Source organism: Capsicum annuum, chromosome 6 (assembly GCF_002878395.1).
Source record: "Capsicum annuum cultivar UCD-10X-F1 chromosome 6, UCD10Xv1.1, whole genome shotgun sequence".
Taxonomy (NCBI): Eukaryota; Viridiplantae; Streptophyta; class Magnoliopsida; order Solanales; family Solanaceae; genus Capsicum; species Capsicum annuum.
Genome location: NC_061116.1, coordinates 177,462,639 through 177,606,817, shown reverse-complemented (window position 1 = coordinate 177,606,817; position 144,179 = coordinate 177,462,639).

The following is a 144,179-nucleotide window of genomic DNA, read 5'->3' as shown; positions in this document are numbered from 1 at the left end:
TGTTCCAAAGTTAAAGGATTTCATTCATGATTCATGAAAATCATGCTTTAAGCCAAAGTCAGATGTGCTTCTCAGAATACTATGATAGTAGGTAACCCAGAGTTAGAAGTATATACCCAGGAGTTTAGCAACAGTAGTAGAGTTGGGATAGTGTTATCTGAATTGAGCAGAGTATGTATTCCATGGGGCTAGTTGTATGAAAGGTGAATCTATAGGCTTGAAACAGCGTATGTAAGAATTTAAGTTTGGTAATTCAAAATTATATGTTGTTGACGTTGGTGTAGTGGTAATTCTCATGGTATAGGGAAAATATAAGTTTAGAGATGTGACATTTATAGGTTATGTTGAAATTAGTATGGCTCATTAAAGATTTAGGGATATCTATATTGTGTTAGAATCTAAGTTTTAATCTTTGAAGGTTGAGCTAATAGAAAGAAGAGCTAAAAATTCTAATCTAGTCAGTGTTTAAGTTATTGTATGATGAATATTGGGGCTATAGAAAGTTAAGATTTCTATCTCAGAAGAAAGTACTAGCAACGGGTTTTACACTATTAGGTGTAGTCTTTTAGGGTGAGTTTATCATTTATGCATATTGTTATACCCCAGATTCTAAGGTAAACTAGTGATAGTTCAGTTTAGAGTTATTGATTAAGTGGTTTACAGACTTAGAATGATGGCTTGAAGCTAAGAAGGAGATGATAGAACAAGTAACTAGGTCTGGCTCTCAGATCCTAGTAGTGATGCCAGTATGTGTAGAAAAGCTGTATGAGAGGATGATGCCCAACCCAATCTTATCCCAGTGCAAGGTTTCTCAGTCATCATGATATCTACTCATACCTTACATATCATCCCTATGATCATAGCTCATATTCGTGCACTTTATAGAAAATCATATACGCTGCCAGTTCCTAGTAAGAGGAGTTCAAGTTCACCCAGTAGTCTGTATTATATTCCATGAAATTATGAACTCCAAACTTAGGTCACGCAACTCACGACTCATGTGTTCATGTTTTATAGTATATTCAGTTCCAGTACTCATGCTAAACTCCTAATGATCATCGAAATTCAGATTATGTCATGTATATCCGCAATTTAGGTCTCTTGATAAATCCATTATATTGATATTCTATTTCTTAGGCCTCTTTTAAGTGTCCAGTTCTGTATAGTGTTCATTCATGCTTCAGGTCCTCATGCTTTAGCCTTTCAGTGACCTCTCCTTATGAATGATGTAGTGATGAGCAATTGCTTAGATGGGAGAGAGTAAGTGTTTTATGTTAAGGAAAGATTGTTTCATGCTTGTTTTACTCGAGGCTGTAGTTATAAAGATAGTCTTGAATGGCATGTTGGTGTGTAAGTGGATAAAGGCATTACGCGTTAGTGAATGGCTAGTAAAAGGTTGTATTTAGTTGTTGAAGGGGTAATCAGGGTTATTTAGGAGATGAAAAGATATGAAAATACAGAGTGTATTGAATTCACGACTTGGACTATTATTACAGTTTTATGTATGCATTTCTATAGATTCAGGTGTGATTGTACATAGTGGGAGAATTTAGTCCATCTTAGACTTTGGTAGGTAAAGTTATCAGTGCTCATGTGAGTATCTTCAGTAGCCTCAAGTATAGTACAGTATTGAAGAAGAGTGTATAGTTAAGGGAGCATTCGGGGAGTATGTCTAAGCTTGAAAGTAGCAGTTGCATTGTCTAAGGCATAGCAATTCTATCCTAGCTTGGGTTTTGTAGGCCTATGTTTCATGTCCTAGAATTATAGCCATGTTGGGATTCCTTATATAGATTTATTATTCAGATCATGCCTATAATACCCCACATTTTGGACTAGAATGAAAATCCATCATTCCTATGCGTAGATGTTTCAAAAGCCTTAAATCCTAAATAAATTTAGTGTGATAATCAATTATGTAGTGTGGGAATCTATTTGAGCATGAATTTAGATCATAGAGGTCCCCTAACTCAACTACAAGTTGAAAGCTTTCCTATCGTTCAAGTTTTAGTGAGCGTCAAAACTTGGGTCAACTTCAATCGACCATAACTCGTTGTATATGATGAACTAGGTGGCTTACTATATATCAAATGAAATATCTTTGAACTATCTTTCCAACTATACCAATTTCACCTAAATCCTATATTGGAGCAAAGAGTTATGCCTATTTTACTCCAGCATATCAGGCTGAAAACAGTGTGACGACATTCGTGATAGCTTATCACATTTGTGATGCCCTATCACGAAGGTCGTCATTCTTAGGCAGAAACCAGCTCCTAAGTGATGACATTTGTGATAGCTTATCATATTTGTGATGCCCTATCATAAAGGTCGTCATCCTTAGGCAGAAACCAGATCCCAAGTGATGACATTTGTGATAACTTATCACAAATCTGACAACATTTTTGATGACTTATCACAAATTTGATGGCTTATCAGCCTTGGTCGTCAGCTATGATTTTCAGTAACTGGGAAATTATTTCATAAGGGTATTTTGGTCTTTTCCTTCACCTTCCACGACTTATAACCCTAAAGAGGCATAATTTTTACCATTTTTCTTCAGTTAAGCATCTTAAAAACCCTATCTTACACTCTCAACCACAAGATTAGGGTTTCCATCAAACTCATCTCTCAAAAGCAAGATTCAAGCCTTTTCCCAAGATAATCAAGAATTAAGTTTCCCAATCCAAGAACTCTCCAGGAAATCATCAAGGTTTCCTTTCTAAGGTATGTGTGTGTTCATTCATGGACTCCTTTCATCCATGAAGTTCAAGAACCTTTTTTTTTCTAAAACTATATATTATGATTTTCATGTTATGAATGGATTATTGATTATGTTTATGTGCTGACTGATGCCAAGATAGAATCTTTATGTGTTATTATGAATCTGTGACATCATATGAGTTCAAAACATGTAAGTTTGATTATTTATGATGAGTAATTGTATGATTTACACCTATGCCTAAGTTGTGCATGTAAGGTGTTTGATAAAATACCTAAGAGTCTAGAAATCATGTATTATAGCTAAATTGTGACTAAGTAAAGGATTCATGATAGGCATCTATGATTCAATGTCATCTATGTTGATAATGTGTCTTGTGAACACTGTTGGATTACTCATGAACTAGTCTTATGGAATTATGCTATTCTTACTTGCAAAACGCACTCATGTACAAGATGTAGAATACCTATGTACATCATGAAATTACCCAAGTTATGATATTATGGATTGTGGTTGTAATATGTAATGAGCATGATATTGAAAGCTATACAAGTATATACATGTTGTATGAAATTCCCTTCCATGAAATAGATTATTGAGAACCATGCTTAGTATGAAATCCCTTATTTATGATATTATGGATTATGAACTCTACTCTTATAATCAAGTCAGTCATGTGTGTCAGTTTCCTTCCATCGAGTCCTGGGGGTACTTGTACCCAAAAAATATAGCTGTGTGCCTAGAGCCATGTCATGTTTTCACAATACTCTTAGTCAAGCCATGATTTATAGAAATTACTCAGTCATGTGACTCAGGAAAACTCAATAATCTCAGTAGTTCAGTATTCTCAGTAATTTCAGTGCTCAGTAACCTCAGTAATCATAGTAAATCTCAGTAACTTCAGTACTCTTAATCAGTCCTCAGAGCTCATTATATTCCGTCCGTCATTGGAATCTAATAAACTTAGTTTTTGCTCCGTTAAATAATACCACTAGTATTAGTTCAATTAATCAGTATCAGTTTGGAAAATTAGTTTAGTTAAGTTATTTAGTTCAGCCCAGTTATTCAATTCAATGTCTTTCAGATGGGAGTAGGATTCAGCATCGATTGAACCTAGGGATGTGGGCTCACCTGCTAGAATAGGACTGAGATCCCTAGAAGCAATCCCGAAGTTCCATAACTACGTTGCCAGCATAGGTATGATATATCACCCGTTAGATAGGACTGACATACTCAGGGGTCACCCGTTAGCACATTTATATATATAGGACTGATCCCAGGAGTCACCTGCTAGATTAGGACTGACTCCACAGCAGATGTCTTTACTGGTCGCGCGGTACTGACACCCTTCCAGTCAGGGTAGAGATTGGACCCCAGTCAGCTTAGCTCGGGGCATATTGGTTAGATGAACATATTCCACAGTTTTAGTTACAGAATCAGGGCTTTCAGACATAGTCAACTCAACTTAGTAGTACAGATTCAGTACTGTTAGATACAGTCAATGCTTATCATTGTAAATAGACTTCAAGATCACCAATTAGCTAGGACTGATCTCAACTATGATTAATCAGTATCAGAATCATTATATTTAAAGATCACCTGCTAGATAGGACTAATCTCATACTAAGTCAAATCATCCTTATTATCAGTATACTCATGATCACCCACTAGATAGGACTGATCTCAGATTTAGTTACTCTAAGTAGAATGGAACTCAGATAGTTCCATCATAACTTAGACTGTCAGATACAATCGCTTAATATCAGTTATATCTATTAGTTCGATCATTATAGTTATATCAGCTATATCAGTTGTCATAGCTCACATTACCAATATTCAGTTTCAGGACTGTTAGACACAGTCATTCAAATCAGTTTTTCATAATTTGAACTATCAGAAATAGTCAATAATCTATTCAGTACCTCAGTAACAGTAAAGTCATGTCATCAGCATTTAGACTCAGTAGTTAGCATCATCACGAGTTCAGTATAGTTTTTTATGTATGCATGTATTCTCACGTTCATATTAGTTAGCATTGTTCATGCATATAACCCTTTGAGTTTAGCCTACCTCACTCGTATACTTAGTATATTCAAATGTACTGATGCATTGTGCTATGGTGATTTCTCTTATGTTACACCATGGGTTCAGAGGCACGAGCTCCAGATCAGCAGTAGCATTCTAGTGTTCAGAGTTTGTAGTGAGTCCTTCTCATTCGAGGACTATATGATTATTTCTACATTTACTATTCAGTTGCTAGATGGAGTTAGTTGGAGACATGTTCCTTCAACTCCTTATTCTGTTCAGTTAGAGGCTTTCAGACTAGATGTCAAATTAGATATTGAGATCTCATTATTTTCAGTATTTATAACTTATTTTGGTATTGTTATACTTTTTTCAGACATTTTGTTATCAGATGTTTATTCAGTTCTAACCTTATGGCCTTTCATGTTCATGTTTCCGTATTTTATTATATACTATGCAGTATACAGGTATATATATCAGTCATAGTTTAGCTTGTGGTCCTTCAGGGTTATGAGCACCGTGTAGCATTTCAGTTTATAAAATTGGGGTCTTAAAAACTTGGTATCAGAGCTAGGTTCAATAGAGTCCTAGGAAGTCTGAAATCCGCATCTAGTAGAGTCTTGTACATGCGTGTGTTGTGCACCACACTTATGTGCAGGAGTCTATGAGATGTTTTAGGAACAGTTTCCCTTTTTTCAGTATTCATGTCGTGCCAGTGAGCATAATCTCAGTCTAATTCATTTCTCCCTTTCTTCTACAGACATGCCTCCTAAAAGAAGAACTTGGAATCAGTCAGCCCCTCAGCCCAAAGACCCTTTGGGCGATCATGTTTCTTATGCGGAGTTCAGGGCCGTATTCACCACTCTTGCTTAGTCAATCACTGCCCATAATAAATGACCATCTATCATTCTGGCCAACCCAGTGTCTAATTCAGCTGTAGCTAGAATTTGGGACTTTACCCAAATGAATCCTCCTTCCTTCACAGGGTCTAAGTCAGATGAGGACCCGTAGGAATTCCTAGATCAGGTTCAGAAGGTGACAGATGTTATGGGGGTTACTATTGTTCAGAGTGCTGAGTTAGCCACATACCAATTACAGGATATCGCTCATACTTGGTATAATCAGTGGAAGTTAGAAAGGTTAGATGATGCAGACCCTATAGAGTAAGATGAGTTTGCCTCTGCTTTCCTTGATATATTCTTTCCGCTAGAGCTTAGAGAAGCTAAGGTACTAGAGTTCATCAACCTAAGGCAGGGAAGTATGATGGTAAAGGAGTATTCTCTCAAGTTTACTCAATTAGCCAGATATGCCCCTCATGTGGTTGCAGACGGTAGAGCTAAGATGAGTAAGTTCGTGTTAGGGGTGAATGGAAGTGTGGTAAATGAGTGCAGATCTTCCATGTTGAATAGTGATATGACTTTAGCCAGACTTATGACACATGCTCAGCAGATAGAGGAGTAGAATATTAGGATGAGAGAGAGATAGAGTAAGAGAGCAAGGACAGGTAGTTTCAGCTTTGCTTAGCCTAAGTCACAGAGTGGTAACCGTTCTCAGCATAGTTAGAAATTTTTAGTCCCAGCTCTATCCTCAGCTAGTGTAACAACACCTAAGTCCAAAAATGACCGTCATGATGGAGCATCAGGCTCCGAGGCCCAGGGTGGTGAAAATAAAGGTCTTACTTATCTGCTTTGCAAAGAGTGTGGTAAGAATCATCTAGGTGCACGTATGGAAGGCAATGATGTATGCTTTGGGTGTCGCAAGCCAGGCCACAGGATGCGAGAGTGAAGACTTCTAGTACAGAAGGGTAAGGAGTTGCGTCAGCAAGGTACCAACAGTGGTCAGCATCAGAATTGACTTTATGCACTCTAGACCCATCCTAATCAAGAAAGTTTCCCTGACTTAGATTCGGGTATGTTACCAGTTTTTCATATTCATAGTATGCATTGTTAGATATCTTTCTCTCATTTGAGCATATGTTTCAGTATGAGTTAGCTAGTAAAGCCAGCAAGTCAGTTTAGCAATCGAGCAGTTAGATTTTTATAGCTTGTTTTCTCATTCATGCTATCCAAAATCTCAGAGAATGTAACTATTTCAAGGTAGAACCTCCTAGTAGTTGCAAGTTCAGTTCATCTCATGCATTAGTTTTAGACTCCCAAAGCTTAGTTATAATCTAGTTTGTAGATACCCTATGCATTACCCAATATCTCCGTAAGGTAAGCATTCTTAGAGGGACATAGCGTCCCAAGGGGGAGATACCCCACTTTCTCTTAATGCTCTCATGCCTTAGGTCCTTCAATTTCTCCTTGCATAACGAATTAAGTCTAGAATAGAGGGTACTCATAAGTTGACCTTCAAGTTAGACCTCAGCTGTAAGTCAAGTATTCAGAGGTTCTGTTCAGTTCATGATGTTTAGTCCATATATCACGTAGCTGAATCAGTCATGTTCTCATGTTTCAGTTCAATCTTAGTGCCTTCACTATTGCATGTTCAGTCGCATGTTCATGAGTCAGTTCAGTCATGTATTCATGTATCAGATATGCGTGGTCAACTTATCAGTACTTTCAGTCATGCATTCATGTATCATGTCAGTGATATAATCATGCATCAGATATGCATGGATTCAACTTATCATTTAAGCATTATATATGCATTCTCAGTTTGAGAAACTCAGTTTATCGGAACACTCAGTCCTACATTCATATATCAGCTACCCATGCATCAGATATGCATGTACAGTATAATATGCTCAGTTTTCAGTCATGTTAGCCATGAAATCATAATCATTCATTCATGCTATATATTCGTCTAAGTTGTATTTTATCTCATCTCAGCTAGTATCATTCAAGGACGAATGTTGTCAAGAGGGAGATATTGTAATACTCCACATTTTGGACTAGAATGAAATCCGTCATTCCTATGCATGGATGTTTCAAAAACCTCAAATCCTATATAAATTTATTGTGTTAATCAATTATGTAGTGTGGGAATCTATTTGAGCATGAATTTAGATCATAGAGGTCCCCTAACACAAGTACAAGTTGATAGCTTTCCTATCGTTCAAGTTTTAGTGAGCGTCAAAACTTGAGTCAACTTCAATCAACCATAAATCGTTGTATATGATGAACTGGGTGGCTTACTATATATCAAATGAAATATCTTTGAATTATCTTTCCAACTATACCAATTTCTCCTAAATCGAATATCGGAATAAAGAGTTATGCCTATTTTACTCTAGCATATCAGGTTAGAAATAGTGTGATGACATTCGTGATAGCTTATCACTTTTGTGATGCCCTATCATGAAGGTCGTCAGCCTTAGATAGAAACCAGCTCCTATGTGATGATTTTTGTGATAGCTTATCACATTTGTGACACCCTATCACAAAGGTCATCAGCCTTAGGCAGAAACCAGCTCCCAAGTGACGACATTTGTGATAACTTATCACAAATCTAATGACATTTTTGATGACTTATCACAAATTTGATGGCTTATCAGCCTTGGTCGTCAGCAACTGGGAAATTATTTCATAAGGGTATTTTGGTTTTTTCCTTCACCTTCCACGACTTATAATCCTAAAGAGGCATAATTTTTCTCATTTTTCTTCAGTTAAGCATCTTAAAAACCCTCTCTTACACTCTCAACCACAAGATTAGGGTTTCCATCAAACTGATATCTCAAAAGCAAGATTCAAGACTTTTTCCAAGATAATCAAAAATTAAGTTTCCCAGTCCAAGAACTCTCCAGCAAATTATTAAGGTTTCCTTTCTAAGGTATGCGTATGTTCATTCATGGACTCCTTTTGTCCATGAAGTTCAAGAACCTTATTTTTTTAAAACTATTTATTATGATTTTCATGGTATGAATGGATTATTGATCATGTTTATGTGTTGAATGATGCCAATATAGAATCTTTATGTGTTATTATGAATCTATGATATCATATGAGTTGAAAACATGTAAGTTTGATTATTTATGATGAGTAATTGTATGATTTACACCTATGCCTAAGTTGTGCATGTAAGGTGTTTGATAAAATACCTAAGAGACTAGAAATCATACATTATAGCTAAATTGTGACTAAGTGAAGGATTCGTAATAGGCCTCTATGATTCAATGTCATCCATGTTGATAATGTGTCTTGTGAACACTGTTGGATTACTCATGAACTAGTCTTATGGAATTATGCTATTCTTACTTACAAAACCCACTCATGTACAAGATGTAGAATACCCATGTACTTTGTGAAATTCCCCAAGTTATGATATTATGGATTGTGGTTGTAATATGTAATGAACATGATATTGAAAGCTATGCAAGTATATACATGTTGTATGAAATCCCCTTCTATGAAATAGATTATTGAGAACCATGCTTAGTATGAAATCCCTTATTTAAGATAATATGGATTATGGACTCTACTCTTATGATCAAGTCAGTCATGTGTGTTACTTTTCTTCCATCGAGTCCTGGGGGTACTTGTACCCGAAAAATATAGCTGTGTGCGTAGAGCCATGACATGTATTCATGATACTCTCAGTCAAGCCATGATCTATAGAAATTAGTCAGTCATGTGACTCAGGAAAACTCAGTAATCTCAGTAGTTCAGTATTCTCAGTAATCTCAGTGCTTAGTAACCTCAGTAATCACAGTAAATCTCAGTAACTTTAGTACTCTTAATCAGTCCTCAGAACTCATTATATTTCATCCGTCATCGCAATCCAGTAAACTCAGTTTTATCTTCGCTAAATAATACCAATAGTATCAGTTCAGTTAATCAGTATCAGTTCAAAAAATCAGTTCAGTTAAGTTATTTAGTTCAGTGCAGTTATTCAGTTCAATGTCTTTCAAATAGGAGTAGGATTTAGCACCGATCGAACCTAAGGATGGGGGCTCACCCACTAGAATAGGACTGAGATCCCTAGAAGTAATCCCTAAGTTCCAGAAATAAGTTTCCAGCATAGGTACGAGATGTCACCCATTAGATAGGACTGACATACTCAGGGGTTACCCGTTAGTACAATTATATGTATAGGACTGATCCCAGGAGTCACTCGCTAGATTAGGACTGACTCCACAGCAGATGTCTTTACTGGTGGCGCGGTATGGTCACCCTTCCAGTCAGGGCAGAGATTGGACCCCAGTCAGCTTAGCTTGGGGCATGTCGGTTAGATGAACACATCCCATAGTTTCAGTTACAGAATCAGGGCTTTTAGATACAGTCAACTCAACTTAGTAGTACAGATTCAGTACTGTTAGATACAATCAATGCTTATCATTATAAACAGACTTCAAGATTATCCATTAGCTAGGACTGATCTCAACTATGATTAATCAGTATTAGAATCATTAGATTTAAAGATCACCCACTAGATAGAACTGATCTCAGACTAAGTTAACTCATCCTTATTATCAGTATACTCATGATCACCCATAAAATAGGACTGATCTCAGATTTAGTTACTCTAAGTAGAACGAAACTCAGATAGTTCCATCAGAACTTAGACTATCAGATACAGTCGCTCAGTATTAGTTATATCGATTAGTCTGATCATTACAGTTATATCAGCTATATCATTTGTCATAGCTCATGTTACCAGTATTTAGTTTCAGGACTGTTAGACACAGTCATTCAAACCAGTTCTTCATAATTTGAACTGGCAAAAATAGTCAATAATCTATTCAGTACCTCAGTAACAGTAAAGTCATGTCGTCAACATTCAGACTCAGTAGTCAGCATTATCACGAGTTCAGTTATAATTGTTTATGCATGTATGTATTCTTACGTTCATATTAGTTAGCATTATTCATGCATATAACCCTTTGCATTTAGCCAACCTCACTCATATACTTAGTATATTCAGACGTACTGACGTATTTGCGCTATGGTGCTTTCTCTTATGTTACACCATAGGTTTAGAGGCACGAGCTCCAGATCAGCAGTAGTATTCCAGTGTTCAGAGTTTCCAGTGAGACTTTCTCATTCGAGGATGATATGATTATTGCTACATTTACTATTCAGTTGCTAGATAGAGTTAGTTGGAGACATGTTCCTTCAACTCCTAATTCAGGTCAGTTAGAGGCTTTCAGACTAAATGTCAGATTAGATATTCAGATCTCATTATTTTCAGTATTTATAACTTGTTTTGGTATTGTTATACCTTTTTCAGATATTTTATTATTAGACGTTTATTCAGTTAGAACCTTATTGCCTTTCATGTTTATGTTTCCATATATTTTGATATATTATGCAGTATACAGGTACAAATATTAGTCATGGGTTAGCTTGTGGTCCTTCGAGGTCAAGAGCACCGCATAGCATTCTGGTTTAGAAAATCGGGGTGTTACAATGCCTAAGATTCTCTGCTTTCTAATGTTATTAGAACTTCTTAGAATGAGTGTTGAAGAAATGCTCCTGTTGAGTGTAAGCTTTCAGTTTGAGTTAGTCCATAAATCCAGTAAATTAGTCTTGCAGTCAAATAGACAAGTTCCTATGGTTCTCCATTTTTTGATCTAGTTTTACTATCTGAAGTTTCATGAATATGGCCCTTCCAGGAGATAGTTTGTTCGCATCCATGTGGATTGTGAATCCAGTTTAGTTCATGCATCAGGCATCAATTTTAGAATCCAGATATTCGTTCATGGTTCAGTTCATATGCATTTCGTGCATCATATTAGTTTTCCTAGTATTTCAGTCAAGTCAGTATCATTAAGGGGATTAACTGTCCCAAGAAGGAGATGTAATAACCCCAAGCTTTTTATTTACTAAATCTATTATCTTTCCTTCATGAAACTAGATCCAGCTGGAGGTAATGGTTACTCATAAGTTGACTCTCTCGATCCTATCTCAGCCTCATAACCATTCTCATGTCACAACATGCGTTCAAGAAATTAGTTCAGTTGATGATATCCAATTCATGTATCATGTTTTAGACTTAGTTATGATCTCATGTTCCCATTCATGCATGTTCAGTAAATAATCTCAAATTCTTTAGTATTCTCAACTGAAGGTAATAATATTCCTTAGAATCTCTCTATTCCATACTCAGTTTCAGTTGTAAATCATTCTCATGTCATTCATGCATTCACGAATTAATTCAGCCAGTCACCATGTGTCAGACTCAGTCATGTAGTCATGTTTCAGTTATGTGTATTAGCATGTAATCTTAGTACCTTAGCGCCTCTTAGTTTACTCAGTCTCTTTAAGGATGAATATTCCTAAAGGGGAGATATTATAAGACCCTGTGAAAATCCTAGTCCATTTTATTCTTATATTATATGTCACAAGGATCCAATACTTAGAAAATTTATCAAAGTGTCAAGAAAGTCTCATTTTTGGCCTCGATATTTCAGTGGTCTCATTTCTGATCTTCCCGACCTTAGATTGTCGATTTTTAAATTGATTCATGATCAGAGTTACCTATAGGTCATCTAGAGTGAGTTTTAAAATTTTTGGACATTGTTTGAGACATGTTTGGATGACCAAAATAGTGAGCCAATGCGATCAGGATGCATTGCATTGGCCATTGCATCGTCACTATAACCGCAAAGCGTCGACAATCGGGTCGACACCATCAATACCATGCATCGGTTGCAGCGTCACTGGGCGTATTTTGTTTAATAAATTACGGGTTGTGGGGGGTAATTAGGTTATTTTCCTCTTACTTTACCTCACCCATAACATTAAATTAAGCTTTCAAAAGGAAAAATTCATTCCTCTTTTCATAAATTCTCTCAAGAGTAAAACCCTAGCTTCATCAAGTTCAAGTTCAAGTCCAAGTTTCAAGAAATCACCAACAAACTCACGCGAATTAAACAATCAAGATATGTTAGATATTCATACATGGGACCTTTTCACCCATGGAGTCCAAGAATCCATTTTAAGGTTTAAATCATGAGTTTGCATATTTATAATAAACTATCTTCATAATTTTTATGGTTTTCGATTATACATGATGTTTACAAGGAGTTGTTGTTGAAAGTAAACTTTACACATTGGATTGATAATATTTTCATGTTAAATCCCTAATTTATGGTTTAGTGTTATAGCCATGTGATTATATTATGTTTTAAACTATCCTCATACTTTAAATCATGACCATCATGTGTTTGATAAAATGTCTAAGAGAATGAGTTTTGAATAATGACTACCTATCATGTCCTCAAAGTTTTAGTATGATCTTGTTGTTATTGCTATCGAGTCCTGGGGTTTTTAAATACCCAAAATTTAGCTGCTTACCTAGTTTTTCAGTATTTATAGAATGGTTTCATAATAGTTATGAGTGTTATCAGTTCAGTCAGTTACCATAAGCAGTTAAACCTAGTTCAATCCAGTATTCAGTGTCTTTCAGTTGGGAGTAGGATTTAGCACTGAGCGAATACAGGGATGGCGGCTTCCCCATCAATTAGGTAAAGTCATTAGTAGCAGTCCCTATATTCTAAAACTAAGTAGCCAACGTAGGATGAGGGGTCACCCATCAAATTAGGCTTGACTTTCTCTTAGGAGTCACCCATCAGATTAGGCTTGACTCTGCCCAGGGATTACTCATTAGTTTAGGCTTGATACCCTGGTTCTTCAGTAACTCAGTGGATCCATACGACCATTATTAGTACCTGTGGCATGGTACTAACTCCCTTCCAACTGGGGTTATAGGTTACACCCTATTTAACTTAGAGCGGGGAATGTTAGTTAGATAATACCCCCCACAGTTTCAGTATTCAATTCAAAACTCAGTTCAATTTTGCTTGACCATAGCATACAGTTTATCAGTTATTTAGTTATTAAATTTTAGTACTTTAGTTTATAGACTATTTAAGAATTGTGTTACATACTTGGTCATGTATTCTCAAATTTTACAGTATTCACGCATGCATATCCAGTTATCTCATGCTATTCATTCAGTCAGTTGTTATTCATACATATTAGCCCATGTATATCAGCCTAACCTCATCTAGCATACTATTATATTCAAAGTACTAACTGAATACTCGTTTCTTGTGTGAATACTCTTTTTTTATGCTATGATGTATCATATCATAGGCTCGGACGCTTAGGTTCCCAACCGTACTTAGACATTCCAGCGCATCAGCAGTAGCAGCAGTAGTAAGTCCTTATATTTCTAGGGCCGATTATGTTTATTTAGTACTTCAGTACAGTAGCCAGTTGGAGTTGGTTGAGAATATGTCCCATCAACTCTACAGTCATTCAGTTAGAGGCCTTCAGACACTTTCAGTTAGCAACTATTCCAAAGATGTACTCAGTATTGTTTTTCAGTATTATGAACCTTATGGTATTTTCAACTTTACTTCTGCATATGTTTCATGATTATTATTTAGTACTCATAGCAGGTACCAGTCATGGATTAACTTGTGGTCCTTCGGGGTCGTAAGCACCGTGGGACGCTCAGGGTGTACTCTCAAGGCGTTACATAAGCCAAATTAGAATGTTTAGAATTTGTACATATATAAAATTACTTGTTGTCTATTGTTATGTATAATATTATGCTGATATAGTTTTTTTTATCATCAAAGTGGATGAAATGAGAATGATTAAGTCATGTATGTATATATAGCTATATTAATGTTTATAGCTTGTTAGCAATCAAATCAATGGTCAAAGTCGAATGTTGAAATCATATACATTCATAAAATGACCTAGTGTTTATGTTATATATGTATTTACGCTTATCTAGTTTGTTAATCACCAAAGTAGCCAAATTTGTATGTTCATGAAAGCTATACATATATTAAGTTTGTCATTTATCCATGATATCAAAGACAAGTTGACAAATTAAAGTTCACCATTGTCAAAACTTATGAATTTATCAAAGGTAAATCAGTTACTTTATGAATAATGAACATGATATAACAAATTAGTATTCTTTAATGAAATATATTTATATAGCTAAGATATATGATATATTGGATTAAGAATTCTTAATTGCACATTGAATATTAAAAGACATTTAAACTTATGAAAGAATGTCATAATATCTTTTCAAAAAGGAATTGTAATACACTCTAATGATTCCATCAAAGAAACAATGAACCATAAAGCTGGTGATACATGCATGGAAATACAAAGGAAGAGTTTAACCTGATAAATCACAAGTTCCTACATAAGACACTGACCAAGGAAATGCTCTACTGAAAAGCCAGGCACAACTGAGTCAAGTATGCAAACCTGTAATAATAAACATATTCAGAAGAAGGAAAGTGAGCAACACAACATAGTAGAGACTAGTCAATGTAATCCTAGTACCATCGTTGTCAAACAACTTAGCCTCCGACCTAATGCCAAATGTCCTAATATTGAATTCACTTTGGATAATTTTCCTGTGTTAGCCACTATGCCATTGAAAGTAGGTGTCATGAGTCATATGAGCAATAAACTTATTTCTTTCCCTGTTTATAGGGGTGAGGTGCACAAACCTATTAATGAAGTGGATGTTTTGGAACTTGAGGGGTGTGAATAAGAGATACAAGCAAAAGGAGCTTAAGAACTATATGCAAAGTAACAGAATAAAGCTTGTTGGACTTCTTTTGAAATTAGATTAAACATCATAATATGAAGAATAGACTCAAAAGTATTGCCCCAGGTTGAGGGATTTCTCACAATTACAATAATGCAATAAACGGGAGACTTTTGTTGATTTTGGATACTAATGGATATGATGTACAGATTCTTACTACCTCACCTCAGATTTTGTACTCTTTAGTTATAGATAAATCTAGAAAATAGCAAGTGTTGCTCACAGTAGTGTATGGTTTTAATACATTAAAGTAAAGGAAACACTTATGGAAAGATCTCTCTATCCTTTCTCAAGGTATTAGCTAGCCCTTGATAGTGATAGGAGACTTCAATGCTCTTTTGAATGCACAAGATAGGCTTGTAGGGGCACTAGTTATAGCAGCTGAAATTCAGACTTTTAATAATTGTATATAGAATATTGGAGTCACAGAACTCCCATGACAACAACTGAAATTTAGACCATGGATAAATAAATAAGTGGGTGACGCTAAAATATCTACTAGACTTGATAGAGCCTTTGGTAATTTTGATTGGATGATGCAGTGGGGTCATGTCAATACTGAATATGGTATACCTCTCTTTTTGGATCACTATACCATGACTCTCACCATATAAGATCCTAAAAATATGTGGTTGTTTCTTTTAAATTTTGTAATGTATGGTGTGAGTGGGCCTCTTTCCTAAGCCTAGTTGATTGTGTGTGGTAACAAAAGCTGAATAAGTGTCCAATGAAGAATATTGGGTTCAAATTGAAACACTTACAACCACTATTAAGGAAGTTAAATCATATTAAGTTCAAATTTAAAAGTACCAAGATTACCAAGGCTAGAATAGAGCTCATTCAGATACAAAAGCAATTGGTGACTTAAATAAATGATGCGATAATCGCGTAGGAGAAATAGACACTAGTCAATCTGGAGATCAGAATCAGAGAGAGATTAGAAAGAGACGACCGAAGGTATCTTGGGTTCATTCAAAGATGGAGAGCAATGGGGTGATTATGACATGGTGCAATCGTTACTTGGAGAAAATTTAAGAAGAGAGAAGAAGGTTGTAAGTACGGTAGAGAATAGATAGAGTTAGAGGGTTTGTTAGAGAGAGCGAGAAACATAAATTAATGTTTAAATAGAAGAGGAAAAAATGATTTAGATTTGAAAGAGTGTGAGTGAAGTAATTTGTTTGATCGAATGGACGTGGTTATTAGACTTAAAGAAACTTTTGCACCTTTTTGGATAGGAAGGAAAACACGTGAAATGCTTAATCAAATTTTTAAAAACCTTTTATTAAAGATTAGTGTATGAGCAAATAATCGGTAATTGAATAGTTCTTTCAATGCTAAAACTTCTAGATCACATCAAGATTGTAATGACAGGTCTATTGAATGTTTAATTCCATTGATTAACTTTGGACATGTAGTGCGTATATAGAAGTATAGGTGGTACATCTAGACTTGATGGTTTTTTAATTGGACTAGGTGAGAATGTCAATGATTATTCAAATCTTGTACTATACGGTGATGCTTGACAAATAATTTATAATGACATATTTATTGAACTTGTAGTTGCCAACAAAATGAGTGAAGGCATGAATGAAGTTGATGAGTTTTAAGTAAAGTTAGTGAAGCTGTAAATACAAAGCAAAGTATAGAAGTAATTAGTTAAAGCTATTTTATATCTACGCGGCGATGATAATATTTTCACATCAATTGAGAGAGTCATAGGTTATGATGTTGCTAATATTATTATAGATCTTTGTAATGGAGCAATCTATTTGTCACCTCTGAACAAGTAGGAAGAAAATCAACTTGCGGATGCACAAGGAGGTACATAAGTTGAATCTTCTGTGCTAAAAGAATTTGAGTGTACTTCAAAGAGGAGGCAAATCTCCCATACTAAATTAATGAAGCATCCTTTTTTGAGCTTCTTTAATAGGTATTGTTGATAGCACTAAGCAACAATGCTCATGTAAAATTAAGTAAGAAATTCATATTTCAGTCTGGCTTTATGTAGACGAATGTTGAAATACCAAGATAGGTTGATTCTACTATGAAGATTTTGGTAAATACTAATAAAAGACAAACAAATAAACTAACAATAATAATTGAGAAACCTTTTATTTCATCTAAAAAGAGCTCTACTCCTAGTATCTGGTTCATGTCTCCATATAAGGATCCATCTATTAAAAGAAAATCAGGCGAACACTAGAAGAGCAAACATGAAAGACCTTGTCCTTTTCATCATATAAGAGAAGATTCGTCTTTGAAGACCAAATTTAAGAAATGCCTTATAGCTAATTGAAACAAATAGTTTAGGACCAATGGTGTTCTTCATGAAAGAAACTTCTTATAAGAACTTGTAGATGCTATATTAGATCTTTCAGATGCCCTATGTGTTTTCCTGTCTCTTCATTATTTTTTTTATTTTAGAGAAATGTGCTTTAATTATTTTTTTAATGATAAATTAATTTTATGTTTTTGTAGCACACTGACGTGTGTATTTATTACCTTATAAAGATATACTGCTACTATATTGTATATTTCTCCCTATAGATAAAGTGCACAACAACTGATATGACCTTTAATTGTACAGTTGAAACAGTTTAAAAATATTAATGAAGTGTAATTTTATGGATATAACCTGGATTCTTTTGAGGAACAATTGACAAACTACAATAAATGTGTTCTAGTTTCTGCTTTGACTTCATAATCAGATGTTGACAAGGTGTTTCTCATAATATGTTTACCCAAAATCAATAAAGAATTAAAATCAATACATTATCTTCAAGGAGTGTTGAATCTTACCAAAAAGATCATTGATCTATATAACCTATAAAATGATAAGAAGGATGGTACGAGATTGACGAATCTTGCTTAAACATATGAAGTATTATTTTTAGACTTGTTGAAATCATTATATTACATCCTAGTCCAAAAAATCATCCCCATAACTTGTATGTCCATTCGTCAAATATAATGCTTTCAGTAAGTATGGAAGTAATATCTCATTTTTTACTGGATTTATTGATCTAGTGTCGTCTTTTTTTAATCATAGTATGAGTAGTATAGATCAATGACCTTTTTGATGAAATTCAACATACCCAAAAGATAATGAGTTGATTTTAATTCTTTACTGACTTTGAATAGACGTATTGGCAGAAATACTTTGTCAACATATGACCATGAAGTTAAAGTAGAAACTTGAATGCCTTTACCCTAGTTTATTTGTTATTCCTCAGAGAAATCCACATTATACCAATGAAAATTAGGATTCTTAAGCATTTGTAAATTGTTCCAATTGTACCATTGAAAGTCATATCAGTTGCCATGCACTTCATCTTTAGGGAGAAATATACAATATGATAGCAATATCTCTTTCTAAGGTTGTAAATACATTTATCAATGTGCTACAAAAATATAAAATCAATTTATCAACATAACTGAAGCACATTTCGTTAAAATTAAAAAAAAATAATAGAAGAGATAAGAAAATTACATACGACATCTAAAAGATTTGATGTAGCATCTGCAAGTTCTTAAAAGAAGTTTCTATCCTGAAGAACACCATTAGTCCTGAACTGTTCATTAAATTAGTTGCAAGCCATTTTTTAAATTTGGTCTTCAAAGATAGATTTTCTTTTGTGTAATAAAAAGGACAACGTACTTTAAGCTTGCCCTTCTGGTCTTCACCCAATTTTCTTTTGATAGTTGGATCGTTATATAAAGACATCAACTAGATGCTAGGAATAGAGACTCGTTTAGATAAAATGACAGGTTTCTAAATAATTGTTATTGATTTATTTGTCTATCGTCTATTAGTTTTATCAATGTTTACACAATAGAATTACCTATCTAGGTATTGTTGCATATGTTAGAATCAAGTAATACTAAAATGATGATTCCTTATCTGATTATTCATTAATATATTTGGTTGGTGCTATCAATGAGTCTTCTATAACAAATACTTCCTAAGTCGGCTAATTCTGTAGCAGATTATAAGTAAACTAACTAAGAATAATTAATTTATCTCAACAAATATCACAAAATTAAATTATTTTTTATTTTCTAAATTTCACGTACAAATAATAACACAAATAAATCCAATGTTGATCAAACAAAAGCACATAAAATTTTTATTTTCAGGGTCATTTGATTTTTATATTCATTCCACAAGAAAGAAAATTATGGTTGGTATCTCTAAATTGTCCAATTTTAGATTTTTGAATCCCAAATATTCATTCTTTAACTTTTGTCCTCTGAAGTGTATGATTTGAATTTTTCTTCCTCATTAAATAATTTGTAATGTTTGCCTATAAGACAAATTTGTGATTAATGAATAAGTTCATTCTCTTAAAAGTATTGAATGTCCATCCTATGACAATAGTTAATAACTTATCTCTCATAAGCAACTAACCATAAGTTTTATTTTTGCCTATGAGACACATAATTTCTAGTCAATTGAGTAGGTTTAATGTTTTAAAATATCCTAAACATCTGCTTTATGGGCAAAGTTAAAACGTCTATCTTATGGACAAAATATCTAAGTTTTAACTTTTAACTATAAGTCAGAACTTCTGGTCAATTATGCAGATTCATTATCTTGAAAGATTATGAATATTTTCTTTATAGGCAAAAGCTAGAACATCTACTTTATGGATAGTACTTGGAAACTTGACCACACTTCGCGCGATTATTAAAGAATCATTATTTTCTTTTCACTCAATTTTATATTCATGCTATTCTCTTACCGTAATATTAGAACTTGTTTTAGTTATATTATGAAATTATTTTTAAATGACAAAAGAAATTAAAGATTAACAAATTTAACATATATTAAATGAGGTATGGTATTTCTTTATCAATAAGTTAAAATACATTTCCTTATGACAATTTTTGTTTCCTTTTATTGCACATGTATCCAATGAAGTTGACCTTTAATCTACGACATATACTCTCCGGTATACGTTTTTTCTTGAGTTTCTAAGAATTGTCATTTGTTATATTCTACTCTACCTTAATTCGTATCACCAGAGTTTAAGAACAAACACTAAATTTTAAACCTTTATGAAAATAATCACTAAGAAATAAGAGAAAATACGTTAGTCGACGAAAATCAAAATTAGCAAGGAAAGCCTTTTTAGGATAAAAAGAATTGAAATAAAATGTGACAATTAAAAGAGAGCCTTGATCAATTTTCATTTTACCTTTTCAACAAATGTTAGTGTCAAAATCATCAAGAAAATAATTAGAAATTTTATGTTTGTCAAATTCTCCCCAATTAGGTAAGAACCTTATTTCCTTACTAGTAAATTTGGCCGCGCTTTGCGTGGTATTAAAGATATAAATTAGATTCATAAAATTTTAATTTTTTTTTTTCAATCTTCAAATCTGAATAAATTAGATTCTAAATTCTAATTTATTTAACACTTAATTTCGTTTTTAATAAAAGGTAATATCGAAGAAAAAAATTAAAATTAGAAGTAATACAATAATTAATGTGATGACTTCACAGTAATTCTCCTATTATAGACAAAGATTGTAGTGAATTTCTTCAAAAACTCAAATTTTCTATAAATTACTCTTGTAAAATTCACATGATGTACTATTGATACATCTTTATTTTGAAACTACCCCTTTGAAACGAAAAAGAATAACAATATGAAGAAAACATGATACTACTAAAAATATATTTATTGTTATGTTCCTCTTATAAATTCATGACCTGTAGATGATTATCGTGAATTTCTCTTCCTAGTTTGCAAACCAAATGACAACATTTAATTATGTTATTTTTACATGTATATTTATCATATCATCAATCATAAAATATAAAATATTTGTGTAGTGTGAAAATTAATGAATGAAATTTGTAAAGGATAAAGTGGATTCATAAATATTATATAAAAGAAGCCAGTAATACTTCTTCAATATTTGAAAAGATGTCTCTTATTTTTTTTATATTTTTTAATAGTTAACCGGTGAGTCCGTAAGCAGTTAAAATCGATTAACAATTAAAAAGATAAGGTGAAAGATCAATGCAAAAGATACTACTATTATAAATATAGATATATAGATAGGAGACTCCAGAGACTTAAGTAATTATGCATATAGACTTTACTGTTATTTAACAATTAAAACTTATTATGAAGGATTTGTAACTAAAAGTGGATCAAGAAAGCAAAAAACCTAGTCACGCAAATTGAATTTTCTTGACTCGTGAACAACTAATTTTCGTGACGAAAATTTGACTAAATACTTTTGTAGCGAAATAAAGAAGAAAAAAGATAAAAAAAGACAACTACGAGTCATGGTCATAGGTAGAGACAGAGCCATAATTTTTTTTAGGGGGTTCAAAATCCGAAGAAAAATTCATCGAAGGAGGTTCAACATCTAGAATATATAAATAAAAATTATTTTAACCATGTATTAATAATATAATTTTCCGATGAAGGGGGGTCGTCCGAACCCCCCTTTAACAGGCTAGCTTCACCTCTGATCATAGCCTAAGAAATGTGTTACTTCATCACTTATGTGTCTCATTTTATTATAATTATAAATCACTATAAACACTTGTCATACCTTCAAAAATAAAATAACTCAAATTCAACAACATACCAATCAAATAAAAATTAATTTGAACATCGTAATTATCACAAAAAAACCCCTAAGAAATGACAATTCAAGTGCTTTACTATTTCAGTTTAAATCATTCAGTTAGGAGAAGCCTTAAACAAAAATCAATAACAGAACATATTCAATTAAAAATAATGAAATGGGATATACAGACAAAAGAAAGTAGTAATAATTAATATTATAATTTTAAGCATTTCTAATTAAAAGAAAAAAAAGCGTTAGATACATATCTAAAACATAAAGATCAATAGCATAACATGTCTAACTAAAATTAATGAAATAGAAAATAAAAACAAAAAAGAACAGGACAATTGATATAGTAAATAAAGAAAGAAAAAAGAAATTATATAGTAACAATGAAAAAGATTTGAGATACATATCTAAAACATACAATTTACCTAAATGAAGAAAGAAGAAAAGAAAAAGAAAAACTAAAACTTGAAAGAGAACATAAATGAATGGGAGTCTTCATAAACTAAATATAAATTTATATAGGTAAAATAACAGAATACCATAAGACATGATAAACTTAAAAATTAAAGCTTGGAGGTTATGGACATGAACATAATGGGAGTTATGAATATTATTAAAGATAAAAATTAAAGGTGTGAATCATGTGTAAGTACTGTGAATCATGTGTAATTACTCATAGAATATATATTTAAATAATAAAAAATAAATACTTACAATATTAAAAAATATTGTCATTTTGTAATTAGAAGAAGGTGAAAATAAATAAATAAATTTATTAAGAGTTTATATTAAAGACTAGAGGAGCAAGGCCAGTGTTAGTACGGGCCCAACATTAAAATATTTTGATTATGTATAACAAGTAGATTGATGTTAATTCGAATTATGAATTACAAAAAAATTAATACACAAAATATATTAACTACTTGATAATATTTTTCAAGGAGCCAAATCATCTTGTAAGATAATTATGTATAACTTATTCATATAAATAAAAAAATTTGATGTATTTTAAAATTTAGATCATTAATCATATGACTGAGATTTGCTACATTAAGTATAAAATATGAGATTAAAATTAATACATAAGACTTGAAACTTGTTGTATAAAATAGAAAATAATTATTGAAAAATATAAAAGATTATCAAGTCATTGCATATTACGTCATATGTGGGTTGCAATTAATAATCCAAAATTATATCGTATTCCCCTACTAAGATGACATAAACATCCTTTGCTTTCATTTTTCCTTCTCTTTTATTTGTCAACTTGTTCTTTGAAGTTAAATTAAATTAATATTTTAAATTTAAATTTTAAGTTTTTCAAAATTATATAAAAAAAATTATAAGTTACCATCTGTATATCAATTTAAGTTATTTGACTTTGATAACACGATAAACATACTTCTGTAAATATTTTATCAAACTTTACTTTTGTATATGTTCCTTCCATTGAAAGGTCGGAGTTGTTTGTTAGAGTGTATACAAATAATTTTGAATAGAATGTATTAGTAATATTTGCATTAATAATGTTTGAATTAGTAATATTGGTATTATTTATGCTATCATTATTTCTTATACACTGTTTGGTGTACTATATTAGAACTTGCCTTTTCAATCTTGATATATTTAAACAAAAGTTTTTTTAAACAAAAAAAAATTGCATATACATTCTAAGATTCATTCAGGATCTAACACGGGTTCAATATATGTTATTTTTTGTCTCAATTTATGTGACACATAGAGAATTTAGATAATCAATCATATTTTTAATATATATTTAGATAATTTAAGTTGTTAACTATTGTAATTTATAATATTTTTAATGTATTTTTAAATAATAGATGTTGCTTTTCTTATCTAAGCTTTTGTGGCATTGATAGTGAATTATATTTTAAAAATAATTTAAGTTTTAAATTATTGTGATCTATAATAATTTTCTTATATTTCAATTTAAGTGACACTAATATAATTTTGAGAGTCAACCAAATATTTTATATTTTAAAAATATTTTAAGTTGTTAATTATTATAATTTATAGTATTTTTTATGTATTTTCTTGAGATATGTAACAGATTAAATTATTTTTAGATATTATAAGTTGTTAACTATTGTAATTTATAATATTTTTTATGTATTTTTTTGAATAATATATGTTACTCTCCTTGTCCAGAGTTCTGTATCACCGATAGCCAATTATATATTTTTTAAATAATTTAGTTTTTTTTTTAATTATTTTGATTTATAATATTTTTTCTATTCCAATTTAAGTGGCACAATGCTTAGATGACCATAATAATTAATTAGGGGTAATATTGTAAAATCACAATTGAAGCAGCGAAACATAAATGTCCTAAATGACTTACAACAACTAATTAGAAGTGACAAAACAAAATTACTATAAAAATACTTGTGAAAAAAAATTTAAGTGAACCTCATATAAGACGTCAAGTTAATTTAAAACATTAAGAGTTAATTTATTATTTTTATATCTGTTTTACCTTTATCTATTAAGTTTTTATTAATTTTTTAGTACTGAAGTGACTTATAATAATTAATTAAGGGTGATATTTAGTAAAACTATGGTTGAAGCAGCTGAAACAGATATGTCATAAATGTCTATTTTACTTTTTTTAATTAAATATTATTAATTTTTAGTACATAAATGACTTATAATAATTAATTAGGGGTGATATAGTAAAATCACGGCTGAATCAGCTGAGACAAACATATCATAAGTGTTTATTTTATTTTTAATTAAATATTATTAATTTTTAATACATAATGACTTATAATAATTAATTATGAGCTACATAGTAAAATCACGGATTGGATATTATTAAACTTTTAATATATAAATGACTTATAATAATTAATTAGTGTGATATAGTAAAATCATGGTTGAAGCAGCTGAAACAGACATGTCATAAATATCTATTTTATTTTTTAATTAAATATTATTAATTTTTTAGTATATAAATAACTTATAATAATTAATTGGGGGTGATATAGTAAAATCACGAAGCAAGCAACTTAATGAAGCAGACATGTCGAAACACTCTCTTCTATATAATAGAAAGATGTCAGTTATGAATAATTGCTCATTTCAATTGATATGTGAAGAGTTTTTATTGTAAATGTTCCTTCATTAATAAAATATTTAATTGTAATAAATTAAGTAATTTATTTAATTTTACAATAAAATAATTGATATAAATAATAAAAAGGCCCATAAAAGAAGAAGAAAAAATAAATCATAAAAACAAATATTTACAATATTAAAAGATATTGACGATTTGTAATTAGAAGAAGGCGAAATGTAAATAAATTTATTATGAGTTTATATTAAAGAGATGTGATTTATGAATAGTTACTCATTTCAATTGATATGTGAAGAGTTTTTGTTGTAAATTTTCCTTCATTAATAAAACATTTAATTGTAATAAATTAAGTAATTTATTTAATTTTACAAAAAAATAATTAATTTAAATAAGAAAAAAGGCCAATAAAAGAAGAAAAAATAATAAATGATCTCTCTCTCTCTCTCTCTCTCTATATATATATATATAATTAATAGAGTTTTGTTTAAATACATAAATAATTGTGTGGAAGTGATTATCATGATTTTCGATGCATTTTGGTATCATTTATGCAATATTGTGGTTTTTGATGGCTTCGAGAGCCTTATTTTGGACTTATGAGGATATCTTTTGATCCGTGCGATAGATGACTGCACGGACTATACCAGTAGATCCGGAATATCTATTTTAGGCTAGGTAGACCTTTGGTTCGGGTCCTGGTACAGCCGAGCTCATTTCAACCTATTGGTCAAAAAGTTGGAAAATTGAAAATATGGGTATGGGACCCACATTTCATCGAAACGACCACGGATGGAAAATACGAATTTTCCAGCAGATCCGGAATGTCGATTTTAGGGTGTTAGCATGTTTGGTATGATTTTATGGCTTTTAAATCTCATTTCAACTCTCGGTTTGGAAAATTATAATTTCAGATTTCAGGGGTCAACTTTATGAAAGCGATATTTCTTTGAAAATCTGATATCGACAACGCGTCCGAAACGTCAAATTTAGTATGGTTGCATAGATCGTTTGCCTGTATCGAAATTTGAACGAATTCCGGGTACCCCGTCGAAGTCCGGAGTGGACTTTTTAAAAAAAAAAAAGCAGCTATTGCAGATTTTTCTGATACTAATATAAAAGATTTTTCACTTTTTGGTCTATTTTGCTCATTTTTCATCTTGCCTCTTGGGAGTTAAACTATAAAATAGTGTGGGAGATTAAAAGTAAAGTTTGTGGGAGCTTGGGAAGCTAGATTAACACCTTTTTCTTGGTTTTATTATGGATTAAAGGTAAAAATTTACTCTTTTCTTAGTAATTTCTTGATTAATTTCTCTAAACCCCAAAAATCTTAGAGCATGATTTTAAATCCAAATTTCACTCCTTTCACTTGAATAATATTTTTATCTTATAATTACTTATTTTTCATCAATTTAACTTTCAAAACAACTCTGATTCTTGATTTTAACCCAGATTTCAAAGATTTTATCCGGTAAAGCTCAAAAATAGTTTTTCTTCGATTAGAACCCCGTTTTTGACTCCATTTAACTTGAGTTTTCATCTGTAGGTTTCTAATAATATGGAAAACATGTTCTTGAAGTAAAGTTTTGATTTTGCCCCTTTTTTTCGAAATCCCATTTTGGAGGTCCGTTTTGACTTCGAACCAAAAGTAGTCAATATGGGCATCATTGGTTTTATCTTGATGCGTAGATTTCATATTGATATTGTTAGTGAAGTTCGGGATTTTTCGTGAAAAGTAAGGTCGCAGGTTCAAGTATAGCGAATCGGTTCTGGCTTTCGAGGTAGGCTATAACTTAACTCTTTTAGATTGGGCTGGGTAGTAAATGATGATACAAAATGCATGTTAAGGATGAGAATTAATCATGAAAAATTACTATTTATGTGTTGTGCCCGTGTGGCGGCCTATATGTGATGTGACTGTCGAAATTGAATTATTATGTGATATGTGTGACCGTGTGGGGCCCTATGTGATATTGATAGCCTTGAATACATATGAATAATTGTATTGTATTGTTAAAATTCTAATGTGGTACCACTGAGGTATTGTGATTATATTCATACTTTATTGGCCAATGAGACATGTGAAAATTCATGGATGATACGAAAATAATAAGCGAATATTAGTGCATCTGGTTGTGGAAATATATCATTATGATTGGTTGTGGAAATATATCATGTGTTGGTTGTGAAAATAATCATTGTGATTGATTGTGAGCATTACATCTTCATATCATACTCATTCATGAAATATTGGCATTACCGTGGCAATATCTGAGAAACACTGGCAACACCTTTTTAAAAGATATTGTAACACCCTATAAAACCCTTTTCGAGAGATGTTCCAAAAAGGAGATATGAGATATGTGGAGTGTATACGGGTTGACGAACCCCCCCATGGGTCCTACATCAGAAAGCTTTAGCTCCGTAGGTGTATACGAGGATTGTGCGATGATCCCGGAGGTTGTGCGATGACCTCGTGCATCATCATCATCATCATATACATTGCACTCACTTTATTGTGCTTATGTTGTATTGTATTGCCTTATTAACTTGTTATCTATGGTGTTGTCTTACCTTTCTTTACTCGTATTTGATGATCTTGTATCTCCATGTTTTCTCTTATTCCATTTATATGTTACATAATGTATACTTGTGTTCTATATCTTAGTGTATTTTTGTAATATATGTGAGATATATTAGAATTGTTAGTGCAAGCGATGTGGGCTACCATTGTGGGACATTTTCTGATTGTAGGTAACGTGCCCTTAGTGTATATTTTGTATGCTTTATTTACTACTTTGTTTGGTCGGCCTATGATACCTACTGAGTACAAGTGGACTATACTCATGTCTACTGTTCCCTTTCGGTGTAGGTCTTAGCTCGAGTGCGCCTCAACTTAATTGACTCGGATGATTATTTGAGCTTCTAAGGTAGTGGTTGGACAGTCAGGCATCCGAAGTTCACCTCTATCTTTCTATAGTAGTTATGTCTTTATTAGTATTTAGAGATAGTTATTATTCCTTTGTGGTTATTTTTCTGATGTATTTGACTCTTGGATTGTATTAGTAGTTCTTACACCATTGACTCCTTGTTTTGGGCATGATTGGTATTTTGAATAAGTTCTTTTCACATTATTATGATTACTTATATGGTTCGGCTTTGTTCTAGAAGCCTTACCTTGGGATATTTCTATCTTTTCCTCTTTTTTTATCAGTTTAGGTGATAGGCTTACTTGTCAAGGTACGCCACTACAAGTGCCATCATAACCCTCATTTTTGGGTCATGATAAATTGGTATCAAAGCAGCCAGGTTTCATTGGTCTTAACAGTGTAAGAATGAGATGTCTAATAGAGTCTCGCGGATTGGTAAGTAGACGTTCGTTTCTATCTTCGAGAGGCTATAGGACGTCTTTAAGAAACTTCACTTATTTTATTCCTTATTGTGCGATTTCTTACATATCTTGTGGTCTGAGTTGTGTTTCACTCTTTCTACGTAGATGGTGTGGCTTATACCATAATACAATTAAGAAATACAGAGAGAGATTGGTGGAGGTTGCTTGTCAGTTGTAGACCCTGTGATTCTTCTGAGATGACTTAGAATTAGTTCGTCGAGGCTTTTCTAGTGAGATTCGTGCCTTTCAGTTTGAGAAGATCGTATGTGGGATGATTTGATCATTTGGAGCAAGGCTTCATGACAATTCCTGAGTATGAGGCATGCTTTCATGCCCTGTCCAGATATTTCTATGATAGCATTTCCATCGAGTTTGAGAAGATTCGAAAGTTTGTGAAGGGTTTGTATAAGGCCTCGAATCTGGTACCCGAAATGCTACACGGTGCTCATGACCCCAAAGGACCACAAGCTAACCCATGACTGATATTTGTAACTGAACACTGAATAATAATGATAATATCATAAATGTGGAAATGTGAACTGAAAGGCCATAAGGTTCAAACTGAATAAATATCTGATAAAACAATGTTTGAAAAATGGTATAACAATACCAAGACAAATCTAAAATAGCTGTTTGGCATGCTATAGTTTGAAAGCCTCTAAACTGTCTGAATAAGGAGTTGATGAGACATGTCCCCAACTAACTCCAACTACTGAAATAAACTGAAAACTGAAATATTAATGAAATCATCATGTCCACAAAAGATGAGGACTCACTTCTAACTTTGACTACTGAGACTAAAATCTACTGCTGATCTAGAGCTCGTGCCTCTAAACCTATGGTATAAGACACCATAGCGCGAATGAATCAGTACTTTGAATGTACTGGTATGTAAGTGAGGTAGGCTAAATGCATAGGGTTCACATGCATGAACAATAATAACTGACTGACTATCATGAATGTGAGAATACATGCATGTATACATAACTATAACTGACATCGTGATAGGACTGAATGCTAAGTTCTGATTACTGAGTTTACTAATAACATGTAATTACTGATATCTGAGGGACTGATACTATGTTACTGATAGACAAATAACTATTTTTGACAGTTTTGATTATGAAGAACTGGTCTGGTTGACTGTGTCTAACAGTCCTAAAGCTGAATACTGATAACATGAGTTCTGATAACTGATATAACTGATAACATGAGTTACTGTATCTAACAGTCTTAAATCTGATGGAACTAACTGAGTTCCATACTGTATCTGAGTAACTGAATCTGAGATCAGTCCTATCTAGTGGGTGATCTCTGAGTATACTGATAATAATAAAGATGATTTGACTTAGTCTGAGATCAATCCTACCTAGCAGGTGATCTCTGAATCTGATTATGCTGCTACTGATTGACCATAGTTGAGATCAGTCCTATCTAATGGGTGATTCCATAGTCTATTTATAATGATAAAGATTGACTGTATCTAACAGTCCTAAATCTATATTACTAAGCTGAATTGATTGTATCTAACAGTCCTGATTTCTGGAACTAAAATTATGAAATATATTCATCTAATCGATATGCCCCATACGAAGCTAAATGGGGTCCAACCTATAACCCCAGTTGGAAGGGTGTTAGTACCATACCACTAGTAAAGATAACTACTATGGAGTCAGTCTAATCTAGTGGGTGACCCTTGGGACCAGTCTTATATATTTAAATGTGCTAACGGATGATCCCTGAGTATGTCAGTCCTATCTAACGGGTAACAACTCTTTCCTACGGTGGCTACATAGTTCTGGAACTTAGGCATTTCTTCTAGAGATCTCAGTTCTATCTAGTAGGTGAGCCCAATCCCTAGGCTCGCTCGGTGCTGAATCCTACTCCCATTTAAAAGACACTGAACTGATTAACTGAACTGAGCTAATTAACTAAACTGAGCTAATTCTAATGGTATTGTTTAGCAGAGCTAAACTAAATTTACTGAGTTCCATTGACTAACGGAATGTACTGAGTTTTAAGGACTGACTGAGAGTATTGAAATTACTAAGATTGACTAGGAATACTGAGGTTGCTGAGATTACTGAGTACTGAGATCACTGAGATTACTGAACTACTGAGATTACTGAGATTTCTGGGTTTTCCTGAGTCATATGACTGACTGAGTTCTATGGATCATAGCTTGACTGAGAGTATCTTGAAAATATGACATGGCTCTAGGCACACAGCTAAATTGTCAGGTACAAGTACCCCCAGGACTCAATGGAAAGAAACTGACATAACATAACTTATGTGAACATATGACTAATAACACAATTCATAATTCATATATTGAAGCACTTCATCAAACATGTGATATTCATAAACTTGTACAAATATGGGGATTTCATAATATCATGCTAGTTAGGAACTTTTCCTTCGTATAGGCATTTAATCAAACACATGGTAGCCATAATATATGTAGACAACATTATACAGCAATCAAAACATCATGATTCATATCTAATTTCATCATCCAAGGGTTTTAATCATAGGTTTACATGAATCTACATCTTTACTAATCAATTACACATGAAATTTATCACCAAACATGGATTAAAACTCAATTGGTCATTATCAACATGAGCAACACAAACCTACCATGGAATTCATACAAAAATCCATACACTTGAATTTGCAAAGAGATTCTTGGACTTCATGGATGAAAGGAGTCCATGAATGAACATTATGCATACCTTAGCTTGTGATTCTACAAAGACTGACGGAGAGATTCTTGAAATTTGATGGTGAATTCCCTTGGAATTGAACCTTCTATGAAAACCCTAGGCTCGTTCTTGAAAGTAATTGAGTATAAGATGCTGAATTATGGATAAATCTTATGTTATAAGGCTTATATAGGGTGGGAAATTAACCCTTTTAACCCTAGGACACGTCTTTAGTTTTTGAGAAAATTTTTTGGTTTTAATCCTTGGCGCGACGCGCCACTAACGCGCCAAGTCACTGGAAAGTGACAAATGGAAAATTTCATGGTAGAGCGACGCGGAGCTATCGCCTTGACACCTTTTCTGTGATCTAAAAGTTTGGCACGACGTTCTACTATCACAGAGAAACACTATAAATTATCAATTTCCATTTGAGCTATCTCCGCGACGCGCTGAAGTCTCAGGTGATACACTGTCTTACTAAAAAGGCTCTAACTTTTCACCTGGGTGTTGGATTTGGGCAAATTTGGTATCAATGGAAAGCTTATTAAATTTCCCACATGAAAAAAGTGAAAATATTGAAAATATCACATGTACAAAAGTGGATTCATCTTTCAAAAAAAGCTTATAACATTCTTAGGAAACTTTTCAAGCTAGGTAAAGTACGGGATATTACAGTTTGGTTGTCTCTCTTCAGTTGGCTACGTCTCAGATGATTGTGTTTAGGAATTATTTTCAGCATATTATGGATTATGCTTACATGATGAGGGTATTATTACTGCATCTCAAGGAGGTGCCAAAAGGGTGCATCATTTTGGTGAGTTCAGGAGTCAGACCTATCAAGGAAGAGATTTTAGAGGTTCTCATGGATACCATGGTAGGATAATGCAAGTGATTTTATAGAGTTCAGCTGGTGGATCTTCTAGTTCAGTAGTTCAGGGTGGTCGTTCGGGCTCAGTTGTACTTTTTCTTATTGAGATTGGTCATAAAGGTTGCTATGTGTGTGATAAAATTAGCTATGTATCCAACGACTATTCTCTTCGTGTGTTTAGAGTTACTTTTATTTTAGCTGTGAGAGGTAAGAATTGTACCAGAGGTGTAAGAGGTAAATATGATGGAGCCCGTAGTGGCGGTCATGGGGCTACTCATCTAGTTGGTAGTTGTGGATAATCTTATGCTATACCATCCAGACCTGTGACAAAGGCTTCTGATGTTGTGATTACAGGTATCTTCGTCGTTTATTTCAGACCTGCATCTGTATTATTTGATCTCAAATCGACTTTCTTCTATCTGTCTGTGTATTTTGCTTTGGGTTTTGATTCTGTTAGTAAGCCTCCTACCATGCCTATTTGTATATCTACCCAGTAGGTGATTCTTTAGTGGTGGATCGGGTGTACCGATCTTGTGTTATGACTTTTTCTGGACGTGATGAGACTTTGGTAAATTTTCTTATATTAAATATGGTCGATTTGATGTTATTTTGGGTATGGATTGGTTGTCTCTTATCATGCAGTTTTAGATTATTTTGATAAGACTATGACTTTAGCTTCGTCGGGTGTGCCAAGGATAGCTTGGAAGGGTGCACTTCATTTGGGTCCTAAGAGGATTATATCTTATGTTCAGGCTCATAAATTGGTTGAGAGGGGATGTTTATCTTACTTGGCCCATATTTGTGACAGAAGTGTTGTTTTACCTCCTGACTTGGATTTTGTCTGTGTTGTCCGTGAGTTTATGGAGGTGTTCCCTACGAACTTGCCTAGTATTCCTTCAAATTGAGATATTAATTTTCTTATTAATGTTGAGCCGGGCACTAAGCCTATTTCTATTTCTCCCTATAGGATGGCCCTAATAAAGTTAAAAGAACTGAAGGATCAGTTGCAGGAGTTATTGAATAAGGGATTTATTCAACCAAGTATTTTACCTTGGGGTGCACCTGTTTTATTTATGAAGAGAAAAAATGGGTCAATGAGGATGTGTATTTATTATCGATAATTGAATAAGGTGATGATTAAGAATAAGTATCTTCTTCTTGCATTGATGATTTATTTGATCAGGTTCAGGGTGCAGCAGTATTTTCAAAGATTGATTTGCGGTTCGGTTATCACTAGTTGTGGATTAGAGCTTTGGATATTTCTAAAATAGCTTTTCAGACTCGCTATGGTCATTATGAGTCCTTGGTTATGTCTTTTGGGTTGACCAATTCCCCTACCTCATTTATAGAGTTGATGAATCAAGTGTTTTAACCATATCTCGACTCCTTTGTTATGGTATTTATAGATGATATCTTGGTTTATTCCAAGAGTGCGATTGAACATGAGGAGCATTTGTGGATTATGCTTTAGAGATAAAGGGATGAGAAGTTGTATGCTAAGTTCTCTAAGTGCAAGTTTTGGTTGGAGTCTATTTCTTTCTTAGGTCATATGGTGACTAAGAAAGGTATTATGGTTGATCCAACTAAGGTTATAGCGGTTCGTGATTGGGCTAGACCTACTTTGCCCGTCGAGATTCAAAGTTTTATTGGCTTAGCTAGGTATTATTAGTGTTTTATTGAGGGTTTCTCTTCTAATACAACTTGTTTGACTAAGTTGACTCAGAAAAATATTTCCATCTAGTGGTCTGATGCTCATGAGGTGAGCTTTTAAAAGCTCAAGGATTTGTTGACTTCAGCTCCTATCTTGACTTTTCCTAAGGACGGCATGGGTTTTACCGTCTTTTGTGATGCTTTAGGTATTGGGTTAGGTGTTGTGTTGATGTGGAAGAACAAGGTAATTCTTATGCATCTTGTCAGTTGAAGTCTTATGAGAGGAATTATCCTACCCATGATTTGGAGTTGTGCGCAGTTGTGTTTGCCTTGAAGTTATAGAGGCACTACTTGTAGGGAGTCCATTGTGAGATCTTCTCAGATCATCCTAGCCTTTAGTACTTATTTACCAGCGAGATCTTCATATGAGGCAGTATCGTTGGCTTGAGTTGCTTAATGATTATGACTTGACTAATATCTACCATCAGGGTAAGGCTAATGTAGTTGCGGATGACTTAAGCCAGAAGTCGACTAGCATGGGTAGCTTGGTGCATCTTTTGACTCAGGAGAGGCCGTTGGCCTTAGAGGTTCAGTCTTGGGCTAACCAAATGGTTAGGATTGATATTTCGACACCGGGGCATATTTTGGCATTTATAAAGGTAAGATCTTCTTTGATAGAATAGATTTGAGCTCATCAATTTGATGATGTTGGATTGAGGTTGATCTGAGATAAGATATTAAGTGGGGAGGTTTAGAAAGCTTAACTTGATTCAGATAGAGTTTTAAGGATTAGGGGCTGAGTTTGTGTACCGAGAGTGGTGATTGGATTAGGTTGATCTTAGAGGAGGCCCATTGTTCCAGATATTCTATCCATCTAGGTATGACTAAGATGTATCGTGATTTAAGATAGCACTGCTGGTGGGGTGGTATATGGTGAGATATAGCGGATTTTGTGGCTCGTTGCCTATGTTGTCAGCAGGTGAAGGCCGAGCATATAAGACCTGGTGGTTTGATTCAGAGGTTACCCGTTCCTGAGTAGAAGTGGGAACGTATCACTATAGACTTTGTGACTAGTTTTTCTCGCACATCTCATAGTTCTGACAATGTTTGGGTCATCGTGGATTGATTGACCAATTCAGTCCATTTTATTCCGATTCAGGTCTTATTCAGTGCTGAGAGGTTAGCCCCTATCGTCATTTGTGAGATTGTGCATCTACATGGTGCATCGGTGTCCATTAGTTCAGATCCAGGTTTTGTGTTCATATCTCACTTTTGAAAGACTTTCAGGATGAGTTGAGTACTCACGTTGATCTTAGCATAACATTTCACCCCCAGACTGATGGTCAGTCAGAGCAGAATATCCAGGTTTTGGAGGATATGCTTCATGCATGTGCGATGGATTTTGGTGGCTAGTGGGAGAAATATTTGGCTTTAGCAGAGTTTGCATATAATAATAGCTACCATTCAAGTATTTATATGACTTATTTTGAGGCATTGTCGCTCCCCAGTAGGTTTTTTTGATGTTTTTAAGGTGAGACCTCGAGGTACGAACTTGCTTCGTGAGTCTTTGGATAGAGTCCAGGTCATTCAGGATAGACTTAGAGTGGTTAAGAGTAGGCAGAAATACTAGGTTGATCGTAGACTTCGTGCCTTGAGATTTGCTGTTGGTGATCGTGTTTTTCTTTGAGTTTCACCCATGAAGGGTGTGATGAGGTTCGAAAAGAGGGGCAAGCTTAGCCCCTGGTATATTGGTCCATTTGAGATTCTTTGAACTATTGGTGATGTGGATTATGAGTTGGCTTTGCTCTTTGATCTATCAGTTGTTCATCCAACTTTCATGTTTCTATGCTTTGTTTCTATATTCTTGATGAGTCTTATGTCATTCGTTGGGAGTCAGTTCAGTTAGATGAGCGATTGTCCTTTGTAGAGAAGCCAGTTTCCATTTTGGCTAGGGATGTTAGGTGGTTGCGCTTTAGAGTGATCCCTATGGTTAAGGTCCAGTGGTAACATCAACCTGTAGATGAGGCTACTTGGGAGGTTGAGTCTGATATGCGTACTTACTATGCTCAACTTTTCATTGATTCAGGTATTTCCTTGCCTTAGTTCGAGGACGAACTAGATTTTTAGTGGTGGATGATGTAACAACCTAAAAATTTGATAAAATATATGAAATTTGTGATTTTGTGTGATTGACTGTTTTACCCTTCCCCGTAGTTGCATTATGATATTTATGGGGTGTGGAAGTGATTGACATGATTTTCGATGCATTTTGGTATCATTTATGCAATATTGTGGTTTTTGATGGCTTCGAGAGCCTTATTTTGGACTTATGTGGATATCTTTGATTCATACGACAAATGGCTGAACGGACTACGGCAGAAAATTTGAAATATCGATTTTAGGCTAGGTAGACCTTGGTTCAGGTCCCGGTGCACTCGAGCTCATTTTGACCTATTGGTTGGAAAGTTGAAAAATTAAAAATATGGGTGTGGGACCCACATTTGATTGAAACGACCTCGGATGGAAAATTCAACTTCACCAGTAGATCTGGAATGTCGATTTTAGGGTGTTAGCATGTTTAGCATGATTTTACGGCTTTTAAATCTCACTTTGATACTCGATTTGAAAAATTATAATTTTGGGTTTCGGGGGTCAACTTTGTGAAAACAATATTTTTTTGAAAATTTGATATCTCCAACGCATCCGGAACGTCGAATTTAGTATGGTTGCATAGTTTGTTTGCATGTATCAGACTTCGAATGAATTCCGGGCACCCCGTCGAAGTCCGGAGTGGACTTTTAAAAAAAACAGCAGTTATTGCAGATTTTTCTGCTATAAATATTGTAGATTTTTCACTTTTTGGTCTATTTTGCTCATTTTTCATTTTGCCTCTTGGAGTTAAACCCTAAAATAGTGTGAGAGCTTAAAAGTAAAGTTCGTGGGAGCTTGGGAAGTCAGATTAACACCTTTTTTCTTGGTTTTATTACGGTTTAAAGGTAAGAATTCATCTTATCTTAGTAATTTCTTGATTAATTTCTCAAAACGCCAAAAATCTTAGAGCATGATTTTAAATCGAAATTTCACTTCTTTCACTTGAATAATATTTTTATCTTATACTTACTAGTTTTTCATCAATCTAACCTTCAAAACAACTCCGATTCTTGATTTTAACCTGAATTTCAAAGATTTTACCTGGTAAAGCTCAAAAATGTTTTTTCTTCAATTTGAACCCCGTTGTTTACTCAATCTAACCTGGATTTTCAGCTATAGGTTCCTAAAAATATGGTAAACATGTTTTTGAAGTAAAGTTCTAATTTTTCCCTTCTTTTTCGAAAATCCATTTTGGGGGTCCGTTTTGACCCTGAGCCAAAAATAGTCAATATGGGTATCGTTGGTTTTGTCTTGACGTATAGATTTCAGATTTGATATTTTTAGTGGAGTTTGAGATTATTCATGAAAAGTAAGGTTGCGGATTCAAGCGTAGCAGATCGATTTCATCTTTCGAGGTAGGTTATGACTTAACTCTTTTAGACTGGGTTGGGTAGTAAATGATGAAACAAAATACATTTTAAGGGTGGGAACTAATCATGAAAAATTTCTATTTATGTGTTGTGCCCGTATGGGGGCCTATATGTGATGTGACTGTCAAAATTGAATTATTATGTGATATGTGTGACCGTGTGTGGTCCTATGTGATATTGATAGCCTTGAATACATATAAATAATTGTATTGTGTTGTTAAAATGCTAATCTGGTACCATTGGGGTATTGTTATTATATTCATACTTTATTGGCAAATGAGACGTGTGAAAATTCATGAATGATACAAAAATGAGAGAATATTGGCGCATGTGGTTGTGAAAATGTATCATTGTGGTTGATTGTAGAAATATATCATGTGGTTGGTTGTGGAAATACTCATTGTGATTGTTTGTGAGCATTACATCTTCATATCATACTCATTCATGAAACATTGGTATCACCATGGCAACATCTGAGAAACACTGGCAACACATTTTTAAAAGATATTATAACACCTTATAAAACCCTTTCCTAGAGATGTGTCGTAAAGTAGATATGAGATATGTGGATTGTATACGGGTTGACGAACCCCTCATGGGTCCTACGGAGGAAAGCTTTAGCTCCGTAGGTGTATATGGGGATTGTACGATGATCCCGGAGGTTGTGCAACCACCTTGTGCATCATCATCATCATCATCATATACATTGCACTCACTTTATTGTGCTTATGTTGTGTTGTATTGCCTTATTGACTTGTTATCTATGTATTTGTCTTACCTTCTTTTTTTTGTATATGCTGATCTTGTATCTACATGTTCTCTCTTATTCCATTTATATGTGACATAATGTATACTTGTTTTCTATATCTTGGTATGTTGTTGTAATATATGTGAGATATATTAGAACTGTTAGTGCAAGTGGTGTGGGCTACCGTTGTGGGACATTTTTTGATTGCAGGTGACATGCCCTTAGTGTATAGTTTATATGCTTTATTTACTACTTTGCTTGGTCATCCTATAATACCTATTTAGTACAAGTTGACCGTACTCATGCCTACTACGCCCTTTCGGTGCAGGTCCTAGCTCTAGTACGCTGTAACTTGATTGACTCGGGTGATTGTTGAAGATTCTAAGGTAGCGGTTGGACATTCATGCTTCCGAAGTTCACCTCTATCTTTCTATAGCAGTTATGTCTTTATTAGTATTCAGAGACAGTTATAATTCCTTTGTGGTTATTTTTCTGATGTATTTGACTCTTGGATTGTATTAATAGTTCTTACACTATTGACACCTAGTTTTGGGCATGATTGGTATTTTGGATAAATTCTTTTCGCATTGTTATGATTACTTAAATGGTTCGGCTTCGTTCTAGAAGCCTTGCCTTGGGATATTTCTATCTTTTCCTCTTTTCATATCAATTTGGGTGATAGACTTACTTGTCAAGGTACGCCGTGACAAGTGCCGTCATGACCTTCATTTTTGGGTCGTGATGGTTAATTAATAAATTATTATAGTAAAAGTTAAAAATTGATTAATTAAATTATAGTTAAGTAGCTTTTTTGTCTAATAAAATTAAGATAAAAAGATAAAATGAATGCCAAAAGTAAAAGAGAGAGAGAGTGAGAGAGAGAAAAAGAAAGAAAATAATTGAATGAATTCCAAATTGTATTATTTAGTTATGCCAAAATCTCTTTATTGACATAATCAAATTTAAAAATTTTTATCTTGTAAGTTATAATTTTGCATTATATATATATATATATATATATATATATACACACACACACACACACTATTAATTAATAAATCATTATAGTAAAAGTTTAAAATTGATTAATTAAATTGTAGTTAAGTAACTTTTTTTCTAATAAAATTAACATAAAAAGATAAAATGAATGCCAAAAGTAAGAGAGAAAGAGGGAGAGAGAGAGAAAATAATTGAATGAATTTCAAATTGTATTATTTGGTTTTGCCAAAATCTCTTTACTGACATAATCAAGCTAAAAAAGCTTCATCTTATAAGTTATAATTTTGCATTTATTCTTTGTTTCTTTGTTCTCTCATTCCTATATAGGTTGTCTTTTCAATTTCTCTTTTCTTTGTAATAACTATTTTTATTTTCAATTTCTCCTCTTTTACTTCTTTCCCCACGTAGCTGTTATGGCACTACAAAAACTTAGAATCTATTTTTCACATAATTAGATGGATTAGGATTAAATTTTCACTTAATCACATAAATAAGTTCAAACACTAATTAAAAATCAAGGAAGAAAATAGACTGAAATAAAATATGAAAGAACAAATTATTTAACTTTCTCTGAGAAGTAGGGACAATCAAAGGCTCACCTAATTACTTTAAATTCTTGCATACTGACAAAATTTCTTATTCTTGAATACACATGAAAAAAGTGACATAATGATCATTTTAATAAAGTAGTGGAATAACTAAAACAGAAAATATTCTTGAACAAAGTTAATCTAAAAATATTATACATCATAAAAGAAATTACTCGAGCCTATAAAATTACCTTTCAAAAATATATTTAATATTGAAGTAGATTCATCGTATGTACTGAGCTTCTTGATACAAATGGCATAGCACGAGTCATCAAAATTTAGTAAATATTTATTAACAAAAAGTTATGAAATGAAACAATATGAACTTTTCAATAAAAAAGATGAGAAATTTTAGTCTCTAGAGAAATAAATTCATTTGAATTTACTGAGAATAGAGCACACACAAGTAAGTTTTTATCAAGACAAAATATTCACCAATACATGAATCTCATAAGATAATTTGCTACTATTCAAATAAAAAGAATACCTAGAACTCAAGTAGGAGCATTTCCTACGCACAACTACAACAACTAAAATGATCTATTCATATAAGCATAATTCGGTAGTGTGAGATATATATATAGATTGGTTTATCTTTTTATCTCCCATTTTTAGCACATTATTACTACACATTAATAAAATTAATTAAGATTAAAGATTGAAGGTGGTAGAATAAATGAATACATATTAAAACCTCTAATAAAAAAGGTAATCATAGTGGGAGGTGAAAGATTGATGAATTGAATAATTAATTTTTGAATTATGAAAAATAAAATAAATAGATAAATGAAGAAAAACAAAAAATGAGAAGAGGAATAAATAGAAACGGAGGTTCTAGAGAAGTACTACATCACCTCCTCTATATTTCTTCGTTATTATTATAATATATAGATTTAATTAAATACAAATCAATCGCATACATTATAGAGAAAGATAAAAACAATTAAAAATAAAAAATAAATAGAGAAAAAGATAAATTGTCTTCTTGTACATTAACTAATTGAGGGTTATGAATATGCAATGCTTGAGAGTTATGAACATTACTAATATTTAAGATTATAATTTATGTAATTGAATGCATGAATTAAGGACAAGATTTTGTAAAATAAACTAATTGAAAGAAATGAGAAAAATGTCAAAAATAGGTGTTACATCATTTTATCTATGTTTCTCCTTTATATCTATTTTTAGTATAACGACAAACAAAGTGAACAAATTGTGTGTAGTAATTTAAACTATTTAGAGAAAACAAATATATATATATATATATATATATATATAATAATCTACGTACAAAGGACATTCATGTCAAATGGTTCTTATGTCCTACTCCTCAAATCTTCACATAGTCATCACTTCATCTTCATTTCATCCATTCAATATCTTCTTCTTATCCCTGTAAAAAATAGTACATCACAAAAATTAATACATTATGAATAAAAATTGTAAGAAAATAGGTTTAAATCATACATGTTCTTGCTTAGAAGTTACAAATAATATAGGATAATAATAATAACAAATTCAGTGTAAAGCACATCAATTAAAATACCAAAAGAATACTACATGAAGAAGAAGTTCATGGCAACTTGAAGAAGAAGTTCATGGCTGTTTCGTACTCTCCCCATCCAGTGGATGTGGGAGAGACAAATGCCAACTCTAATACAAAAATGTCCTACTCATCAGCAACCCTTAAACCACAACAAACAACCAATAATCTGTTATAAACTGTACTAAAACACATTGAGTTTATTCATGGAGAACCTACTGTGAGATTTACTATGGAGGAAAGAGAGCAGTTTACTAGGGAAGATTTACATCAAGTAGTAATCATCAAATTTGTATATGGAAAACCAGTTCTATCCGAGTTACAAAAGCTTTTACCAAAGCAATTTGATAATAAAGGAAATTATAAGATCAAACAACTTGATTTTTATCACCTTTTGGTCAGGTTCGATCTAAATGACGACATTATATGGGTTTTGTCAAATTCGTATGGATATTTTAAGTTTGACAAAGAAGAGTACTTGTTTAGAATCTTCCTATGGATGCCATCATTCAACCCTAAAGAGGAAACACCTAAAGCCTTGGTACGTATTTCACTACCAGAATTACCTCCGGATCTCTTTATGAGGAGGTCCTTATTATTGATTGCAGTAGCTATAAGGAAGCCTATTGTAGTGGATAAATCAATACAAGATTGCACTAGGATAAGTACTACTAGGGTAAAGGTAATCATTGACCTACTTAAAAAGCATCCAAATCGTGTAAGGCTACAATTTATGGAGAAAGAATCGGGCAAAATTATTGAACATTATGAACAAATTGTCTAAGATAATCTTTCATTATATTTCACTCATTGTAAACATCAAGGACATAAGGAAAAAAAATGTCATTTGTTGACGAAGAAGTCACAAGGTGATCGTTTGGGTGATAAAGTTGGGCGAGATGTCGCACTTATGAAGCCTAATTCTGAAGGTAATAATACGTAAAAATTAAAGAGAGATACATGTGATTTTTTGAAGGCCAAGAGAAATAAACAAAAAGATATTAAAAAACTCAGAACACGGGGCAACAATTGGTAGGGAAGATTAATTCGAATAAGGACAATTCTTAACCAAATGTTGCGGATACAACATATGGTAATCAAATTATGACTTTAGGTGTTCAAAGTGATCTTGTTACTAGTGGAACTAATACTAATGGCATTGAGCAAAGCATAGAAAAAGAGGTTATTGGACATGTTGAGAAAGAGGATGTTGGCTAGGTTGAGAATAAGCTATCTATATGGTCAAGTTCAATACTTAATAAAATAAAAAATCCAGATCCAAATAATTCTACTATAGAACCTTCAGGGAATTCAAATCTTGTTTTTGCTGAAGAGATATTACAGAAGCAATGTAATGCCCTGAGTCTGTACCCCGGACGTCAGATTGTACTTAAAATCCTGAAGGACCACAAGCTAACCCATGGCTGGTACCTACTACAATAGCTGAGTAATAATACTGTAATAATGTTGAAATTAGGTTGAATATGCCATAAGGTTCATAACTGAAATCAAAACTGGTAAATAAATACTAAAAACTGAGCATCTATCTGAAATAAGCTAGTTCAAAAGTTTCTAACTGTCTGAAGGTGGAGTTGATGGGACAAGCCCCTAACTAACCCCAAAATATATTAAAATACTAAAATAACAACTATGTCCCTGAACTATGAGGACTCACTACTAAGTCTGCTGCTGATAAACTGGGCTGCTAAGTACGACTAGGAGCCCGTGTGTCTGAACCTATGATATAAGACATTATAGCACAAAAGAAAGGCATGCGTTAGTACTTTAAATGTACTATTATGATAAGTGAGGTAAAGATAAATGCATGGGTTCATATGTATGAACAATAACTGGCTGAGCAACATCAATATAACAGAATGAGAGTACATGTATATATAAAACTATTGTAAATACTGATTTTTACAATACTATGCACATAACTACGTATACTATAACTGAGATCATTATTAACACTGGGTACTGAGTTATGATAACTAAATGACTGATAGCTAAGTTCACTGATAACTGTATTACTATTAGCTGAGTGACTATTTCTGACAGTCCTAATTCTGTAGAACTGAACTGAGTTCTATACTGAATTGGGTGACTATGTTTGACAGTCCTGGTTCTGTATAATTAAATTGAGTTCTATATTTTGACTGAAATTGAAACTGTGGAAGGTAATCATCTAACCGATATGCCCCTCTCTGAACTGATTGGGGTCCAACCTATAGCCCCAGTTGGAAGAGTGTAAGTACCGTTCCATGGGTAAACACAAGTTGCTGAGTTACCCTTATCTGGAAGGTGCCCTGAATGAGAATGGTAGTACCCTCAACTGGCAGGTAAGACACCTCATCAACCCTCAACTGGCAGGTTGATGTCTCAAGCTATGCTAGCTACATAGTTCTAGAATACAAGGATTGTTTCTAAGGATCACACACTCTACTGGTAGGTGAGCCCCCCATCCTTGGGTTCACTCGGTGCTGAATCCTACTCCCAACTGAATAGACACTGAACTAATTTTTAAACTATACTACTCATCATGATATTTCTGAGACTATTCGGTAACTACTGTAGACCTAGGTCAACAACTAGATTTTTGGGTATTGAATACACCCAGGACTCGATAACATGGAATGTAAATCATAGCATAACCCTAAAAGCATAATAATACTTGCTTACTAATAATGCATTTATTTAGATATTTTGTCAAACACTTGATATACACGAGCTTGTGCATGAATGGAATCACATAATACCATGTCATGCTTTCACTAGTCAATTCACATAAGCATTTTAATAAACACTTGGGGAGCATGGTTATTTCATATAGCAATAAGCATGTAATAATATCATGGCTACTACATTAAAGTTGTAGTTCAAGAATTCAACATGAAGATCACATAAATTAACCCACAAATATCTAGTTTTCATGAAACTTGTAATAAATCATGGAATTAAACCCCAAACATCAATTCAAACATGATCAGAATCTAATTCCAATATGTAAATTATGAAATCATAAACTTGTAGTTATAAAAAGGGTTCTTGGACTTCATGGGTGAAAACAACCCACGAATGAACACCTAACATACCTTGGTAAATAAATTCGTGAATATTAATGGTGTATTCTTGAAGCTTGAATTTGAAATTGGGTGCCCCAGGGTTTGTCCTTGAGTAAATTTGAGAGAGAATGAGTAATTTTGCTCTTTAGAATGATTAATTTTGTATTTTTTGGGGTTGAATAGAAGTGGAAAAAGACTTAATTGCCCCTCTGGAAATGGAATTAAATGATCAAAAACCGTGCCCAGTGATGCGCTAGGCACCGCACCGCATTGATAGTCGATGCGATAGCCAACACAATGCATTGATATCACGTTGGCTCACTGAAATTTGCACTGAAGGCTGGTTAAAAGTTTTGATCGATGCGATGGGCGACCCGACGCATCAAGATCGTATCGATCCACTATTTTGGACTCCCAAATATGCCTCAAACAATTTTTAAAAAATCCAAAACTCGTCCGAGAACACCTACTGATATTCCTGATCATGAATAAACCTAGAAATTGACATTTAAGATCGTAAGGGTCAAAAATATGTTCATGGGAATATTGAGGCCATAATAAGATTAAGTGTCAATACTTAGCTTAAAATTTCTAAGTATGGGACCTCTTTTCATGCCATAAAGGACTAAGTTAGGCTTAGGATTTTGTGGGGTCTTACAATATCTCCCCTTTGGGAACATCCGTCCTCGAATGAGGCTGGCTAAGCTGAGGATACTAATAGATTGACTTTACGTACTGGACATGTACAACTAAAGCATGATTTCATGACTGAAACTACTGATGTACTGAGTTTTCATACTGATCATGCATAACGAAGCATGACTGATTTTCGAAGACATGACACATGATTGAATTATTTTTATGAAGGTATGCATGACATGAGAATGCTATGTAGCCAAAACTGTTACTAAGTTGGTAAAGAAAATCTGAGCATGAGACTGAGTAAATCGAAGGAAGACTATTACCTGGAGCTGAGTCTGGGTTTGAGAAGAAGATGTGAGGATACTTGGTCCGCATATCTACTTCATCTTCCCAAGTGTTTCCCTCAACGGACTGATTTTGCAGAAGAATTTTGATTAAAAAACCTTCTTTGTTCCTTAGTCTGTGAACCTGATGGCCAAGAATTTCGACTGGAACTTCCTCATAAGAGAGATTGTTCTGAGCATCTATACCCTCTATAGGGACTACAAATGTTGGGTCACCTATACACTTCTTTAGCAAGGAGATATGAAACACTGGATTTACTGAAGCTAAGTATGAAGGCAACTTAAGCTCGTAAGCTACCTTTTCGAAAAAACTGAGAATTTGGTAAGGAATGACATATTGGGGACTGAGCTTTCCTTTCTTGCCAAAGCTCTTCACTCTTTTCATAAGAGAGATTTTCAAATACACATAATCACAAATATCAAACTTGAGATCCTTCCTTCACACATCTGCATATGATTTCTGTCGGCTCTGAGCTGTCTTAAGCCTTTCCCTGTTCAACTAAAATTTTTCCAAGGTATTAAATACCAAGTCAGGCCTTACCACTGTGGTTTCACCTACTTCAAACCAACCAATGAGAGATATATATCTCCTCCCATAAAGTGCCTCAAATAGAGCCATCTGAATACTGGAATGATAATTGTTATTATATTCGAACTCAATCAAGGGCAAGTGGTCATCCCAACTACTCCTAAAGTCAATAGCACACGCTCTTACAATATCTTCTAAAGTTTGAATGGTCCTTTTTGCTTGACCATTTGTCTGAGGGTGGAAGGCTGTACTGAGGTAAACTTGGGTACTAAGACCCTTTTGGAAGGCTTTCTAGAAATATAAGGTGAACTACGTACCTCTATCTAAAATGTTGGACAACGAAACTCCATGTAATTTGACCAACTCTCTAAAATAGAGCTTGGCATAATCCTCAGCTGAATAAGAGGTATGAACTGGTAAGAAGTGAGCTGATTTGGTCATCCTATCCACAATGACCCAAATCGAATCATGCTGGTGACGAGTATGGGGCAAACCCATCTCAAAATCCATGTTCACCTCCTCCTACTTCCACGTGGGAATATTGATCTCCTGCATAGTTCCACTAGACTTGTGATGCTCAATCTTGACCTATTGACTTGTAGAGAACTTAACCACAAACTATGAAATGCCTCTCTTCATCCACTCCACCAATGGACCTCCCGCAAATCGTAATACATCTTGGTGGCCCCTGGGTGAATCGAGTAGTGCGCACTATGCATTTCTACAAGAATCCACTATCTCACGCCATCTACACATGGCACACATAGTCTTTTCTGGCAATGCAACACACCATCTCCCCCTTGGGAGAAAACATCTACTTTCTGATATCTGACTAACTCTTTTACTTTAACTAAACTGGGATCTTTATTCTGCTTTTCTTTTACCCCAGAAACCAAAAAGGATTCTAAACTATTCTGCACCTATACGTTACCCTCTACTGAATCAACTAAGTCGACACCTAGTCGGGTAAGCTGATGAACTTTCTGAACTAACTTGTTCTTAGCATCCTCCACGTGGGCAACACTACCCATAGACATCCTATTGAAAGCATCATCCACTATATTGGCTTTGCCTAAATGATACCGAACACTCATGTCATTGTCGTTCAAAAACTCTAACCACCTTCTCTGATGCAGATTCAGGTTTTTCTGAGAAAATACATACTGTAGGCTTTTATAGTCTATGATCACATCAACATACACCCTATACAAATAATGCCTTCAAATCTTTAAGGAAAACACTACAGCTACTAAATCAAGATCATGAGTGGGGTAATTCTTTTCATGGGGCTTAAACTGTCTAGAGGAATAGGCTATGACATTACCTCTCTGCATCAAAACACACCCCAAACCAACTCTGGAAGCATCAAAATATACCACAAACTCATCTGAACCATTGGTAAAGTCACAACTGGGGCTGTAGTGAGTTGAGTCTTCAACTCCTAAAAACTTTTCTCATAAGAATCTGAACACTAGAATTTAACTTTGTTCTGAGTCAATTTAGACATGGGGGATGCAATGGATAAAAATTCTTTAATGAATTATCGGTAATAGCCATCCAAACCTAAGAAACTCCTAATATCTGATGAAAAGATGGGCCTGGGCTAATTTCTTACTACTTTGGTCTTTTAAGGATCAACTCGCCATCATCGAAAACTATATGGCTAAGGAAAGCTACCAACCTTAGCCAAAATTTGCACTTACTGAATTTGGCAAACAACTAATTGGCTCTGAGAGTGTGTAATAGTATTTTGAGATGGTCTGCATGATCACTTTCACTGTAGGAGGGGATAAGAATGTCATCAATGAAGACTATGATGAACATGTCCAAGACCGCTTGAACACGCGGTTCATCAAGTCCATGAAGGCTACTGGAGCATTGGTAAGACCAAATGACATGACGAGGAATTCAAAGTAACTATATCAAGTTTTAAAAGGTATTTTCAGAATGTCACATTCTCTTACTCTGAGCTGATGATAGCCTGATCTAAGGTCTATCTTAGAAAAGTAACTGGCACCCTGAAGTTGGTAAAAAAAGTCATCAATTTCGGGAAGTGGATACTTGTTCTTGACTGTGACTTCGTTTAACTGACGGTAGTCAATACACATTTTGAGATAACCATCTTTTTTACAATCGAATAGAACTGGTGCTCCCCAAGATGATATATTGGGTCTGATGAATCCCTTATCTAAGAGATCCTTCAATTGTTCTTTTAATTTCTTAAGTTTTGCTGGAGCCATTCTATATGGAGGGATAGAGATAGGCTGAGTATCAGGAAAAAGGTCTATTCTTAAGTCAATTTCCCATTCGATAGGAACCCCAAGAAGATCTTCAAAAAATACATCAGGAAATTTACATGCTACTGGAATTGAATCAAGACAGGGAGTATCAGAACTAGAATCCTTAACTTGAACAAGATGATAAACACATCCCTTAGATATCATTTTTCTTGCACTTAGGTAAGAAATAAGCTGACACATCCATTTAAGGACAAGTTCATTTGGAAACTGAAAATGAACAATTCTATTTTTATAGTCAACTGAAGCATAGCATGAATGAAGCCAATCCATGCTGAGAATGACATCAAAATCTGTCATCTCTAATTTTACTAAGTCTGCTGAAGTGACTTTCTGAGATACCATAATTGGATAGTTCCTGTATACCCATCGGGCTATGATAGATTTACCCACTGAGGTAGAGATTGAGAAGGGCTCTACTAGGATTTCGGGACTGACCTCGAAGTCAATAGCTATATAAGGAGTTACAAAGGACAAAGAAGCTCTTGGATCTAGAAAAACATAAAAATATAAGTGATAAACTTGTAACAAAACCAGTGACCACATCAGGAGAAGTTTCCTGATCTTGTCGGGACTGAAGTGCATAGAGTCTATTTGGGCATTGTCTACCGGTGGCACTAGAAGTGACACTCTACTGATTTGGATGGTTGAACTGAGCTGAAGGATGATTATACTGACCCTGAGAACCTGACAAAGGACAATCTCTAATTCTATGGCCTGACTTGCCACACCCAAAACACACATTGATACCAGCTCTACAGACACCCTGATAGTTTCTGCTATATTTCTAGAGAAGGGGATTTGTTTGGGAACTACTAACTCAATCCTGAAGTTTAGGGCCTGGTGCCCTATCTTTATTGCCGTCTCTGAATTTCGACACTGGAGCACTAGCTGAGGACGGAGCTGGAACTTAAGATTTTGGGTAGAACTGGAAATGATTTCCATCCTCTGACTTAGGCTGAGCCAAGTTGAAGCTACTTGTTCTAGCCCTCTTGTTCTCCCTCTCCTTATCCTTATTCTTAGCCTTTTCTATCTGCTGATCATGGGCCATGAGCCTGGATATGTCAATCTCCTTAATCAATATTGCAATCCTACACTTCTTGATCATACTATTAGACACATCTGACACAAATGTACTCATCTTAGATTTGCTACCTACTACCATATGAGGGGAATATCTGGATAACTGAGGAAACTTGAGAGAATATTCTTTCACTATCATGTTGCCTTGTTTTAGATTAATAAACTCCAAAACGTTAGCTTCCCTTAAATCTAGTGGGAAGAACCTATCCAAGAAAGTAGTGGCAATCTCCTCCCATTCTATGGACCCTGCATCAATGGCCCTCTTTACCTTTCACCACTTGAACCATGAGTGAGCCATATCTTGCAACTGATATGTGACCAACTCAGCACTCTCACTAGTAGTCACCCCCATAATATTTGTGACTTTCTGCACCTGATCAAGGAATTTCTGTAGGTCCTTATCTGACTTAGACCCTATAAATGACGGGGGATTTATTCGGATGAAGTCCTAAATTCTAGATATAACGGTATTGGCCACTGGGTTGGCCTGAACGAAAGCTAAACATTTATTCTAGCCTACCACAGAATGAGCTAGAGTGGTGAAAGTTGCTCTGAATTCTGCATGGGAAACATGCTCATCTAGGGGATCTGGCTGGACGGGCGGAGGTGCTGGCTGGTTTCCCATTCTTCCTTCGGTAGTCTTTTTTGGAGGCATATTCTGTAAATGAAAAGGAAACTTGAATTAGATAGAGAGTTTAACTTGAGCTCATGCTCACTCGCATGATATGAATACTGAAAGAAGGGAAATATTTCCTAAAACACCTCATAACCTCTTGTTCATAAGTGTGGCGCGCTATAAACCCATTCCCAAGACTCTACTAGACGTAACTTTCAGACTTTCTAGGACTCTGTTGAACCTTAGGCTCTGATACCAAGTTTGTAATGCCCCGAGTCTGCGCCTTGAATGTCACACGGTGCTCATAATTTTGAAGGACTACAAGTTAACCCATGACTGGTACCTACTGTAATAACTGAGTAATAAGAGTGTAGTAATGCAGAAATTAGGCTGAATCTTCCATAAGGTTCATAACTAAAATCAAATACTGGTAAATAACTATTGAAAACTGAACATCTGTCTGAAATAATCTAGTCTGAAAGCCTCTAACTGTTTGAAGGTGGAGTTGATGGGACAAGACCCCAACTAACTTCGATACTAAAAATATACTAGAATACTAAAATAACAACTCTATCCTTGAACTATGAGGACTCACCACTAAGTCTGCTGCTGATAAGATGCACTGCTAAGTATAATCAGGAGCCCGTGCGTCTGAACCTATGATATAAGACATCATAGCACAAAAGAAAGGTATGTGTCAATAATTTAAATGTACTGGTATGCTACGTGAGGTAAGACTGATTGCATGAGTTCATACACATGAACAATAACTAGCTGAGTAACATGAATATTACTGAATGAGAGTACATGTATATATGAAACTACTGTAAATACTAATTTTTGCAATACTATGCACATAACTAAGTATACTGTAACTGAGATCATATTAACACTGGGTGCTGAGTTTGGATAACTAAATGACTGATATCTAATTTCACTGATAACTGTATTACTGTTAGCTGAGTGACCATTTCTAATAGTCCTGATTTTGTAGAACTGAACTAAGTTTTATACTGAACTGGGTGACTGGGTCTGATAGTCCTGGTTCTGTAGAACTAAACTGATTTCTATATTTAGACTAAAACTGAAATCATGGGAGGTAATCATCTAACCGACATGCCCCTCTCTGAACTGATTAGGGTCCAACCTGTAACCCCAGTTGGAAGGGTGTCAGTACCATGCCACGGGTAAAGATAAGTTGTTGAGTCACCCTTATCTGGCAGGTGCTCTAAATGAGAACGATGGTACCCTCATCTGATAGGTAAGACACCTCATCAACCTTCAACTGGCAGGTTGATGTCTCAACCTATGCTAGCTACGTAGTTTTGGAATATAAGGACTGCTTCTAAAGATCACACCCTCTACTGGCAGGTGAACCCCCATCCTTGGGTTCACTTAGTGCTGAATCCTACTCCCAACTGAATAGAAACTGAACTAATTTCTAAATTGTACTAGGATGGACTGAATTGTTACTGATTGTGTTAACTGATTAAACTAGACTGAGTTCACTGAGTTTTGTTATTTGACTGAATACACTAAGTTCTGTACTGACTGAAGAATACTACTGATCGTGATATTTTTTAGACTATTCTATAACTATTGTAGCTCTAGGTCAACAACTAGATTTTTGGGTATTGAATACCCCCCAGGACTCGATAGCATAAAAAGTAAAGCATAGTATTACCTTAAAAGCATAATAATACTTGCTTACTAACAATGAATTTATTTAGACATTTTGTCAAACACTTGATATACATGAGCTTGTACATGAATGGAATTACATAATAACATATCATGCTTTCATTAGTCAATTCACATAAGCATTTTAACAAACACTCGGGTAGCATGGTTATTTCATATAGCAATAAACATGTAATAAAAGCATGGCTACTACATTCAACTTGTAGTTCAAGAGTTCAACATGAAGATCACATATATCAACCCACAATTATCTAGTTTTTATGAAACTTGTAATAAATCATGGAATTAAACCCCAAACACCAATTCATAATGAACATAATCCAATTCCAACATATAAATTATGAAATCATAAACTTGTAGTTTTAAAAAGGGTTCTTGGACTTGATGGGTGAAAGGAACCCATGAATGAACACCTAACATACCTTGGTAAATAAATTCGTGAAGATTGATGGTGTGTTCTTGAAGTTTGAATTTGAAATTGGGCCCCCTAGGGTTTGTCCTTGAGTAAATTTGAGAGAGAATAAGTAATTTTTCTCTTAGAATGATTAATTTCATGTTTTTTGAGGCTGAATAGAAGTGGAAAAAGACTTAATTGCCCCTCTAGATACGGAATTAAATGAGCAGAAATTGTGCTTAGTGACGCGCTGAGAGACGCTCGGCATCGATGGTCGATGTGATATACAACGCAACGCATCGATATCATATTGGCTCACAGAATTTTTGCACTGAAGGATGGTGAAAAGTTTTGGTCAAATCGATGGGCAATGCGATGCATCAAGATCGCGTCGATCCACTATTTTGGACTCCCAAACGTGCCTCAAATGATATTCAAAAAATTTGAAACTCATCTGAGAATACCTACTGACATTCCTGATCATGAATAAACCTAAAAATTGATATTTTAAGGTCGTAAGGGTCGAAAATAAGTTCATAGAAATATTGAGGCTAAAATATGACTTAGTGTCATTACTTAGCTTAAAATTTCTAATTCTGGGATCTCTTCTCATGCCATAAAGGACTGAGTTAGGCTTAGAATTTTGTGGGGTCTTACAAGCAACAAATGGATGTTTCAGGTGGTTGTAAAAAGACTATTGCAGATGGTAAAAGAATTGCACAGTGCGACGTTGTACAAGAAAAAATTTCTATTATGCAACACGAGAACGTAAAAATTATTGCAGCTTCAAAAACTCTTGAATTGCAAGAGGAAAATTCCAATAATGAAGAGATTGCATCTGAAAATTGGAACCTTATTACACATAAGAAAACACTTCGTAGTCGTATTGGTTCTTCGGCAAGTCCAAGTAATTCTCAAAGTTGGAAAAAAGGTACAACTGGATATGTCAATCCTAATTTAATTTTATCAACTCAAAATATTTTTGAGCCATTGTCTATTACAGGAAATATCCAAAAGGAGCATTACATAGAGAAAAATATGACATCAGTCTCTTAAGATAAAGTAAAAAATAAGTTGATTATTATTAAGGAAGCATAAGAGGAGATAAGTGCTTCTAGGTGGGTGGATTTGGTTGATGAAGAAGAGTGAGTTTAACCTTCTTCTTTGAATAGAAAATTAAGTCCAGAAGCTCCAGCATTTGTGCCTAAAAGTGTGACCAGAAAAAAGAACGAGTCAAAAGCTTTAGCGTCAGAACTTAATGCTTTTGCTAGTGATGAGGACCTTTCTGAGAAGGAACTTAACGATTTTACTAGTGATAAGGACCTTTATAAGGAAGAGAAGGAAGAGCTGGATATATGTTTTGAAAAAGTAGCTTGGAATGGGGATCTCTTACCAAGGAAACAAAAAATGGAAGCAGCAAGAACAAAAAGAAGATACATGAAAGGCAACATAGTTGGGATGGTAAGGTTACTAGATTTATTCCAAGGCACCTGCCGATGTGACTCACTAAGAAAAATCATATGACAGTGTCAACAACCATAATAAAATTCAATAAATCAAAGAAGTGATGAACTATCAAGTGCTTTTGGATAAACTTGAAGAAGAAAACATGAGAAAAATACTTCAAGTTACATTAGACGGGCAAACTATCTTCTTTAGATCATATATGCATAAAGAGAAGTTTGAGGGTGATAACTCAACTTTCTTCCTGACGTTTATCTTTTGACATTATTTAAGTGTCCTAATTAGTAATATCATCATAGAATGCATTATAAATTCTGTGATGATCATAGGATACCTAGTTTTCTAACTCTTATTTTCTCCCTGCTGATTAATTAGTAAGGGTTTTGTTACCTCATTAGGATTGGTAAGGTAAGGTCTAGCCCCCTTTGCTTGTACTTATTCACATTGAGTATTTTATTATTAATAAAAGACTGCTAGGCACTCAGTCTAGTGGTAATAAATTAAAAAAACAAACAGCATACCCAAAAGAAAAAAATAAGAAGGATATTTTAGAAGGTACACAAATGAATTATTTTAAAAAATATATGTAAGTTCAAAAAATATATAGTGAATGAAATGAAGTATTCATCATTTTATTGATGGGGAAAGAAGACTTATAATGATTCTATTTATAGGACAACAATATGGAATATGAAATGATATCATGAAAGGAGTTATGATATTCAAAGGTCATGAGAGTTAATGGAAATAAAAAAATATTAAACTTTTATATTAAAGGATATAAATAAATGTAGGAATAGTAATTGATCCATTTATTTTAATTATTAAACAAATTGATTGATAAATAAAAAAATGAAGAATGAAGTTCAAAAACACCATAAAAAAGATAAATAGTTTTTCTCTCTCTATATTGATGATTCTAATATGCATTTGTCATTTCATTTGGTTTCACTGACCAATTGAAATATATTATTTTAAATATATATTCTTCATACTTAGATACATCTTTGTATAGAACATCAATGGTCTTATTAGAATCTGCTATCCATGACTTCTATTTCTTTAATTTAACTTTTAATATTTTTATTTTGATGTGCACGTTTAAACAAATAACCAAGAATCATACTTGATAAACCAAATCACCCTGAAAATAAAAAGCAAATTGAAAGAACGTTGACATTTAAGAAAGTACTATTCATGGACAAAAGCTAACATCAACTTCAAAGATGTATAGAATAGACATATTTGACTTAGTTCTGTCAACTTTTAGAGAGGTTTCTAGCAAAAAAAGATAAACTTTCAAAGAGGCACTTCTCGAAATTTCTCTCTTTTTTTCTTTTTGCATATTCAAAAGGGCATGTTGGTTTTGTAAGAAACCGATTGGCACACTGGACTTTTGTGAGAATAAAGAATGAACCTTGAGTTCTGCGGCATAATAGAACACAAAACTCTCTAAATATTGCCACCAATTTCTACTAAAAATTTCAATGATGTTGCTTTACCACCTTAGCTTAAAATAATTGATGCTATTGTTGAACTATCAATGATTGGTGTTAAAAAACATACAGAAATTTTAGTAATTTTCATAAGATGATTGATCAACGTCCAAATATAAAAATATCAATTAACAACATAAACTATAAAGAAAAAAAGAATCCGAACTAATTTGGTTTAAATTATAAAATTTAATTAAAAAAAATTACCTATCATCTAATCTACAATTACCCGAGCCCATATCAACATAGGCATTCAAATGACATTTCAAAAGGTTTGTCCATAGTGCATGATTTTGGCTTGTGAAAAAAATCGAAAGATGACTTGAATAATTCATTAGCAATTGTTTCATCAACTGGAAGAGTATCATATATGCTAAATTTTTTAGCGCCAAAGCAAGATGTTAAAAAGTTACATCAGAAAAAAGATAAAAGGTTTCTAAGTGAGTTAAAATTCTAAACAATATATAATTAAACAAATGGCCTGAACTTTAGTAGGAGAAGCAACGATCTAAGAAGTTAAAAGCTGATGGTGGCTTTCCAATTCTCAACAGGAGTAATGAATTTAGTATCCCAGCATTTAGATTAATAAATATACTTATGCTGAACATTATATGTTGAATTATTATTATGGATTATGATGCATTTTTAAACGGTTTCTTTGCCTTTCTTTTTCTTGAGGGAGCTGCCATTAAAATCTCAATTATTTTTTATGATGAAAGGAATTAAATGTGGCTAATTTTAATATTTTATAAAATTTTAAAGTGATTTTTTCATATTTTAAAGAAGAAAAAATGAATAAAAAATCATAAAAATATGCTCTTCAATTGGGTGCCACATCAACAGATCCATATATATATACTAGTTTAACCGCAGGAGCCTCGCACATGTATTATTTGATTATTTAAAATTAAATAATTTTGTGTATTCCAGAGATTATTAGCGAAGTGTAAAATATTTAATTCACTTTTCAAAGATCCTTCACATTTTAATTTAATAATGTAAACATAAACATAAATTTTAGTGTAAACATTTACATATTTTACCACCAGAAGTTTCAAGTGGTTGATCGATCATCACTTTTGCATTTTCCATGCAATACCTCTTTCCCTTGCTACCAGAGGCTAAGTGAGATGTATCAGTTTGAACCATATTTGTGGTATGATTATTTTTCTGTTTTACTTTTATATTCATAATCTTTCCTTGTTTTTAAAGTCAAATATTTACAAACTCATTAATTAAATTCTTATTACATACTTAAAACTTTTAAAATTTTGATAGTTCTTAAATTTTTCTTATTCTAACGCTTTTATATTTATTTCTAATTTTTTCAAATCTTCTTAAAATCAAATTTGATTGATTTAGAATTCTTAAACTAATGGAAAATGTATTAATTGTCATTAATTCTTATGACTTCTAATAAGAAAAGGTTTTACCATAAATATATTTAATTTATTTTCAACTCTTAAATATTAGAAAAAAATAGTAAAAAGACAATTTTGTCCAAAGCAAAGACTTTTAATGAAGGATAAAAAGTTCAAACAACATTTTTAAGGCCCTTCACACTTTTAAGATATGATTTATTTAGTGGTGTGAAAATCAAGACCAATCTTTGTGAAGGTCATTTTTATAAGACATTTTTATAGAGACAAAATAGTTTCATTAATTGTTTCTTTTAATATCTCGAAAGAAACTGTCCAACCAACAAAAAACGAAAAATCATTCTTTTCATGTTTCTTGATCATTTTGCTTCTTCAAATTCTGAAGCAAAAAAAAAAGATAAAATAAAAGAAAGAATAATTACACTTTGTTTAGATGGTTGTTAGCCATGGTATGTTGTTGTAACATTAGCATCAACACACTATTTATTTTAATTATTACTTAAAATATATTGAATAGTGTGATTTGGTTTCATGATTATCAAATCATGGAAACCACATTTATGTAGCTATCACTTTGGTAGTATAGCATTGTTAGCTTATATTTTTTGTTCTCATTTTACCTTTACTTATTGTTTTATAATTTTATTTTATCATTCATCCTACCTTTTTATAATGGCCTTACCCCGTATTCTAAATTTGACTTTCAAATTACTAATGTATGAAATAATATAATAATAATTCTATTTATCCAAACATTATATTCATTATAACAATACAAAATAATACAGTAATACATGGCAACCAGATAAACAGAAAGAAGAAGGTTTCATGGCAATTAGATAGTAGCAAAACCCTATTCCTGTTTACTGATTTTTCCGCCAAAAATACATCACTGTACCTTTACCCACAAGATTTACCTCACATACACTTCTACCTTCCCTACAGTTGTGTTTTTCTAACAACCATGTTGTATGAATCATCTTGCATGCAGTTCAACCAATTCCATCAGTACCTACTACCTCCCACCAACAACAAGAGGTAACAGGTAGAAAGGTGTGTGTGTTTATATGTGTGTGTATGCATGTGTGTGCGTGTATAATTTTTTCTAAAGTTAACAGATGTATGTGCACCACCACCCTTCCAAGTCGTTCTGGCATGTAGAGTGGATCTACCTTGTCTAAGGGAAGTCAACTGGCATCCTTTACCGAAAAATTACATTGTATGAATAGGTCAAAAACTTCTTTTTGATGTATATATACTATATATAAAATACACTTTGCTTATTTTTGAGTTTACTAGTTTATATTTCGACCATAGCAAAAATTCTAAATCCATCAGTATTGAAACGACATGCATGACATTGTTTTACCATATTTAATTTTTGGCAAATCCCAATTAAATTTTAATCTAATTTAGTTATACTCGAAAAATAAATTGCAATCTTGATTTTAAAATTGTATGGAAACCAGAAACATAAAAGCAGACTAATTATGTGAACAATAAAGAACACAACAAGTTATAAAAGAAAAAAGTAAGAATAGAGAAGACGATTTACTGAGGATGCTAATTCAGTTGTCTTAGCAATAGAGAAGCTTCTAACAAATTGGCTCATATAGTAGGGCATATCACGGGAGAGACAATGTAGGATGAGTTTGTCTACTTATTCAACTTTTTACAAATTTAAATGTATTGGAAGACATAAATGACAGCTGAGATCAAATTACGTGTTGTACTGCAAAAAATTCAACATACAACCTTGAAAAAGCCTAACTTGTAAAGTAAGATTAACTTGTTTTTTCTCTTTTGTTATTTCTTTTTATTGTTTCATGCTCTATTCAATAATTTTTTTGAATTTCACTTAATTCAGTTAAATTTGTCATATTCTTTTTAGTTCCCGTTTTATTTATAGTTCGCATCCATGCTTAGGGTTATTCGATTTGTGGGAATAACCTACTAATCTTTTTTAATCTATTCTAGTTTTAGGTAAGGTTGTGATTTTCCTTTACAACTTGTTTGGATGGTTGTTACCTATTCTATTGTATTGAATTATGTTGTTAATTTAAATACAATTTTTGTTTTGATTTTTACTTAATTTTTGTTGTGTCGTATGTTAAAATCATCACTCTACACTGTACACCCTACTTTTTTGTAGGTTTAACTTATCCTTCAAGCTGCTAATATCCGATTATGTAATAATGGAAAGGATATCTATCCAAATCTAATATTCAATAATACAATATGATATAACATGCTACATTTGTTAAACAATATCTGATAACCATCAAAACAAAAATCTATATAGTCCTAACAAGAATCTATATAGTCCTAATAAAGTATATCCAGATTCCATCCTTGATCTTGATGTGTGTGTGTAAATATTTCTTAATAGGAGACTATGCATGATTTGAATAAGAACACACTCTTTCTATTTTCTTATACTTCTGACATCTTAATTTGACAATTGTCATCAGCTAAATTCCCTCATATTTGTATTCTTGTTTATTTTCACGAGTTTAAGCCTTGAAATAGCAACTGACAGAAATGCAAGAGAAGGTTGCAAATAATAAACCCTTGTAGTTGAGTCCTTCCCCGAACCTTGTGCATAGCGGGAGCTTTGATGCACCGATTGCCACCTTTTTTGGGAGGAAGGGGCAGTCTTCTTACTGGCAATTATGTTATACAATTAGTTCTACGGGCAAAACACAATATTGTTGTCGAACTTCACCTTTCAATGTATTTTGCAACCTTAATTGATGGAATTCTTATGTGTTTGACTTTTAAAGATACTGTGAAGAAAAACATCTTATCAAAGAGATGGAGATATATATGGTGCAAACTTCTTTAGTTGACACTTGATGAAACACTCTGGAAAACAATAATGGATTTAGGACCTCTTGCCAGATACTTTACGAAAATTGTCTGCCATATTTTGACCCTTCGTTCAGGACCAATTACAAAGTCCATTCCTTGCATTGTTTAATTTTTCATGTCATCTATTAATACGGTGACTTGATATTTTTCCTTTCTAACCAATGGCATTCAACATCTTATATATGGAGAATTATGTTATTCAGGGCTGCTGGAATAGCTGATATTGTTAAGTTTTTTTAACCTTTATTTGCACTCTAAAGCATCTCTACCAGCCTAACTTGGTAAACGTTGCTTCATTAATTCATCTAAAATTATTTCCATTGAGGGAACATCTTTATATTTTTAGTCTCCCGACTTCATTATTTTCTATTCCTAGTTCTTGGTACCAGCAATGAGTCCTTTTGCTCTTTATTTTATCAAACGTCTTTGCATATATGGTATGTATTTATATCCTTTCGAGTTGGTACTGTCTGCTCTTTTCTTGATAAGAAACTTCTCAAATTTACAGTATATGGATATTCAAGTTCTTAGTGTTTTGACTCTTTTCTTTCTCTATTGTATGTCTTACTGATTTTTATGCTTAATAAAGTCAAAGAGTTATGTTTCTTAAGTGTTTTAGGTGGCAAACTTTTATGATGATGTTCCTACCCCAGAATCTCCTCAGGTGGAACGTTCTCAAATGAGACATTTAATCACCTCAGAGAAGTTAAGTCAGAATGTTTTGTAGTCTTAGAGTCTGAGATGCAGCTTATAAAGCTTCTCTTAGCCAAATCTTTGATGCTGAATGAAATTCTGATCAACCTATACTGACTTGTTAAAGAATTTGCATCACCTACAACAGAAGCTGACGTCATATTTTGATCTTTACGATTCTTATCATACCATGAAATTAATAGATTGAAAAAATTGTTTATGTAGTGACGTAAGAGGCATTAAGGAATTTGGATGCTCATCGATGCCTGACCTTGAGATGTGGATCATCCAAAGCATATTAGAATGTTTAAATGGAAAGCATTTCATCAGAAATGCCATTTTCTAAGTTCATTTTATTGCTTGGTTTGTTATAGGTATGGTGGTGATTCGTGAAAATCAAAAGTAGCAAATAGTTAGAATGAATTTACATGTTTTGTACAAGGAATAGTCGGGTGAACATAACTATTTTGTTCTATTTAGCATACACAGAAAAACATCAAGGGCAAATTTCCAAACAAATACCAAATTCTTACGGTAACCAAATTAAGCATAAAAAATTTCTTACATTCTATGTTGCCCGGATGCTCTGAAAATATACATACTTGGTCGTGCTTTTTGAAGGGCCCGGATTCTCTAAAAATGTACTCACTTTGCCGTGTTTTTTGAAGGTCCGAGCAACATAACTTACATCAATCAAATTAAGCAGGTTTTTCTACAACAACAACATACCTTGTTTAATCTCACAAGAGAGATCTGAAAAGATTACAGTTGTTACTCCTAACTTTGTCACTCAAAATAATGTTATGCACAAAAAACCAGCATCTAAAAAAAGTACATATAGACATTCCTACATTCTGAAGAAAACCAACATCTAAAGAAAGAGTATAAAAAGGATTTTTAAGCTTATCAAGACCTAAGAGGAACAAAAGTTGTGGGAAAGAGGTTTCTTTAAGAATTTAGGAGAATGTGCAATATGGATTGGCACGTGTATTTATTATTTGAATACATGTTTAATCTACATCTCCATTTGGTATGAAAATCATAATTTTTCAGAGTTAGAGTTGGAGTTGAATCAGTACAAATTAGAGTTGCTTTTGAAATTTTATGAGAGAAATAGGACTGAAAAAAATGAAAACAATTCTTCAGAAAAAATGAAAAATTCTCATGCACAAACGGCTACTACATATTTGACACTTACGATATAAGGATCTAACTATAGTTTTACCAAACTAAGAAGGAAGTAATTGTAATTTATCCATTTTACACCATTTAAGTTTCATGAAATAGTTAGACTACTTCACATAGCTATCTTCTCAGGTTCATCTTCTTCTCTATTTCTCCTATTTTTTTTACTTGTTGTTGTCAAGATTTTGTTCCTTTATGGTTATGACTCTATAGTATTTTCATATAAATAATGCGAGGTAGTTAAAACTTGATGGGTTAACGTTTTCAAGAATGTTGTGTTAAAAATATAATGCAAACTGAACATCAATTATAAATCTGCCGCGTAGCCACATATAGTTAGGGTGGCCAATCGAACATCCCTCCTAAAAAAATTATACTATGTTTATGAGGAATTATAAAAAGTAAATAAACCAAAAATTATTTTCACATATGCTATTAATCTTGAACTATTATAAAATATTATAGTTATTGTGGATGTCCACTACTTTAAGAATTTACTCTCCACTACTCCTTACACCATTATGGGGTGTAACTCTTACATCTTTAACCTTCCCATAACATTCATGGTTAATGTCATGTTTATGACAACCTTTCATATACCTATGTGTAATATTATAAATAAAGGTATAAGAGATTGTATGGGATACACTTGAAAGACTTGTATATTTGATACTTAGAAGAATGAAAAGCTCTAATCTTTTGTCTTGTCTTCTTATGTCTACTTCTTCTTTCATATTGCTACTCTTTTAGATTAATTTTAATACGTTATCAGCACGAAACTCACAAATTAAAGGTATGATTAACTCAACAACTAGATCGTGGAGGTGGTGAGCTTCTCTTCTTTATTGTTAGTTGATTTATAAAAATTTGATTCTTAAATACAACATGTGATAAGTGTTTATTTCTTTTAAGGGATTAATTTTAGTGCTACATTTTCTAATCATGTTTCACAATTTTAGCACATGTAAAATCGATGGATACTAACCCTAGTGTATTTTTTTAATTTAATTTTGAAGTAGAAGTTGATCATCTCTAAACATCATACAGAATATAATGCAATAAGGAGAAGTGGAATTGTGGCAACAAATTAATGTTTTTATTTTAAGGTTTATATGGTTGTAGTGAGCATACTTCTCATTTTATGAATTACCTAAATATGTGCATATATTAATTGTTTGAAAGTACAAATAAAGTGTCTTCAAATTAGACAACACTATTTTTGTTGCGAAACAGAATGACTTTTTATTTCTGAAGCATATGTGTTACGTATGACTGTCTTCTAAATATTTGGTATGATCAATTATGTTTTATATTAATAATTATAAAGTGCGGTACCATTTCAAAGGCTCAAGGATGAGTCCTATTGCACTTAACTTGACTTATTATGCAATTGACTGATGGTGAATGGTGGATTCAAATGCTTATTGCGATAAATGGATAAGACATCAAATTTGAGTCCTCATGCACCATATATTGGGTTCAAGTTTCATCGAATTATGGCTTAAACATATTTATTTTGATAAGACATTGGTTTCAACTTTCACTGCAATATATTTATAATGATGATGACTAAGACAAATAATATATTTTTGATGAAAAGTCATAAAATCAGCCACATTGATATGCTCCATTCTTTGATGTGAATGTGATAGCATTGTGTAATAAATCTGAAAGAAAACAAGTGGTTTAATATATGTGGGTGTACAGAAAAAAATATAACAGTCATCATTGTGGTAGCAGTAAAAGGAAGAACATTACGAGTTCTCAAAATAGTCCTTCAAAAGATGAAGGTTGTTATTTTTATCATTAATTTGATAGGTAAGCTATTGGGCACTCGATATTAGTGTGACCAAAATAAATCTTATAAAACCTCCATCAAAATAAAGGAATATAAAGTGATGCTATACCTGATTTTCTAAAATGACGTTGAGTTGGATCATATATATATGACAAATAAACAATGGATAACAATGGGTTTATAATAGAACACATATCATAAATTAGTCCTTTTCTTGAAGAGAATGTGACTTGTAATAAACACTATGGATGCCCGATCATTCATGAAAGTGAATGGTCAAAATGTGATAAAATTTACGGACAAAGACATGCATATATATGGTTGGATAAATACTAAAATCCACCTTTACGGGAGGTTTGAGGAAAATAAAATTTTTTAATTTGGTAGAAAAAGGTCATTGATGCTATAGTATATTTTATCATGATCTACCAAAGGGTAAAAGCAAGAAGTCATTCTTGCCCATAAAAGTTTTGGTTATGACCAAAATGAAAATTATGATATGGCTGAATGAATTTGTCGCTGATCACATAATATGGTACGCCAAAAAAAGAACTTTGCCAAATGTTATAAAAATAAATTATTAAAGGAAAAAGTAAAGCAAGAAGAGGTCTTACATAAAATGATTTTGTCTATAATGACAATAATTTTCTCTCTAGAAGGAGATGACAGCCATACAAATGGTGTTTTAGAATATGAGGTAGTACACAAGTATTTGATAGTTCGAAAAGCTAATATGGTATAACTCGGAGAAATGAAATTATTTAGGTCATTGAAATTGTAGTAAGTCTCCAAAAAAAACTTTTTTAATTTCAAAGGAACTGAAAAAATATTATTATATTAAGACTGTGAATTATGAAAAGATTTTGTATCTTTATATTACTACAATCGAAACGGATTATAAATATTTAGGAAAAAGGTTACCCATTTTTCTTCTATTTATTGATACAAATATATGGGCATGGTGATGGAAACACATGCCGTTGTAAACTAAAAGTTTATAAAAAATATATAAGTTGGCATGATCGGTTGACCATCCCGATTCAAATGTGATGCAAAAATAATTGAGAATTCATGTAGCTTTACATAGAAGAAATAGAAGATTTTTCAAGAATTCTCTTATGTTGCTTGTTCTCATGATAAAATATTATAATAACTAAGGTTATGACTGTATCCCCTAAATTTTTGGAATGTACAACAAGGTAAATATGGGCTCATTCACCTGTCATGTAGACCGTTTATTATGAAATAAGATGCATCTATGGTTGGTCACATGCGCTGCTATCAACTTGGAATTTGATTTTTTCAAGGGTGTTTGCTCAAATTGTTGAATTAAGAGCATGGTTCAAAACTATATAAGTTGATAATGCTGATTGGTTTAGCAGAAAATTATGTGCCTACAATTGTAGCTGAACCATTGGTTATGAGAACAACTCTTCCAAAAAAGGAAATTTAGTGTGAGATGAGCTTATTTAAATATAATAACATTTGTATGCATCAAGACAACAAGTTTCCCCTATATTGTTGGTTTAGGATCAAGAACTAATTAAAATCCATCTAAAATTTTGAATGTGCAATATCTACCACGCACAAAGATGGATTTCCAAATAAGGTTGGCGCGAATGTTAAAATGTAACAATAGGGAGATTAGGAAGAGATATAATTAATAGCTAAAATGTATGAAATGAATTATCTAGATCCTCGTGAAAAAATATATATAGTGAACTTGAAATTCAATTGATAATTTAAGATTTGCAAAATATTATAAGTTCATTGCTAGAATGACCCTATGTTATAATTCAGCTATATATGTTTCAATGGTAAGTGCGTGAAGGATAAAGTCTATGGCATGCTTGAAGCGTGACAAACAAATCGATTCCAAAATAAAACTCCTTGAATAAGGAGAAGATAAAATGATAAATATGGTCAACGATAATGAGGCAAGTGCTTTAAAAAGTACTGTGACATAACTCTTCATAGAACCTTGGCAAAGGTTCAAGTACTTGAAAATGATGAAAAAGAAGAGATCGATCTCAATAAGTTATGTTGTAATGGAATTGATATCAAATAATCGTCGATGGTATCTTTGATATAATATGGAGCTCATCATTATAAATGGTATTGAGGATCTTGGATTTAAATCTGTCAAACAATGTGGACAGAGAAAATATGCAGTTCAACTATATTATTTTTCACGTGAAAAGTGATATTTTTGAAAGAAGTCCATAGACTAAGGTATAATGTCAGTGGGATATAAATAGGTAATTGTACGATATGAAATACGACTCATGCCTTGAGGAATAAAGGTTATTCACAAAAATCCTGACATTATTGTTTGGAGACGTGTTCTCCTATGATGGATGCAATAAAGTTTCTTTAAATCTGGCAATGTATGAAAAAAAAACTTGAATGCGTATAATGAATGACTATCATGTCTAGCTAGATAGTAAATACTATAGGAAACTCTGTGAAGGATTTAAAAGAGATTTGATCCATTGAACATTTCAATGGTTGCGAAAGTATCATGTATTAGTGAAATTGGTGCACTTATGTATCCTGCTAGTCTATATACATGAAATAGTAATTTTTATTACTTTGGAGAAAAAATATAATTTCATTTTTATGTGAGTGTGAGAGAAATCAAATATTATTGATATGAATTTATTATTTTTAACAAATATTATCAAAAGATTGTTGGTTATGCAAATGCAGGAAGAATATTTGATCTGCGATCAATTTTAATATCATGCAAATAAATTTTCCACAACTAATTAGTTGTTGTTACTAATAAGTTCAATGTGCAAATGACTTGCGACGATGAGGTCACATATAAAGTAATTTTCAAGAATTTATTTGACTGAGTTTATGGGATTAACATATCCAAGAAATAAGAAAACAACACATCAGGACAATTCAAGAATGAAACATCTTCATGAATGTAATTTTATCAAAACGACACAATAAATATCAATATTTAAAAGCAGACATAAAAGATTGGAGGCATCGCCTTTGAAAAGTTAAATGATGTTTGCATCAGGGGGAGTAAAATATGTGCTGCACTCTTTTTTCGTGGCCTAGGTTTTGTCCTAATGGATTTTCAGCAAGGTTTTTATGAAGACAACAAACAAATGCGTATTACAAGATATGTGTTCTCTTTTTCCTTCACTAGAGATTTTTTGCCACAGGGTTTTTTCCTAGTAAGGTTTTAACGAGACACATTATCTATGGGCATCCAAGGAGGAGTATTATAAAATATTATAGTTATTGTGGATGTCCACTAATCCAAGAATTTACTCATCCACTACTCCTTATACCATTATGGGGTGTAACTCTTACACCTTTTAACCCCCTATAACCTTCCCGGTTAATGTCATATTTATGATAACCTTTCATATGCCTATGTGTAATATTATAAATAAAGGCATAAGAGAGTGTATGGGATAAACTTGAAAGACTTGTATATTTGATACTTGAAAGAATGAAAAGCTCTAGTCTTTTGTCTTGTCTTATTATGTCTATTTCTTCTTTTATATTGTCTACCTTTTAATGAAATTTTTGATTTTATCCATGTTAGAAATATGTTTCTACCAAAAATGTTTTCCTCAAAAATATGTATTTTTTCTATTTTATTGTGAAATATTGTCTTAAAAGAATTTGTATAATATCTATGTAAATTCTATGGGAGGGATTTTGTGAGTGGGGGAGGAGAGAGGGGTGGAGGGGCATAAAGGTTATGGGTTGGTGCATGAGAGTGGTGGGGATGGGGGCTATGGGTGGGTGTATGTGGAAACTTGGAGGTAGGAAGGAGACAATTTTTCTAGTGTGCAACTTATTGAAGTTGTTTTCCTTAATTTTAAGAAACTTGTTTTCGTGAAGAATATTTCTTACACTTATTTACTTTCTGCAGAATCTTGCTAGCAATAATTTCATATAATTTCTCCTATGGTAGACATTCAATGTTTACCTTGTGATGTAGTTATAAACCTTCCTAAGAATGTAATCGATGACATTCTAATGTGTTTTTCTTTACGAGATATTTTGAGGACTAGCATCTTATCTACGAAATAAAGATATATCTGGTGAACACTTCCATAACTGAGGTAATTTAACAGATCTCACAAGTAACTTTACAAAGAATTGACCATTTTTTTACCCTTTATGTAGGTCTACATTTTGATTTATTCATCCCTAGGAATGACATTCAACATTTTGTTCTTGAGGCACACTGCACATACAAACTCCTTTATTTTTCACATGGTTGTAATTGAGGCATTTGAGTCTCAAACATTGTTTCATATGTCCCTCACCAGGATTTAAGGGATTTGATAAGTTACTTAGCCTAGAATTATGTTGAGTCATAATTTCTTTGGATATTCTTGGAAGTTTAATCTCCCATTCCCTATTTCTTTAGAACTCGGTTCTTGTCAATTTAATCAGCGAGAACCCCATTGAAATTGATGCTCCTAAACTGAGGCCATTGGTCTTCATAGGCTATATACATAAGAAAAGTCTAAGGAATGTCCCCCTTCTTGCAAAAGTTTCAGTTCTGTTTCAACCATTTAGTGTAAAGGTAGGAAAACATGATCTCGCCAAGTTTTTTGAGTCTATTCCTGCTCTCGAGCATCTCCTCTAGAAATGCAATAGTTCTTAGGTAAATGTTACTTCATGACTTCATTGTAATACATATTTCAGCACTGTATTTACCATTTTTGTACTTGGTATCCTGCTAAATTTTGACATTCTCATCTTAGCATTTGACTGGTAAAGGAGTCGAAGTACAAAGAAGGCTTTCCTATGATTTGAGTTGTCTTAAACATCTCTATATGAATTTTCTTTGCCTGGATAAATAACATATCCTTCAAAGTGCTCTTTGCCTGATAAGAAGCTCCCCATACTTATAGGTTTTTGAAATAGAGGTTCTTCTTCTCTCTTTATGTGTTATTCATATGTAATGTCTATTTATATTTTCATACTTTGCAGATTTTCAGTTTTACTTTATCTTTTTTAGGAGTATCCATGTCCATATCAAAATAAATTTCTGCTTAAACCAATGACAAGGGTTCATGTTGATGAAATTCCTTTAAGCTTCTCAGATGTGACATTGTATCACCTCAAGGTAGTTAAGCTTAAAGGTATAGTTGTTACAAGGCCTAAATGCAGCTTATCAAGCTTCTTTTGTCCAAGTCTTTGCACTGGTCAAAATGGTAATCGACCCCTTCTATGAATTAACAGATAAAAATTCTCTCGAAATAGTGGTAGAGATAACAAAATTTGAGCGGCCATCATCTGAAGCAAAAGTATGTAATGTAGCTTAATGTTCTCTATTACAAATCTTGATTGATACTTACTAGTCTTTTACTGGATCATGATACAACAACAACAACAACAATAATATACCAAGTGTACTCCCACATAATGGGGTCTGGGGAGGGTAAAGTATACGTAGACCATACCAGTACCTTATGTGAAGTAGAAAGGCTATTTATGATAGACCTCCTACTCAGGTGATCTTTGACTAAAATATTTTTGAAGATAAAATTGTAAATAGAGACAAATATTGGTGCAGTTGCATGATCTGGTGAAGTACTAACAAAGCATCCATGTGGTTTTTACTATCTTAGACGTCTTCTCTTATCTAACATTAGTCTGAGAGAATTAGGTGAATTTTTCATGTTTTAACGCTCCTTATATCCTTAATAACTGTAGATATATAGGTTTTCATTGACGTTTTAGGTGTTCAATACACGTTAGTGAAATACCTGCACTAGATTCTCTTGAAGTCTTTGGAAATATGGCATTTAATTACCTCAGAGTAGTTAATATAAAAGGATTTATAGATAGAAAATTTGAGATTCAACTGATGACACTTCTATTAGAAAGTCTCTAATGTTGGTGAGGATACAAATCAAGCCTGGGCAAGGAAATAACTCTTCACAAACTAGACTCAAAGTACTTGAGAACTAACAAGATTTTGTCTTGCATCAACTGAAAAATACATCAACTTAAATAGAAGTTATCTATAACTTAGATTCCAGTCCTATTTTATTTCATCGTACTAAAAATGCTCTATCGGTTTAAGCATATTTGTCACGATGATAATGTCCAGGGAAAAATTTCATGCTTATTATCGATCTATCGATGAAATAAGATATGGAATAAATGGCATTGGTTATTTGTTTCAAAGAATGTTGTTGATTAATTCTCTATTTGACAAAGCATTTTCTTAAGCAATTTATGCCTACAAGGTTAAATCCGAGCATTTTTCCTTGAAAAAAGTTGCTAAGAGGTTTTGTAGTAGTATGACTTTATTAGTACTTCACTAGATAAAATTGTTATGCTACTTTTTTTTAATTACTATGTTTTTCTGTAGTATGTTACTAACAAATTATAACACCCCGGCCTTTTCGATGCTTAAAAAGTGCATTAAATGATCCCACAAGACCCCAATATCGATGATAAATTGCTTTAGGATGAGTTTAAATGAGTTGGGGATGTTTATAGGATTAGGAAAGACACTTGCATTGCACAATGGGCACTCCACAACAGCCCCGCACCATGATGGGGCAGACGATAGGTTACTACCTTAGGCTTGCGATTGGGTTCGCCCCACAAATCCTATAGTTCGCTATTGGGTTTGCCGCATGAACCTTAGAATTTGTAATGGAGTCGCACCACAAACCCACCTTTATTTTCGTCAATAGTTCTCTATTTTTGTTATATTTTAAGGGAATGAGGGTCTTTTCACACACCCAAGTCATTTCCAATCCCTTATGTACGTATATAGGGTCTTAAAAACAACTTCATCTCTAAAAAATGTTCCATCCATCATTCAAATAAAAAAAGAGGACAAAATCACCTAGAGTTTGAAATTCTAAGCTCCAAGGATAATTTTACACTACGTTGTCTCCAATTCAAGGTATGTAGAATTATCCTTTTGTTCATGGGCATGAAAAATATGTTTTATAGTACTCTAAATGATGTTTATATGTACATGGTATGTATTCTTAAATGGTTTGAAGAGAATGCACCATGAATCCCTTTTTATAATGAAATTATGTGTTTACTATGATGTTTTTCCATAAACTTGAGTTATCTCTATGTGTGTATATATGTATGAGTTTCGAGAATTGATTTAAGTGTATGATTTATAAAATTTCCTCTCTCAGGATGAAGTCTATTTATCTTAGGATGTTATGAGTTGTGCAAACGAATGATTAAAAGCTTGAGTCTAAATGGTTTACTATTATTTATGGATTGACATTATTTTATGATCTAATAAGAGGGTTTTTTCTTGTTTTCTAAGTGGTCTTTCTTTTAATGGAAGATTTCATGTGCTTTATGCAAGAGATGGCCACCGTGTATTAATGTTTTGAAAAGAGGATATTTTTGTATAAGTTTCATAGGATATTTGAGATACGAACCTCATATGGTGTTTACCTTTTTTTGGTGGTCATTTACATGATTTTGTATAAAAGGGCTATGGATATGATTTGATATACTATGACATGCAAGTCTAGGTATAATGATACCTAATATTGAATGCCCTTAAAAATATAAGAAGTAAAGGTTTTTAATCATGCAACATTGCTTTGAAAAGGCTTAAATTGAGATTAAAGAGAGCTAGATGATTACCCAAAGAAAGCATTGATGTGAAAAGTCTTATTTTTGGAAATTATATTTTTCTGATGCTGGAATCATGATATATATATTATCCTGAAAGGGGGAAAATTTAGGTGTCCTAAAATGGCTATGGCTAAGGTATGCATGAAAAAGGGTATACCATAACACAAAAACTTCAATCCTTACGATAAAATTGGATTAGGGGCTTGGCCACCGAGTCAATAGAGGACCCATATAACCCGTGGGTAATCAGAATTGTAAGGTGTACTATCTATCTTAGAATTAAAGTAAAGAGTTGAGTCTATGTTTTACAAAATTGATGTTAGCTTTTTAATTATGCCCATATTTTTAAACTATTTTCATAATGCTCTTGGGTATTTTATATAAAATATATGCTATTTTTCATTAGTTCTGCAAGTTAATACATTCCAAGTATTGACCGTCCCCGTGGAGACTGGATTGTCTCATAACATAGGTTCTGAGGCATAATCCCATGGTCCAACTCAGTAGTAGATTACTTGCTGAAATTCAGAGTTGGTGAGCCTCCCTTACTTCATCAGAATGCCTTTTTTCCATATGTTGATTTTATTTAGTTTCATTATCTTGTTGGGGTTCTTGTCCCGACTTAGAAAAACTAATATTTAGTGGAGGCTTCATAGACTGGTTTAGATTTAATTTGGATTTATGTTTTGATGACATGATGTGATTCAAATTGATTATGATATTCTCCCCTATTTCCATTTATCGTCTATATTTCTATTTCATATTAATAATGCCTATGATTGTGTGCTAAGGTGTCTCTCAATCCTTCATGGTTTGGGATGCTCGAGCGACAAGGGCCCCAACCTAGGTCATTAAAAGCTTAGTATCAGAGCATGATTTAGGGTCCTAGGGTGTCTACAAAACCATGTAAAGTAGAGTCCTTTATATAGGTGTGTAGCATGCCATACTTATAAGGAGGAAACTATGAGGCATTTAAAAATATTTCTCTTTTCTTCATGTTATAGTTCATTCCATAGGTATGACTGTTTCTTAACACATGACTTTCCATATTTTATATCATGCCTCCCCAAAGATCCAACGATCAGCTAAAAGATTATCTGAAAGATCTTTACATCCAATAGTTAGTTAAAAGATCATCCCAGTGATACTGAGGGAGTAGTGTTTGCAGCATATTAGTTGAAAGATGTGGCTTACTAGTGGTACAATGAGTAGTAAGAGTTAATAGGTGAAGATGTTGAATTTGTAGTATAGGAGGAGTTTTTAAAGGCTTTCATGGATCATTTGTTTCCTCAAAAAATGAGGGAGTCTAAGGATGAGGAGTTCATTAATTTGAAGTTGGGGAAGATGAGCGTGAAAGAATATGAATTTGAAATTCATCCAAATATCTCGCTATGCCCCAGAGTTGGTGTCCAATATGAGGTCTTGCATGAGAAAGTTTGCATTCGTTCTCTCTGATGATTTAGTATTAAAGTGTCAAAGGGCTATGCTGAATAATGATATAGATATCTCTTGGTTAGTAGTATATATGCAGCAGGTGGAGGAAGAGAAGAAAAAATAGGTAGGGAATAAGAAAAGACAGGCTAAGAAAGCTAGGTCAGTAGATTAGGATATCAGACAACAGTAGACTGACAAGTGGGACATGCAGTGGTCCAAGAAGAACTTTTTGGGCAATGTTTAGTCATCAGCTAGTGCTCCTACACCCAGAACTTCTGGTGAACAGAAGTTTCATTCTAGTTACTTATCGTAGATGCAGGGCACTCAGTCCTAGGGGAGTATGTCTCAATCTTTTAAATCTATCTCTCATTGTAATAATTGTGGAAGTAAGCACTCAGGGAAGTGTTTTTCTAAGGACAAGGTGTGTTATACTTGCAATCAACCTGGCCATTTCTAAAGAGATTTCCCCTTTAGAAGTAGGCATTTGGGAGCAGTAAGGCCCAAGATACTACTTCTTCAGCTCTAGAAATAAAGGGAACACATCTGGAGCAGGTGAAGGTCGCAACTGCCTTTATGCATTATCCACTCGTCAAGACTCAAAGGCTTTACCAAATATTGTTACAAGTATGTTATAGATCTTCTCACGTGATGTCGATATTCTACTTAATCTCAGGTCTACTCTGTCTTATGTGACTTTCTATATGGTAGTGATTTCTGAACCCTTCTCTATCTCTACCTATATTGGTAAATCTATTATTACTAGAAGAGTTTATAGAATTTGTGTGGTATCGGTCTTCCATCGGGATACTAAGGTAGTCCTTGTAGAACTTAATATGGTGGATTTTGATGCAATTTTGGGGATGGATTGGCTCTATTAGTGTTATGCTACATTAGATTATAGAGCCAGAAAGGTCACCTTCTGTTTGCTTAATGAACTAATTATAGCGTGAGAGGGATATACTTTTGCACCTAGAGGTAAGTTCATATCTTATCTTAAAACCCATAGACTCATATCCAAAGGTTGTCTGTACCATGTTGTTCGAGTAAAAGATTCTTGCACTGAAAATCATTCACTCTAGTCAGTCTTAGTATTTAATGAATTCCTAGAAGTCTTTCCCAATGACCTCCCTGAGATACACCAGATAGGGAGATTAAATTTTGTATTGACCTGTTACTAGACACTCATCCTATCTCCATTCCTCCATATAGAATGGCTCTTGAAGAATTGAAAAAATTGAAAGAGCAGTTAAAAGATCTTCTTGATATAGGCTCCATTCACCCTAGTTTCTCTTTCTGGGGTGCTCCGATACTCTTCGTGTGTAAGAAAGATGTCTCCTTCCTTATGTATATAAATTACCATTAATTGAATAAAGTCTATAACACCTTGTGTTTTTGGCCCTTGAAATTTTTTGAAATTTTGTCATCATTGTCCTGATTACGACTCACCTGATGAGTTGTAGGGAGTCTTAACGGGTTGTAGGGACTCAATCGTGACTTAATCAAAATAAGTGGCTTAGTATTCTGTTCTAAGCACAAGTGGCTATCAACTAGTCGTCAAGACTTCTTACAGGTTGTAAGGACCAAGTCGTAAAGTGACCAAAGAGTTTGGTCCAATACATTGTCTTCATTATAACTTGACAAGTCGTGAAGACAAATAACGAGTTATTATGTCCTAATCGTAGGGTATCCAATGTGTCATCCCAAATTATTGTTTCTTGGTTACAATAAATGGTTACGAATCGTTAAGTGAGGTTATGAGTTGGTGGTATAAATTATAGCTAGACCATTATTGGGCTTTGGTGTTCTGTCTTGATTACGACTCCTTGTGAGAAGCCGTAATGTATCATTATTAGGTGACCCCTAGTCGGTGACGACTAGATTTCTATTTTTAAATTGAGAGCACTTTGGACAATTCCCTTCTCACCCAATGAAAACCCTACGTCCATAAGGCACTTAAGGGGGAGGGGGTTATATTTTATCCATAACATACTAAAACACTACAAAATCTCTCTCAAATTCTCTCAAGCAACCATACTTAGGGTTTCCAAGAAGTAGGTCATCCAAGGGCTCAAGGGTTGAATTCTTTTCGTGAAACTTGGTATTTCAGGCATGTTACTCTTCTCTCATTGTTAATTTTTTAAATGCATTTGTTTTAAAGTATTGTTCATGAGGTATTGATATTGGTTTAAAATCAAGGGTTGAGGGTTTTGAATGCTTGTTGTTGAATAATGTTTTCCCATGTTTACCTATGACTATTCATACTTTAATTATGGTTTTCAACTTGTGGGTGCATGGGTATGGTGAATAAACTAGGAATTGTAATTTTCACAAACTTGTGACTTTTGAAGTGGTTATCAACCCAACCCCATGTTGTGAAAGTGGTTTTTAGTTATGAGAAGTATGGGAATTTAACTATTCTTGAACTATTGCATTATGATTTTGAATTAAACCTAGTGGGTTTGTGTTTTCATAAGTTATTGCATAATTGAAACAAGGGGGTTGTGAATTCCCCTAAGTGATGAGACTGTTTTGGCATGTTGTTCTTACCTTGCAAGTGTAGTTGATATGACGATACCAATAATGTATGCCTAAATGTGTATTGTGGTTCAATAAATGGGATTTTGTGATAAATGTTTTTAATCAGGCTTAATAAGGGTTGTATAGCTGAGTTGTGAAAGTGGTGTTGAGATACCCACATTAAAAATCACGATTGCCTATGCGGGGGTCTATATGACTGGGTGGTTTGAGTCTCCCTTATTAATATCATTTGATTGGGAGGTTCGAGTCCCCTATATCTTATTACATGATTCGGTGCTTGTATCGTCTTTACGTGCAAGGAGGTTTGAGTCCCCCATAGTGCATATGTTTACCCTCTGGTTTGTATGGCCACACGTACTAGAGCCCTACCAGCTGGGGGAGATCTGGGCTCATATATCCCGTGGGTGCCTTGTCTGTTATGACGGTTGAGCTACATAATCCAGGCTAAAGTTTTAAAGTGAATGATGAGCCTTGTTCCCTATCCCAATATGTGATATACATATATGTATATGCATTTAATTACGTGATTGGTTTTGAATGATTTTGAACTGTAGATCATGTTATTATGTTATCCTTCCTCCCGAGCTACATGCTAGTGTTCACCCCACTAACCATATCCAAACGCTGTATCCCCACATAATGTAGGCACTGAAACTATCTCTACCTTTTCTGCGCAGAGTTAGGTGGATCGACTTGGTTCGTTGGTTTATTAGTTCGTTGTGGTAAAGTGGTGAGATCTCATACTTAGGAAGACTTAGAAATTTTATCAGTTCTTATCATAGACTAGAGTTGAGAGTTTTATTATCATTAACATTATCATTTTCATTCTTATTGTCATCCGACAGAGTCAGGGACATATCCAGACCAAGAATTATTTTTGTTCTTTATTTGGATTATTGTGGATATTGGGTGATTTCGGTCAGTTGTTTGTCTGATCATTGATCGATGGTTATAGACGTGTTTTAAATTTCCTTAAGCTTGTTACATGGTATCTTTTTATATGTTCAAAATTCATTCGACCTTGGGGGATATTGTATTTGGTTTGGTTAGGTGCAGGGGGTGATCTTTGGTCCATGTGGGACTTGAGAAACCCATCAAAGCCAGGCCCTAGTTCGGGTTATGATAAACTCACTGTCAAGAATAAGTACCCTTTTTCAATAATTGATGATTTTTTTGACAAGCTTCAGGGTGCTAGATATTTCTCTAATATAGACCTTCATTCGGGTTATCATCACTTGAAGGTTATGGAGGCTGAAATTCCCAAAATAGCTTTCCAAACCTGATATGGTCACTACGAATTACTGGTCATGCCTTTCTGACTGACTAATGCCCCTACAATATTTATGGACCTCATGAATAGGGTGTTCCATTAGTTTTTGACCTATTTGTCATAGTTTTCATTGATGATATTTTGATCTAATCTAATAATGAGAAAGACCATGCCAATCACCTCTGAATCTTCCTTCAGACTCTTAAGGACCATGGGTTGTATGCTAAATTCTCTAAGTGTGAGTTCTGGCTAAGTGCAATAGCTTTTCTGGGGCATATTGTTTCTAGTGAGGGAATTAAGGAGATGGACCAAACCCACGACTCCAACCATCATTCAGATATTTTTAGGTTTGGAAGGATATTATAAAAGGTTTGTAGAGAGTTTTTCATCTATTTCTGCTCCATTTACTAGGTTGACTTAGAAGAAGGTCAAGTTTTTATGGTCCAAATATTATGAGAATAGTTTTGACATATTGAAATACAAGTTTACTATTGCGCCTGTTTTGACCCTTCCTGAGGGTATAAAAGTTTTTGTTGTATATTATGATATATTGTGGGTGGGAATTAGGAGTGTGCTGATGCAGCATAGAAAGGTGGTCGCCTATGCACTAGGCAATTGAAAGTCCATGAGAAGAACTATCTCACCCATAATTTAGAGTTGGCGGCTATGGTTTTCGTACTCAAAATTTGGCGTCATTATCTTTATGGGGTGAATGTTAACATCTTTAATGATCATAAGAGTTTACAGTAAGTATTCACTAAGAAGGAGTTGAATCTCAGGCAGAGGCGATGGTTGGAACTGTTGAAGAATTATGATTTGAGCCTGAACTATATTCTAGGTAAAGTTAATATGGTTATTGTTTCTCTTAACAGGTTGTCTATGGGCAATGTTTCTCATATCAAGGAAGAGAAGAGGAATTTGGTCAAAGACATTCAGTGACTTACTTATTTGGGAGTTTGACTCCTAGACTTTGAGGATGGAGGGTTTTTCATCCAAGAGGTAGCTAAATTGTCCCTATGTGCCAAATTTAAGGAGAAACAAGATAGATATCTAAATTGATACAGATCAAGGAAGATGTAGGTTAGCAAAAGGTTATGAACTTTGAGATTGGAGGAGATGTTATTTTGAGATACCAAGGTAGGCTATGTTTGTCGAATGTAGATGGGTTGCGAGAAAGGATTCTTCATAAAGATCATATATCCAGGTATATTGTTTACCCTAACTCCATAAAAATGTATCATGAACTAAAGGAGATTTACTTATGGAATAACATGAAAAAAGATGTTGCTAACTTTGTAGATAAGTGTTTGAATTGCCAATAAGTTATGGTGGAGCACTTGAGGCCAGGTGGTACTTTCCAGGACATAGCTTTGCCTTTATGGACGTGGGATATGATCAATATGGACTTTATTACTAGAATCCTATGATCTCAAAACCAGTACAATTCCATTTGGATTATCATGGATAGGATGACCAAGTCTTTTTACTTTTTGCCTGTGAGGACTAATTATTAGGTAGATGATTATAAAAAGTTATACATTTAGGAGATATTTCAATTACATGGTGCTCTAGTATCCATTATATCCAATCGAGGTATCCAATTCTCTTCTTAATTTTGTCGGTCTTTTAAAAAAGGTTTGGGTACCTAAATGAACCTTACATTGCTTTCCACCCTCAATTGAATATGCAAGCGGAATGTACCATCCAGAACTTAGAGGATATACTAAGGGCTTGCATGATTTACTTTAAAGGTAGTTGGGTATATCACTTTTCTCTAATAGAATTCGCCTATAATAATAGCTACCACTCTAGCATCCAAATTGCTTTTTTTGAGGCTCTCTATAAAAGGAGATTTAGATCACTGATTATTTGGTATGAGGTGAGTAAAACTTATTTATTTGGGTTTGACCTTGTTCATCAGGCGATGGATAAAGTGAAAGTCATCAGAGAGAGACTTAAGACCTTCCAAAGTCTCCAAAAGTCCTATGCCGACGTAAGAAGAAAAGAGTTAGAATTTGAGGTTGATGATTGGTTTTTTCTGAAAGTCTCCCCTTTGAAAGGAGTCATGAGATTTAGGAGGAAAGGAAACTCAGTCCTCATTATATAGGTCCTTATCAGATTACGACAAAGATTATTGGAGTTGCGTATTAGTTAGATTTTCTTGGAAGTTTAGCTTTAGTTCATCCCATATTCCATGTGTCAATGCTTGATAAATGTATTTGAGATCATTCACTTGTGTTTCCAGTTGAGAGATAGGCATGAGGGATTCCTTGTTGTATGAAGAAGTCCCCATAGCGATATTGGATCAACCAGTTTGAAAATTAAAAAGTAAGGAGATAGATTCGGTTAAAGTGTTATGGAGGATTAAAAGTACGAAGCTACTTGGGAATAAAGGATAATATGCGTGGAAGATACTCATCACTTTTCAAATTGTCGGATGATATCATCAAAGGTATTAATCTTATCTTACTCATTTATTCCATATAACCCTTTAAATTGTGCTTAATATATTCGGAGTCATCATTCACAGATGAATGATCCCAAGGGGGATAACGTAATACCTTGGCCTTTCCGATGATTGAAAAGTGTATGAAATGAGACCTTTAGACCCCAATATCAATGATAAATCACTTTAGGATGGGTTTGAATGGGTTGGGGATGTTTTTAGGCTTAGGAAAGATGATTGCATCATGAAATGGGCACTCCGAGGTAGCCCTGCACCATGACGGGTCTCGCAATAGGCTACTACCTTGGGTTCATGACTGGGTTTACCCACGAACCCTGTGGTTCACGACTGGGTTTCCCCATAAATCTTAGTATTCATGGTGGGGGTCACGTCACAAATTCCCCTCTATTTTCATCAATAGTTCTTCATTTTTGTTATATTTTAAGGGCATGAGGGTCTTTTCACACCGCTAAGTCATTTCCAATCCCTTATGTATGTATATAGTGAAAATGCCTTCACATCTCAGAAAACATTCCAGTCATCATACAAAGGACAAAAAAGGAGAAAACCACCTAGGGTTTGAAATTCTAAGATCTAGCGGTAATTTTACTCTATGTTCTCTCCAATTCAAGGTATGTAGAACTATCCTAATATTCACGGTCTTGAAAAATATGTTTTATTATACTTTAAATGGTGTTTATATGTACATGATATGGATTTTGAAATGTCTGTTTACTATAGGGTTTTCCCATAAACTTGAGTTACCTCCATATGTATATTTACTATGGGGTTTTCCCATAAACTTGAGTTACCTCCATGTGTATATATATATGTATGAGTATCGAGAATTGATATAACTCTCCTGTGATAAATTCTATTTCTCTTAGCATGTTATGAGTTGTGCAAATGGATAACTAAAAGCTTGAGTCTAAATGCTTTACTATTATTTATGGATTGACATTGTTTTATGATCCAATTAGAGAGTGTTTTCTTGTTTTCTAAATAGTCTTTGTTTAATTGAAAGATTTAATGTGATTTATGCAAGAGATGGCCACCATTGTTAAAGTTTTAAAAAGAGGATGTTTCTGCATAAGTTTTATATGCTATTTATGATAAGAATCCTCATGTGGTGTTTACCTTTTTTTGGTAGTCATTAACACAATTTTGAAAAAAAAGGCTAAGGACATGATTTGATATACTATGGCTTGTAAGTCTAGGTATAATAGTACCTAATATTGAATGCCCTTAAAAATTGAAGAAGTAAAGTTTTTTGATCATGAAACGTGGCTTTGAAAAGGCTAAAATTAGTCTTAAAGAAAGCTAGATGATTACTCGAAGAAAGTATTAATGTGAAAGAGCTCATATTTGGAAACCATTTTTGCTGATGCGAGAATCATGATATATATTATCTTAAAAGGGTCATAATTTAGGTGTCCTAAAAGGTGGATGGCTATGGTATACCTATAAGGGGGTATACCACCACATAGAAACTATAATCCTTGTGACAAAATTGGATTGAGGTCTTGACCTCGAGTCAATGGAAGACCCCTATAGACCGTGGGTAATTATAATTATAAGGTGTACCATCTGGCTCAAAATTAAAGTAAAGAGTTGAGTCCATGTTTTCTCAAGATTGAATGCAACATTTTAATTATGCCCATGTGTTTTGATCTCTATTATGTTAAACTATTTTCATAATGCTATTGGATATTTTATAAGAAATATATGTTGTTTTTAGTTAGTTCTTCTTACCAATGCATTCCAAGTATTGACCGTTCCTATGGCAGCTACATTGTCTCATAATGTAGGTTCTGAGGCATAATCCCAAGGTTCAGCTCCAGAGTAGATTAGTTTCAGAAATTCATAGCCTCCCTCACTTTGGAAGGCCTTTTATCCATATGTTTGTTTCATCTAGTTTCATAGTCCGTTCGGGGTGGTGGTGGTGGTGGTGGGTGGGTGGGTTTCCCGGGTTAGACTGACTAGTGTTTCAGTTAAGGATTTGTAGACTGGTTTAGATTGGATTTGGGTTTATATTTTGATGACATGATGTAATTCGAATTTATAATGAGATTCTCCCCTATTTCTGTTTATTTTTTGCATTTTTATTTCATATGAATGATGCTTATGATAGTGTGCTAATGAGCCTCTCAGGCCTTCATGGTTCGGGATGCCCGTCACAGCCAGGGCCTCAGCTCAGGTCATGGAACAAATTTCATCACTCTTAGAGATAAAGGTCAATAACATCAGAACTATTATAATCTTGCGAGTTTCACACATAAACTATTAGTTGTATTCTTTTTCTGCCTACACTATCACCAGTTGATCCATTTTCCTATCTGAAATATCACCTTCAATGTATTAAAACACATTTAGTTGAGTTGATGGTGATACTTGATGAGTGGTAAATTTACCACTCATTGACACCCCAATTCGTGCACACTACTATGATTAAATGGTGTTAATGAGATGAATTTATCATTTGAATGCTCCAATTCCCATATTTCGTAGGTATATAGGTAATGGGAAGAAAAGAAGTATAATGAGCTTAAAAGAAATCAAGAAGGGAAGATGTAGTGCAAAAGCTAGGAAATCAAGAGTAGAAACTAACCCTCAATTATTACGATTGCGGTCTGAGGGTCGCAATCACGACGATCCCTAATCAATTAAAGTTGGCGATCCCGATTGGTTATCTGAAATCGCAAGAGTCATGATCGCGATCAAGCTCAAGCGATCGCAATGAGGCAGAATTCAACATAGGGGAAGAGTAGTAATTTCACACAACTAATCCAAAATTCTTCAACGGACATAAAACCTTTCACTTTGTATCATTTTTTTCAACTCTCTTTTTGAAGAATATAGAGAGAGAACTTCCAATTTGTGTGAATTAAGAATTGTATTAAATCTTTCAAGAAAGATACTTCTGTTTATAATTAAAGCCTGGAATTTTGGGATTACCCTTGCTTTATTTTCAGTTAAGGAAGTGAGTGTCAACTTAGGTAATTTTTTTCTTTCTATTTTCATGAGTAGCTATATATCTAACTTGGGATTATGTTTGAATAGGGTGCAAATATATGTGGGTTTTGATAGTTAGTTTAAATTCTTAGTTGATGATTTTGGGTTTCACAAGTACTTGATAGCTAAATTGGGATTTGTGGGTAAAACCCCAAATTTCCCTAAAATTACACATCATCCTTGAAAGAGGGAGGTGGGTGAATAACATCAGTGAAAATTAACTAGACATTGACTTATTCATTTACATTTGCCTTATAAATAAGGGTGGATTAAGAATTTGCCATGTCTTGGGCATTTTCATAGAAATAAGGATGTCTAATTAAAGCCTTGGGTTGATTTGTTTGCCACACCCATGATATGTCCAAAAGAATTCATGGGTGATAATTTTGGTGTTGGGTTGAAACACTATAGCCTACCCATATAGTAATCAACTAGATTTTGCAATTCACTATCATGAACCCATGGACTATTTGTCCCAAGGAAAACATAATCCCAAGAATCTTCTCTTATTGAAAGTTTATCTACATTTGGTGCTCTAATTTCGTAGTTTAAGTAGTTTCATTTAAACAATCTTCCAAACCACAAACCCCCAATTTTAAATTCATGTTTTACTTTATGTCTACATTGTGGGTAATCATTTAGTTGCTCTCAACACCCATAGGATTTTAATACTAGATTCACTCCTCGAGGATTCAAACCTAGCTCATGTTTAGTTATTATATTTGACAACCATTGCCTTACCCATATACTATAGAGGAAGTTGAGTATGATCAAAATGGTGTTGTTGCTAGGGGAGTGAAACTTAGTTTTCACTTGTGAGGTGTTGTTTGTAACTTTGAGTTTATCATAGCTTCATATTTTACTTTCTTTGTTGTTTTTGATTTTTTATTAGGCAAACAATATTTCCTCCAAATATCCATAAGTCAAGAGGGAATCATCAACAATCCATCATATGAACATGTTTAAACTATGGATTATCTTGGCGACGAAGAGCATGCTAGTGCCATCCATATTCCCCCAACTGAGGGAAACAGAACATTTTACATCATAAGTATGATGATCTAATTACTTCATATGAAGGGTTTGTTTAGGGGTCAAGCTCACGAAGACCCAAACTTTCACTTGAAAAATTTTGTGGAAGTATGTTCCTCTTTCGTCATTGCTCACATCTCACAAGAATCCATCCGATTGCTCCTTTTTCCCTTTTATCTAATGGGTGAGGTGGTGTTGTGGCTACCGTTCTATACCCACCGATTCCATCACCTCATGGGTCAAACTTATGGAAACTTTCTTGGATTAATACTTCCCACCTGTAAAGATGTTATGATTGTGGGTTAAAATTATAAAAATTTTTTCATTCCATGGGAAGCAGTAGTATGAAGGGGAGATTTAAGGATAAGATTATGAAATGCCCTAACTAGGACATGCCAGAGAATATACTTCTCCAAATATTCTATAGGGTAGTGGACCAAATCAACAAAGCCATAGTGGATAATGCAAATGGTGAATCATTTGTTAAATCGCCATATGGAGTTACACCAAATATGTTAGATCAAGTGGCTAGTTTAGCTAGGGGTTGGCACATTAAGGATCTCGAGGTGGCCATAAGTTCTCTCTACTCATTCATTATGTGTTAAGATCAGAGAAGTCAAGAGGATGAAAGAGATGCAAATATGATCAAGGTGATGTCACACCTTGAACTTCTTACCAAACATGAGTTGGGAGCCTCCATTGAAAGAGTCAACGTTATATATACAAGGGATACTAGGGTATGTGAAGATGTAGAAAAAGAGATACTTGATGATGATATGAGATTGTTGCCTTATTATTCGGAGGGTTTCCATATTGCCTCTCAAGGGCAAGGTGGGAATTAAGGCTGGAACAATGAGAATTGGGGCATGTCTCAATACAAAGAGGAGGGGTACATCAATGAAGATATTTTCGCTCGAATCTTGATAGGAGTCAAGGGGACCGACAAGATAGTGAAGGAAATAAGGTATGACTTCTCCAAGATACATCAAATAGTTGATTATCATTTAACTGCCATCTAACAATTAGAGGAAAAATTAAATCAAATATTGGTGCGCCTCATTTAAAGATAAAATTAAGAGATGCCGAGTGGTATGGTGACAAATACAATTATCACTCTAAGTGGAAAAACTCTTAGCAATGGAATGAAGCTTAATGATGATCACAACAAAAGAAAAAATGATGAGTAAACAAATGTGAAGAAAAAGAATCTGAATAGTGATGATTTTAAGCCAAATGACCCTATCCTTGAAAATTCATAGATGAAAGGGTGTGAAATTGTATCCATGCTACAAATCACAATCCCTCTCCCTTTCCCTCAACGGTTCAAGAAAAGAGCCAAAAATGCCAAGTTCAAGAAGTTTCTTGATAAATTGAGCAACCTTTCCATCAACATTCCTTTCATAGAAGCCTTGCAATAGATGTCGGGGTTTGCTAAATTTATGAAGGAGTTGTTCTCCAAAAAGTGACTTATGGAGGATGAGACAATAGAAATAATTCAGCATTTACTGTAATTATGTCAAGCACTATGGCGAAAGACCTCAGTGCTTTCACAATTCTGTGTACCATCAGAATGTTCAAGTTTGCAAAAGCCTTGTGTAACCTCAGGGTGAGTATAAATTTAATGTCATATGCCTTATTTCAAAAGGTTAGATTGGGGAAACCGCTACCTACCACGATGATATTTTTCATGGACGATCGATCCATTAAGAAACCTATGTGGATACTTCATGATATGCTAGTTAAAGTTAACCGCTTCATCTTCTCGGCCGACTTTGTGATCCTTGATTGTGCTTTAGAATAGGAAATCCCTATTATTCTTAGAAGGCTATTTTTACCCACTAGGAGAGCATTGGTGGATGTAGAGTGCGGCGATATAAATTTTTGCCTAGATGATTTCTTTCAATGTGTGCAAGTCAATGAAGTAAGCAATGAACTTACAAGAGATTTCGGTGATTGATGCCATTGATGGTGAGGTGATGAATTATGTCGATGTGAGTTTAGTGGATGATCCATTGGTAGGAGTATTGTGGAATTATGAAATAGATAAAGTGAAAACATTCAATGAAGTGGTTGCATCTTTTACAGGACTTGGATCTTATACCAAGAACCCAGTAAAGTTGGACCTTAATCTTAAAAATCGTGAGAGACTACCTGCAAACCCATCCATTCTTAAGCCACCACAAATTAAATTAATGCCATTATCACCTCACCTTCAATATGTGTTCTTGGGGTATGAATACACTTTACCTATCCTCATTACAAGTGGTCTCGAGCCCTACTAAGTGGATGTTTTAAAGTTGGTAATAAAAAAGTTCATTCGAGCCATCAGATGGACAATAGCGGATATTATAGGCCTAGCCCCCGGTATTTTTTTCCACAAGATCATGCTAGAACAAGATTATGTGCCAAGTGTGTAGCATTAAAGAGGGATAAATCAACCCATTTAAGAAGTGGCAAAGAAGGAAATTATAATATGGCTTGACGAAAAAGTCATATATCCAATCTCCAATAGCACATGGGTAAGACCAGTGCATCTGTCCCAAAGAAAGGTGGCATTACATAGGTGTGAATAAAAAGAATGACCTTATTCTCGTCCAACTGGTCACGGGGTGAAGGGTATGTATGGACTACCGTAAGTTGAATTCTTGGACTAAAAGTGACTACTTCCCTATGCCCTTTATGGACCAAATACTAAATAAGTTAGCCGAGCGGGGGTGGTATAACTTTCCAGATGGTTATTCAGGGTACAATGAAATTTGTATAACCCCAAAAGACCTAGAGAAGACAACATTCACTTTTCCCTATAGTACAATCACATTAAAGAAGATGCCCTTTGGTTTGTACAATGCACCAATAAATTTTCAATGGTGTAGGCTATTAATATTTGCAGATATGGTTGAGCATTCAATGGAAGTCTTCATGGAAAATTTCTCGGTGGTTGGGAACTCACTTAAGTTATGTCTTAAGCATCTAAGGAAGGAACTTGAAAGATGTGTGGAAACCAACCCTGTCCTCAATTGGGACAAATGTCATTTCATGGCCAAGGAGGGTATTGTTTTGGGCCACAAGATCTTGGGTAAGGGTATACAAGTTGATCAAGCTAAGGTAGAGGTAATTTCCAAGTTACCACCCTTTATTTCCATAAAGGGTGTTTAGACTTTCCTTGGGCATGCCGGGTTCTATCGCGATTTATTAGGGATTTCTACCAAATAGCTTATGCAATGTGCTAGCTCCTTGAAAAGAAGGAAAAATTTAATTTTGATGATGCATGCTTGAATTCCTGTAATTATCTCAAGGATTTTCTTATATCGGCTCCTATTATTGTGGCTCCAAATTGGTCGTCTCTATTTAAAGTGATGTGTTATACAAGTGGAATTGCAAATTGCATTAGGAGCAGTGTTGGGTCAACACAAGGAAAAATTATTTCTTCCTATCTATTATGAGAGCAAGACCTTGAATGATGCTCAATGTAACTACACTGTCACCGAGTAAGAATTGGTGGTGGTCTGTGCTTTTGAGAAATTTTGTGCCTACTAGTTAGGCACAAAAGTGGTGGTGCACACAGATCATGTTTCCCTTAAATACCTCATGGCAAAGAAGGAATCTAAGCCACACCTAATTAGATGTATCTTTCTTTTGCATGAATTTGATTTCAAAGTAAAGGATCAAAATGGTTGTAAAAACTAAGTGATCGACCATCTTTGGTGTCTTGAGAGTAATCATGAAAAGCATGGAGAGATTGAGATTAACAATGCTTTTCTCGATGAGTTATTTATGTCAATCTCGGGGAAAGTCACACCGCTGTATATCGACTATGTGGCAAGTGGTGTACTCTCCGAGGGGCTTAGCTATCATAAGAAAGTGGTTCTTGTTTGATGTAAAAAATAATTTTTGGTATGAACCCTTCCTTTTTTGGGAGTGTGTAGATGGTGTGATTAGACTTTGTATTATGGAAGTTGAAATGAAGAATATCTTTGAAGCATGTCACTCCTCACCTTTTGGCAGTCACCATGGGGGATCCGAACCACCTCCAAAATTTTCCAATGTGGTTATTATTGGCCCACCATTAATAGGGATACCATTGAGTGGGTAAAAGAATGTCATCAATGTCAAATGCACGGTGGCATCTCAAGAAGACATAAAATACCCCTTAAACCGAATCTTGAAGTTGAACTCTTTGACGTGTGGGGAATTGATTTTATGGTCCATTTTGTAAGCTCCATTGGTGACAAATATATATTGGTGGTAGTTGATTATGTTTCTAAATTGGTAAAAGATGTGGCACTTTCGAATAATGAGAGAAAAAAATTTAACTTTCTTCATGAAGAAATACATTTTTACACAGTTTGGAATGCCACGTGCCATCATTAATGATGGAGTCACATACTTTTTAAATTGGGGATTTGGGGCCCTTCTTGACAATTATAAGGTGAAACACAAGGTTATTACTCCATATCACGCCCAACGAAGTGTCCAAGTCGAAGTTTTCAATAGAGTAATCAAAGCTATACTTAAGAATACCGTGAATGTTGGTCAAACTAATTTATCAAGGTAAATTGATGAGGCACTTTGGGCGTATAGGACTGCCTGCAAAACCCTAATTGGTATGTGTAATACCCCAAACTTTTTTAACTCAAAATCATTCCTAGAATGTTAAGAGATATCTTCATAAATGAATAATATTTATTATATGTGAAATTTTCCATATTTAGACTCCCTATTATGTAGGAAATTGAATAAGCTTTCGAACGATATAAGATTCACCTTAATCTGATAACCGAGTAAGAAGTTATGGCTATTTTAAGTTCTAGTCGTAAAACACGTACATTTTGGTCACTGGCACGTCGCGGAGATGTTTTAAATGACAATTGTCAAATTTCAGTGGACCTCCGTGATGTTGTTGCATCGTGCAGAGGGAAAATTTCCCATTTGTCAATTTCTAGTAAGCCTTCACAATACTGGCGCGTCGCGCCAGTGGCCAAAATGACAAACTAAAGGGGCACTGCGATTGTGGCACACTGCGGTGAAAGCCCAGTTCCCATTCGTCCACTTTTCAGTGAGCCACCATGATAGTGGTGCATCATGGTGGCCACCTAATTCAGAAAACGTGCATTTTTCAATTCCGTTTAAAAGTTTAAAGAGGCTATTTTGGTCAATCCCCAAGGCCCCAATCCATCTTAAACTTAGGATTAATCATATTCCAAGCACTTTTTGCTCATTATTCATCATTCTCCTCAAAAGAAAAACCCTAGAAACCAAAAGCTCCTTCTCCAAGAAACCCAATTTCTCCATTAATTCTCCAAGAAAATTCAAGATTAGGGGTTCCCAATTCAAGAACTCCAAGTATTCATCTCCAAAGACACCGTAGGAATCCAAGATTCAAGCTTTTCATCAAATATGTTCAATTGAGGTCTGTAAGTTTTTTCAACAAGAATAATTCGGCCGTCTTTGTGCCCGAAACTTACTTTTACTTACAAATTTACTGAATTTTATGTGATTTCCCATAAAATTGAAGTTAGGGTTTATACCCAATATTTCTATTTATAAGAGATTTCAAGTGATTTAGAAGTTGATTTGCATATTTATGTTCATATTTTCATGCATATTGCTGAAATTTCTAGATTTTGAGTTGATTTATCAATATTTACATTGTCAAGCATGAACATCTTGATTTTTTCACATGAGTTTAATGCTTGGGTCACGAAGCCCTAATTAAAGATTGCTATTTCAAAGGTTGTTTGTTCTATGAGCTCCATATGATAAGATTATTCTCAGATTGTGATAAAGATTTGACCTTTTGATCCTAAGCTAAGATAAAGAATCCACTTTGTTCATATGACTTGAGATTTAAAGAAAAGAAAGAGCATAATTGGTTTTCTTGTGAACCCTTGTTCTATTTTGAAGTGAATTTCTTAAGATCCCGAGCATGAAAATGAGAGTAGTATTTAGCACCGATATGGGTATATTACCATGGTTTCATGCCCCAAAACTACATCCCACTATAGAATTAAGATTATTTCTACTTGTACGTGGATGATTAAGATTGTGATCACTTAAGATAAGAAGTTCTATTCCGATGGAAAGGATAGAACAACTCTCCCCAACATGGGTAAGACGTGGGACTCCATGAATGCTCACATGGTTTATGTTGGATAGAAAAACCTCCCAAAAGATGTCCCTTACTCTTAAAACAGTCTATTGGTTTAAAGCATTAAGATAAAAGCATATGTTTTGAAAGCTATGGATTTTTAAGATTCTTAAAGTCTTGAGATGAAGTAATTCCTTTATAGTTTACAAGAAAATATAGTAGTTTTCAGAAAGAACAAATTTTAGAACTGAATGCAATGGCTCACAAGATTTATATTACATGCCTTATTGTTCTTGAATTTTGATTTATAGTTTTCAGATTACTTAAGCTTATGTGAGTCATTTACATTTAGCATGCATGATTTTATGAATTGTAATGATACTATTTACTTATTGTATTCACCCCCATATGCTCAGTATATTCCCAAAGTACTGATCCACATATACGTCTGTGTACTACATTGACTCATAATGTAGGTTTAGGTGCTTAGTCTCAGTAGCGTGGGTGATTGTTGAGTATCTCATCTACATCTCTGTAGTTGGTGAGTCCTCATAGTTCGGGGACTTAGCTTTTCAGATTTCTAGTTTGTTAGTAGATGATTTGGTATTCATTTCAAATAATTTGAATCATTTGGGGCCAGTCCCAGTGGCTCTCTAGTTTCAGTCAGTAGAGGCTTGTTGGACTACCAGATTTAGTATTCAGATTTTGTTTCAGTATCCTAATTTTTTAATATTATTTTAGGAAGACTTTTGAGATAAGTATGTTGCAGACATACCCAGTTATTTCAGATATATTTTTTGCATTTATAATGATTTTCCATTCACATTCCTCTATTTTGAGATTTAAACTTAGTAGAAGGCAGACAGGGTTAGCTCAGGACTACTTGTAGTTTGGAGCACCATGTGGTATCTTGGGAAATAAGATTTTGGGGCATTACAAACTTGGTATCAGAGCCTAAGGTTTAGAGATTCCTAGAGAGTTAGACAAGCCGCGTTACGTAGAGTCTTGATCATCGGTGTGAAGCGTGCCATATTTATGAGCAAAAGGCTATGGAACATTTTAGGAAATGATATTTTCTTTCATTATCTATCGTGCATTCAGTTTCTTTATTTTCTTCTAACTCATGCTTTCACATGACAAAAAATGCCTCCTATTCGAGCTAACACATGCAGAAACAATGACCAGCCACCTCATCCCTTAGATCCATTGAATGAGAATGTGTCACATTCAGAGTTTTGAGCTGCTTTTCAGGTGCTAGCCCAAGCTATGACAGCTAATATTCAGGGAAACCGTCAGGCTGCAGTCCCACTTCACAAGATGGAGATTTTGCTGTAGCCAGAATTTGAGATTTTATGAGAATAAACCCGCCAAAATTCATTGGGTCAAAGGCAGCTGAGGACACATAATTTTATATAGATGAGGTGAAGAAGATCACTTGAATTATATGTGTGTCTAAAGAGGGGAGTGTAGAGTTGGCATCCTATAGGCTGAAGGATGTTGCATATGATTGGGCAGTAATGTGGAAGAAAAGTAGAGGGGAGAATGTAGCTCCCATGACTTGGCAGGTGTTTCAGGATGCGTTCTTAGAAAAGTTATTCCTATGTGAGATGAGGAAAGCTAAGATAGAGGAGTTCATAAACCTGAGGTAGGACTCAATGACAATGAAGGAGTATTGCCTCAAGTTTAAACAGTTGTCTTAGTATGTCCTGAACAGATGGCTGGCCCTAGGTCAAGCATAATTAAGTTTATGACCGGTGTGTCTGGGTTGGTAGTTAAGGAGTGTGGGACTGCTATACTCATTGGAGACATGGATCTGGCAAGATTGATGATGCATGCCCAGCAGATTGTGGTAGAGAAGTTGAAGAAAAAAGAGAGAGTAAATAAGAAGGCTAGAATAGGGCAGTGTGATCATGGTTAGAATAAGTTTAGAAGAGGAAATCGTTTGCAGTTTCAAAATCATTCATCTGTGCCTACACCTTTTTTAGCCATTGCTCCTATACCCAAAAATAGGCAAAAATAGTGGGGTAAGTCTTCTATGTCCAGATCTCAGAATAGTATGAGTGGGAAGCCTATTTATCCAACATATGCTAGGCGTGGTAAGCCCATTCGTGTGAGTGTTTGTGGGGTCAGAAAGGTTGTTATGGTTGTGGCCATCTGGTTCACAAAATCAAAGAGTGCCCACATGCTAGACAAGGAAGTAGGGATGTCCGTCCCCAGACTTAGGCTACTAGTGCACCAAATCCTCTAGGTCGCCCAACTCCTCCCCAGGGTGCATCATCTAGTACCGGCGGCGGTCATCACCAAAATCAATTTTATGCTTTACCATCCTACAAAGAGCAGGAAGATTCCCCATGTCAGTAGGTGTTCCCGGATGAGTTTCGGATTTTTCGGACCTTATTTGAACCATGTTTGGGAATCCAAAACAGTGCATTGATGCGATCTCGACACGGCGCGTCAGCCATCACATCGATCAATATTTTTCTTGGATTGCAATAGCAATTTCTAGTGAACCGATGCAGTGCATTGGTCATTGCATCGATGCCAATAATGTAGCACATCAGCCTGCGCGTCGATGGTTCAACTTTTTGTCTTTTAAACCCGTGTCCATAGGGGTAAATAGGTATTTTCCCACCTTATATCAGCCCCTAAAACATATCATTAATCCATCTAAGAGGCACAATATACTCATTCTCTTTAGAATTTATCAAGAACAAACCCTAGTTCATCATATTCAAGATCTAAGACTCAAGATTTCTACCATTATTCTTCAAGAATTTGCCAACAAAGGTATGTGAAGTGTTCATCCAAGGGTTCCTTCCACCCTTGGAGTCTAAGAAACTCTTTTAAACTTCAAGTATTTTTATTTCATGATTTCCATGATTGGGATTAAAGTGTATTCATGATTATTATTTGAATTAGATTTCTAATTCATGATTTATTATATGTTTCATAAGGAACTGATTATGTGTGTAGATTCATATGAATCCATGTTAAACCCCTAGAAATTGTGAAATTGAAAGTGAATCATGATGCTCACTTATCATGTGCATATATTATGCTAACCAAGTGCTTGATAAATTATTCATGTGAACTAGTAAGGGAAAGAAATCATGTCATGATAGCTTATGTGTAAGTTATACCATGCAAGTGTTTGATAAAATGTCTTTATATATACATTATGAATAAGTGTGCATTTTTATGCTATTCAAGATCATGTGATGCTTTACTTTTCATGCTATCGAGTCCTGGGGGTATTTAATACCCGACAATTTAGCTATTTTCCTAGAACCAGTGTTAGTTATAGAATAATCTCAGTCAAGTTCCGATCAGTAGTACTCTCAGTCAGTTATAGGACTCAGGAAAACTCAGTAGACTCAGTATTAATCCAGTCCAGTATAGTATTCAGTTCAGACCTTGGTAAATTCAGTTAGTTAACAGAATTCAGTAGTATTCCATCAGTCAATAGAACTTAGTGAACTTATTTTAGTTTAGTTAGACAGTATAATTAGTAATAGTTCAGTCAAGACTAGTATGAACTAGGAAATCAGTTCAGTGTCTATTCAGATGAGAGTAGGATTCAGCACCGAATTAACCCAGGGATGGGGCCATTCCTGCCAGGAGAGGGTTTGACCCTTAGTAGAAATCCCTGTGTTACAGAACTACGTAGCCAGCATAGATTGAGATATCTTCCTGCCAGATATTATGAGAGTTGATACATCTCATTCGAGTTTTCCTGCTAGCGAGGGTTGACGAAAGAGCTTCCTGTTATAGAGGGTTAACTCATAGCTTATTTTTACCCGTGGCACGGTATTGACACCCTTACAACTGGGATTATAGGTTGGACCCCAATCTATTTAGAAAGGGGCATGTCGGTTAGATGATTACCTCCCACAGTCTCAGTTTTAGTTCTAGTCTCAGAATAGAACTCAGTTCAGTTTTACAGATTCAGGACTGTCAGATACAATCACTCAGCTCAGTGCAGAACTCAGTATAGTTCCACAGAATTAGGACTGTCAGATACAGTCATTCAGTTATCAGTAATTCAGTATTAGTATATTTAGATATTAGTTACTCACTATTTAGACACATATTTAGTGTTAGAACGATCTTAGTTACAGTCTATGTATTCATACATGTACTCTCATTCAGTTATATTTATGTTATTTAGTCAGTATTGTTCATGCATATGAACCTATGCATTTCATCCTACCTCACTTAGCATACCAGTACATTCAAAGTATTGACACATACTTTTCTCTTGCGCTATGATGTTTTATATCATAGGTTCAGATGCGCAAGCTCTCGATCGTCCTTAGTAGTTATAAATTTCAATAGTCAGAGTTAGTGGTGAGTCCTCATAGTTCAAGGACATGATTATTTCTTTAGCATTTCAGTTTATCAGTATAATTTTCAGTAGTTGGAGTTAGTTGGGGGCTTGTCCCATTAACTCCATGTTCAGACAGTAGAGGATTTCAGACTAGAGTATTTTTAGATAGATGTTTCAGTTTTGGTATTATTATTCCTTATTAAGTTTCAATTTAGTATTGAAACTTTGGAAAGTTTATGCCTAATTTTTGCATATTTTAGTATTATTATTCAGTTATTGCAGCAGGTACCAGTCATAGGTTAGCTTGTGATCCTTCGAGATTATGAAAACCGTGTAGCGTTTGGGGTACAGAATCAGGGCATTACATTTATAGTATGCCTACATGTTTTACATATATTATGATAGGTTGTTTACCTAATACTTTCAGTTACTTTACATGAAATATTCGTTATTTTTGAATTATTCTACATACCAGTACTTTTCAAGTATTAACCCCCTTAACCTACAAGTTCTAAGGCACAGTACTATAGCCCAGCTCAATAGTAGATTATTCTCAGACTTTCTGAGTTAGTGAGCCTCTCTTTCTTTAGAAGACAATCTATCCATATTTCAGTTTTAGTTGTTTTATGGCCCGATCGGGGGCATTGTCCTGGCTTAGTTAGACTAGTATTTTTAGTTCAGTCGAGGCTTCGTAGATTGGTTTAGATTGGATTTGGTTTTTCTCATAGATTTCTGACATGAAGTATTAAGTTTGATTATGAGATTTTCATGGTTTGAGTTTATATTCCACACTTCCATTTTAAATGAATTATGCTTTTGATCACATGCTAAGGGATCTCTCGGGCCTTCATAGTTTGGATGCCCATCAAGATCAGGTCTTCAATTAGAGTTATGACAAGCCTGGTATCAAATCAAGGTCCAAGGTCCAAGGTTGTCTACGAAGCCGTGTCGAGTAGAGTCCTTTTAATGAGTATGTAGCACACCACACTTATAAGGAGGCTACAAGGCATTTAGGAATGTTTCTCTTTTCTGCATGTTCTAGTTCATGCTATAAAGTCTAAATATTTCTTAACTCCTTACTTTGTACATTTTAGATCAAGCCTCTCCGTAGATCTAATGAGGAAAACACCTCATTCGAGAACTTCTTTCCTATTAGGAAAAATATTAAAGATGCCTACCCTACTCATAGGTATGCAAACATGTTATAGGGCCTGTACTCCAAAATTTACTGCTCTTCCTAAGTTTACCCAATCCAAACTAGCCCACCTCAGGCTTTTTAATTTGGTGTTAGTCATACTCAGTCTCCTTAGAGAGAAGTCTTGAATACTGAGTTTCATTAGTCCATTCATATGATTTCTCAGCTTATGGATTTTCAGTCTCGTTAACCTGGAGATATGCGTTCCACGCATAGTTCTTCTAGAATCATTTAGGTTGGCCAATTCATGAGGCTGAACCTATCCACCTTTATGGGTACTAAAGTTAAGAAGGGACCCCAAGGGTTCATAGATAAGATGGAGACAATATTTAGAGTCATGTATGCTAGTTTTATTAAAGGGATATAATTGGTGGCCTATTAGTTAAATGACATAGCCAACCAATGGTACGAGGAATGGGTAGAGTTGATGGGTGGGGATATTGCACTTGCTGTATGGGAGGAGTTTTTAGAGGCCTTCCCGGATCTCTTCTTTTCTTAGGAATTGAGGAAGACCAAGGAATTTGTTAATCTTAAACAAAGAAAGATGAACATCAAGGATTATGCATTGAAATTCATCTAGTTGTCCCGTTATGCTCTAGAATTAGTGTGCAACATGAGAGCTCATATGAGAAAGTTTACATCAGATATCTCGAATGATTTGCTATTAGAATGTAAAGGGGCAATACTATATATACAACAAGTAGAAGAGGATAGTAAGAAGTAAGCATAGGTAGAGGAAAAAGAAAGGATGGCTAAGAGGGCTAAGTCTGCAGATCAAAATCTCAGTTAGCAGAAAAGTGTCAAATGGGGTAGGCAATGGTTCAAGAAGAAGTATTTAGGTAATGGATATTCTTCAGCTAGTGCGTCTATACCCAGACCGTCAGGGGACCATTGGTCCCAATCTTATGGTGGGCAGATGGTGCAAGGATCGCAGTCTTAGGGGAGTGTAGTCCAATCAGCTAAGATGCATCCTCAGTGTAACAACACTTGTGGAAAATATCATCTAGGAAGATGCCAGTATGGTACTCTAACATGTTATGATTGTGGACAGACTGGTTACTTTAAGAGAGATTATGCCCCCACCAAGGGAGATTATGGGATGAATAAAGCCCAAACTACTACCTTAGCCCCTCCAGCTAAGGGTGTCGTACATAGTATGGGTGAGGGTTATAACCGTTTGTATATCCTGTCTACCTACCAAGACTTAGAGGATTCACTGGATGTTATTACTGGTATGTTATTGATCTTCTCTCGTGATATATGTGTATTTCTTGATCCTAGGTCTATTTTATCTTATGTGACCCCTTATGTGGTGGTTGGTTTTGGTTTGGATCCCAAAATTTTTTTTTAAACTTTTTCTATCTGTACTTCTATTCGTGACTTTATTATAGCTAGGAAAGTTTATAAAAATTGTGTGGTGTCTATTTTCCATTGTGATGTTGTGGCTAATCTTATAGACTTGATATGGTTGATTTTAATGCTATTTTGGGAATGGTTTGGCTCCATTTGTGTTATGCCATATTAGACTGTAGGACCAAAAAGGTAACCTTCTATTTTCCTAATAAGTTAGTAATAGATGGAAGTGGTATTCTCTTCCACCTAGAGAAAAGTTCATATCTTATATTAGAACCCATAAGCTTATATCCAAAGGTTGTTTGTACCATCTTATTTGGGTCCAAGATTCTACGACTGAGATTCTTTCCCTTCAGTCAGTTCCTGTAGTTAATGAATTCCTAGAAGTCGTTCTTGAAGATCTCCCTGGAATACTCCTAGGTAGGGAGATAGATTTTGGCGTTGGCTTGTTGCCAGACACCAGGCCTATTTCTATTCTACCATATAGAATAGTTTCTACTGAATTAAAGGAGTTAAAAGAGTAGTTAACAGACCTTCTTGACAAAGTCTTAATCCATCCTGGTTTCTTTTCCTGGGGTACTTTAGTTCTCTTCGTGTTTAAGAAGGACGTCTCTCTCTGTATGTGCATAGATTTCTGTTAACTGAACAAAGTCACAATAAAAATAAGTACCCTTTTCCCAGAATGATGATCTCTTCGACCAAATACAAGGTGCTAAATGTTTCTCCAAAATAGACCTTCATTTATGGTACCATCAATTAAAGTTTAGGGAGGCTGATATCCCCAAAACAACTTTCAAAACTAGATATGGTCACTATGATTCCCTGGTCATGTCCTTCGAACTGGATAATGCCACTGAAATATTTATGGCTCTCATGAATAGGGTGTTTCATCAGTTTCTAGACCTATTCATTATAGTCTTTATTGATGATATCTTGATTTACTCTAAGACTAAGGACAAATATGCCAATCATCTTTGAATCATCCTTTATACTATTTAGGACCTTGAGATGTATGCCAAATTTACTAAGTATGAGTTTTGGTTTCGTGCAATAGCTTTACTATGGCATATTTTTTCTAGTGAGGGAATTAAAGTTAACCCCTAAAAGGTTGAGGTAGTCAGAAAATGGCCCAAACCCATGACTCCAACCGACATCCAGAGATTCTTGGGTTTGGCAGGGTATTATAGGAGATTTATGGAGAGTTTTTCATCCATAGCTGCTCTGCTTACCAGATTAACTCAGAAAAATATAAGATTTGTGTGGTCCAAGTCTTTTGAGAATAGTTTTGAGAGGTTGAAAGACAAGCTGACTATTGCATATGTTTTGATCCTTCTTGAGGGAACAGAGGGTTTTGTTGTGTACTGTGATACATCTTAGGTAGCGCTTGGGAGTGTACTTATACTGCATGGTAAGGTAGTAAAATATGCATCTAGACAGTTGAAGGTGCATAAGAATAAACATCCCACCCATGATCTTGAATTAGCGGCTGTGGTTTTTGCAGTTAAAATTCAGCGTCATTATCTTTATGTGGTGCAAGTTGATATCTTTACTGACTATAAAAGTTTTCAGTAAGTGTTCACTCAAAAAAAGTTGAATCTCAGGAAGAGGTGGTGGTTAGAATTGTTGAAGGATTACAACATGAGCCTACACTACCATCCATGTAAGGCCAATATGGTTGTTCATGCCCTTAGAAGGATGTCCATGGGAAGTCTTTCTCATATGGAGGAAGGAAAGAGGAATTTGGTTAAGGTATTCATCGGCTTGCTAATCTAGAGGTCCGACTCTTAGAATCTAAGGATGGAGGGTTGTTCGTCCAAGAGGTGGCTAAATCTTCTCTTTATGTTGAAGTTAGTGAAAAGTAGACCAAAGACCCCATTTGGATGTAGATTAAGAAGGATGTTGGTCAGCAAAAAGTAATGGCCTTTTAAATTGTAGTAGATGGTATTTTGAGATACCAAAGTAGATTGTGTGTGCCAAATGTGGATGGGTAGTGAGAAAGAATTCTTGATAAGGCTCACACGTCCAGGTATGTTTTCCATCCTGGCTCTACTGAAATGTATCATGATCTCAAGGATATTTATTTATCGAATAACATGAAAACAAATTTTGCTAACTTTGTGGCTAAGTGTTTGAATTGTCAACAAGTTAAGGTGGAGCATTTGAATCCAGGTGGAACTTCCCAAGAGCTTGCATTGACGTTATGGAAATGGGAGATAATCAACATGGACTTTATTACAAGAATTTGAAGATCTCAGAACCAATAAAACTCCATTTGGATTATTGTACACAGATGACCAAGTCAACTCACTTTTTTCCTGTGAGAACTAATTAATAGGGATATGATTATGTAAACCTGTATATTCAGTAAATAGTTCAACTGCATGGGGATCTAGTGTCCATTATATCAGACAAAAGTATGTAGTTCTCTTCTCAGTTTTTGTAGTACTTTGAGAGTGGTTTACGTACCCAAGTAAACCTTAGCACCTCCTTTCACCCTCAAAAAGATGGGTAAGCGGAATGTACCATTTAGACCTTAGAAGATATGTTGAGGGCTTGCATGATTTGTTTTAAGGGTATTTGGGTGGATCATTTGTCATTGATAGAATTTGCCTAAAATAATAGCTACCACTCTAGCATGCAAATGGATCCTTTTGAGGCTCTATATTAAATCATCTTTTCTATAGCAAGAGAAGAGAAACTAACTAGGGTTGAGGATTTTGAGCTCCAAAGGTCAAATTACTCTATGTTTTCATCATTATCAAGATATATGGGACTATACTAAATCTCATGGGTGTAAATTTATTGTTTGAATAAGTTTTAAAGGTATGTAATTATGTATGTGAAATGAATTTTAAAATTGTTGAAGAGCATGCATTGTAAACCCCGCTTTGTGGTGAAATCTTGTATAAACTATGGGGTTGTTCCCTAAACTTGAATTGTTTTTATGTATATATATATTATGAGTTTTGAGAATTTATGTGAGAGAATGATTTATGAAATCCCCTCTCTTGTTGTGAAATTCATTATCTTAACATGTTATGGGTTGTTTATATGAATGGTTAAAAGCTTGAGTTTAAATATTTTACTATCAATTGTGGATTTTCTTTGCTTTTATAATCTAATGAGAGGGTGTTCTGATTAATTTATAAATGCTCTTGTGTCCTAATAAAGGATTGCATGTGTTTTATGAAAGTAATGGAGAAAATATTCAGAGTCATGAATGCTAGTTTTATTGAGGGGGTAGAATTGGTGGCCTAACAACTGAAGGACATAGCCAACCAGTTGTATGAGGAATGGTAATAGTTGAGGGGTGGGGATGTTGTACCTGCTGTATGGGAGGAGTTTTCAGAGGCCTTCCTGGATCACTTATTTCCTTATGAATTGTAAACCTTGTTTAGTGGTGAAATCTTGTATAAACTATGGATTTTTTCCCTGAACTTGAATATATATATATATATATATATATATATTATGAGTCTTGCGAAGTTCTATTAGAGCACGATTTAGTAAACTCCTTCTCTTGTTATGGAATCCATTGTGTTAACATGTTCTATGTTGTTTATACGAATGGTTAAGTGCTTGAATTTAAATGTTTACTAGAAATTATGGATTTTCTTTTCTTTATGATCTAATGAGAGGGTGCTTTTATTAATTTATAAGTATTCTTGTGTCCTAATGAAGGATTACATGTGTTTTATGTAAGTATTAACACCATATGTTAAAGTATTGAAAGAGAGTGTTTGGGATAGATTCATGTGCTTTTGAAATAAGAACCCTATTGAAGTGTTTAAATTTTTTGGTGGTCCAAAACATGTTTTGAATGAATAGACTAAGACAAGATGAGATATGGCTTATATGACTTGCAATTCTTGGTATGACAATACCAATTCAGATAAATGTCATGACAGACTAAGACCAGATTAGACGACAGAGTTTTCAAACTTCAGACCATATTTTAAGAAAGAAGCATGTTTTAAAAGGCTAAAAATGGGCTTCAAGAGAGTTACATGGTTACTTGAATAAGGCACGAGTTAAGACAACTCATAGTGCGAAATCGTATTTTGCCGACATGGGATTGATCTTGTCTTAAACTATGGATGATCATTATATACTTTCCATGAGCAGTTGTATACCAAACCAGACACTCCAACCCTTTAGGAAAACTTAGGTTGGGGGCTTGGCTGTAGAGTTAAGGACGTATTCCCTATAGCCTGTGGGATACTGTTAAGAAATGTAAGGTGTACCATATAACTCAGAACTAATGCAAAAAGTTGATTCAGTATTTTACAAGAATGAATTAAAGCTCTTCATAGTATGCCCATGTGTTTTAAATATGTTATGATAAGTTATTTACCCAATGCTCTCAGTTACTTTACATGAAATATTTTTTATGTTCAGATTGTTCTACATACTAGTACTTTCAAAGTATTGACCCCTTACACTACAACTTTTGAGGCATAATCCTGTGTTCTATATCAGTAGTAGATTACTCTTAGACTTTTAGAGTTAATGAGCCTCCCTTTCTTTGAAAGACAATCTATCCAAATGGTAGTTTCAATTTTTTTATGGTCCAGCTGGGGGGCTTGTCCCGGCTTAGTCAGACTAGTGTTTTTAGTTTAGTATAGGCTTCGTAGATTGGACTTGGGTTTCTCATGGATTGCTGACATGAAGTATTAGTTTTGATTATGATATTTTCATGTTTTAAGTTCATCTTCTGCACTTCCATTTCATATAAATTATGCTTATGATCATATGCTAAGATGTTTGGGGCCTTCATAGTTTGGGATGCCCATCATGGCCACGGTCTTGGTTTGGGTCATGAAAATCTTGGTATCAGAGCAAGGTTCAGGATCCTTGGGTGTGTACGAAACCGTGTTGAGTAGATTCCTTTCTATGGGTATGTAGCGCACCACACTTATAAGGAGGAAGAGACAAGACATTTAGTAATGTTTCTCTTTTCTTCATGTTCTAGTCGTGCTATAGAGTCTAAGTGTTTCCTAACTCCTGACTTTCTAGATTTCAGATCATTCCTCCCCATAGATCGAATGAGAAGAACATCTCATCCCAGAACTCCATCCATGTTAGGACAAATGCTGAAGTTGTCTGCCCCACTCTTGGGATGCAGACACGTTATGTAACGACCTAAAAATTTGATGAAATATGTGAAATTTATGATTTTATTTGGTTTGAATATTTTAACCCTTTCTGTAGTTGTATAATGATAATTCTGGAATGTAGGAGTGGATTTACATGGTTTCTGATGCATTTTGGCACCATTTATGCAATATTATGGTTTTTGGCTTTAAGAGCCTTATTTTTGACTTATATAGATACATTTTGATTTGTGCGGTGCATGGCTAAACGGACCATACCAGAAGCTCCAAAATATCTATTGTAGGATGGTAACGTGTTTGGTATGATTTTATGGCTTTTAAATCTCATTTTGACCCTCGGTTTGGAAAATTGTGATTTCAAATTTTGGGGCTCAACTTTGTGAAAATGATGTTGTTTTGAAAATCTGACTTTGCCAACACGTCTAGAATGTTTAATTTAGTGCGGTTTCATAATTTTTTTGTGTATATCAGACTCTGAACGAATTTTGGACATCCCGTCGAAGTCTGATAGACTTGAAAAAATTGCTATAGCAGAAAAATCTGCTATAAATTCCAGATCGCCCCCTTTTTTTGTCCATTTTGCTCATTTTTTATCTTACCTCTTGAGAGTTAAACCCCAATATAGTGTGGGAGCTTAAAAGTGCAGCTTGTGGGAACTTAGATAGCTAGATTAACATCTATTTCTTGGTTCTATTATGGATTTAAGGTAAGAATTCACCCTTTTCATAGTAATTTCTTGATTAATTTCTCAAAACCCAAAAAAATCTTAAAGCTTGATTTTAAACCCTAATTTCACTTCTTTTCACTTGAATAATATTTTTATCTTATAATTATTAGTTTTTCATCAATTTAACCTTCAAAACAACTCTAATTCTTAATTTTAACCCGGATTTCAAAGATTTTACACGGCAAAGCTTACAAATAATTTTTCTTTGATTTAAACCTCATTTTTTACTCGATTTGACTTGAGTTTTTTTCTATAGATTTATAAAATTATAGAGAATACATTTTTGAAGTAAAGTTATGATTTTGCCTTTCTTTTTTGGAAACCCTTTTTGGGAGTTCGTTTTGACCCCGAACCAAAAGTAGTAAATATGGGCATCTTTGGTTTTATTTTGACGTGTTGATTCCATAGTTGATTCATTTAGAGGAGTTAAGGATCATTCATGGAAAGTAAGATCGTGAATTTGAAGTATTGCTGATCGATTTAAGATTTTGAGGTAGGTTATGACTTTACTCTTTTAGAATGGGTTGGGTAGTAAATAATGGTATAAAATGCAAGTTAAGGATGGAAACTAATCATGAAAAATGGATATCTATGTGTTGTGCCCGTGTGGGGGCCTATATGTGATATAATTATCAAAATTGAGATATTATGTGAAATGTGTGACCGTGTGGGGTCCTATGTGACATTGATAGCCTTGAATACATATTAATATTGTGTTGTTGAAATGGTTAATATGTTACATTGGCGTATTGTGACTATATTCATACTTTATTGGCATATGAGACATGTGAAAATTCATGGATGAAACAAAAATAATGAGTGGATATTGGCTCACATGGTTGTGAAAACGTATCATTGTGGTTTGTCGTGGAAATATATCATGTGGTTGGTTGTCGAAATACTCATTGTGATTGGTTGTGAGCATAACATCCTCATTCATAAAACAATGGTACCACCATGGTAATACCTGAGTAACACCAGAAACACCTTTTTAAAAAACCCTCTTTGAAGGATGTGCTTGGAGGAGATATGGCAACACCTTATAAGCCATTTCTGAGGGATGTGCCTTAAAGGAGATATGAGATATGTGGATTGTATATGGGTTGATGATCCCCTCATGGGTCCTACATAGGGTATCTTTAGCTCCGTAGGTGCATACAAGAATTGTGCGATGACCTCAGAGGATGTGCAACGACCTGGTGCATCATCATTATATATGTTGAACTTACTTTATTGTGTTTATATTGTGTTGTATTGCCATATTGAATTTCCATCTATGTAATTATCTTGTCTTCTTTTACTTGTATTTGATGATCTTGTATATGCATTTTTCCCCTTGTTCTACTTATATGTGACATAATTCATACTTGTGTTCTATCTTGGTTTGATGTTACAATATATGTAATGTATTAGAACTGTTAGTGAAAGCGGTGTGGGCTACCATTGTGGGATATTTTCTAATAGTAGGTGATGTGCCTTTAGTGTATATTTTGTATGCTTTATTTACGACTTTGCTTTGTCATCTTATCATACCTATTGAGTATAAGTGGACCGTACTCATGCCTACTATGTCTTTTGGTGCAGGTCCTAGCCCGAGTGTTCCTCAAATTGCTTGACTTGGGCGATTGTTGGTGCTTCCAAGGTAGCGGTTGGACATTCATGCATACGGAGTTCATCTCTATCTTTTTGCATTAATTATGTATTTATTAGTATTTAGAGATAGATATTAATACTTTGTTGTTCAGGTTTTGGGAGTTATGTCGGCATGTGTTAATTTTATTCTTTCTTCTTTTATTATATCTACATGGTTTGGTTTTGTTCTAGAAACCTTACCTTGGGGGAATTTTTGTCTTTTCCCTGTGTGTATCAGTTTAGGTGAGAGGCTTACTTGTAAAGGTTTGCCGCACAAGTGCCATCTTGAAACTTATTTTTGGGTTGTGATAAATTGGTTTCAGAGTAGCCAGGTTCATTAGTCTTAATGGTGTAAGAACGGGATATCTAATAAAGTCTCGTGATTGATACATAGACATCCATATATATCTTCGAGAAGCTACATAACGTCTTTAGGAATCTTCTCTTATTTTATTCATTATCTTGCGAAGTTCTTTCATACCTTGTGCTCTGAGTTGTGTTTCACTCTTTTTGCGCAGATGGTGTGACTTATATTACATCTTATAAATTGAGAGATACATAAAGAGATTGGTGCACGTTGTTTGTCATTTATAGACCCCGTGATTCTCCTAAGATAACTTGGGATCAGTTTTTCTAGGCTTTTCAAGAGAGATTTGTCGCTTTTAGTTTGAGATATCGTATATAGGATGAGTTTGATCATTCGGAGCAAGGCTCTATGACAGTTGTGGAGTATGAGGCACATTTCCATGTCGTGTCTAGAATTTCTATGATAGCATTTCCATTGAGTTTGGGAATATTTAAAAGTTTGTGAAGGGTTTAGATGTTTCTCATAAGTTGGATTCATCTCAGATCATTGTATTTGGAGCTTTTTTTCAGAGCATTGTGGTTATGTAAAGATGACAAATGACATTCTTTGGGTATCATAGGGAGGCGCTAAGAAGGTGTGCTATTTTGGTGAGTTTAAAGGTCAGGATTCTTATAGTAGAGGTACTAGGGTAGGCTAGTGCAGGCAATTTTATAGAATTAAAGTGGTGAATTGTCTAGTTCAGCATTTTAGGGTGGCCGTTTGGGCCAAATTATGTGGTTGCTATGTGTGTGATGAGAATGACCATGTGACCAGGGACTGTCCCCGCTAAGTGGTTTGGTTTACTTTTATTCTAGTTATGAGGAATAGGGGTGCTAGCAGAGGTGCTAGGGGCAGAGGTAGTGAAGCTCGTGGGGGTGGTCATGGGGCCACCAAGGAAACTGGTGGTCGTGGTTAGTGATATGCTATACCCACTAAACCTGAGGTAGAGGCTTCTGATGTTCTGATTACAGGTATCATCCCCATTTGTTTCATATCTGCACCTGTATTATTTAATCTTGGGTAGACTTTGTCCTATGTGTCTATGTAATTTTCTTCAGGTTTTGATTCTATTAGTAATCCTCTTTCCATTCTTATTCATGTATCTACCTAGTAGGTGATTCTTTAGTAGTGGATCAGGTGTACCGATATTGTGTTATGACTTTTGCTGGACATGAGACTTGGGTGGACTTGCTTATGTTAGATATAACTAATTTTGATGTTATTTTGGATATGGATTGGTTGGCTCCTTATTATGCTTTCTTAGATTATTTTGCTAAGACTATGACTTTAGCTTCGTCGGGTGTGCCAAGGATAGTTTGGAAGGGTGCACTTCATTTGGGTCGTAAGAAGATCATTTTTTTATGTTCAAGCTCGTAAATTGGTTGAGTAGGATATTTATCTTATTTTGCTCATATTCGTGATAGTAGTGTTGTTTCACCTTCTTCCATGGATTTTGTCCGTGTTGTTCATGAGTTTAGAGATGTGTTCCCTATGGACTTGCCTGGTATGCGTCTTGATCGTGATATTGATTTTACTATTGATATTGAGTAGGGCATCAAGCCCATTTTTATTTTTCCTTATAGGATGGCCCCAACAGAGTTGAAAGAACTAAAGGATCAGTTGTAAGAGTTATTGGATAAGGGATTTATCTGACCTAGTATTTCACCTTAGGGTTCCTCTCTCTTGTTTGTGAAGAAAAATAATGGGTTTATACAGATGTTTATTGATTATCGGTAGTTTAATAAGGTGAAAATCAAGAGTAAGTATCCTCTTTCTCGCATTAATGGTTTATTTGATTAGCTTTAGGGTGTTGTGGTGTTTTCAAAGATTTATTTGAGGTTTGGCTATCACCAGTTGAGGATTAGAGATTTGAATATTTTGAAGACAACTTTTGGACTCGATATGGTCATTATGAGTTCTTAGTCATGTCCTTTGGGTTCACTATGCCCCTTCTGCATTCATGGAGTTAATGAACTAGGTGTTTTGATTGTATCTCAACTCCTTTATTATTATTATTATTATTATTATTATTATTATTATTATTATTATTATTATATATAGATAATACTTGGTGTATTCCCATAGTGAGATTAAGCATGAGGAGCATTTGCTAATTGTGCTTCATAGATTGAGAGATGAGAAGTTGTATGCCAAGTTCTCTAAGTGTGAGTTTTAGTTGGAGTCTATTTTTTCATGGTTATGTGGTGACCAAAGAATGTATTATGGTTGATACAGCGAAGGTTTCAGTAATTTGTGATTGAACTAGACCTACTTTGCTCATTGAGATTAGAGTTTTATTCGCTTAGTAGGTTATTATCTGCATTTTGTTAAGGGTTTTTCTCTTTCTGCTGCTCTTTTGACTAAGTTGACTCAGAAGAAGATTTTACTCTCTCTCTCTCTTTTATTGCAACTTCTTTGACTAAGTTGACTCAGAAGAAAATTTTCTTTTAGTGGTCTGATGCTTGTGAGACGAGCTTCTAAAAGCTTAAGAATTTGTTGACTTCACCTCCTATATTGGCTTTGCCCAAGGAGGGTGTGAGGTTTATCATGTTTTGTGATTTTTCAGGTGTTGGATTGGGTGCGATGTTGATGCAGGAGGACAAGGTGATGGGTTATGCATTTCATCAGTTGAAGCCTTATGAGAGGAATTATCCTACCCATGATTTGGAGTTTTACATAGTGGTGTTTGCCTTGAAGTTATTGAGGCACTACTTGTATAAAGTTCATTGTGAGATCTTCTTAGATTATCGTAGCCTATACTACTTCTTCACCCAGTGAGATATTAATATAAGGCAGTGTAATTTGCTTGAGTTGCATAAGAATTATGACTTGACTATTCTTTACCATCCGGGCAAGGCTAATATAGTTGTAGATGCCTTGAGTCGAAAGTCGACTAGCATGGGTAGTTTGGCACATCTGTTAACCTAGAGTGGCCTTTGTTCTTAGAGGTTTAATCTTTAGCTAACTCAATAGTTAGGCTTGATATTTTGACACCTGAGTGTGTTTTGTCATTCGTGGAGGCTAGATCTTCTTTGATGGAGCAGATTCGAGATCATCAATTTAATGATATTAGATTGAGGTTGATTTGAGCTAAGATGTTGAGCAAGGAGGATAAGGAAGCCTTACTTGATTCAGATGGAGTTTTGAGGATTGAGGGCTGAGTTTGTGTGTCAAAAATGGGTGATTAGATTAGGTTAATCTTGGAGGAGTCTCATTGTTCAAGATATTCCATCAATTTAGGTGTGACTAAGATGTAACGTGATTTGAGGCAGCATTACTGGTGCGGTTGTATGAGGCAATACATGGTATACTTCATAGATCATTGCATTTGTTACAGAAGGTGAAGTCCGAGCATATGCAACCTAGTGGATTGCTTCAGAGTTTGCCCATTCTCAAGTGGAAGTGGGAATAGATTACTATAGAATTTGTGATTGGTTTTCCTCATACATTTCATGGTTCAGGCAGTGTTTGGGTCATCATGGATCAATTGACCAAGTCAACTCATTTTATTCTGGTTTAGGTCTTATTCAGTGTTGAAAGGTTGGCCCGTATCTACATTCATGAGATTGTGTGTCTGCATAGTGTGTCGATGTCTATTATTTCAGTTTGAGGTTTTCTGTTCACATCTTATTTTTGGGAGACTTTTTAGGATGATTTGGGTACTCGGGTTGATCTTATAAAAACATTTTACCCCTAGACTGATGGCCAGTCAGAGCTGACTATTTAGGATTTAAAGGTTATGTTTTACGCGTGTGTGATGGATTTTGGTGGCTAGTGGGAGTAATATTTGGCTTTATCAAAGTTTGCATATAATAATAGCTACCATTCCAGTATTAATATGGCTCTTTTTGAGGCATTGTATAGTAGACGTTGTCGCTCACTAGTGGATTGGTTTGGTATTTTAGAGGTGAGACCTTAAGGTGTGGACTTGCTTCGTGAGTCTTTGGATAGAGTTTGGGTCATTAAGGATACACTTAGAGCGGATCAAAATAGGCAGAAGTGCTATGATTATCTTAGACTTCATGCCTCGAGGTTTGGTGTTGGTTATCGTGTCTTCCTTTGAGTTTCATGCATGAAGGGTGTGATGAGGTTTCGAAAGAGGGACAAGCTTATCCCTAGGTATATCGACACATTTGAGATCTTCAGACTGTTGGTGATGTGGCTTATGAGTTGGCTTTGCCCCCTGATCTATTAGCTGCTCATCCAGTTTTTCATGTTTCTATGCTTTTCTGCAATATTCTTGATGAGTCTCATTTTATTCATAGGGAGTCGATTCAGCTAGATGAACAATTGTCCTTGGTCGAGGAGCCAATCTCTATTTGGCTAGGGATGGTAGGCGATTGCGCTTTAGAGTTATCCCTGTTGTTAAGGTTCAATGGTAATATCGACCTGCAGATGAGGCTAATTGTGAGGTTGAGTCTGATAAGTGTAGTTCTATCCCTAGCTCTTCACTGATTCAGGTATTTCTTTGCCTTAGTTTGAGGATGAACTAGATTTTTATTGATAGATGATGTAACGACCTAAAAATTTGATGAAATATGAAAATTGTGATTTTGTGTGATTTCACTCTTTTACCCCTTCTCGTAGTTGTATTTTGGTATTTCTGGGGTGTGGGATTGATTGACATGGTTTTCGATGCATTTTGGTACCATTTGTATGATATTGTGGTTTTTGATAGTTCTGAGAGCCTTATTTTGGATGTATGTAGATATCTTTTAATTTATGTGATGGATGGCTCAACGGACTGTGCCAACAGCTGCACATTATTGATTTTAGGGTAGTAACATAATTGTGTGATTTTACGGCTTTTAAATCTTATTTCTACCCTCGATTTAGAAAATTGTGATTTTGAGTTTTGGGGGTCAACTTTGTGAAAATGATGTTTTTTTTTCTTCTGAAAATCTAATTTCGCCAACGCATCCAAAATGTTGAATTTAATGTGGTTACATATTTTGTTTGTATATATCAGACTCCAAACGAATTTCGGACATCCCATCGAAGTCCGTTAGACTTAAAAAAAAAGCTGCTATAGCAGAAAAATCTTCTATAAATTGCAGACCCCCCCCCCCCTTTTGTCCCATTATGCTCATTTTCTGTTTTGCCTCTTGAGAGTTAAATCTTAAAATAGTGTGGGAGCTTAAAAATGAATTATGTGAGAGTTTGGATAGCTAGATTAACATCTATTTCTTGATTCTATTATGGATTTAAGGTTAGAATTCACCCTTTTCTTTGTAATTTCTTGATTAATTTCTCAAAACCCCCAAAATGTTAGGGCTTGATTTTAAACCCTAATTTCACTCTTTTTTATTTGGATAATATTTCAATCTTATAATTACAAATTTTTCATCAATTTAACCTTAAAAACAACTCTGATTCTTGACTTTAACCCAGATTTTAAAGATTTTACCCGGTAAAGCTTAAAAATGAATTTTCTTTGATTTGAACCTCGTTTTGACTCGATTGACTTAAGTTTTCATCTGTAGATTCCTAAAAATACGGGGAACATGTTTCTGAAGTTAAGTTACAATTTTTCCCTCTTTTTTGAAAACCCATTTTGAGAGTTCGTTTTGACCCTAAACCAAAAGTAGTCAATATTGGTATTGTTGGTTTAATTTTTATGCATAGATTTAATATTTGATGCATTTAAAGGAGTTTGGGATCATTCATGAAAAGTAAGGTCATGGGTTCGAGGTGGAGCTAACCAGTTTCGGCTTTTGAGGTAAGTTATGGTTTAACTCTTCAGATTAGGGTGGGTAGTAAATGATAAAACAAAATATATGATAAGGGTTGGAACTATTAATGAAAAATGGCTACCTATGTGTTCTGCCCCTGTTAGGGCCTATATGTGATGTAATTATCGAAATTGAGATAGTATGTGATATGTGTGAACATGTGGGGTCCTATGTGATATTGATAGCCTTGAATACATGTGAATAATTATATTGTATTGTTAAAATGTTTAATGTGGTACCATTGGAGTATTGTAATTATATTTATACTTTACTGGCATATGAGACATGTGAAAATTCTTGGATGAAACCAAAATAATGAGTGAATATTGGCTCCCATGGTTGTGAAAATATATTATTGTGGTTGGTTGTGGAAATATATCATGTGCTGGGTTGTGGAAATACTCATTGTGACTGGCTGTGAGCATTACATCTTCATATCATACTTATTCATGAAACATTAGTACCACCGTGGCAACAACTGAGTAACATTGGCAATACTTTTTTAGAAAAACCTCCCCTAGGGATGTGCCGGGGAGGAGATATTGTAATACCTTATAAAACCATTTCCGAGGGATGCACCAGAAAGGAGATATGAGATATGTGGATTATATATGAGTTTACGAACCCCCCATGGGTCCTACGTCGGAAGCTTTAGCTCCGTAGGTGTATACGTGGATTGTACGATGATCTCGAAGGTTGTGCGACAACCTCGTGCATCATCATCATCATCATCACTATCATATATATTGCACTTACTTTATTGTGTCTATATTGTGTTGTATTGCCATATTGACTTGCTATTTATGTAATTGTCTTATCTTCTTTTACTTGTATTTTATGATCTTGTATATGCATGTTCCCCCCTGTTCTACTTATATGTGATATAATGCATACTTGTGTTCTATCTTGATGTGATGTTACAATATATGTGATGTATTAGAATAGTTAGTGAAAGTGCTATGGGATACAATTATGAGACATTTTCTGATTACAGGTGACGTGCCCTTAGTGTATATTTTGTATGCTTTATTTACTACTTTGCTTTATTGGCCTATGATACCTATTGAGTACAAGTGCACTGTACTCATGCCTATTGTGCCTTTTCGGTGCTGGTCCTAGCTCGAGTGCACCTCAACTTGCTTGACTCGGGTGATTGTTGGAGTTCCAATGTAGCAGTTGAACATTCATACATCCGGAGTTCACCTCTATCTTTTGTATTAGTTATGTCTTTATTAGTATTCTGAGAAAGATATTATTCCTTTGTAGTTATTTCAGATGTGTTTGACTCCTAGATAATATTGGTAGTTCTTACACCTTTGACACTAAGTTTTGGGAGTTATGGCTGAATGGGTTAATTTTATTCTTTTAGCTTTTATTATATCTATATGGTTTGGCTTCATTCTAGAAGCCTTACCCTTGGGGAATTTCTATCTTTTTCCTACGTGTATCAGTTTGGGTGAGAAGCTTACTTATCAAGGTTTGTCGTGACAAGTGTCATCATAACCATTATTTTTGGGTTGTGACACATTATAGGGACCGTACTCCAGAATTCACTGCCCCTCCTAGAGTTCCCCCAATCCAAACTAGCCCACATCGGGCTTCTCAGTACGGTGTTAGTTGTACTCAATCTCTTCAAAGAGAAGTCTCGAATGCTGAGTTCTGTCAATCCATCCATATGATTGCTCAACTTATGGATTTTCAGTCCCGTCAATCTGGATTTATGAGTTTCGTGCCTGGTTCTTCTAAAATCACTCGTGTTGACCAGTTCATGAGGCTGAACCCACCCACCTTTATGGGTACCGAGGTTGAGGAGGACCCAAGGGTTCATAAATGAGATGGATAAAATATTTAGAGTCATGCATGCTAGTGATACCGATGGGGTAAAATTGGTGGTGTATCAACTGAAGGACGTAGCCAACTAGTGGTATGAGGAATTGGTGGCCTATCTCTCGGGCCTTTTTGGTTCGGGGTGCCTGTCAAGGCTAGGGATTTGGTTCGGGTCGTGACAAATATGCAATATGCTATTCAAAGAAAATGTATCATTAATATTTATATGTCAAGTTTATCATTTGTATTTGTGTATGAGCAAGTATCGTTTGTATGCATATGGTTCAAGTTGTATAAACATGCATCATTTGAAACAAATGTAACATTTGTATTTGTAGAATTTAACATTAGTATTTTTGTAAATTGTCATTTCTATTTGTATTGTTCAATTTGTATTAATAATATATAATTCGTATTAATGAATATAAATACAAGTGTTCACAGAAAGAAAAATAAAATTTCTTTTTTAATTGTTTCAAAATACAAATGATGTTGTCAACTACAAATTCAAATACAAATAAATGAAACAAGTGAAATTACAAATACAATAAGTAGTAAATTTACAAATACAAATTAGCTCTTTTAAAAATACAACTGCATTGACGAAAATAGAATAAAAATACAAATACAAATAAAATAAAATCACAAAACACAAATACAATGTGTAGTAAACTATAAAATACATATATAAATAGTTCTTTAAAATGCAAGTGCAAATTGTATAAATATAAATGATGGTGAGAATTAGAAAATATAATACAAGTGCGAATTGTAAAATACAGGTACAAATATGAACGTTATAATAGAAATACAAGCGCGAACTGTAAAATATAAATACAATTATATCAACGAATATAAAAATATAAATTATGGTGAAAATTATAAAATACAAATACAAGTAAAAATTACAAAATACAAATACAAATGTGAACTATAAAATAAAAATGCAAATACAACCACAAACTATAAAAGGCAAATATAATTGTATCAATGAATACAAAAATATAAATAATGGTGTGAATACAAATACAATAAGCGATTGTGGTATTTTCGTTCTCACCCATGACTTGTGCTCGACATAACCGTATTTTTCAAAAATACAAAAACTATAGAGTAGAATTAAAAAAGAGAAACAAAAAAAATAAAAAAACCAAAAAAATAAAAAGAAATAGAAATTGCAAATAAAAAAGAGAAAACAAGAAAAAGAAAGAAATAAAAATAAAAAAATAAAAAAATAGTAAAGGAAAAAAGAAGAAGAAAGAGAAATATAAGTTAAAGATAGAAGAGAGAAAAAAAATGAAAAGAAGGAATCGAAAAAAAAGAGAAAATGAAAATAGATAAAAAGAGTAAAAAGTAAAAAGGAGAAAAGGAAAAAGAAAAAAATGATGGTAAATACAAACACAATAAGCGGTTATGATGTACTCATCATCATCTGTGACTTGTATCAGACGTAACCATATTTTTCAGTAGTTCAAAAAATATATAATATAAAAGACAAACAAAAAAGAAAAATAAGAAAGAAAAAAAGGAAGTTAAAAAGGAGAAAAAGAAAAAAACAAAAAAAAAAAAACTAAAATAAAAAGGAGAAAGAGAAATAGAGGCTAGAGATACAAGAGAGGAAAAAAACAAAAAAGAGAAAAAAAAGAGAAAAAAAGGTTACAAATTATAATTTTGAAAGTAAGGATTAAACAGGAAAAAAAAAGAAAAAACCTAAAATCTAAAAACTAAAAAAGAACAAAGAGAAACAGAGGCTAGAGATACAAGAGAAAGAAAGGCTATAACTTGTAATTTTGAAAGTTAAGATAGGAACATTCCCATTTTGCTCCCTCCATTTTTCGTGAGTTAATTTGACTAAATTTTAAAACTAAATTAAATTAGATGAATTTATTTTATTAGAATTAAAACTAAGAAATTCATAAATTATACGAAAAATACTATAAATTGTAATTTTTCTTTTTTTGATTTGATTCAAAAAATATATCTTAAAAAATTGATCAAATTTTGTATCGTTTGACTTTAAAAAATAAAAACGAGCAAATAAAAAGGAATGGAGGGAGTAGATATTAATGGTAACAACATATCATAAATTAATTATGTCGTGTAAAATTTTCTCTATCTAGTAATGGACAAATCTCATCCATTTATTGGGTTGCTTGATGGATGTACCAGATTAAATATTAATCCTTATAAATTGGTCATTCTCTACCTATTAGGATTACTTTAGCACTCAAATTTTTCCACCACCAAAGTTATTGTAACGTAAGGTAGGACAAACGGAAAAATCTATTTATCGACAATTCTGTTGTTCTACTATTATAATTACTCATTAGGTACTCTCTCTCTACGATGAATTTTATATAATATTATCATGTCCATGATTCTGATATGTCAAATTTATGTGATAGCAAAAAGATATGTGCTTTCGTATGGTATTAGAGCCTAAATTTCGAACTACCATTTGCTCTCATGAAATAACCATTTGTCTACTACGCATACAGATTTTTTATTGCTTGTGGCATAGTATTTTCGAGCGCCACCATTAACGTTTACGGAAGAAAAATATATTAGGATGAACATTTAATAAATCACGAAGGATTTTTTCGGATAAATTTTGATACTTCATGTTGGAATCTAACTAAAGAAAGAGAATGGTTCTTGTTCTTGAAACCCGGTAATTTCTGTTGAGTGAATATAAAAAAGAGAAACTTATATCGAAACGAGATCAATAAGCCGCTACCGCTATTAGAAAAGAATTAACATTGTCAAGATTTTTAAGTGTTAAATATATTCTCAGTTACATGCTTTATTGATAGTAGTATCAAGCCAAATTAGAACGTTTAGAATTTGTACATATATGAAATTACTTATTGTCTATTGTTATGCATAATGTTATGTTGATATAGTTTGTATATAATTAAAGTGTACGAAAATTAGAATGATTAAGTGATGCACATATATAGAATATCTATATTACTGTTTATAGCTTGTTAGTAACCAAATTAATGGTCAAAGTAGAATGTTGAAGCCATACACATTCATACAATGACTTAGTGTTTATGTTATATATGTATTTATGCTTATCTAGTTTGTTAATCACCAAAGTAGCTAATTAGTATGTTCATGAAAGCTATACGTATACTAAGTTTGTCATTTATCCATAATATCAAAGAGAAGTAGACAAATTGAAGTTCACTATTTTCAAAACTTATGAATTTATCGAAGGTAAACCAGTTAATCTATGAATAATGAACATGATATGATAAATTAGTATTCTTTACTGAAATATATTTGTATACCCAAGATATATGATATATTAGATTAAGAATTCTTAATTGCTTATTGAAGATTAAAATGCATTTAAACTAATGAAAGAATGTGACAATATCTTTCCAAAGAAGAATTATAATATACTCTAGTGGTTCCATCAAAGAAACGATGACCCGTGAAGCCAGTGATACATGCACGACAATACAAAGGCAGAGTTCAACATGATAAATCACAAGTTCCTGCACAAGACACTAACCAAGGGTAATGCTTTACCGAAAATCCAGGTACAACTGATTCAGGTATGCAGACCAGTAAGAATAAGAGGTTCAGAAGAAGGAAAGTGAGTAGCACAATATCATAGAGGCTAGTCAATCTACTCCTAATACCATGGGTGTCAAGCAACTTAGCTCGAACTAATGCAGAATGGCTTAATACTAAATTCACTCTGTCTAATTTTCTTGTGTTAGCCACTATGCCATTGAAAGTAGGTTTCATGAGTCATATAAGCAATATACTTATTTCTCTCCCTGTTGATAGGGGTGGGAGTTCAAAAACCTGTTAATGAAGTGGCTGTTTTGGAACATGAGGGGTGTGAATAAGAGATACAATCAAAAAGAGCTTAAGAACTATACACAAAGTAACAGAATAAAGCTTGCTAGACTTATTTTGAATCTAGATTAAATATCATAGTATGAAGAATAGACTCAAAAGCATTGCCCCAGGTTGGGAAATCGCTCATAATTACAATAATGAAACAGCCGGGAGACTTTCGTTGATTTGGGATACTAATGGATATGATGTATAAATCCTTACTACCTTGCCTCAAATTTTTCATTGTTTAGTTATAGATAAAGCCAGAAGATAGCAAGTGCTGCTCATAGTAGTGTATGGTTTTAATACATTATAGCAGAGGAAAAACTTATGGCAAGATCTCTCTATCTTTGCTCAAGGTAATAGCGAACCTTGGCTAGTAATAAGAGACTTTAATGCTCTTTTGAATGCATAAGATAGGCTTGCAGAGGCACCAATTACAACAACTAAAATTCTGAGTTTTTAAGGGTTGTATATAAAATATTGAGGTCACAGAACTCCCATGGAAAGGAGAATATTATACATGGACAAATAAACAACTGTGTGATGCTAGAATATCCAGTACAATTGAAAGATCCTTTGGTAATTTTGATTGGATGATGCAGTGGGGTCATGTCATTATTGAATGTGGTATACCTTTTTTTTTCTGATCATTATCCCATGACTCTCACCCTACAAGAGCCTAAAGAAATGTGTGGTTGTTTCTTTTAAATTTTTTAATGTTTGGTGTGAGCATGCTTCTTTCCTAAGCCTAGTTGATAGTGTATGGCAACAAAAGCTGAGTAAGTGTCTAATGAAGAATATTTGGTTCAAATTGAGACACCTATAACCACTATTGAGGAAGTTAAATCATTCTGAGTTCAAATTTATAAGTAACAATATTACCAAGGCTAGATCAGAGCTCATTCAGATACAAGAGTAATTGGTGACTCAAATAATAATGACCTGAGCTCGTAGGAGATAAAGACACTAGTCGATCTAGAGATCATAATTAGAGGGATGTAAGAAAGAGGAAAGGGTTGATTGTGACATGGTGCAGTTATCACTTAGAGAAAATTTAAGAAAGAGAAGACGGTTTTAAGTGAGGTAAGGAACAGATAGAGGTAGAGGGTTTATGAGACAGATTGAGAAACATAAATTAATGTTTAAATAGAAGGGGAATAAAATGGTTCAGATTAGAAAGAATGCTAGTGAAGTAATTTGCTTGATCAGGTGGACGTGGTGATTAGACTTAAAAGAGGTTTTGCATCTTTTTGGATAGGCCAGAAAATGTGTGGCATGATCAACCAGGTTCTCAAAAACTTTTCATTAAAAAGTAGAGTGCGAACAGAACATTGAGTAGTTCTTTCAATGCTAAAACTTCTAAATCATATCAAGATGGTAATGGTGGGTCTGTTGAACATCAAATTCCATTGATTAACTTTGGACATATAGTGTGTATCTAGAGGTATAGGTGGTACATCTAGATCTGATGATTTTTCAGTTAGAGTAGGTGAGAATGTCAATGCTTATTTAAATCTTGTACAATATGGTGATGCTTGATGGTTATGTTATAGCGACATATTTGCTGAAGTTGTAGTTACCAAAAAATGAGTAAAGACATGATGGTAGTTGATGGATTTTTAGTGAATTTAGTGAAGTTGTAAATACAAAGCAAAGTATATGACATGGCCCAAACCAGGGCCTTTTCGTAATGGGCATCCAAAGTCTAACAAGGATTGAGGACCACCACCGATACCCAACCCAACCTCCAAACACATACTCTGAGTCAGATGAATTCCAAACATATAACAAGATGGAATTATGTACCACACAAGACTTTGGGATAGGTCTATAACCATGACCAACCAGAACAAGTCAAACTATCCAACACCAAACCAAAAACCATAATTTAAACCAATCCATAAACATTCCATAACACAATAATATGGAAAAATAACAAATCAAATATAGTCAACCAGTATCATCCATAAAACCAATACCAATCTTAAGGATGACACCAATGCCGACACTACCCATACCAACCAATAGTAGTATCACACCGCCTCTATTCGAAAGTTAAATAGTATCCTGTCGGGATATGCCCCCGACCATAGTTGAAACCAAACTCTAAGAAATAATCAAAGTATGATGACAAGTCCATAATATGAAATGGAGCCTTCTAAAGTATGAAAGCTCACCACTTCAATCCAAATCTAAGTTGTTCCCGAATCCAATCACTAAGCAGGAGGAGTAGTATGGCCGATTCCTAATCACATGGAGAAACAACACCCGAAGATGGGGTAGCGGGTAAAAGCTATCATTCACTTAGTATAAGGATAAAATAATGCAAACATGTAAGACAAAGTACATAACCGTATGCATTCACATCCATACATATATATATATATATATATATAATCCATGCCGGGATAGGGAATCGGGTTTAGCATGCATATAAAAACATTAACCTGGGTTTGTGTAGCTTAATCATCCTTGACCCACCCACGGGTTATATGGGTCCAGTGTTACCCCCTGAATGGGCCGTAGTACGTGTAGCTGTACGTACCGAAGATATCATAGGGGAAGGGGATTTTCGTGGACCCTTCACCCTCCATGATACATATATACAAGTTTAACTTAGGGAATTCCTGTGTACCCTACAAGTACATGGTCGCCATGTCTAATCCCCATGTCGGCAAACATGAGTTTCCAGTGTCCGTCCCTTGGACTCACACATTTAGGGTTAGCTATCACAACCCATCATTATTGAACAATTAAAACCATTAGCACACAACAAAACCACCAATTCCATATATTATTAACCAAGGCTATAAGAAGTGGTATCGTCATACCGACTATGGCTTGCAAGCAATGTCCTTAGCCAATCACATAGGGATTCCTATATACCCTGTAGGTTCCATTATTAGATTCACTTAGGGGATTCTCTGTACCCCACAAGGTTTTTTAATCAATGCCATGGTCAACAAGGCCTTAAAATTTATCCATTAAAACCATTTAATCAATTTTGGTTCCATTTCCATATTATACCATGCAAAGGTTTCAATGAAAGTCCAACTATTAAATAAAAGCATTCTCATAGGCATTTTGTTAAACATGTTAAGGGCATATAGTTTTCAAAATCAAAACCAAGTAACAATTGACCATTACCATGCAACCACATGTTCAAAACCCTATTATAATATGAAAACAATAAGCAAAAACATGGGAAAACATAAATCAACCATTAATAACCAAAACTCTCAACATATAATTCAAAGCCAAGAACCATAACACAATTATTCCATGAAAACCATTCATTAAACATGCCTTTAAGTGAACTAACAATGAGGGGGGAGTAACACGCCTTAGATAACGTAGAAGACGGAGAGAAATCACCCCTTTAGAGCCTTAATTACCCACCTTTAAGGAAGACCTAGCCTTTGTTTAACCCACGAGCCTGAGAGAGTTTAGAGAGAGTTTGTAAGTGTTGATGATTACAATAATTAGGTAAATGATGTCCCAATAGTGTTTTAGGTCATGGGGTCATAAGAGGTTAAGAGGGGAAATGTCCAAAATACCCCAACTTAAACTGTAAAAATTCGCGCAGGAAGGTACGAATCCCCCTTTGAATCGTACCCACATCATATGAGTGGTACCCACCACTCGTACCGGGGACAGGATGTTGTACATCACACACTATCCACTATACGACTCCTTTTGCCCTAGTCATACTTTGATCATACGATCCTTACCTTCAACCCATGCCCTAGGTAGAAATATTTAGGTTGGACACTGGACAATAAATGATTTAGATCATACCACTCATTCCCAGTCCTTATAGATCTTAGTGAGCCACTCATACTCAGAGGTAAGTCAAATCAACAAGTTTTAGATTAAGTGAGAGGTCAACCAACCAATCTATCACCAACCATATGACACGTACCCCCAAATCGTAACCAAACTAGAAACTCAACCACCAAATACTAGTTAGCATATGAATTGGGTCATACAACCCGTATCCTCACCATACGGTTCATATGGTGAGTCGTATGATCAAAAGAGACATAAAACCTAGGAAATTTTTCAAGGACTAAAACCCAGGGTGTTTTAATTCTCTCACTTAGATCATTTGTCCTTGAATGATAGAACAAGGAAATACAAGCATAATTTACACCCCAAATCTTTGACTTTAACCCTTAACTTTGAAAGAAAAAAAGATTTAAGAAAATCAATTTTTCCTTTGATAAAGTTTGAAAACAAAGGTATAATGAAGAGCACATACCTTCCGCATGAATTTTTGGAGTAGAAAAAAGGAGCAGATATTTATACTTCATGTCCTTTTCTGCATCCCAAGTAGCTTCTTCAACCTTGTGGTTCCTCCAACGAACCTTAACTCAAGCTACATCCTTGGTCCGCAACCAACAAACCTGTTGATCCAAGATCTCAATTGAGACCTCCTCATAGGACAAAAAATTCGAGATAGCAATATCTCTAACATACACAATTTGAGATGGATCACCCATACACTTCCCCAACATAGAAACTCGGAACACTGGATGAATGGAGTTCAAACTAGAAGGCGACTCCAACTCACATGCAACCTTACCAACCTTACCTTCTTAACATACCGCAAATTCTCTTCATTGGAGACACCTTTAAGAATATCCTATCCCCAACCTCAAACTCTAAAACTCTTCGCCTTACATCCACATAGGACTTCTGGAGACTTTAGGAAGCCTTAAGTCTATCTAACATAGCTTTTAACTTTTACATAGCTTGGTAAACCAAATCTAGACCAAACAACTCCACCTCACAGACCTCAAACAACCCAATAGGAGACTTAAACCTCCTACCATACAAGCCCTCAACTAGAGCCATCCCAATGCAAGAGTGATAACTATTATTGTAAGAAAACTCTATAAGAAGTATATTCTTAATCCAGCTACCACCATAGTCAATCACACACACACACACTCATGTCCTCCAATGTCTGAATAGTTCTCTCTACCTTCCCATCTGACTATGGATGGAAAGTAGTACTCATACTCACCTTAGTATCCAACCCTTACAGAAATGACTACTAAAAGCTAGATATAAACTAAGTGCCATGATCATAGATGATAGAGATAGGCACCCCATGTAACTTCAAAATCTCTTGATGATACAACCTCGTGTAATCCTCAACCAAAAAGTTAGTACTTACCGGTAAAAAAGTGACCCGACTTTGTCATCCTATTCACGATGACCCAAATCAAATCAAACAACTTTCAAGATCGAGAAAGACCGATAATGAAATCCATGTTGATCACTTTCCATTTTCATTCAGGTAATTAAATTTCTTGATACAATCCTCCGAGGCATATGTGCACAACTTTCACTTGTTAAAACACCACACATTTGGCTACAAAATTAGCCAAAACCTTTTCCATACTATTCCACTAATACATCTCCTTAAGGTCATGATATATCTTGGTTAAACTAGGCTGAACAACATAGCGTGATTTATGTGTCTCAGCCAAGATCCTTTCTTGAAAACCATCAACGTTGAGAACACATAACCTCACTTGGTACCACAAGTTACCATCACCACTAATCTCGAAGGTCATCACCTTCTGCCCACTAACATTACCCTTGATCCTTAACAAGAAAGGATCTAAGATCTATTTTTCTTTAATTTAATCACCAAGAGACAATTGCCCTACCTTCTAAAAAAACACACCACCATCCTCAGAGTCTAAGAGGTAAACTCCAAGGTTAGCTAAATAGTGAATATTCTTGACCAACTCCTATTTCTCTTTATCCACATGAGCAAGCCTCCCCATAGATAACCTGCTAAGAGTATCAACAACTACGTTAGCTTTACTTGGGTGGTAGTGAAGACTCATATCACAATCCTTAAGAAGCTCAAGACATCTCCTTTGCCTGAGGTTAAGATTTTTCCGAGTGAACACGTATTGAAGGCTTTTATGATTAGAAAAGATATCCACATGTACCCCATATAAATAGTGACACCAAATTTTCAATGCAAACACCAGATCTAAAAATTCTAAATCATGAGTAAGATAATTCCTCGCATGCACCTTCAACTGCTTAGAGGCATAGGCTATCACCTTACTATGCTGCATTAGAACACAACCAATTCACACATGGGATATATCACAGTAAACCACAGACCCATAAATGCTATAGGCAATGTAAAAAATAGAGCTGAAATTAGCTTATCCTTCAGCTTCTTAAAACTACCCTCACACACATCTGACCATAGGAACTTAACCTTCTTTTGAGTTAGTTTAGTCAACAGGGTAGCTATAGAAGAAAAGCTCTTCACAAACCTCTTGTAGTTTTCAGCTAAATCTAAGAAGCTCCAAATATAGGTTGGAGTCTCAGGTCGAGGCCACTTCTTAACCACTGCAACCTTTTATGGATCTACCATGATCCCCTCACCAGAAAAGCTATGACCTAAAAAAGTAATAGCGTTCAACCAAAACTAACATTTAGAGAATTTGGCATACAACTGCTACTCATTTAAAGTCTACAATATAACCCAGAGGTGATCGGCATAATCTACCTCACTCTTAGAGTACACCAAAATGTCATACATAAAGACAATGACAAATAGATCCATAAACCAATGAAAGACCATATTGATCAAATCCATGAATATCGTCGGGGCATTGGTCAAACCAAATGACATCACAAAGAACTCATAGTGCCCATACCAGATATGGAAATAACTTAGGGATATCCACCTCCCTAATCTTAGTATAATGATACCCAGACCGAAGATCAATCTTACAAAAAAATTTGGCACCCTACAACTAATAAAACAAGTAGTCTACTCTTGGATGAAGATACTTGTTGTTCATTGTCACCTTATTCAACTGTTGGTAGTCAATACACTTTAGAAGGGAACCATCTTACTTATGCATGAACAATACTGGTGCACCCCATAGGGACACACTAGGATGAATGAAACCCTTATTCAAAACATCCTTTAACTGTTCTTTAAGCTCCTTCAACTCTGCCAGAGCTATTTTTAAGGGGGGGGGGATAGAAATTAGACAAGTTTCCAAAACAAAATCAATCACAAACTCAATTTCCATATCTAGAAGAACACCAGGAAGGTCATAAGGAAAGACCTCAGGAAATTCATTCACCATTGGAACCGAATGTAAAGAACGTCCCTCTGAGTTAGAATCTTTAACCTGAATTAGATGATAGAGATACCCCTTGGAGATTAATCTCTGAGCTCTAAGATAATATATAAAGTTCCCCTTAGGAGCTAGGTAACTACCTTAAAACCCAATAACAAGCTCATTAGGAAATTTAAAGACAACCCTATGGGTCTGACAATCTAGAATGCATAGCACGAGTGAAACTAATCCATCCCCAAAATGACATCAAAATCATCCATATCTAATTCATACAAGTCTACGAAAGTCTCCTTACTACCAACAAATACCACACATTCCATAGAGACTCTTTTAGCAATCATAGAGTCATCTATCGGGGTAGAAATAGAAAAAGGTTCAAAACACACTCCGGACCAAAATAAAAATGCACAACCACGAAGTGGGACACATAAGATAGAGTGGACCCTGGATCAAGTAAACTGTAATGACTCGGGGCTACCCCCTAGTCATCACACGGTGCTTACGATCTCGAGGGACTACAAGCTAACCCATGAGCTGGTACCTACTTTGAGTACTAAATAATAACATCATAAATACAGAAAATATTTACATTGCCATAAGGTTTTAATAACTAAATTCAATATTAGAATATAAATCTATTGAAAATAACTGACTTAAATGTCTGAAAAGCCACTAAGATTGACTGACTAAGAGCTGATGGGACAAACCCCAACTAACTCTACTAACTACTAAGATAAAGAGATGGAGTAATATAATCTGTCCTTAGATGAAGAGGACTCACCACTACTACTATACTGCTGATGATCTGAGGGACTAAGTGCGATTCGAGAACCGAGCGTCAGTATCTATGATATGATACATCATAACGCAAAAGAAAGGTATGTGATTAGTACTTGGAATGTACTAGTATGCTAAATGAGGTAGGCTGATATGCAAAGTTTCATCAATAAGAGTAATAAACTATCTGATTATGCATGTAAAGCATAGAGTACTGAGTATAGGATATGAAATGTATAGATACTGGAGATATATAAAGCGTATAAATACTGTATATGCATGAGAGTCTATAAATACTATCAATACATGAAAAGATGTAGGCACTAAGGATGTATGACCAAGCATATAACATGGACTAAGTAAAATTTGTAAACCAAAATACTGAAATAATTGGTATCTGAATGCTTTGGTTAAACAAAACTAAACTGAATAATTGACTGGAATTGTTATTGATACTGAACCTAAGATTGTTGGAGGTACCATCTAACCGACAAGACCCAATCTGAGCTTATCAGGGTCCAACCTGTAACTCCAGTTGGGTGGGCATTAATACCATGCCATGGGTACTAACATTGGCTGTGTAGATCCAATAAACTAATATAATGTCCAATGGACTAAGGGTGTTAAGCCTGAATGAACGGGTTAACCCATACGAGATAGTCAAGCCCAATATGATAGGTGACTACTCATATCCTACGATGGTTATGTAGTTTTGGAGTATAGGGACTGCTACTAACTACTCTGCTTATCTAACAGGCAATCCACCATCCCTACACTCGCTCGGTGCTAAATTCTACTCCCAATTGAAAGACACTGAGATACTAAACTTTTTTGAGTTTAATGACTGATATCTTACTATTCTGATAATGCTCAATGTATAATCTGAAGACTATTCTGTAATGTACTAAGACTAGACTAAATAAAAAACTATGATTTTTTGGTATTTAATACCCCCAGGACTCAAAACAATACTGAAAAGACACTAAAGCTTAGTGGACAAAGCCTGAAGGTTTTTATTAAATCAATCACTCTTATAGGCATTTTATTAAACACTTGTAGTTCATGGTTCCAAAACAATCATAGGAATTCTGGAAAACATATAGAATTAGCATGAATCCGACATAATAGAATTAAATCATGATTTTTTCAATAAATAATAATATTAAAATATGGAGGATTGAATAATAACAATAATTTCATGGTAAAATGGTATAAAATCATAGTTCATGGAGATTTATGGGTGAAATCACAATTTGAAACATAATAACTTGAAAAGATCACAATTTTATAATTTTAAAGGGGTTGCTTGGACTCCATGGATGAAAGGGATCCATGGATGAGCATCTAACATGCCTGGGATATGAATTTCTTGAAGTCTTGGGTGAGTTCTTGTGGATATGCCTTGAATTTGAGAGCTAGGGTTCTTGTTCTTGAAAAAGGGTCTTTGATTGTGAGAGGAATTGAAATAATAATGACTACTTAGGGATTTTAAGGGTTAAATTTCATTTTTAGGTTAATAAGGGTCATGAAAAAAGACCCAAATACCCTTAATGAGTTTAAAAATGGAAGCTAAAAACTGAAGATCCCGAATTTTAGCCTTAGCGTGATGCGCCACTATCGCGCCAGGCCACTAGAAAAGGGACAATTGGGACCTGGAAAAACACCACGAAGCGGAGCTATCATGACAAGCCTTTTAAATGCCAATTTTACCACCTCCGCGATGCACCAACACCGCGGAGGCCCACTTGAAATTGCCAGATAGGAAATTGTCCTGCTCCGCGATGCTCCATGATTGTGAAGTCATATTGGAAATTGATAATTGTCATTTCGGCTACCTACACGACGTATTAGGGTTAAAATGATGGTGTTTAACAATTGAAACTTTAAACCTCCATAACTTCTTACCCGATTATCGGATTTAGGTGAATTTTATATCGTTGGAAAGCTAGTTCAATTTCCTATGGAATGGCAGTCTCTAAACTGAAAACTAATGAGTGTTTCAAAAATTTTCTATATGAATACTCATATATTGGGACTTTGCTTATGCTAGGGAAATACGGGGTGTTACAATATCCCTCCCTTGGGATCATTCATCCCCAAATGAAACTGGGTAAAATGAGGAAACTGATGGACTGAGCTTACACACTAAATATGCATGTCTGATGCATGAAATGCATGACTGAACTGATTCATGAATGCATGACTGACATGGACATGATGTGCGGTTGGAACTGAGCATAATAGAGAAAATTTTTAAGAGGATTGGTACCTTACACTAAATCTAGATTTGCAGAGAAAAGATGAGTGTACTTGGTCAGCATATCTTCTTCTGGTCCCAAGTGTCTCCATCAATGGACTGATTTCTCCAAAGAACTTTAAATAGTGGAATTTATTTGTTCCCCAGTCTATAAACTTGATGATCAAGAATTTCGACTGGAACTTCCTCAAAGAAAAGACTGTTCTGAATATCTACACTTTCTAAAGGAAGAACTACAACTGGATCACCAATAAATTTCTTCAAAAATGAGACATGGAACACTGGGTGCACTAAGGCTAGATCTGAAGGCCACTTAAGATCGTAAGCTACCTTTTCGGAGTGACTAAGAATTCAGAAGGGACCGACATATTAGGGACTGAGTTTTTCCTTCTTGCCGAACGTCTTCACTCTGTTTATGGGAGAGATTTTCAAGTACATAAAATCTGACCTCAATCTCAAGATCTTTTCTCCTCACATCTGCATATAATTTTTGTCGGCTCTAGGCAGCCTTAAGCCTTTCTCGAATTAACTGAACCTTCTCTAATGCGTCAAACACCAAGTCAGGCCCTACTACTGCAGCCTCACCTACTTCAAACCAACTAATTAAAGATCTATATCTCCTCCCATAGAGAGCCTCAAATGGAGCCATATAGATACTGGAATGATAACTATTATGGTATACGAACTCAATCAAAGGCAAGTGGTTATCCCAACTACCTTTAAAATCAACTACACATGCTCTCATCATATCTTCAAGAGTTTGAATGGTCCTTTCTACATGACCATCTATCTGAGGGTGGAAAGTGGTACAGAGGTGAACTTGGGTATCAATACCCTTTTGGAATGCTTTCCAAAAGTGAGAGGTAAACTGGGTACCTCTATCTGAGATGATAGATAAGGGAACACCGTATAACCTAACCCATTCTCTAAGATAGAGTTTTGCATAGTCCTCGATTGAATAAGAGGTATGGACTAGAAAGAAATGGGCTAATTTGGTTATCCCGTCTACTATACCATAAATAGAATCATGCTAATAATGGGTACGAGGCAAACCTATCACAAAATCCATGTTCATATCTCCTATTTCTATATGGGAATACTAAACTCCAGTATGGACCCACTAGGCTTTTGGTTCTCAACCTTAACTTGCTGACATGTAGATCACTTAGCTACAAACTCTGCAATATATCTCTCTATCCCACTCCACCAATAGATCTCCTACAAATCGCGGTACATATTAGTGGCCCCTGGATGAATAGAGTAATGCGCACCATGCGCTTCTGCAAGAATTCGTTGTCTCAAATCATCTACACCAGGCACACATAATCTACTATCTGTTAAGTAGACTAAGCAGACACCTAGTGGAGCAAGCTGATGAACTTCCTGAGCTAACTTCTTCTTACCATCCTCAACATGAGAAATACTACCTATAGACAATCCACTGAGAGCATCATCCGCTACATTGGCCTTACTCGGATGATATAGAACACTTATATCATAATCCTTCAATAACTCTAACCACCTTCTCTAAAGCAAAATCAAATCTTTATGAGAGAAAACATACTAAAGACTTTTGTGATCTATGAACACATTTACATACACCTCATACAAGAAACATCTCCAAATCTGTAAGGCAAACACTACAGCTGCAACTCAAGATCATGAGTCATATAATTCTTCTCATGAGGCTTAAGCTGTCTGGAGGCGTAGGCTATGACCTTACCTCATTGAATAAGGACACAAACCAAACCTACTTTGGATGGATCACAGTACACAACAAACCCATCAAAACTATTTGGTAGATTCAAGTCTAGGGCTGAGGTGAGTCAAGTCTTCAATTCCTGAAAACTCTTCTCACATGAATTTGACCACTGAAACTTAACTTTCTTCTGAGTAAATCTGGACATGGGGGATGAAATAGAAGAAAATCCTTCAAAAAATCGATGGTAATAACCAGCTAAACCTAAGAAACTCCTGATGTCTGATGGAGAGATAGGTCTAGGTCAGTTTATCACCGCCTTGATCTTTTGAGGATCAACCCTAATGCCATTACCTGAAATAATATGGCCAAGAAAATCTACTGATTTTAGCCAAAACCCACACTTACTGAATTTAGAAAGACATAACTAAAAATTCGAAGTGACCATACCCGAGTTCGAAAAGTCATTTTTGGAATGTTATGTTCTCTGACTCTAAGATAATGATGGCCTGATCTAAAAACTATCTTGGAAAAGTAGCTCGCATACTTAAGTTGGTCAAATAAGTCATCAATTATAGGAAGTGGGTATTTATTCTTGATTGTGACATTGTTCAACTGATGGTAGTTAATGCACATTCTGAGAGAACCGTCTTTCTTATGTATGAATAAACTAGGTGTGCCCCACAGGGAGACACTGGGGCTGACGAATCCCTTATTTAAGAGATCCTTTAACTATTCTTTTAACTCTTTGAGTTTAGCTGGAGCCATTTTGTACGACAGAATAGATATGGTCTACATATCTGAAAGAAGGTCTATTTCGAAATCTATTTCCCTTTTAGGAGAAACTCCGAGAAGATCTGCAAGAAATATATCTAAGAATTCATTTATTACTGGTACTGACTCAAGAGTAGGAGTTTTTGAGATAGAGTCTTTGACTCGCACAAGATGATCGACATAACCCTTGGATATCATCTTTTTGGCTCTAAGGTATGAAGACAACTGACCCCAAAGAGCTGTAGTAATACCCGTCCATTCAAGGACTGGTTCATTTGGAAACTGAAAATGGACTGTTCTATTTCTACAATCAACTGAGGCATAGCATGAGTGAAGCCAATCCATGCCGAGAATGATGTCAAAATCCATCATCTCTAACTTCATAAGATCAACTGAGGTAACTTTTTGAGATATTATGACCGGACAGTTCCTGTATACCTGCCTGGCTACAATGGAAACACCTACTGGGGTAGACACTGAAAAGGGCTCTACTAGATTTTCAGGACTGACTCTGAAATTGACGGCTATATATGGAGTTATAAAAGAAAGAGAAGCTCCAGGGTCTAGTAAAGCATAAACATGTAAGTGAAAGACCTGTAACGTACTAGTAACTACGTCAGGAGAATTTTCCTAATCTTGGCAGGACTGAAGAGCATATAATCAGTTCGGTTGCTGACCACTGGTAGCACTGGAAGTGGCACCCTGCTGAGTTGGGAGCCCAGATGGAACTGACGACTGATGGGACTGGACCTGTTGGCGTACATCTCTACCTATCTGTGTAACTACCCGACACTCCCAAATCTGATGGCCTGTCTTGCCACACTCGAAGTACACATCACTACCCGCTCTACACTCACCTTGATGGTGTCTTTTATACTTCTGACATACAAGATTGGTATGAGCACTGCTAACACTGACCTGGGACTTAGAGCCTGGTGCCCTATCCCTATTGTCATTTCTGAATTTGAGTACTGGGGCATGGGCTGAAGAGGGCACTAGGGATGAAGACCTCTAATGAAACAGAGGACGGTGACCACCCTCTGACTTTGGCTGACTGAAATTAAAACTACCTGTCCTAGCTCACTTCTTTCCTCTCTCCCTCTCCATAATATTCTACTCCTCTAGCTGTTGAGCATGGGACATCATTCTAAATAAGTCCATCTCACTAATCAACATTGTGGTCCTGCACTCCTTGACCACACTATCAGAGATGCCAAACAAAAACTTACTCATCTAGGACCTATTGTCAACTACCACATAAGGAGCATATCTAGCTAACTGGGTGAACTTGAGAGAATGTTGCCTTTCCTCAAATTAACAAATTCTAACACCTTGGACTCTCTCAACTCTAATGGAAAGAATCTGTCCAAGAAAGCTATGCAAAACTCTTCCCATTCTATAGACCCTGCATCAACACCTCTATCAACTTTCCACTACTCAAACCAAGTAGGGCTACATCCTACAATTGATATGTAACCAACTCAGCACTCTGACTAAACGTCACCCCCATAGCATCCGTTACCTTCTGAACTATATCTATGAATTCCTATGGATCCTCTTCAGACTTGGATCCCATGAGGGAAAGAGGATTCATCCGGGTAAAGTCTCAAATTTTGGTTACTACAGCATTGGCCACTAGGTTGGCTAGAATAATAGCTGGCCGTTCTTTCTGTGCTGCTACAGAGTTTGCTAGAGTAGGGAACATAGCCCTGAATTCTGCGTGAGAGACATGCTCATCTAGAGGATCTGCCTGGATGGGTTGAGGGGCTTACTGAGTTGTTGTTCTTCTTTCGTTCTTCTTGAGAGGCATGTTCTGTAAACAGAAGAAGGAAATAGATTAGAATGATATTTTAACTTGAGCTCATGCTCAATCACAAACATGAATACTAAAAGAAGGGAAACTTTTCCTAAATGCCTTGTAGCCTCTCATCCTTAAGTGCGGTGCGCTACACACCCATGCACAAGACTATACTCGATATGGATTTCAAACTTACTAGGATACTTTAAAACCTTAGGCTCTGATACCAAGTTTGTAATGACCCGGGACTACCCCTAGTTGTCATACGATGGTTATGGTCCCGAGGGACCACAAGCTAACCCATGAGCTCGTACTTGCTATGACCACTGAATAATAACATCATAAATGTGGAAAAATACTAGCATTGCCATAAGATTTTAATAACTAAATTCTATATTGGAATATAAATCTATTGAAAATAACAGTCCACATCGGAGAAAAATACTAAGGAACTAACATGTCAACTGAAAATCTGAATACTAAAGAACTGACTCAAATATCTAAAAAGCCTCTAATACTGTCTGACTAAGATTTGATGGGATAGGTCCTAAATAACTCCACTAACTACTGAGATAAAGACATAAAGTAATATGATCTGTCCTCGGATGATGAAAACTCACCACTACTAATATACTGTTAATGATATGAGGGACTAAGTGCTATTCGGGAACTGAGCATCATTACCTATGATATGATAGATCATAGCGCAAAAGAAAAGTATACGTTCAGTACTTGGAATGTACTAGTATGCCAAATGAGGTAAGCTGATATGCAAAGTTTCATGAATAGGAGTAATAAACTATCTGATTATACATGTAAAACATGGAGTACTGAGTCTAGGACTTGAAATCTAAAGATACTGGTGATATGTAAAGCATATAAATACTCCATATGGATGAGAGTCTATAAATACTGTAAATACATGAAAAGATGTAGGCACTACGGATGCATGACCAAGAATATAACATGGACTGAGTAAAATCTGTAAACCAAAATACAGAAATAATTGGTATCTGAATGCTTTGGTCAAACAACACTAAACTGAATAACTAACTGAAACTGTAACTGAGACTAAACCTGAGACTGTGGGAGGTATCATCTAACCGACATGACCCAATCTGAGCTAATCAAGGTCCAACCTGTAACCCCAGTTAGATGGATATTAATATCATGCCACGAGTACTAACATTATCATTGTGGATCCACTAAACTGATATAATGTCCCAAGGACTAAGGGTGTCAAGCCTGAACTGATGGGTGAGCCCTACGAGATAGTCAAGCCTAATCTGATGGGTGACTACTCATATCCCACACTGGCTAAGTAGTTCTGGAGTATAGGGACTGCTACTAATGGTTCTTCCTATCTGATAGGGAAGCCGCCATCCCTGCACTCGGTCGGTTCTAAATCCTACTCCCAATTGAAAGACACTGATATACTAGACTGTTTTGAGTTTAATGACTGATATCTGACTATTCTGATAATGCATATAGTATAATTCGAAGACTATTCTGTAATATGCTAAGACTAGACTAAATAAACAACTATGGTTTTTGGGTATTTAATACCCCCAGGACTCTAAACAACAATACTGAAAGACATTAAATCTTAGGGGACAAAGCATGAAGGTTTTTATTAAAAAAATCATTCTTGTAGGTATTTTATCAAACACTTGTAGTTCGTGGATCCAAAACAATCATAGGAATGTCCTAAAACATATAGAAATAGTATGAATCGGACATAATGGAGTTAAATCATGGTTGTTTTCAATAAATACTAATATTAAAATATGGAGGATTGAATAATAACAATAATTTCATGGTAACATGGTATAAAATCATCGTTCATGGAGATTCATGGGTGAAATCATAATTTAAAACATTAACTTGAAAAGATCATAATTTTATAATTTTAAAGGGGTTTCTTGGACTCCATAGATGAAAGGGATCCATGGATGGACATCTAACATACCTGGGATAATGAATTTTTTGAAGTCCTGGGTGAGTTCTTGTGGATATGCCTTGAATTTGAGAGCTAGGGTTCTTGTTCTTGAAAAAGGGATCTTTGATTGTGAGAGGAATTGAAATAATAATGACTACTTAGGGCGTTTAGGGGTTAAATGTCATGTTTTAGGTTAATTAGGGCTATGGAAAAAGTCCCAAATACCCCTGAACTAATTTAAAAACAGAAGCTGAAAACTGAAAATCCTGATTTTTGGCCTTGGTGCGATGCGCCACTATTGCGGCAAGCCACTGGAAAAGGGAAAATTAGGACTGGGATAAACACCGCGACGTGGAGCTATAGCGGTAAGACTTTGAATTACCAATTTGACCACCTCCGCGATGCGCCAACACTGCGGAGGCCAATTGGAAATTGCCAAATAGGAAATTAGCCTACTCCGCGACGCGCCATGATCGCAGAGACACACTAGAAATTGGCAATTGTCCTTTGGGATACCTATGTGACGTGTTAAGGGTTAAATTGACGGTGTTTAAGGACTGAAACTTTAAATCACCATAACTTTTTACTCGATTATCAGATATTGGAAAATTTTATATCATTAGAAAGCTAGTTCAACTTCGTATGCAATGGCAGACTCTAAACTGAAAAATAATGAGTGTTTCAAAAAATTTATATATGAATAATCATATATTGGAACTTAGATTATGCTAGGGAAATACAGGGTGTTACATAAACAATATACATCGCGGTAAAAGAGTTGCAATATACCAATCACGACATCAAGTGATGCCTCAAACTCCTATAGGGTAGTGAGTGCATAAAGACAGTTCCAACCAGTGACAGAACTAGATGGTACACCCTTTGGTGTTGGAGCTGAAGATGAAGCAACCGAAACTTTGTTTGCCCTAGAGTAAACCTTACTAACAGGAGAGTTTATAAGCATATGGCCTCACTGACCATAACCGAAACACATGTTCCTTCCCTCATCAATGTAGCCCCTATAGAGACGACCACAAAACCTGTAGTGAGGACATGATGGAAACAACTGGGCACCTATAGCATGAGTTTGGACACCTATGCCATGAAGTTTTTGCCACCATGGAAACCCCTATCACCCGAAGGCTTTGGGTAGGGAGCATTATCCTTTGATTAAGATCCAAAGTTGCCCTACTTCTTATTGAGCTAATTACCACCATACCTACCACTCTGCTGTTGTCCACAACCATGCTCAGAGAACTTACACTTTTTGCTTTGCCTCTCCCCATTTTCAGTCTGTTTCTTCTTCTCTTCTCTACTTATTAAATGTAGACAACCAACTTAAAGATATCCATGTCCTTGATCAGCAAGGCAGCCTTACTATTAATGATAAACTCATGAGATAGTCTCAAAGAAACTTTCTCATTCGGACCCTTATATCAGACAACATCTCTAAAGCATACCGAGACAACTAGTGAAACTTCAAGGAATACTCCTTGACCAACATCATCCCTTGCTTCAGATTAACAAACTCCTCTGATTTCACTTCTCTCAAATCCTGAGGAATGAAGTGGTCCAAAAAAAGCCTTAGTGAAATCCTCCTACGGTGATGACTCATCAGCGTCACCCCTTGCCTTATCTTATTCCTCGTACCATTGGTACACCGTATATTTTAGCTAGTAGGCTGCAAACTCTACACTCTCCATATTTGTGGCATGCATAACATGGAAAATCTTTTCCATTTCATCCAGAAAACCCTGAGAATTCTTCTCCACGTTAGCACCCATAAAGGTCAGAGGGTTGAACCTCATGAATTGGACAACCCTCGTTCTCTCAGAGGATGAACAAATAGGAACACCACACTTAGACTAAGTGGCTACCAACTGTGCCAACATATAAATAGATTGACGAAACTCAACATTCTTCACATTATCCTGAGGAGCCTGAGAAGGACTAGAGGGAACCAATAGAACTCCAGAATGATCAGGAAATGTACCTCTATAATGAGTATGGATCCCATGAGTAGAGCGTGTTCCATAAACATCGTCCCCACTTGGGACAAGATTTTTCATGAACTTTATATCATCAAGGAATGATCTAAAAAGTGAACAAACAGGAATTATAGAATATTTTTGGACTTAGACTCTAAAGCTTGAAAATAAAATACAAGAATGAAAAATATTCCTAAATGACTTGTAGCCTCTCCATTAAATCTTTAATAACAACTTAACATGACCCAAACCAGGGCATTATCGCAATGGCCTTCCCAAGTTCAATAAGGACGGAGGACCACCTCCGATACCCAACCTAACCTCTAAACACATACCCTAAGCCGGATGAATTCCAAACATATAAAAAAATAGAGTTATGCATCACACAAGACTTTGGGATAGGTCTATGACCATAACCAACCCAAACAAGTCAAACCATCCAATACTAAACCAACAAGCATAACGTAAACCAATCCATAACCATTCCATAACATAATATGATGTAATAATCACAAATCAAATATAGTCAACCGCTATCAGCCATAATACCAATACCAAAGTCAAGGCTGGAAATAATGCCAACATCACCCATACCAACCCATAGTAGTTTCACAAAGCCTCTATCCGAAAGTAAAACATTATCCAGTCGGGACATGCCCTTGACTATTGACAAAACAAATGTCAAAGAAATATCTAATGTATGATGGCAAGACCATAACATGAAATGGAGTCTTCTAAAGTATGAAAGCTCCCCACTTTAATCCAACTAGAAGCTATTCCCGAATCCATTCTTTGAGTAGAGGGAGTAGTATGGCCGGTTCCTAGATTGGTGGGGATACAGCGCCTGAAGATAGGTTAGCAGGTGAATGCTAGTACGCACTCAGAATAAGGGTAAAAAAATACCAAAAACTAAAACCAAGTACATAAAAATATGCATTCACATCTATAAATATATATATAATCCATACTAGGAAAGGGAATTAGGTTCAACATGCATTTAAAACTATTAACCTGAGTTTGTGTAGCTTAACCGTCCTAGAACTACTCGTAGACTATATGGGTTCAATTTTACCCCCTAAATGTTCCCCAGTGTGTGTAGCCCCACCTACAAGAGATATCATAGGGGCAGGGGATTCCCATGTTGTCACGACCCAAATGGCCATGAGTGGTACCCACACTAATCTTCCTATGTGAGAACCATCTAAATCGAACCATTACCCAGTCACTTCGTCAATGTAAAGATGAAATTTTTATAAAATCAACATAATAACAATAATTCAGGACTAATCATTATTAATGCGTAAGTCAAACAAACTACTTACTAAAATTTCCAAGACCCAAAAGTCATCGTACAAGAACTACTAACAAAGATCATGTCTAAAGTGATATCAAAAAATAAAGTAAATAAAGAATGTTTCATTGCCAAAAGATGGACAAGAATAAATAAGATGACCCATGGCAGCTTGGAGACGGAGTGCTCACCCTTGGATCAAGATCTTCTATCAAACTCTAGAGGTAAGGTCATATCTGATCCTCTAAAACACTTTCTGCACTCAACAAAAGAAAAGTACAGGGTAGTATCAGTACAAACCACTATGTACTGGTAGGTATCATACGCCAACTCAATTTAATAGCATATACACAACATAAATCAAATAACAAGTAGATAGGCATTGTCACATAACAAATATTCAATGAATCAATAATATAGCAACAACAGGTCAAACAGTGCTCATAAACAAGTCACATAACCATAAAGAGTATCAACCCTACTGTAAAACATCCACAGAATCAACACAATATGTACCCACATGCTATGGGACTTATTTTTTCCCAAATAGTCATGACCTGTAGGGAGTAATATATGTTCATGCACCTTACCAGCTTGGTACCCGATCCAACATATACATATCCGTACCGGCGTGGTACCCGATCCAACATATACATATCCGTACCAGCTTGGTACCCGATCCAACATATACATATCCGTATCGGTGTAGTACCTGATCCAACAAATATATATTTGTACCGGCATGGTACCCGATCCAACATATACAATCCGTACCAGCGTGGTACCCGATCCAACATATCCATATCCATACCGGCGTGCTACTTGATCCAACATAAATATAAACGTACCGGCATGGTACCCGATCCAACATAAATATAAACACACCGGTGTGGTACCCTATACAACATAAATATAAACGTACCAACATAGTACCCGATCCAACATACATGTAAATATACCGACGTTGTACCCGATCCAACATAAATATAAATGTACCGGCGTGGTACTCGATCCAACGTAAATATAAAATAGTACTATCAATATCAATTTACACAACCTGACAGCATACAACACAATGTACCAAGTTTACTAGTACACTTAAAGTCATAAGACAATTCCATCAAGTCAATTTTCAATAAACATTTATACACGAATCAACAACCCAAACATCAATAATTTCAAGCATGTTCGAATACCAATCTACAAGTATCCAATTTAGGAGCATACACACAATTAAGTCGATTCTAAACTCCAATTAAACCATAACTTACCTCACTCAAAGAATCTGAATATCACTAGTCCACAAGTGCCTTGCCCTTCCTCAAATTTTCAGAACATTCAAAATCTGTCTGAATATGTAATGCCCATAAGACTAGGAATTTAATAACGCACATATTGCTATAATAATCTCATTGTCAGTAGTATTCCAAAATATAAAAATTAAAAATACGAAATGGAACTCGAATTCACGGATAATTTATAGAAATTATACGAACAGTAGTTGCAGGCCTAAAGTTACTGATGATTAAATGTAATGCTCCTTAATGATAATTACTTTGCCAACATTATAAAGCAATGATTAAGTAATCATTGTACCTTTATATGAAATACAACAAAATTAAAATACCATATTACCTAACTCTACAGGGAACATCTTAGCCACCACATGCTACTGCATACTTAATTCATTATAGGCAAGAGATTATTAACTAAGAATCAATTTACCGAGAACAAAAAAAAAAGCAATTACGCTAACCTTTGTATCTGAAGCCATGGGGAGAAAAGAGTAGAATGATGAAATAGAATTGTAACTACTCTTGTCCTCTTACTCCACCCTATTTGATGCTATCATATAATCTTTTATTTTTATTAAAAATCTTTCCCTCTAAAATCTATTTTATATACATAGGTCCCAAACAATAAGAAAAAAATTTCAATTTGACCCATTAACTAATTAAAAATTAATCATCTAACATACCCGAAACTTCACATAGATCCTCGAAATTTATTTACAATCCCATAAAACTATTTAAATATGTAAGTTGACTAAAAAGTATGTTCCAATTCTACCGGAATCACCAAAACACTAGTTCGGGGTCATCTTGATCAAACTTGAACAATATCAAGCTTAAATTTATTAAAACTCAATAATCCAACTAATGACTCAAATTACTTCCAAACATCTCAAGAATTGATACCACTCTTCTCGTGAGTCATAATTCGTGTACACCAACTATAGGAAGATCTACAATAGAAAGGATGAGATAATTTCACAAATAACGGGTCGAGTTGTTACACGTGTACCGTTCACCTTCCATGATACATATATACAATTTAACTTACGGTATTCCTGTGTACCCCACAAGTACATGTTCGCTATGACCAATCCTCACGTCAACAAACATGAGTTTCCAGTGTCCGTTTATTGGACTCACACCTTTATAGTTAGCTATCATAACCCATCATTATTGCCCAATTAAAACCATTAGCACACAGACAAACCACTAATTCCATATATTATTAACCAAGGCTATAAAAAGTGGTACCATCTTCCGACAATAGCTTGCCAGCAATGTCATTAGCCAATCACCTAGGGGATTTTCATATACCCCATAGGTTCTATTATTAGATTCACTTGGGGGAATTTCGTGTACCTTACAAGGTTTTTAAATCAAATCCATGGCCACCAAGGCCTTACAATTTAGCCATTAAATAATTTAACCAATTTAGGTTCCATTATCATATTATACCATGCAAAGTTTTCAATGAAAGTCCAACTATGAAATAAAAGCATTCTCTTAGGCATTTTATCAAACATCTTGAAGGCATACAGCTTCGAAAACCAAAAATAAGTACCAATTGACCATTCCCATGCAACCATATGTTCAAATCACAATAATGATGTGAAAATCAAAAGTAAAAACATGGGAAAACATAACTCAACCATTAATAACCAAAATCCCCAACATATAATTCAAAGCCCAAAATCATATCACAGTTATGCCATGGAAACCATTCATTAAACATACATTAACTAACAATGAGAGAGGAGTAATGTGCCTTAGATTGCGAAGAAGACGGAGACAAATCACCCCTTTAGAGCCTTAATTGACCACCTTGAAGGAAACCTTAGCCTTTACTTAACCCTAGATCTTAAGACGGTTTATAGAGAGTTTCTAAGTGTTTAAGATTAGAATAATTGGGTAAATGATGTCCCAATAGTTTTTTAGGTCATGGGGTTATAAGGGGTTAAGAGGGTAAATGTCCAAAATACCCCCAACTTAAAATGTAAAAATTCTTGCAGGAAGGTATGACTCCCTCTTTGAATCGTACTCACATCATACGAGTGGTACCTACCATTCGTACAATGGACAGGATGTTAGACATCACACACTATCCACCATATGACTCCACTTGCCCCATTCCTACAATGATCATATAATCCATACCTTTAACCTGTACCTTAGGTAGAAACATTTAGACTGGACACTGGACAACATACGATTTCGATTATTCCACTCGTACCCTATCCTTACGACTCTTAGTGAGCCACTTATTCTCAGAGGCAAGCTAAATCACCAAATTTTAGATTATATGAAGGGTCAACCAACCAACCCATCACCAACCGTACGACCCGTACCACCAAACCATAGCCAAACTATAAACTCAACCACCAAATACCGATTAGCATATGAATAGGGTCATACTACCTGTATCCTCACCATACGGCTAATATGGTGAGTCGTATGATAAACAGAGACTCAAAACCCAGGAAATTTTCCAAGGACCAAAACCCAGGGAGTTTTAATTCTCTACCACTTGGATCATTCATCCTCGAATGATGGAGTAAGACAATACAAGCTAGATTTACACCCCAACACCTTAACTCTAACCTTTAACTATATTGGAAAACAAAGATGCAAGGAAATTAATCTTTTCTTCAACAAAGTTCGCAAAAAAGGTATGATGAAGAACATATACCTTCTGCACGAATTTTTGGATCAGAAAATAGGAACAGATATTTGGACTTCATGTCCTCTTCTGCTTTCCAAGTAGCTTCTTAAATCTTATGGTTCCTCCATAGAACCTAAATCGAAGCTACATCATTGGTCTGTAACCAACAAGCTGACTGATCTAAGAACTCAACCGGGACATAGGATAAAGAATTTGAGATAATAGTATCTCTAATAGGCATGCTTTGAGATGGATCACCCATACATTTCCTTAACATAGAAATATGAAACACTGGATAAATGGAGTTCAAACTAGAAGGCAATTCTAACTCATATGCAACCTTACCAACCCTTTGCAAAATGAAGGACCCACATACTAAGGATTGATCTTCTCTTTCTTACCAAATCGCATCACTCTCTTCATGGGAAACAGCTTTAAGAACACCCTATCCCTAACCTCAAACTCTAATGCTCTTTGCTTTTCATCCGCATAGGAATTCTTGCAACTTTGAGCAGCCTTAAGTCTATCTCGAATCACCTTCAACTTTTTCATATCTTGGTGAACCAGATTCGGGCCAAACAACTTTGCCTCGTAGATGTCAAAATACCCAATAGGAGACCTAAACCTCCTACCATAGAAGGCCACAAATGGATTCAACTTAATGCTAGAGTAATAGCTATTATTGAAAGTAAACTCTATAAGAGGTAAATGCTCAACCCAGCTACCATCACAACCAATCACACATGCACGCAACATGTCCTACAATATTAAAAAGTTCTCTATGTCTGCCCATTTGACCATGAATGGTAATCAGTACTCAAACTCACCTTAGTCCCTAACTCTTTCTAAAGTAACCGCCAAAAGTGAGATATAAACTGCGTGCCATGATTAGAGATAATAGAGATAGGCAACCTATGCAGCTTCATAATCTCTTGAAGACCAACCTCGCATAACCCTCAGTCAAAAAGTTAGTCCTTACTTGCAAAAAGTGAGTCGACTTTGTCATCCTATCCACGATGACCCAAACTAAATCAAATTGATTCTGAGATCAAGCAAGACCAATAATGAAATCAATGTTGATTACTTCCCATTTCCATTTAGGCAATTCAATTTCTTGATACAATCCTCCGGTCCTTATGTTCTCAACTTTCATTTGTGGACACACTATATATTTGGCCACAAAATCAGCCACATCCCTCTTTATACTATTCCACCAATACATCTCCTTAAGGTCAGAATACATCTTCGTCGAACCAACTTGAATAACATAGCGCGATCAGGAACCTCAGCCAAGATCCTATCTCACAAACCATCGATATTGGAAACACATAACCTCCCTAGGTACCGCAAGGCATCTAGAAGGCCATTACCTTCTGCCCATAAATATCACCTTTTATCCTTACAAAGATAGGATCAAATATTTACTTCTTCTTAGTTTCAGCACCAAGAGATGACTGCACCACCTTTTAAACAAACACACCGCCATCTTCAGAGTCCAAGAGGTAAACTCGAAGGTTATCCAAAAGGTGACTATCCTTCACTAACTCCTGTTTCTCCTTATCCACATAAACAAGTCTCTCTATGGATAACCTTATAAGAGCATCAGTAACTATGTTAGCTTTACCTTGGTAATAGTAAAGACTCATATCATAGTCCTTGAGAAGCTCAAGCTATCTCTTTTACCTGAGGTTAAGATCTTTTTGAGTGAACACGTACTGTAGGCTTTTATGCTCAGAAAAGATATCCACATGCACCCCATACAAATAGTGATGTCAGATTTTTAGTGCAAACACCACAACTAATAGTTCCAAATCATGACTAGGATAATTCCTCCCATGCATTTTCAACTGCCTAGAGGCATAGACTATTACCTTACCATGCTGCATCAAAACACAACCAAGTCCCATACAGAATACATCACAGTAAACCACAAACCCATTAGTGCCTTTAAGCAAATTCAAAATCAGAGCCGAAGTTAGCTTATCCTTAAGCTTTTTGAAATTACCCTCACATGCATATGATCATAGGAACATAACCTTTTTCTGAGTCAATTTAGTCAATGGGTCAGCTATAGAAGAAAAGCTCTTCACAAATCTCCTGTAGTAGCAAGCTAAACCTAAAAAGCTCTAAATATCTGTTGAAGTCATGGGTATAGGCTATTTTTTAACCACTGCAACCTTTTGTATATCTACCATGATCCCCTCACTAGAAATAATATGACCTAGAAAAGTGACAGTGTTTAACCAAAACTCATATTTCTAAATTTGGCATACAACTGTTGCTCTTTTAAGCTCTGCAACATAACCTGAAAGTGATCAGCATAATCCATCTTACTTTTAGAGTATACCAGAATGTCATCTATGAAGGTAATGACAAAAGAATCCAAAAACCAACGGAAGACCCTATTCATCAAATCCATGAATGCCGCCAAGGTCTTGGTCAAACCAAATAATATCACCAAAAACTCAAAGTGCCCACACCAAGTACGGAAAGTAGTCTTAGGGATATCCACCTAATCTTAAGATGATGATACCCAGACCGAAAATCAATCTTAAAAAAGAATTTGGCACCTTGCATCTGATCTAACATGTCATCTATCCTTGTAAGAGGATACTTATTCTTTATCGTCACCGTATTCAACTGCCGGTAGTCAATACACATTCAAAAGGAACCATATTTCTTATGCATGAACAACATCGGTGTACCCCATAGGGATACACTAGGATGAGTGAAACCCTTATCCAAAAGATCCTTTAAATTCTCTTTAAGCTCCTTCAACTCTGCCGGAGCCATTCTATAAGAAGAGGGTAGAAATTGGATGAGTGTCCAATATGAGATCAATCCCAAACTTAATTTACCTATTCGGAGGAAAACCGAAAGGTCATCAGGGAAGACCTCAGAAAATTCATTCACCACCAAAACTGAATGCAAAGAAGGACCCTCCGAGTTAGAATCTTTAACCAGGACTAGATAATAGAGACACCCCTTGGAGAATAATCTCCTAGATCTAAGATATGATATAAAATTCCCCTTAAGAGCTAGGGAACCACCATCTAACTCAATAATAGGATCATTAGGAAATTCAAATATAACCCTACGGGTCTTATAATCTAGGGATGCATAGCACGAGTGCAACTAATCCATCCCCAAAGTGACATCGAAATTAACCATATATAATTCATACAAATCCACCAAAGTCTTCTTACAACCAAAAAATACTATACACCTCGTATAGACTCTTTTAACAATCACAGAGTGACCTATTAGGGTAGAAATAGAAAAAGGGTCTGAAACACACTCTGGACCAAAACCATAATGCACATCCATAAAGGGGGTCATATAAGAGAGAGTGGATCCCTGGATCAAGTAAATAATATACATCGCGGGAAAAGAGTTGCAATATACCAGTCACGACTTTAGACGATGCCTCGGACTACTGTCAGTAGTGAGTGCATAAAGACAGCTCCGACCTATATAAAAAATATATAGTGCACCCTTTTGTGCTAGAGCTGAAGATGAATAAACTCAAACTTCATTTGCCCCAGAGGCAACCTTACCAATAGGGAAGTTTCTAAGCATATGGCCTAGCTGACCATAGCCGAAGAACCTATTCCATCCCGCATCATAAAAACCCCTATGCAGATGACCATAAAACCTATAGAGAGGACATGATGGAGCTGATTAAGACTCACTAGCCTGATATTAGGCACTCTATGCCTTAATGTTGTCACCACCATAGAAATACCTATCACCCGACAGCTTTGGGTAGGGATCACTAACCAACAAAAAGACCCAAAGTTGCCTGATTTCTTCTTGGGCCATTTACTACTATCCCCGCTACTCTGTTTTTGGCTACTACTCTCTCTTAGAGAACCTAAGCTTCTTGTCCTGCCTTTCTCGTAGTTCAACCTACTTTTTTCATATTTTTCTCTACCTGTTGCATGTCGATAGCCAACCTAGATAAATTCATGTTCTTGATAATCAAGGAATCCTTACTCTAAAGGATCAACTCATGAGATAGTCCCAAAGTAATGTTTCTCATCTGGGATCGTATATCAGATATGATCTCTGGAGCATACAAAGACAACTAGTAAAATTTCAAGGCATACTCTATGACCGATATCATCCCTTGATTTAGATTAACAAACTCCTCTGCTTTTACTTCCCTTAACTCCAAAGGGAAAAAACCTATCCAAAAATACATTTGTGAAATTCTCCCAAAGAGATGACTCATCAATATTACCCCTCACCTATTCCCATCCTCGTACTGTTGGTACACCATATCTTTTAGAGAATATTTCAGGACTTAGACTCCAAATCTTGAAAATAGAACACAAGAAAGAGAAATATTCCTAAATGTCTTATAGCCTCTCCCTTATAAGTGTGGCACATTACACACCCATAAAAGAGACTCTACTCGACATGGCTTTGTACACTCCCAATTGACAATGAACCTAAAGCTCTGATACAAACTTGACATGACCCAAACTAGGGCATTTTCGTAATAGGCTTTCCAAGTTCAACAAGGACCAAACACCACCCCCGATACCCAACCTAACCTTCAAACACATACCCTGAGTTGAATAAATTCTGAAAATATAATAAGATGGAGGTATGTGCAACATAAGAATTTGGTATAGGTCCATGATCATGACCAACCCAAACAAGTCAAACCATCCAATACCAAACCAACAACCATAACATAAACAAATCCATAACCATTCTATAACATAATAAGATGGAATAATCACAAATCAAACACAGTCAATCAGTATCAGCCATAATTCCAATACCAATGCCAAGGCTAACACTAATACCAACACTGTTACTACCAACCTATAGTAGTCTCATAAAGCCTCTATCAAAAAGTAAAATAGTATCCAATCAGGACATTCCCGTGACCATAGCCAAAAACAAAGTCTAATAAATAGCCAAAGTATGAAGACAAAACCATAACATGAAATGGCTCCTTTTGGAGTATGAAAGCTCACCACTTCAATCCAACTCTAAGTTATTCCAGAATCCAATCACTAATTAAAAGGAGTAGTATAGTCGGTACCTACATAACATCAGGATATAGCGCCCGAAGATAGGTAAATAGGTGAACGCTATCATGCACTAAGGATAAGGATAAAATAATGATAATATTTAAAATCAAGTAAATAACCATATGCTTTCCCATCCATCCATATATATATATATATATATATATATAAATCCATATTGGGAAAGGGAATCAATTTTAGCATGAATTTAACACTATTAACTTGGGTTTATGTAGCTTAAACATCCTAGAATCATCTATGGGCTTTATGGGTCCAGTGTCACCCCCTAAATGGGCTCCGATGTGTGTAGCAGCACATATTAGAGATATCTAGGGGCAGGGGATTCTTGTATACCCTTCACCCTCCATGATACATATATATAAGTTTAACTTAGGGGATTCTTGTGTATACCAAAAGTACATGGTTTCCATGACCAATCCTCGTGTCTGCAAACATGACTTTTCAAAGTTCGTCCATTGGACTCACACCTTCACGATTAGATATCACAACCCATCATTATTGCCCAATTAAAACCATTAGCACACAACTAAACCACCAATTCCATATATTATTAACCAAGGCTATATGAAGTGGTATCGTCATACCAACTATATGTTACAAGCAATGTCCATAGCCAATCACCTAGGGAATTTCCATTTATCACGGAGGTTTCATTATTAGATTTACTTAGGAGATTTCCATGTACCCCACAAGGTTCAAAGTAATGGCTACCAAGACCTTAAAATATATCCATTAAAAACATTTAACCAATTTAGGTTCCATTATCATATTATATCATGCAAAGTTTTCATTGGAAGTCCAACTATGAAATAAAAACATTCTCATAGGTATTTTATAAAATATGTTGAGGGCATATAGTTTCCAAAACAAAAACAAAGTACCAATTGGCCATTCCCATGCAACCACATGTTCAAACTACTATTAAAATATAAAAACTATAAGTAGAAACATGGGAAAACATAAATCAACCATTAATAACCAAAACCTCCAATATATAATTCAAATCCCAAAATGCTATCACAAATATGCCACGAAAACCATTCATTAAACATGCCTTTAATTGAACTAACAATTAGGTAGGAGTAACATGCCTTGGATAATGAAGAAGGCAGAGAGAAATCGCCCTTTAGAGCCTTAATTGACCACCTTGAAGGAAGCCCTAGCCTTTGCTTAATCCAAGAGCTTGAGAGAGTTTAGAGAGAGTTTCTAAGGGTTTAAGATTAAAATAATCGGGTAAATGATATCCAAATAGTGTTTTAGGCCATTGGGTCATAAGGGATTAAGTGGAAAAATGTCTACAATACCACCAACTTAAACTATAAAAATTCTCGCAGGAAGGTACGACCCCTCCTTGAATCATACCCATATCATACAAGTAGTACCAACCACCCGTACCTTGGATAAGA